Here is a 144,179-nt window from a genome sequence, read left to right on the forward strand (position 1 = left end):
ACAGTGGTATATACTGATGAAGTTACATAATGATGCATTAAGTTGAGATATGGAGTTCGTTTTACTTGATTGAAATCCATACTTTTTTGAAAATTCAAAACTTAACTGATGATTGGTCCGACTGGATTACCAAACGAAACTGTTGCAAGGTTTCAGGATGCAATGGGTTCATACTTTATTTTTGAGCACAAAATGAAGTGTGCATAAAAAACATAAAAACAGTTACATAGTTTTCCACCAGTGGCCTAGAGTGATTACACAGGCATTTCTTCTCCTAAAGTGAGGAAAAACACTGATTGAAACTGAAACCAAGAAGGTAGGTTGAAACATGGGTTCTTCTATAGTGTTGTCACTGAATGAACACACAAAATGTGTGCAAGTAATTTGTAGCAGATAAGTTGAAAGGAGAGGGGGCGTTGTTTATGGGGCGAATCAAACAGTACTAAACATACAACATGCTTTCAACATCAGTCTTATTGTTAATATTTTCCGGGCCAGTAGTATTTTGTCCACCATGCATATATAGGCCTATATATTGTTCATAGTAACTCGTCCGACTCGTTGGCTGAATGGTCAGCGTACTGTCCTTCGGTTCAAGAGGGTACCGGGTTCGATTCCCAGCTGGGTCGGGAATTTTAATCGTCTCTGATTAATTATTCTGGCTCTGGGACTCTTCATATTCAAGCAACACACTACACTACCAACCACCATAAAAACACCCAATAGTGGTTACATCCCTCCATATAGGGTTGGCGTCAGGAAGGGTATTCGGCCGTAAAACAGGGTCAAATCCACATGTGCGACGAAGTCCGCACCCGTGACCTCACAAGTGTGAGAAAAGCGGTAGAAAAATAAGAAGAAGAATTGTTCATAGTAACATGTCGATCGTGAAAGGAATATCTATAAATGATGTGGCACATATGTATGTTCAGTCTTCAGCCCGAAGACTCGTTGCATCCTCAACAGCTCTGACATCAGCTGTCATAGATGGCCTAGGCATCACTGAATAGGCGTACTAGGGAAATGAGGAGTGAGGTAGTTTCCCGTTGCTTTCCTCACCGAGCCAGAAGTTGCTATTACATATCAGTCTGCCAAGCCCACTGAAATGCATGCACCAACCGACCTCACGAGCAACATTTTCACACCATTTATAGCAGGGACTGGCTGCAGAAGGAATGGTATTTCTATCATCGCTCGTACCTCAGTTACTTTCATATTGTCAAAGCCAAGGATAAGACAGAGAAGATCAATGAGAGTAACAACATTGCTCTAGCCTATACCAGAAGACATAGTGCACTGTAAACACTAGGTCCTGCCAGCAAAGGCATGTGACACATATATAACACGAAAATAAAAGCCCCTTTGCTCTTTAAACTACCGAATTGGAATTACTATATCATTTGATCACTGTGGTCATCGAGCACCATATTGAAATATCATTTGTGTCATCAACCACTTTTAATTCAACTTCAGTGAAGGGACATCATGGTTATCAACCACGGATGCTTACTTTAATTTCACATTAAGGGGTGTCGAGGACGGCAGCTAATAACACTAACCGTTACGCTACTGAGGTGGACGCCATTGCATGGTAAATGCGAATAAACCTTGTCATCATCATCATCATCATCATCAACATCATCCATGGTTGTGATAACCTTACTTTAGAAATAGAATTTGTGACCCAACCCCTGGTTATAACACGAACGCAATACGACATTAAAATACCAGCTGCCTCTGTGGATCAGTGGTAGAGTGTCGGCCTCCGGATCCCAAGATAGCGGGTTCAAACCCGGCAGAGGTAGTCGGATTTTTGAAGGCCGAAAAAAAGTCCATTTGACACTCCATGTCGTACGATGTCGGTATGTAAAAGATCTCTGGTGACACATTTGGTGTTTACCCGACAAAATTCATTAAATCTCAGCCATAGACGCCCAAGAGAGTTTCGGTTTACTCGGTCTGGCATCTAGTGGGGGCCTAGAGTAAAACGGAACGTCGAAATTGACGATCAGACAGCCGGATCAGCTGCACACGGTAGCTGAGGCCATACGATTATTATTATTATTATTATTATTATTATTATTATTATTATTGTCCACCTCTGTGGTGTAGTGGTTAGCGTGATTAGCTGCCACCCCCGGAGGTCCGTGTTCGATTCCCGGCTCTGCCACGAAATTTGAAAAGTGGTACGAGGGCTGGGACGGGGTCCACTCAGCCTCGGGAGGTCAACTGAGTAGAGGTGGGTTCGATTCCTACCTCAGCCATCCTGGAAGTGGTTTTCCGTGGTTTCCCACTTCTCCTCCAGGCAAATGCCGGGATGGTACCTGACCTAAGGCCACGGCCGATTCCTTCCCTCTTCCTTGTCTATCCCTTCCAATCTTCCCCATCCTCCGCAAGGCCTCTGTTCAACATAACAGGTGAGGCCGCCTGGGCGAGGTACTGGTCATTCTCCCCAGTTGTATCCCCCGACCGAGAGTCTGAAGCTCCAGGACACTGCCCTTGAGGCGGTAGAGGTGGTATCCCTCGCTGAGTCCGAGAGAAAAGCCGAACCTGGAGGGTAAACAGATTATTATTATTATTATTATTATTATTATTATTATTATTATTATTATTATTATTATTATTATTATTAAAATACCCGCGAAGAAAATATGAGACGTAAAAAAAACAATTAACTATTTGCAACATGTCTGAATGCAACGATATCCCTTTGACAATGACCAGGGCTACCTCATCCATGAAATACCGTATGGCTCCGGTCCCGCGTGCTCTAATGGCAAAATCAACATTCACATAGGGTGATTTGGCCCGTTGCATCACTTTTCCAGTCCTATCTAACTATCTCATGGATTCATCCTCATGTAGGCCATTTGTCATTACTCGTCAAGCAACGCTCCGATAATCCTACTCTATCAAACTACTGTAAATACGTCTACAAAGACTAAATATAACGTTCTGCTATTATTCGCATTATACAAAAGCGACATTCATAAAGAAAATATAACTGCTATTAAATTAAACCTCTCTAAAGAACCAGTGGAACAAGGAAATGCCATTTGGTCCTTGTTTCAATGACGGTGAAATCCTGACATTCACTACCCCGCGGTAGAGAGGGGGCAACGATTGCATATAAAAATAATATTTTTTATGCAGGCGGCTAACGATTGAAGGGACCGATTATCTCCCGGTATAAGGAGATCCCCTATACCAAGTGTCAACAGTCTCTTTGAGAGTGGATGAGCAGGTATGGGTAACGGCACTCTGTGGTCCTGGGGACAAGAAATTGTTCCCAAAGGCGGAGGAACCAGTTTGGTGAACGGCACTAGAATGCAGAAGGCAACGAGAAACCACTGCATTAAAGATCCTGAGATGTATTCCAATGAATTCACATGGCATGGCTGCAACGTCAAGATCAGAGCTGGCCGTGTGGATCGTCTACCTCCGTTCGGAGAAAACGTCTTAAAAACAAACTGTTCCGTCAGACTCGTTAAACTCAAAGCAAACTCTCCAATATAGGACAATGGCTTCGAAACGTGAACAATATCTGCCTGATAACCGTGGATACCATCATATCAGATTGAATTTCCTGGGGAATGAAACCTTATCCAAATGATATTTATAACATGATTCAGACAAGACTGTCTCCATTGCCTTACTTACAATTTCATCTAGGGTGAACCTTTTCGCTCAACGCAACGTGCGAACACGTGTTCGCCGACAAGAATTGTCTATCTGAACACCCTCTTGTCTCGCAATGCTGAACTCAGTTTGCATTGTATGCAGTTCAAACAAATATACAGTATAATTTAACACCAAATTGGTTCCAGTATTTGTGCCTTTTAATCTCCAACAACATAATAAGGCTGGTGGAATGCGTTACATGCCATCTCAAATTACACATTTTCACTGGAGTTAAATAACCGCCGTTCTTTTTTTTTTTTTTTAACTCACACTGAATCAGAATTAGGGGTCATTCCCACATTCCAACGAACATTGTCCTAGGGTTTTCTACTCGGGTTTTCCACAAAATCCCGGTACCGATATATCTCCTCTGGTATCTTTACCAGGAACACAACACTTCTGGATTCACCTACCGAATCAATTCACGACAGAACAATACTATGTCTCGCGGTCTCATACACATGGACAACATTTCTTTCTCTACAGATCAACTTCGATCAGTTACGAACTTCTGTCCATTTCTTCCAGACATATTTAAGTACTTTCCTCCCAACGCAAAATCCCAAATCTCATCAGACTGAACTCTGGCACTTCACCTCCTCACTGAAATTTTCTAGATGACTTCTAACCGACTAAATGAATTTATGTATGGACTTAAATCATGCCATACCTCACTCCCCAGTAGATAAATATTATTAATATTATTATTATTATTATTATTATTATTATTATTATTATTATTATTATTATTATTATTATTATTATTATTATGGTAAATTTAACCCCGACTTTTGACTGACTCATGCAGGTGTCTGAATCATCATCCAAGCATGAAATATCTCGTTCTGACACGTTCACACCCCTCTTATACATGACATACACAAAACACCCGTATGAAAGGACTTCACTATCTCCCACAAAAATTTCATATACAACGCACTGAACATTATTACATCTCCCAATGATATTTCAACACACATCCAACACAAAACTCTGTCCACGAGTTGTCCACGACGTACAAAATTAACTACATACCATGGTAAAATCCTACACACGTAAATATGAATCGGACATAATTTTGCCCCCACACGGACGGAATGAAGACAACGTTTTTCACAGGACTACTTTAAAGAACAGGCGTGAGGAACATATCTGATGGAAAATACTGATGCCAGCTTCCATTTTGTACGCCAGCTGCCTCTGAATTATTTGACAAGCTACAGTATTTCAAACATAATCATATTTTCTGACGTAGCATCCCGGAAAATTAGAGGCTTCAGACATCTCATTTTACATGTAATGTTCTTTCTTATGGCTTATACTTAAAGACCTCTAAGAGAACATAGACAAAATACCCTCGAATACACGCTATATATATATCGCACACGATAGCCGATATTCACTGACATCAACAACCTTCTAGCCTCAGCCAACAATTATGGTTTACTAATGACAGACAGACCGTTACAACGCAGCAAATGACAATGTCTAGAGTATTTACTTCTCTCCCACCTTTCTTTTGAGTAAAATGGAAAGCAAATAATTTACAACAGTGTCTACTCGACTATTTAAAAATCACTTTGCATCGAAATACAAACAACTCTGTTTAAAATTAACTGATACTTGAGGTTCTGAGACAACCTCACCTCATAGGCTAAATTTGCAGTATCACCTTAGGTGATTGAATAATTTTTGGAGCGTCCTCGGATCTACTATGGGTTAACGTGTCCCTCCATCAAAATCGCCCCATCGAGTGAAGGCAACTAGAACGCTTGTTGTTGGAACATGGACTCCTATGGCGCAATACCACTTCTTCGTTGAGGGACACTAGGGTGTGGAGAGCAATGAAAATGTACAGAAAAAATAGTTTATTTTATTATAAATTACCAGTTTCCCCAATAGTCCGCTTTTTGGACGGGTAATTAATGAAGGTAAAATTCATAGAGTGTATCCCCACCATACACGTGTATCGAAAAGTTCTCCCTTCCATCTTCCTGAAATTGTCTCCAAGCGTCAATGCCAGACACACATTAGAACCACATCACTTTGAAACCGCCAAAATGGCGCTCTTCCGAGACCGATACATAAATGAGGCTTATTTATACATAGAGATGCATCGGGTAGAACAACAATTGAATGTCAACATTTCGCCACCTAACGATGGAGCCTGTACTCTGAAACGTGTTGTGAAGAAGATGCAATAAAAAATGATGACTGGTAACGGATTTAATTACTTATAAAGAATGATTTTTTAAGGTCCATTGCATTTATTTACATCGTGTGGGGGCTGAGAACTATCTGTAGCCGAGTGAATAGAATTAACTATTTTTCAATCATCGGCATATCGTAGATTATGGCGGTGCGAAACTTGCTGAAACCCCTTAAATTAGCAATCACCGCAACGTGGACATTCTTTCCCTTTAATTATTTTAGTCAGTTTTTAATTTCATATCACTGAATAAATAGTGTAGCTTCTTACCGCTCATTTCTTGTAAGTCTGCAGGGCAGCCAACCGGTGGACTGCACACCATAATAAACAGTTCCACGATTTTCTCTCCATAGACGGTTAAATGCAACGTTAATAAATATAGGCCTATATAGTTTATGCTACGCCATAGAAGTTCAGACTATGATAAAGAAGATGTAATTACTAAATTTTGACCTAGCTGTGGTGAAGTATTTTAAGTTCTTATTTGAGCGACCGGCTAACGGTAAGTGTCACGGCCTCTAAATGGAAAATGAAACAGTGGTACCACACGGGGCAATATTCTGGGCCCCTTGCTTTTCGGTATTGATATTAATGACGTATCATATGTGATCGGAAACAACACCCACCACTTCCATGCTAATGATTCTGAAATATATTGACACTGAGAACTTCAAATTTTGACGAAATAATAGAAGATATTAACAGTGACCCCCGACGACTCAGCGTATACTCACAATGAAATTCTCTTTTACTAAGTGCCACAAATATTCAGGCAATCCTATTAGGATCATGAATAGTACTGAGCTGCTTAAACAATACTGCACAGCAATCTCATCCATTCTGCTGAACGGTAACATTATCAGGAGAACATTTACAAATTTTGTGGTGATCACACGAAATAAATCCTTATAAAAGATTTATGGAGCGCTTCGTCTCTTAAACTACATAGAGATGTATTTGTACATGAGCTGAGGACATAGTATTATTGTGATGGTGTTATAGTTGACATGACAAGAGGAAAACACTAAAATTTCAGTGAACACTGAACTCCTGCTTGTGATTTATTTACAGTATCAGATATGATGTTCATATCAGAAGATCTCGAGAAGTTGCTGAATGGTATGGATGAAGTCTTGGATAAGGAGTACAAGATGAAAATAAATAAGTCCAAAACAAAAGTAATGGAGTGCAGTCGAACGAAGACAGGTGATGTAGGAAATATTAGATTAGGAGATGAAGTCTTAAAGAAAGTAGATGAATATTGTTAGTTGGGTAGTAAAATAACTAACGATGGCAGAAGTAAGGAGGACATAAAATGCAGACTAGCACAAGCAAGGAAGAACTTTCTTAACCTTTAATTACTCGCGCGGGGTCTTTGAGGCCCCATTCCCTTTTTAAATTGTTATATTTTCCCGAAGTGACTAGGTGTGAACTTGACACTTGCAATAGCTTCATGTAGTGGGGAGGGGAGCTCAGTTCAGTAGATGGCTCACTGTTGCCAAGTAAGGTACTTAGTGGAGAGCAGTGACCAGGCCTGTAAGACCCCACGCGAGTAATTACGTATGAAAATACACTGACTGACAGAGCAAATGCAACACCAAGAAGGAGTGGTCAGAACTTTATGCCAATTGCAGGGTAGACTGACGTCACTGAGGTATGCTCATGATGTGAAATGCGCCGCTGTGCTGCGCACGTAGCGAACGATAAATGGGACACGGCGTTGGCGAATGCCCCACTTCGTACCGTGATTTCTCAGCCGACAGTCATTGTAGAACGTGTTGTCGTGTGCCACAGGACACGTGTATAGCTAAGAATGCCAGGCCGCCGTCAACGGAGGCATTTCCAGCAGACAGACGACTTTACGAGGGGTATGGTGATCGGGCTGAGAAGGGCAGGTTGGTCGCTTCGTCAAATCGCAGCCGATACCCATAGGGATGTGTCCACGGTGCAGCGCCTGTGGCGAAGATGGTTGGCGCAGGGACATGTGGCACGTGCGAGGGGTCCAGGCGCAGCCCGAGTGACGTCAGCACGCGAGGATCGGCGCATCCGCCGCCAAGCGGTGGCAGCCCCGCACGCCACGTCAACCGCCATTCTTCAGCATGTGCAAGACACCCTGGCTGTTCCAATATCGACCAGAACAATTTCCCGTCGATTGGTTGAAGGAGGCCTGCACTCCCGGCGTCCGCTCAGAAGACTACCAATGACTCCACAGCATAGACGTGCACGCCTGGCATGGTGCCGGGCTAGAGCGACTTGGATGAGGGAATGGCGGAACGTCGTGTTCTCCGATGAGTCACGCTTCTGTTCTGTCAGTGATAGTCACCGCAGACGAGAGTGGCGTCGGCGTGGAGAAAGGTCAAATCCGGCAGTAACTGTGGAGCGCCCTACCGCTAGACAATGCGGCATCATGGTTTGGGGCGCTATTGCGTATGATTCCACGTCACCTCTAGTGCGTATTCAAGGCACGTTAAATGCCCACCGCTACGTGCAGCATGTGCTGCGGCCGGTGGCACTCCCGTACCTTCAGGGGCTGCCCAATGCTCTGTTTCAGCAGGATAATGCCCGCCCACACACTGCTCGCATCTCCCAACAGGCTCTACGAGGTGTACAGATGCTTCCGTGGCCAGCGTACTCTCCGGATCTCTCACCAATCGAACACGTGTGGGATCTCATTGGACGCCGTTTGCAAACTCTGCCCCAGCCTCGTACGGACGACCAACTGTGGCAAATGGTTGACAGAGAATGGAGAACCATCCCTCAGGACACCATCCGCACTCTTATTGACTCTGTACCTCGACGTGTTTCTGCGTGCATCGCCGCTCGCGGTGGTCCTACATCCTACTGAGTCGATGCCGTGCGCATTGTGTAACCTGCATATCGGTTTGAAATAAACATCAATTATTCGTCCGTGCCGTCTCTGTTTTTTCCCCAACATTCATCCCTTTCGAACCACTCCTTCTTGGTGTTGCATTTGCTCTGTCAGTCAGTGTAAAATATGTTCATATTCTTGTACATATTGCTTATAACTAACTATTTGTTTAGTTTTGATGATGTGAACGTGTAATACGTATATTTTGGCCAGCATCTGAACCTCTTGTGATGTCTGGGAATTGCTAAAATACAAAAGTAAGCCTATAACCTACAATATAAGGCGAGTCTACTTTGACATGAGATACAGTGCAGCAAATAGAGTGGGTTACTTCGATTTGTATTTCGCTTTCAGATGAATACGGCTGAAAGGCACAGTCGTCAAGTACACGATATTGAACAGTGGCTTTTAGAAGCAGAAGAGGAAGAAGTTGATGCTGATGATGATGATGATGAAGATGATGTCCCAGTTGCTTCTGATTCTGATCCAGATTGTGAAATATTGAACAATCATAAAGCGGTAATACTGATTCCCAGAATGCATTATGGTAGCTATTGAAGAGGCTGAGAAGGAGAAATCGGAAATAGTTCTGTTTTATAAAAGCACGAAAGGTGGTGTAGACACAAATGACAAGTTATGCCAAACTTACAACATAGCACGACGAACCAACAAATGGACACTCGTTGTTTTCTATCATCTCTTCAATGTGGTTGGTATCAACGCTTTCGTTGTATGAGAATTCAATTCAAGCCACGAGAAAAACATCCCAAGGAGAGTATTTTTGAAAGAGCTGGCGAAAGAACTAATTAAACCATGGATGTTGGTGCGTGCTGCTGTACCTACCCTGCCTAGAAATCTCAAGAAAAGACTACGTACAGATGGTGGTGACAGGGAAAATGTAGAGGAGCCAGACAATTCAAGAAAGAGTTGCGTTATTTTCCTTAGGTCAAAGTACAGGAAAATACACTGACTGACAGAGCAAATGCAACACCAAGAAAGAGTGGTTCGAAAGGGATGAAAGTTGGGGAAAAAACAGAGACGGCACGGACGAATAATTGATGTTTATTTCAAACCGATATGTAGGTTACACAATGCGCACGGCATCGACTCAGTAGAATGTAGGACCACAGAGTCAATAAGAGTGCGGATGGTGTCCTGAGGGATGGTTCTCCATTCTCTGTCAACCATTTGCCACAGTTGGTCGTCCGTACGAGGCTGGGGCAGAGTTTGCAAACGGCGTCCAATGAGATCCCACACGTGTTCGATTGGTGAGAGATCCGGAGAGTACACTGGCCACGGAAGCATCTGTACACCTCGTAGAGCCTGTTGGGAGATGCGAGCAGTGTGTGGGCGGGCATTATCCTGCTGAAACAGAGCATTGGGCAGCCCCTGAAGGTACGGGAGTGCCACCGGCCGCAGCACATGCTGCACGTAGCGGTGGGCATTTAACGTGCTTTGAATACGCACTAGAGGTGACGTGGAATCATACGCAATAGCGCCCCAAACCATGATGCCGCGTTGTCTAGCGGTTGGGCGTTCCACAGTTACTGCCGGATTTGACCTTTCTCCACGCCGACGCCACACTCGTCTGCGGTGACTATCACTGACAGAACAGAAGCGTGACTCATCGGAGAACACGACGTTCCGCCATTCCCTCATCCAAGTCGCTCTAGCCCTGCACCATGCCAGGCGTGCACGTCTATGCTGTGGAGTCAATGGTAGTCTTCTGAGCGGCCGCCGGGAGTGCAGGCCTCCTTCAACCAATCGACGGGAAATTGTTCTGGTCGATATTGGAACAGCCAGGGTGTCTTGCACATGCTGAAGAATGGCGGTTGACGTGGCGTGCGGGGCTGCCACCGCTTGGCGGCGGATGCGCCGATCCTCGCGTGCTGACGTCACTCGGGCTGCGCCTGGACCCCTCGCACGTGCCACATGTCCCTGCGCCAACCATCTTCGCCACAGGCGCTGCACCGTGGACACATCCCTATGGGTATCGGCTGCGATTTGACGAAGCGACCAACCTGCCCTTCTCAGCCCGATCACCATACCCCTCGTAAAGTCGTCTGTCTGCTGGAAATGCCTCCGTTGACGGCGGCCTGGCATTCTTAGCTATACACGTGTCCTGTGGCACACGACAACACGTTCTACAATGACTGTCGGCTGAGAAATCACGGTACGAAGTGGGGCATTCGCCAACGCCGTGTCCCATTTATCGTTCGCTACGTGCGCAGCACAGCGGCGCATTTCACATCATGAGCATACCTCAGTGACGTCAGTCTACCCTGCAATTGGCATAAAGTTCTGACCACTCCTTCTTGGTGTTGCATTTGCTCTGTCAGTCAGTGTAAAAACTAGATGTGTAAAATGCAAGGAACATGTCTGTGGGGAGCACATGAAGAAAATATGTGAGAATTGTGTGTAATGTGAGAAAAAGAACATTTTCTTGAGCTTAATATTACTTAATGTGTATTTATTTCTTGTAAACATCCTTTTTAATGTGATGCAGTGTTTGCAGTAAAATAAGATGCAATTGTATTGTAATTAGGGTATTTTTTCAATGCATACTGTCCCGGAGGCCTTAAAGACCCCACGCGAGTAATAAAGTGGGGAAATTGAGGGCGAGTACCTAAGGGTTAAGAAAAGAAATTTGCTTACTTCAAACATTGATATCGGAATTAGAAAGAAGTTTTTGAAGACTTTCGTGTGGAGCGTGGCATTGTATAGAAGTGAAACATGGACGATAACTAGCTCAGAAAGAAAGAGAATAGAAGCTTTTGAAATGTGGTGTTACAGAAGAACGCTGAAGGTGAGATGGATAGATCGAATCACGAATGAAGAGATACTGCATCGGATTGGTGAGAGGAGATCGATTTGGCTAAATTTGAAGAAAAGAAGAGATAGAATGATAGGACCGAGCTCGATAGCTGCAGTCGCTTAAGTGCGGCCAGTATCCAGTATTCGGGAGATAGTAGGTTCGAACCCCACTGTCGGCAGCCCTGAAAATGGTTTTCCGTGGTTTCCCATTTTCACACCAGGCAAATGCTGGGGCTGTACCTTAATTAAGGCCACGGCCGCTTCCTTCCCACTCCTAGGCCTTTCCTGTCCCATCGTCGCCGTAAGACCTATCTGTGTCGGTGCGACGTAAAACAACTAGCAAAAAAGAAAAAAGAATGATAGGACACATCTTGAGACTTGTTCAGTTGGTTTTTGAAGGAAGTGTAGGTGGTAAGAACGGTAGGGATAGACCAAGGTATGAATATGACAAGCAGATTAGGGCAGATGTAGGATGCAATAGTTACGTAGAAATGAAAAGGTTAGCACATGATAGGGTGGCATGGAGGGCTGCATCAAACCAGTCTATAGACTGATGACTCAAACACACATCACCCCTTATCATCAGGCTTATTTCTGAAGCCTGTTAAAATCTGCAGCTACATATTTTAAGGATGGTGTCTATATTGTTAGCTGAAAACCAGCCTCTATGCATTTTTTTATAAATTCACCTTTTTATAATCTTTTCACGGCCTAGATACCCCTTTGGGCACCTCACAAATGACTTTAATAGATCATTTAGTATATTATGTGGTGACCGGCGCCAGATTACGGAATTCCCTGTCGGCTCCGGTCAGAGACACCAGCTCGTTATCAAGACTTAAGGTCACTTACCGAGACTACCTGTTGAGTACAGCTGACTGAATGGCTGTAGTATGAATGAGTCTGTGCCTGAGGGTAAGTTAGATAGTTTTAAGGGAATGTAATAAGTTCCACGGAATAATGTTTCATTATAGTTGTAATAACAATATATTAGGTAATTATTTATTATTTTTTGTTTTTTGAACAATCAGTCCATAGATTGGTTTGATGCAGCCCTCCGTGCCACCCTACCCCGTGTTAACCTTTTCAATTCTATATAACTGCTGCATCCTACATCTGCACTAATCTGCGTGTCATATTCATAACTTGGTCTACCGCTTGCGTTCTTACCCCGCTACACTTCAATCAAAAACCAACTGCACAAGTCCTGCGGGCCGTAAGATGTGTTCTACAATTCTATCTCTTCTTTTCGTCAAACTTAACTACAACGATCTCTTCTCACCAATTCGATATCTTCATTCGTGATTCGCTCTATCCATCTCACCTTCAGCATTTTTCTCCAACACCACATTTCAAAAGCTTCTATTATCTTTCTTTCTGAGCGAGTTATTGTCAATGTTTCACTTCCAGACAATGCCACGCTCCAAACGAAAGTCTTCAAAAACATTTTTCTAATTGCTATATCAATATTCGAAGTGAGCAAATTTCTTTTCTTAAGAAAGTCCTTCCTTGCTTGTGTTAGCCTGCATTTTATGTCCTCCTTACTTTTGCCATCGTTTGTCATTGTACTACCCGAGTAACATTGTTCATCCACTTCCTTTAAGACCATGTCCCAATCTAATTACTTAATTCTGCTGATCGTAATTATTTGATGTTTATTTAAGTCTTAAATTTAACTAAATTTATGTCAATTTCTGATGTTAATTTAGCTCGCTATTTATATAAACTTATTTCTATTAATTTATCTTTAACTATTTTACTGTAGAATGAAGCACAATGTGGTTAAGTGCAATGGAGTGCCTAGAGTAAATGCTGGGGCTGTACCTTAATTAAGGCCAAGACCTACCTTCCCAATCCTAGCCCCTTTCCCATCCTTGCGTCGCGGAAAACCGCCAATATGTTAGTGCGACTTTAAACCAGTACAACAAATAGGAGGGGCTAGAGTCCCAATTTCTCCACTGAATGTTAAAGATTGTAGTCGACCAACTCTACTTATTGTCTTCGAATAGGGAAGAAGAGGGCTGCTTCTCCTTCAGCCCCTTCAGATCTCGAACAACACCCATCCACTCACTTCGATCTTGTATTCATTCCCAATCAATTTGCAGATCCACTTGTACATCATCAAACCATTTTAGTCCTGGTCTTCCAACCTTCCTACCGTAATAAATTCTTGCATTCAGTGCCGTTCAAGGCTCATGGTAGCAAGGTGATATCTTACTGTCTTTTATGAGATTTGAATCGCAACAGTGCATGCGAGATTTTCGAATACAATGATATTCGGGTTTTTACTAAAACTTCAGATCCCATGGCTATGATCACGATGGTCACGTTAAATTACAAGTTTGCCTTACCAGTGCCTCGTAGTCCTACCGCTTTATTGTCCAATCATTGCAGTTTCCTCGAGTATATGTCTGTTACTATACCTAGTTGATCTCAGGTATAGAATGAATAGCTTACATTTGATGTACTTTCTGAAATGTTAAAATATGACTGTCAATGTTTGTGTCTTCTGTTCTTTCGAGTCTTCAGACTCGTTTCTATTTATTCTATACATCAATTTTCAAGAATAATTTTGATTTTTGTTTGCCCTAAGACCCCGATTATTGTGCTGTGTTAGTCCTAGGGATGGCTTCTGTCCTATTTGTATAAATAAACAAAGTATATAATTAAGATCATGAGGCGCAGATGCTTCAGTTTTACTTGAATCCGAACCGACAGTATGTGATGGCATAAAATTACTGCAGGAAGAATTCAGTACAAAACAAAGTTACAGACTTGGCAATACAAAATAAATGGAGCGTGTAATAACGACTGTTCACTGGTCTGCGGCAGTAAGGCAGCATCAGCAGGCAGTTGAGCAGGGTGAAGTGACAAGACTCCTTCAAGGTCCTTAAGTGATCAAAATTGTCTCCTCTTCCGGACCTTATCCCAATTAATTGAGGTCAGCACTATTAGTAGATCAAGCCCAGTTTTACTGCCGAATGACTTCCTGACATCAAACCTCTGTCGGGGGACGTATTCGCTATTGCGTGTCTCTTTAGTGATTGATAGTGTAATATGTGATATTATATTGCGTGTAAATGAAGCTATTTTTTAAGAAGTATGACACCAAGAAAGTTGGCCGCGCAGTTAGGGTCGCGTATATCTTGCGTTCGGAAGATCGTGGGCTCGAATTCCACCATTGGAAGGCCTGAAGATACTTTTCCGTGGTTTCCTATTTTCACACTTAAAGTTATTTCATTAATTTACAGTCTACTCATTGATTGTTTTTAATCACTCTATTTTCATCAACAGAGTAATTAATTAGTTGCCTATCTGACAATAGCCTAATTAGTAAAATACATGACGTCTCTTAAAATTTGTAGCAATTGAAGGGATGGTGGTGAATTATATAAGTAAGCATACGAGCGAACCTTATGACGAAAAAGGTTCCTTGTCCCTTAACTGAACCAACTGGCTGAAGACTTAACAGACTGACATACAAAATTATTTCGGGTAGAAGATAATTGGTGATAAGAATAGTGTGAGGTTGTTTAACGATTGATTTTGAAGTTGTTAAATTCACCTCACCCGCAGTGCTATCTATGACTTTGCTGGCAAGACCTAATGTTTATAGTGCGCTATGTCTTCTTGTATGTGTTAAAACAAATTTGTTACTTCCATTAATCTATCTCAGTCTCTCCTTGACTTCAACAAAATTAACGTGCCTGAGGTATGAGCGATGCTGGTAATCTATTCCTTTATGTAGCCAGTCCCTGTTATGAATGGTGTAAAATACCACTCATAGGTTCGGCGATGCGTGCTTTTCAGTTAGGTTGGCAAACTTATGTGTAATAGCATTTTCAGGCTGGGTAAACTACTGCACTCCTTACTTCCCAAGTATGTCTCTTCAGTGACACCTAGACCATCAATGACAGCTGAGGATGGAGCTGTTGCTGGCCCAACCAGCCTTCGGGATGAGTATTCAACATACATACAATACTATCACAGAAGAATGGTTACGACTGGCCTTGAGCTTTCTCCTTACTTAAGTGTTGAACTAATGCATGTTTTTCACTAACAATCACTGGGGATAGAGCTATGGTGTTGATCCCCTCCAAAATCATGACGTCGTGAGTGAAGACGATTGTTCCTTAATTTCACTACTGTCTGCTTGGTTGATTTCATTCCAGAGTCAACTGATTGGTTAGCGCCGTCGGTTAAGCTCCCATCTTCTGTGCATGAGTTTGCGAGATCTCAGGGTATTTAACTGTCCCTACATAAGAGAGATGCATACTAATTTTCTATTGTCACTTGCCTCTCACCGAGGCGACCGTGATTCAATCCCAGCCGATATATACGGAATATTGAAATGAAAAGTTTCTTAATGCTCACTGCTACACCCGAGCTTTATACAGACGTCATTAGCGATGGTCGAACGATGTAAACGATCACAGAGAGCGGGACTGCCACTCTTCCTCGTTCAGTAGTAGACTCGTTATCGTGTAGCATGGCTCCGATGTTTTCGCAAGTCAACAGGGGCCAAAGATGTATTGATGCCTTTTAATTGTCCTTAAAATTTGTTTTTGTGTTTCAAGAGTAATTTTATACTTATTGTATAAATGATATTGCATGGCTTTATTTTCCTTTACAATGGTTTAAATAATATTGTTTCTCTGTACATACACACACCAAACACAACATTTAGAATTAAATTTTATCTGCTTAAAAATATTTCATTTATGATATGTTTCTAGATAAGATTCAAGTTCATGGTAATTGTAAGGAAGTTGCGAAGTTAATTTCTTTTCAATTGAAGCTTCATTTTCATACAAACCTACAAAAGATTATTAAAGACATAGATTCATAATTGTTTAAAATGAATTGTACGTGTTGCGTTTTTATTGATAATCTGGCCGCCAATGTGCATTTATACATCCTATATACCAACAGTTCGACCCCTGCAGACTTGTGGAAAAATTGGAGCCAGGCGAATATTGTGCTTATCGGAATATTTTTTTCCGCCACTCAACAAAGATCGTCCGATCGCTTACGATGACTGCACGTGCAGAGAGAATGGCCCTTGCTTCTCGATAAGTAGCCGCAGGGTATGGCTCTTCTTATTTCAGGTTATTTCTTAATGATTCTTGGCCAGGAAATCCGCTTCCTCTAGAGTTGTCGACACCCTCCAATTTTGTCCTTAAAGATAAATTGCAATCTTGTTTTTGTCAACGTGTGTCACAGACCTCCTTGGCACGCAACACGGGAAGAGGGAAAGTCGGATTGGGTAGCTCTTAAGCACTGGTCTTCTGAGCCCGAGTTGGTGGGTTCGATCCCAGTATAGTCATGTGGTCAATGAATGAATTAATGAATGAATCAATCAATCAATCAATCAATCAATCAATCAATCAATCAATCAATCAATCAATCAATCAATCAATCAATCAATCGACGCTTAGGACAGTCGCCCAGCTGGCAAATCCCCTATCTGTTGTTTATCTAGTCTTTTCGAAGAAGTTGGAAATTTATCAAACAACTCCTGTGGTAAATGATTCCAATCCCGAATTCCTCTTCCTACAAACGAATATTTGCCCGAATTTCTCCTCTTGAATTCCAACTTAATCTCCGCATGATGATCTCTTCAATTCTTAAAAACTCCACTCGTACTTATTCGTGTAGTTATGTCATTCCACGCCAACTCTCCACTGACAGCTCGGAACATCCCGCTTAGTCGAGCTGATCGTCTACTTACTCCGAAGTCTTCCTAGCCCAATATTTGCAACATTTTCTTAACCCTACCCTTTGTCGAAAATACCCCAGAACTAATCACGCTGCTTTACTTTGGATCTTATCCACTTCCCGAATGAAGTCATCCTGCGAGGGCCCCATACACCGGTGGCCATTACTAAAATCCTTAGATACACTCATAACCATATGAAGCGTTCTCTATCTTCTATTTACAATCTCGTTTATGTAGTCATCCTAATAAACACATCTCCTTATCTTTACACCTAGGAACTTAACAGAGATTCCCATGAGTTGCTTTCACCTCTTCAACACAACACAATAATTGAAATCGAGAGAACACCATTGGTGAAACTTTCAGCCCAACTTTTCAACCGGTCTCGTATCATACCATTGTCTTCTGTCAATCTCACAACAGTTTGAGGTCTTTTGCAGTCTCCCACAATCTTGTAACTTATTACAATATAACATCACCCGAAAAAAGCATTATATTTGATTCCAGTTCTTTACTTATATATAATAAAATACAGAGGTCCAATGGTAGTCACTTGCGTGACCCACTATTAATCATTGCAAAATCAGATAATACTTCACCTTCCTTAATTCAGTCCTCCGAGTTCTCCGAGTTGCAAACGTAGCCAGCCATTCAGTCACTGTTTCGTGCAGTCCAACAGTCCTCATTTTCGTCGATAGTCTCCCATGGTTTTCCCATGGTGTCGTCTTCTATCTTATGTTTGAACTTTGGATAGGTCAATAGCGATACAGTCCCAAATTTTAGAAGTTGAGCTCACTGGAATAACCTTTCCTAAACCCGAACTGCCTTCTATCAAATAACTATCTCATTGTGCTCAAATACGCCAACCTCGTTTCAGTAGATTTATTGCCACGTTAGACGATACCTGACTTGCAAAATTCCATCACCTTTGCATCTCCGCAAACCGTAGAAGTAGTTAGTGGGACGTAAAATCAATAAAATTATAATTAATAGAAGGTTAAAAAAATAGATGTGGAACATAGTCTAGGCCTTCTGAGATTATAAAGACAGCAATTGAAGAACTCCCCGGAATGAGGATTTAACCAATAAATTTTTGAAAATGAGATTTCATTGGAGAAAGTGTGTATCACCCACCACGCGTCTACTGTATGCTGTGGTGTCGTCTTCTATCTTATGTTTGAACTTAAAGCTAGTTTACAGCCAGCAGAACTTCGTCCTCCACGGAGTAAGGATGGAACATTAGTCAACATGGTGGACACCGAGCTCGATAGCTGCAGTCGCTTAAGTGCGGCCAGTATCCAGTATTCGGGAGGTAGTGGGTTCGAACCTCACTCTCAGCAGGCCTGAAGATGTTTTCCGTGGTCCCATGGTTCCCAATTTTCACACCAGGCGAATTTTAAGGCCACGGCCGCTTCCTTCCCACTCCTACCCCTTTCCTGATTCATAATTACCATAAGGCCTATCTGTGTCGGTGCGACGTAAAGCAGCTTGTTATAAAAAGAAAAAGCATGGTGGACAGTGCTTGTATTGGCTCATCACCAAGTGTAAGAGATCATTTAAATAAAGGGCATAGACGAAATAACATCTCTATTTTGAAGTATTCATGACATTTTTATTGTTGTTATTTTTATTGTTATACTAATAATATTTGCTACCATTTGTGTTTCAAGAGCATGTACAGGATTCCTCTTCTGTTATATACAAATGTAAGGTATACTTGCAAATTATTTTCCATTGTATCACTCACAGGTCCGCTTCTGTGGTGTAGTGGTTAGCGTGATAAGCTGCCACCCCCGGAGGCCCGGGTTCGATTCCCGGCTCTGCCACGAAATTTGAAAAGTGGTACGAGGGCTGGAACGGGGTCCACTCAGCCTCGGGAGGTCAACTGAGTAGAGGTGGGTTCGATTCCCACCTCAGCCATCCTGGAAGTGGTTTTCCGTGGTTTCCCACTTCTCCTCCAGGCGAATGCCGGGATGCTACCTAACTTAAGGCCACGGCCGCTTTCTTCCCTCTTCCTTGCCTATCCCTTCCAATCTTCCCATCCCTCCACAAGGCCCCTGTTCAGCATAGCAGGTGAGGCTGCCTGGGCGAGGTACTGGTCATACTCCCCAGTTGTATCCCCCGACCAAGAGTCTGAAGCTCCAGGACACTGCCCTCGAGGCGGTAGAGATGGGATCCCTCGCTAAGTCCCAGGGAAAAACCGAACCTGGAGGGTAAACAAATGATGATGATGATGATGATCACTCACAATTCATGCATTAATTTTTAAACCTTAAGATATAACAATAAAATATTGTTTTAATAGATAACTCATTTGTACACTTGCATATGCATTTGGTTCAAGTAGTGTATACTATTAAATAAACTCTTAAAATAATTTTCCTCTCTCCTGAAAACATATTGATTTCTTGGTTACACCCTTATTCCGGTGTGGTCTTCAACTTAAGCCTGTGAAGTGTTCAGAACGGGATTTGACGAATTACAACCCTCTTCATTGTTAAAAACTATGTGTTAGGAGTAGGGATTGGAGTGTGGGTTGGGTCGTCATGGCCCTGTGGCACTGTCACCAACTTCTCACCAAGGTGGCCACGGTTCGAATAAGGAAACACAGTAGGAGAGCACTGATGTCCGGCCCCGCGGTGTAGACAGCAACACGTCCGCCTGTCACCCGGCGGCCCCGGTTTCGATTCCCGGCCAGGTCAGGGGTTTTTAATTGTAAATGATTAACATCCCTGGCCTGAGGACTGGGTGTTTGTGTCGTCCTTAATGTTCCTTTCCTCACATTCAACACTTAACTCTTCCGCGATTTCGAAATACATGCAGGTTCACAACTTATCGTGCAAAGTAGGGGGCAAAAATCTTCTTAGGTCGACGCCCTGAATAAATAGCATTTAGAAAAGAAAGGAGATCACTGATACGCATTCTTATTCAACGTATTCACCATCATTGTCCAAGCACATGTTCCAACGGTACTCCAAGGCAATGATGAGAACATAAAAATCTGCGTCAATCCCTGAAGCTACTTCACGACGTAATGCTGAATGGCTGTTGAATCGTCTACCACCTCGGCGCATCTTCAACGGTTCGAAGAGGTAGAAGTCACTGGGTGCCAGGTCGGGGCTGTAGGGAGGATGGTCCAGATAATTGCTTTACTCACTTGGGCAGAGACAGTGAATGCTATCAGTTACAATGACACACTGGAGTGTTCACGGGAAACAACCTGGACTTCTCGTAACAGACGTCGTGTTGCTGCGTGATAACTCCAGAACACACGCAGCCCTACTGGCCGTGTGAATTATTTCAGCATTTCCGGTGGGAGGTACTGGATAATGACTATGTGGAATAGTAATGTGTATCAGTGCTCTACAACTGTTTGTCCTTCCATGTACTTGTAAAATGAGGTTTCTCCATGCGAGCTCTTGTTACCTTATCTTGAAGCCCTCTGGTATTTATTTTCGAGAGGTGTTTTGGCTTATGCCTTTTAATATATTGTAAATGATTTCAGTTATTTTTAAGAAAATTAAACTTGGCATAGCGTATAAAAGTTCAAATTGTAATAGAATTGAAGGCACGCATAACATGAATTTCTTTTTCAACAGACAGAAGTCGCTCAAGTTTCTTGTTGCTCCGGTTTCCTTCCGTACTCTTACAATAATATGTGCATTTATTGATCCTATTCAATACCGTATTTAATCTCTTAATATGAAATATTAAGTTTATTCAGATAGGTTTCGACTACTTATGAGTCATCTTCAGTGACCTATATTAATATATATGTATACACCGCAGAGTCCTTATTATTTACAATATTTACAATCCAGTAAAAACCGTATGTGTTAATAATACATTACATTGTAAAGCATAGCCTTTTGTCTGTTATCAGATTAAAATGTGTGTGTGTGTGTGTGTGTGTGTGTGTGTGTGTGTGTGTGTGTGTGTGTGTGTGCACTGTAGAGTCCTTATTATTTGAGATATTTACAGTCCAGTAATAAACCGTATTAGCGTTAATAAGACCTACCATTGTAAGGCAAAGTCCTTTGTCTGTTGTAAAGTAGCTTCTTCTTGTAAATTATAAGGACTATTAAAAGCCCTGCCACTCTTCTATTGTCCTTTGTTTTTGTTTTTCTAGAATTTGCTTTACGTCGCACCGACACAGATAAGTCTTATGGCTACGATGGGATAGGAAAGGTTTGGGAGTGGGAAAGAAGCGGCTGTGGCCTTAATCTCTTCTACTGTTCAATAATATGCTGTTGGTACATCTTGGTTCTATATACTGAAGTATGTATTGGGGGACTTTAAGTTGTAATATTTCTCCCTCTAGTGAGTGTAACCATCAAACAGATATCCCTCAGTAGGTCTATTGCTATCACAACAGTTACACCCGGATCTGTTCGTTCTCACTTTTGTTACTGTTAGATTCTATCACTGACTCACCTTCAGTTATTCTCGATTTTCTTTTCTGCTAGTTGCTTTAAGTCGCACCAACTCAGATAGGTCTTATAGCGACGATGGGACTAGAAAGGCCTAGGAATGGAAAGGAAGCGACCGTGGTCTTAATTAAGGTACAATCCAAGCATTTGCCTTGTGTGAAAATGGGAAACCACAGGAAACCATCTTCAGGGCTGCCGACGGTGGGGTTCGAACCCACTATCTGCGGGATGCGAGCTCACAGCTGCGCGCTCCTAACCGCACGGCCTACTCGCCCGGTTTTTCTCGTTTAAATCAGAAATGCATCCATATTGAGGGATTCTTTCAAAGAAAAAAATAAATGCATAAAACACGCGTCAATTAACCAGAATATGAACGTAATGGCGTTACGACTGGAAGATTACGAATAACTGAATACTGAAGGCAAGATGTGCACACGCAAGACCGAGAATCGCCTCCACTGTTGCTTACTAGTTAAGAGTGCCGTGGGATCTCGCTACGTAGGACAGTGTACTGCGAACAATAAAAGGCAGTGTGTGCTACAAGCCTGGTAGTCCGTAGCACGACGTGTGATTTATCACCACGCATACGCACATAGCATGCAGTGGATTAACGTCATAGCTCCTCTACAGAATTTGAGTACGCAGTGACGCGGTCACTCCTTTGTGTGGCGGAGTCAAGCCAACACTTCACATATTTCCATCGTTTTCTTTTAAAACACATCATATAGAATGACGAAAAAAGTTTTGTTCTAAAAGCGCAATTACCAGTGTGCTAAAGCGCATGGGCACTTGCGAAGCTTTGCCACTGATAGAAGATTGACAACTTCTGTTCTAGGGATTAGCATTCCTGCTCCGCTGGTCTTAGTTCGTAGTTGCTTAAGACCACCACACAAACGTTTCCGGGTAATGACCCCGTATTGGTTTATCAGATTAATAACGGCATGTGTCCTTCGAAGAGTTCTGATGGAGGTGTTTCGTGTTGGCGCCCATGGACGACTTGCACGTCTGTGAGTATGGTAGCCGACCTATGATGTAATCTAATGTTTAGGATGGCATAAACACCCAGTCCCCGAACCAGAGAAAACAACCAATGAAGGTTAAAATCAACGACGCGACCGGTAATCTAACCTGAGACCACATGTTCCAAAGGCGAACATGCTATCCAGTTAGTCACGGACCAGGAGAGTTTATCTTGTATAGCGAGACTCAGGTTATAAAACCTACTGTTCTATCCACCGAGCGAGTTGGCCGTGCGGTTAGAGGCAAGCAGCTATGAATGGATTCGGAAGATAGTGTGTTCGAATCCCATCGTTGCCAGCCCTGACGTTTTCCGTTATTTCCTATTTTCAAATCAGGTAAATGCTGGGGTTGTACTCTAATTAAGGCCACGGCCACTGCCTTCCCAATTCTAGCTCTTTCCCATCCCTCAGTCACCGAAATCCTTCGATGTGTCAGTGCGAGGTTGAACAAGTAGCAAAAACAAAAACTGTTCTGTCCTACCTTACAATCATCTGCATTTGAAATATGATGATTTATGTGTTACTTACAATTGAACTTACAGCTGGGTTTCTTATAACTACATTGATCTTATAACTACCGTAAATTAATACATATTATTATATAAAGTAGGTTTCAAAACTGCTATTACCGGGCGAGTTGGCCGTGCGGTTACGGGCGCGCAGCTGCGAGCTTGCATCCGGGAGATAGTGGGTTCGAATCCCACTGTCGGCAGGCCTGAAAATGGTCTTCCGTGGTTTCCCATTTTCACACCAGTCAAATGTTGGGTCTGTGGCTTAATGAAGGCCACGGCCTTTCTTATCCCATCGTCGCCATAATATCTATCTGTGTCGGTGCGACGTAAAACATATTGTAAAAAAACTGTTATAAATTAATTTACTATTTAGTTTCCGACCCTGTATACATATCACAACGTGAATCAGGTATATGTGCGTTAGAGGGTTGATCATACCGATAAATATTTTAAGAGAAATAATTCGATACCTCTCACCGTTGTCAGTTTATAAGCTGCTGAATTGAACCAATCGCATCGCTTCGCGGGCGATTTCAGAAGGGTTTTGCGTGACTTCTTCTTCTTTATCTGTTTACCCTCCAGGGTCGGTTTTTCCCTTGGACTCAGCGAGGGATCCCACCTCTACCGCCGGAAGGGCAGTGTCCTGGAGCGTGAGACATTGGGTCGGGAATACAATTGGGGAGGATGACTAGTAGCTCGCCCAGGCGGTTTCACCTGCTATTGGTGAACAGCGGCCTTGCAAGGGGGGATGGGAAGATTGGAAGGGATAGACAAGGAAGAGGGAAAGAAGCGGCCGTAGCCTTAACTTAGGTACCATTCCGGCATTTGCCTGGAAGAGAAGTGGGAAACCACGGAAAACCACTTCTAGGATGGATGAGGTGGGAATTGAACCCACCTCTACACAGTTGACCGCCCAAGGCTGTGTGGACTCCGTTCCATTACTCGTACCACTTTTCGAATTTCGTGGCAGATCCTGGAATCGAACCCGGGTCTCCGGGGTTGTCAGCTAATCACACTAACAACTACACCACAGAGGCGGACACTTTGCGTGACACTGTTGCTAAATGTACACGTGACTTAAGACCGGCAGGAGAACACTAGTCGAAGAGTAAAACTTCGCCATAGGAAGGATTTGAACACGGAGCTCCGAGCTGACAGGATCGCACCATACCGAGTGCGCTACGGTAATATTGGTGTACTTGTGTTTGACGCTGGATTCTCGGCATGGCTCTCAAGTCGTTCATAAGTCAGGTGCAGATTTAGCCGCGCAAAGCTCATTTGAATTCGCCCGCGAAGCGATTTGATTCGCTAATTTCAGCAGCTAATAAAATGAAAACGCTGTGAAATATCGAATTATTTCTTTTAAATTATTTATTAGTATGACCAAATCTCTAACACTCATATACCCGGTCCACGTTGTTTCCGACCACCCTGTGTATTCTATTGCAAGATTTTTACTTTTGGATATCCACTTAGTTCATTGCTTCTTGAAATGTAATATTTTTGTCATGTTCCTAATTTCAGTAGGTGCGGCTTGCGATGATAACGAATCAGATGTAGGCTACATTTATTTTTGAGCTATGTGACAACAAAATAATCACTCAATATGGAAACTACCGTGTGGATTGGAGAGAACACGCAAGACTGTTTGCCGAACGGCTCGAGAAAAGGTGTGTTTCAAGTGAAGTACGGCTCGGAGAGGTGTGGTGTGGTGCGGGGAGTTCAGAAGCCAGGGGCGTGCTTGCTGCCCTGAAAGGAGCCATAATTGCCTCGCTGTGCCCGGTAGTGGGAGCTACCTAGCGCCATTATGTCCCGGCCCGTGATTTTAATCAAGAGAGATGAAAGAGAAGCCGCGATTATATAAACTAAACAAAACAAAACACAAGATCAACAATAGATAAACCGTCCCATCAATGGAGTTAACGTGATTTTGGGTAATTAATCAAACTTTTATTCTGCTGCTTGGAATGTGGTGTGTTGTGGTGGCGGGGCATTCTTAGGTTAATTGTATGGCGCCGTGTATCGCGCGGCATAGTTCACACGAGACCTGTGACAATCTTACAAGCCGATTAGTGGCTAGATACAAGAGGCCGATGTAGCTTTAGTAATGTGTACATAGGGCACACTATTGTCGTGGAGATAGACACTCCTAAATGTTGAGCCACCGGGCGAGTTGGCCGTGCGCGTAGAGACGCGCGGCTGTGAGCTTGCATCCGGGAGATAGTAGGTTCGAATCCCACTATCGGCAGCCCTGAAAATGGTTTTCCGTGGTTTCCCATTTTCACACCAGGCAAATGCTGGGGCTGTACCTTAATTAAGGCCACGGCCGCTTCCTTCCAACTCCTAGGCCTTTCCTATCCCATCGTCGCCATAAGACCTATCTGTGTCGGCGCGACGTAAAGCCCCTAGCAAAAAAATGTTGAGCCAGTCCTGGGTATGTGATGATCAACTGCGCTGTTCAGTTGCTCAGACGGTACAGTAGAGTGCTGGCTTTCTGAGTCCAAGTGTGCGCGTTCGATCTGGTTCAGTCTAATGATGTTTGAAGGTGCTCAGGTAATCTATCCCCGTGTCGGTTAAGTTACCAGCATGTAAAAGAACTCCGTCGGAACAAAACTTATGCCCCTCGACGTCTCCGAAGTCCATAAAACTAGTCTGTGTGACGTAAAACCTATACGATTAAGGTTAGCAGAATCATCATCATCATCATCATCATCATCATCATCATCATGTTCATGGCTAAATGGTTAGTGAGCTGGCCTTTGACCATAGGGGTGCCGGGTTCGATTCCCGGCAGGGTCTGGAATTTTAACTATAATTAGTTAATTTCGCTATCTCGTGGGCTGGGTGTATGTGTCGTCATCAGCATTTCATCCTCATCACGACGCGCAGGCCGCCTACGGGAGTCAAATCAAAAGACCTGCATCTGGCGAGCCGAACTTGTCCTCGGACACTTCCAGCACTAAAAGCCATACGCCATTTCCTTTATCATCATCATCATTATCATTATCATCATCATCATACCCCTCATGAGCTTGTTTTTACGCGCCGGTAAATTTACCAATAAGAGCACTTTCAAACATCAGCGTACTGAGCCGTAATGGAATCCAATAACTTGGGCTCAGAAGGCCAGCAATCTGCTGTCCCAACCATTCATCCTACACACACAATAGTGAATACATCCCGCCACATAGAGTTGGCGTCAGGGAGGGCACCTGGCCGTAAAACAGGGACAAGACTATATGCACGACATAGATTGTACCCACGACCTCCCCACAGTGTGGAAAAACGCGGCATAATAATAATTGATTCGGAAATGTCTTGGATCACAGAGGCGTAAGAAGCAGCTAGGGTAAATGGGCGGACAAGGAATTAACTAGAGCATAGGCCTGAGTTAACACAATAAATTTTGAAATTTTATTTCTTTTCCTTTTTTCAATTAAAATCTGATATCTGAATAAACCATAACAATATTATTAATGAGCTCGTCAGCTCCAACAACAATAACTTAAAGTCAAAAAAGAAACTCAGGTACAACTTGAGAGAATTACAAATACTAATTTCCACAGAAAAGTGCTGGATTGCTCTTGGCAGGCACAACATTTACAAGAGCACTATTTGCTCCTATCCTTCACACTACAAGGGAGTCTGGACTCCAACTATATCATAGTCCTCACAGACGCATCAGTTTTTAATAGCGTACTTACAACCTGTAGGTTGTTATTAATTAAAGTATTTACACATCCTTGCCCTAATGTGGGATTATTTGTCGCTCAATTTTTTTTTATTTTTTTTTTGCTTTACGTCCACCAACTCTGATAGGTCTTATGGCGACGATGAATTGAATTTATTGATCATGATTTACATGCCACTGAGACTGAAAAGCCCCTTTATGCAGCGTCTTCTTATAATACAATGCAGATTTATGAAAACAGTAACTACATTTTTATAATATTAAAGTATTAAACTAAACAAGAAACTTTAAAAAAATGAAAATACAGATACCAAATCCAGTAAGGTTAAGACATACATTATATAATAAGTAAGAAAGTAAATCATTAAGCCCTTATGTTATTCTGGACTACATGGGTTTAAAGAATATAAAGCTAAAGCAGAGAAACAATTTTCTTCGAAATATACATATTCCTGATTGTTCGACACAAGAATGCCTGATCTCAGCCTCTTGCGTACTCCTCCAGAAAGACAGATGTTCAGAACTGCTTTAGTTGGGTACAGTTAGTGTTACTTGCGAAACGGTGAAGATTAAAGACGTTAAAGATACGTGATGCAGTGCAAACAAAGGATTTGTTAAATTTAGTGGTACGATGAAGGGGAATTTGAAGGGTGGTTTTTGTAAACCTATTATCTCTGTTATGTACCGACCCCATAGGTTTAAATGCATTATAAAGGTAGGATGGTGTCTTCAGTTTGAGAATTTTCTGCGTAGCAACAGCTACTGAGATTTCCCGACGTTCATGGAGTTTCAACCATTGTAGCTGTATGTAATAGGGTGTTATGTGTTCATCACGCCTGGCATTTGTAACGTAACGAACACATGCGTTTTGTACCCTCTGTAGTTTTATGTTCAAAGTTTCAGATAAGTCGTTGTATACGACTGAACCATAGTCAATTATTGGAAATATAAGACTTTGAACAAGTAGTTTTCGCATGAAAGGTGGTGTACATGACACGTTACGTTTCATAGGATAGGAAAGGCCTCGGAGTGTGAAGGAAGTGGCCGTGGACTTAATTAAGGTACAGCCCCAGCATCTGCCTGGTGTGAAAATGGGAATCCACGGAAAACCATGGGGTTCGAACCCACTATCTCCCGGATGCAAGTTCACAGTTGCGCAACGCTAACCGCATGGTCAACTCGCCCGGTGCTCAACAGTTTGTTACACGCTGCTCCATAAACAATTACCGAATAAACAGGGGGAATGTGTGCCCATACTAAATGGCCTTAATGTAAAAAGAAAAGGTTTAACATGATTGACCATGAACGAAAGGCTAGGAGGCGATACACTTGCACTACTTCTAGAATATCTTAAAGCCCTAAGTGGACTTATGGCCCTAAGGTACAGAGGCTGAGCCTATTCTACGCCGGGGTGAATAAATGAGAAACATTAAATTCCAAACGAGTGTTAAGAATTGTAGATGATTACAAACTTCAGTCAACCCACACTAAGTTGAATGGGAATCAACAGAGGGTAATCACTCTTTGTTCCCTTACATTGTATTTTTCCCAGAGTCCTCAGACCGGCCGAAAGTTCTACATTTAAACCACCAGAAATTTACAAAATATATGATGTTTGAAACCTTCCCCGCAAGCTATCTGCCGGTGCTCTCACCGTGGTCCCTGCCCAGAAGAACATGGCGCACTCACTAAAGTGGAGCGATGGAGATGACTATACGGCCCAAAAGCGCCCAGCTTTTATAATATTTTTAGGAGAAGTTTCCAGAACTCTTTACAGATAGGCCGGATGCCTGTACACACCCCCAATTTTAATTGGCCAGCGAAAATATTTACAAATTTCTGATTGGTTGATACCTATTGAAGAAGGAAGAAGCAGAAGTGTAGACAACTTTGATACATTAAAAAACAATCCTAAGAACCAGGTTGACAAATCTCAAAATTACAAATTTGTTTATGGAAATAATTATAGTTGTCTCCGCAAGATGGAGCAATTAAACCTATGGTAGAGACATCTAACATTTGAAAACCCAAGTAAGTATCTTGCATAATAATATCAGTTCAAGATAGATTACATAGATGGCCTTATAGAAGGCGTGCAGTTTAACTGGCCGGAGGTGTACCCCCGGTATAATAATAATAATAATAATAATAATAATAATAATAATAATAATAATAATAATAATAATAATAATAATAATAATAATGATAATATACGACTCTCTGGCTAAGGGTCAGCTTTGAGGCCTCCGGTTCAGAGGGAACCAGGTTCGATTCCCGGTCAGGTTGGGGTTTCAATCGCATCTGATGATTTTTGTAGCTCGGGGACTGGGTATTTGTGTTTGTCCGAACACTCTCCTCTTCATATTCATACAATACACCACACCACACCACACAAGCACGCAATAGTGATTACATCCCTCCAGGTAGGGTTGGGTCGGGATGGGCATCCTGCCGTAAAACAGGGCCAAACTCACATATGCGACACAGTTCGCACCCGCAACGCCACATGTGTGAGAAAAGCGGTCTAATAAGAAGAATTAGTTGAATTTCTGGAATTAAAAATAAGCTTTAAATTACATTGATTTTGAGAACCTCTAGATCTCATATGTTAACCGAACTGTAAGCCTTCTTATAGGCGTTCAAACTCTCCTTGTTTGCTCACGTTGTAGGCTTGGATCGCCTTAAACCGGACGTATGAATGTGTATAAAGTATTTTAAAAACTATTTTCTTTATTGTCTGTAGTAACCCATATACAGTAGTTCTAATTATTCGAAGGAAGGATTGGAACTTAAAGGCAATATTCCAGTAGCGAGAACTTCTACCTTCATAGGGTTTCGAGTCTCGCGCTTCTAAACAACGCAATCCTCCACTCCTATTCTGAACATACTGTATAATTATCATCTGTCTGTCAACATTTTCAGACAACTTAAGCTTCGGATATAACTCTCAAGTACTGCAATCACGGTGAATTATACATTGTCCTATCAAAACATGTTATGTATTGTGGTATTACCCAAGTAAGCGGTTACGTTTACAAATACGTTTAGCACAACGCACGCTTTATCATTCGTGATTCGTTATGAATATGCAATTCCGACAGCGTTATGGAACAGTAAACGCAGGCAAGTTCTTTATTCTTTGCCATTTTTAAAATAATGGACGTGATATGTGTCAGTGATTCTTAACTTGGAATATACGAAGTCCTAGGAGTATGGGGAAGCTACCGTGTCATTATGTTTTAATTCAATGGTTATGTGCTGACACATTCGGTATTTACGCGAAAAAATAATTAAATCTGAACCACAGCTCGGCCAATAGGGATTCGTTTCCATGCCATCTAATAAAGTAAAATAGAACGTTGAAACTGACGCTCAGGCAGCCTAGATGGCACCAAATGAAAATGTCTGTACACGGTAACTGATGTCATACGATCATCATCATCAGCATCATCATCATCATCATCATCATCATCATCATCATCATCACAATCTGTCAAACGGGAGTAAAAACTACAAACTTGCTTCCTTTAATCAATAATTATATCTGAGTAGCTATGAAAGTCTTTGACATTTGGATGGCGTAATTAGTGCAAACACTGCTGTCATTTTCACGTTCATGTTTTGGTATATCGTAGAATAGAACATCACCTGAAAAGTCACCTCGTGTCAGGTAAGGTAGCTCTAGCCTACTCTCTTCTAGCTTTGTCAGTCCAGTGGTATCTGAAGGTGCTGAAACATGCCAATCTCGTGTCGATAGATAACGACATGTCCTGTGGGACAATATTCCGGCAACTCGGCGTCTCTGACAACCGTAAAAGAAGAAAGTGGAATGGTTAACTAATTATTGACGTATTCCCTCTCATTTTAGTGGAAACTTCTACCTACTGAGCTAGTTGGCTACGCGCTGCAGGGCGTGTTGTGTTAGTTTGCTTTCTGGATATGGTTAAAGCCATCCACCTACGGCTTTGAAGACTTGCTTCCTATTCTCACTACAGACACATGTCATAGCCACCATATCCCCGGCCTTATCCCTCTGTTAATATGACTATAAATACAGTACAGTACATAGTGAAAGGAATTTTGGATAAAATTGATCTGAAGACATGGGATTATCTTGTGTTCATTGTGGAGTAGATAATGAGGAAAGGGCACTACCTGGCAGTGAATTTCAAGACCGACGTATCCCCCTGGACCGTGAAAGAATCTCATGGAGAACGTAGAACGTTACTATATAGACGCCTATCATTACCATTTGAAACAGTGAACAAAGGTTGTGTGTATGTAGGCCTACAGAAAGCAATATGTATTTAGTAGTATCAACTTCTTTTCTTTCTCTCCAACCCTCGTTCCTTTTGTGCTATTCTTATCAAGACATCAGAGCGACTACAGTAAATTCATTTCGTTATAAATGTGAGTTTAACGTGACTGAACACAGCACACAAAGCTAGCTTTCACTTCTTCTAACGGTGAAGAACTTTATTGTGTAATAAATAAACAGATGATCTCCTCCATATTATCTTATTTCGTGACATAACTACTGCCGACAAAGTTAACGAGGGGAAAATTTACTAAATTTCCTCCATTTAATCTACACATGACAGTATTTTTAACTTCTTTATCGAGTAAGTGATGACTTAATGCTGCTAATTATAAACTCTTGCCATGTTCTTCCTACCAAGTTTGAATATCGTCGTTGAAGAAACCAATAGTGTGATTAGCTGCCACCCCCGGAGGCCCGGGTTCGATTCCCGGCTCTGTCACGAAATTTGAAAAGTGGTACGAGGGCTGGAACGGGGTCCACTCAGCCTCGGGAGGTCAACTGAGTAGAGGTGGGTTCAATTCCCACTTCAGCCATCCTGGAAGAGGTTTCCCACTTCTCCTCCAGGCAAATGCCGGGATGGTACCTAACACGGCCACGGCCGCTTCTTTCCCTCTTCCTTGTCTATCCCTTCCAAACTTCCCATCCCCCCACAAGGCCCCTGTTCAGCATAGCAGGTGAGGCTGCCTGGGCGAGGTACTGGTCATCCTCCCCAGTTGTATCCCCCGACCCGGAGTCTGAAGCTCCAGGACACTGCCCTTGAGGCGGTAGAGGTGCGATCCCTCGCTGAGTCCGAGGGAAAAACCGACCCTGGAGGGTAAACAGATTAACAAAGTAAGAAAGAAAGAAAGAAAGAAAGAAAGAAAGAAAGAAAGAAAATATTGGCCACGCCTCCCAACCACAATATGGGTTTGCAATCCATCAGAACAATTTTCATTGTGTTCATTTTCCTGTACTTATGTTTAAAGGAAAATGAACCTTGCCGTACCGTACTGTAGAAATGCAGGTTTGCGCGACGAATTTGCTCACTCTTAGAGTATGATGTACTGTCCGACTCGTCGGCTGAATGATGAGCGTTGCGGCCTTCGGTTCGCAGGGTCCCGTGTTCGATTCCCGGCCGGGTCGGGGATTTTAATCGCTTTTGATTAATTCTTCTGGCTCGGGGACTGGGTATATTTGTCCGTCCCAACACACTCTTCCTCATATTCAGACAATAATTTACACTACCAACCACCACAGAAACACGCAATAGTGATTACATCCCTCCATATTGCGTTGGCGTCAGAAAGGGTACCTGGCCCTAAAACAGGGGCTAAATTCACATGTGTTACGCAGTTCGCACCCGCGACCCCACAGGTGTGGGGGAAAAAACAGTAGCAAAAGAAGAAGAGTATGATGTTATTTATGGTTCATTTTCCTTTACACTTTCGCTTATGAAAATGAACACAACGAAAATTGTTCTGATTGACTGCATATCACCATGTGGCGTGACCAATCTTAAGGAAAATAATACCTCCTGTTGCAACTATCATAGGGGCGCGCGGCTGTGAGCTTGCATCCGGGAGATAGTGGGTTCGAACCCCACTGTCGGCATACGATACGATTACCAACGATTTGATATACTGCTACTAGGTCTTCTTCTACTACTACTACTACTATAGTAATTTAGGGATATCTCGACACGCTAAGCAAAAACCTGTAATTTTGATCACGCTTTATTTCTAAAATATTTCAATTATTTCCCAGGTGATTTTGTACACAGTTAGTTTATGTTTTCTATTATTTACGGTAAAAAATAACATTTTATAGCATATTAAATTATCAAATAAATAAAGGATGCAATAATGTCCACTTCTCCCCCACTTAGGGAGAACCTGACACTAGGTAGGACCTCCGAATGGTTACAAACTATTGTACACAATGGGTACATATAAACTGCTCATCGTTTCCATTTTCCACACACATCTCGTGGAACCATTTCCTGCATTTCCCACTACATTGGACCCATGCCTCATTACGGTTGTCGTCACATACTGCGCAGTAATTCTCAGAGCAAAGAAGACTGCTTGAGAAACTAGCTTCCCCGTTGCGCACGCCGAGTTCTCGTTGTTGTCCTTCGATTTGAAGGATTCTTTTCATTTTCGCGTTTCCTATTCTTTCAATTTTCCCGATAATCCTGCGAAGTCACCGTGGCGGTTGGAGGGGAAGCAACACTTCTCTATTCATAAAGCTGATGTCTTAACAAGCACATCCGGATCTTTGCAATGCCTTGAGTGTCCGTCGATTATCAACCGAATCCTGCCCCGAGGTTTGAAACGGTTTAGGTGATCAAGGAATAATGAAAATACCTCAGTGGTCATATACACTGATTCAGACATTTTAACAACTGATTCACTGGGCATTCCTTTTGAGTGTATCTTTGCCTTACCCCTTTCATTATAACAAAGGGTGGGATAGCATGTTCAATAGCATTACCACACACCATTACTGTTACCGTAGATCCCTTTTCTGCCGTGGTGCTGTGAAACAAGTTTTTCTTTCCTTTTTCACTGATAATTTTCCCTGCCTTAAATATGAGCTGAACACCAGTTTAATTGACATTAAAAATATTACCAGGCTCTTGGAAAACCCAGTCATATCCAACCATTGCCTTTTGGTTTTTAAATATGCTTCTTAACACCATTCCTCTGAGTGAACCTAAAAGCTAGTTCTCGTAAGTCGGTCACTGTTCGCCCAAACCATTTAGAATCGAGATGAAAAAGATAGTTGCCTAACTGGTCCTCCATAGCTTTGTCAATCGTTGCTCCTTTTCCCAGTTTTCTATTGGTAGATATACCAGATAGAATTCTGGATCTTGAGTGTATTCTTTAGAATACTGAAACACTTCGCAGCTGTTGCTAAAGTAGTTCCATTTTCTTACACGTCCTTAATAGCAGCAGCCATATCTTCTGCATTCCATCGTTCAAGCAGACCTTTGTACACATATTTCCGTAGGATCCTCCACCTATAACCATTTGGATGCAAAACTATTAATGCGAAACTTCTACTTTATCATCAGTCTCCAACCTTCGTAATTTGAGTTTAATTTAACACTACAAACATTATTATAAAAATATCGCATTACAAAAAGATTATACATATCCTAATACACTACATTGTCATCATTTATTACTCCTACTAAACTGTAGAATTAACGCACCATTAAACCATGTCCCCAAAAATGTATCCCGGTTTAGAGATTCAGGGAGATCTCGACAGTGTCGAAATCTCCCAGCTTGTCGTGTCTAGATCTCCCCGAGTCTCATTGGCAGGCAAGAGGTCACAACAATTACCAAGCTGAAGGTTTGGCGATTTGGAAATGACATCACCGCTTCTCCGAAACTTACTTCGTGCGCCCAACCTAAAACATTATCTTAAAAGTATCGCATATTTACCTATTTCGCTACATAACCTATTCATCATATTACAGCAAGTTACTTTTAAATCATATATCACTTACTTACTCACCTTCAATTGTTCATATGCCTTGTATTTACAGTGATAATCTTCAGCTAACAGGGTGACCATGAGCACAAAACCATACGGCTTCAGTAAATATAGTTGCAAGTTTGACCTGTGCAGTACTGTGGTTACCAGAGGCGCTAAGCTTAAAAGTGTCGAGTTCTCCCTTATGTCGGGATCTCCCTAAGTTACCTTACTAGTAGTAGTAGTAGTAGTAGTAGTAGTACTAAAGATGTATCAAGGATGTACTCTGTCTTGCTGGGAAATCTTGTGAAGTATTAACCCTCACAAAACGCTGAAAGGTGACTTTTTTCGGTTCCGTGTTACCAGATGACAAATACCTCCTGTTGCAACCATCATAGGGGCGCGCGCCTGTGAGCTTGCATCCGGGAGATAATGGATTCGAATCCCACTGTCGGCAGCCCTGAAGATGGTTTTCCGTGGTTTCCCATTTTCACACCAGGCAAATGCTGGGGCTGTACCTTAATTAAGGCCACGGTCGCTTCCTTCCCATTCCTAGACCTTTTCTATCCCATCGTCGTCATAAGACCTATCTGTGTCGGTGCGACGTAAAGCAAATAGAAAACTATCATAGAAGGCAAGATAGAAGGGAAACAAGGACGAGTACGGAGAAGATTATCCTAGTCGTAGAACCTCCGCCAGTGGTTCGATGTCTACGATACCACAAGCGTGACCTGGGTAGCGCAGTATGTATCCTCACCAACGTTCGGTAAGGAGAAGGAAAGAAAGAACAAGAACAAAAAAGTATGAAGAAAAATACGAATAATAAAACCGCCGCCTCTACCTTCCCAAGTCTTGTCCTTTCCCAGCCTTGCGTCGCTGAAAATCTATGCGTGTTAGAGCATAGGTAAACCGACAAAAAGAAAAGGCTTTTCTTCCATATTCGACAAAATAGGTATCTTCTAATCATCGCTTTTGTTACGAATAACACACTGACTGTTCTATTAAACTAATTTAAATCAAGATGGCCCATTTAATACATACACACAATTATACTTGAAAATACATCACCAATTAGTAAATAAATGTTCTTGACCTCACAGTGGGTCTTCGGCTGGCAGTATTTACGTCGAACGGGCGATCCACCCGTAATTTTGTCTGACAGATTTCACATTTCACTTTGCTTTGAATGTACCAGTCACATCACACAGCATCTTCGAGCTGGCAGGTCGAATGTATGTCCAATGGTCATTGCAACACACGACTGCTATACACTTAACTCGACTCCAGACAAGACCGATAACTCACAAATTCGACTCATGTGACACACTGAACTACTCAAAACATACCACTCGATAAGACAACAATACAATAAAACTCAACACCAATAACTCAACTCTACTCCTTGTTCGCAACAAGCCTGCTTTTATGTACCCCGTGATGAAGTTCTAGTACTTCGGAGTGCGTCCAGAATACGAGCGTTCTAGTTTCGTCTCGCAGGAAATCCACGGAGACATCAGATGGAATGCACAATAGAAGTAAAGTCCATCACATGCCCTCAGGCAAGCCAGCCTGAATCATTCATTCGAACGGGGCTTCAAAGAGGCTGACAGTCGCGTGACCTCCAAACAATTGGTATCTTCTAATCCCTGCTTGTTGAACCATTCATTAGGTTTAAAATCAGCCTGTAAACACTTCAGCAGTTCAGACGGTATTCCGACTTGCCATGGTGTACTTGTTTTTGCATTTAATGATGTTTCTCTCGTAAACCTTCTCCTTCAGCCACGAAGTGTCCAGCTAAAGTATAAAATATTTACTTTATCGAAACAAGTTGAGACAAACTCACGGGATACTATTTAAATCACATTATCCGTGAAGATCTACACCTTCCTGTGCTGTAGAGTTTGTATAATAACTGGAACCTAGAACTATGTTAAAACTTCTCTCTTAACCTGCGGTTCGTTTAATTCAATAAGCTAACAGTTTTTGATTTATCCCTGCATATAAATTATGAGCAATTCTACTCGTGGTATCAACAATGGATGAAGGCTATAAAAGGATGCTCTGGTTATAACCTGCCAATTAATTAGAACGAAGGCTAGCAAAGAGCGGCACCACGCGCGTTACAAAATGATTCGTCTTCATCTTCTAGTAGCATTGCCATGCCTGAGGTGAGGTATGATTACAGACCTTCAAGCTCTCAGTTCGAGTTTTAATGCGTTGAGATTCCTTTAGCGATTAAAGTCAAGTGCTTCTGTGGCGTTCTATCCATCAGTTTTATTCTACCTCCTTATTTCTCATCACCAATCGGTCCTCCCATCAAGGTCACTTTCTCGGAAATAGAAGCTGTTCATTAACTTATCCATTGCTAATACGTAGACAATTAAGTGGAATGATGCGATTCCATAACCCGAAGATATTTTTTTCCGCTAGTTTACGTCGCACCGACACAGATAGGTCTTATGGCGACGATAGGATAGGAAAGGCCTAGGAGTTAGAAGGAAGCGGCCGTGGCTTTGATTAAGGTACAGCCCCAGCATTTGCCTGGTGTGAAAATGGGAAACCACAGAAAACCATATTCAGGGCTGCCGACAGTGGGATTCGAACCCACTACTGTATCTCCCGGATGCAAGCTCACAGCTGCGCGCCTCTAATCGCACGGCCAACTCGCCCGGTCCGAAGAATTTCGATGGCCATCCAGATATGTTCAATTTTTATTAACTGATGTGATTTTTCCCCTAATTGAGGCAGTGATTGCATTTTACAGGCGATCACAAAAGTAAGATCACGTCCCCTAAACATGTTAATGTTGTTAAAATCGACAAACGTCATAGCAAACGCTCGCTGCTTTTGACGTGGTTAATGCTGCCTCTGCTACCACCACTGCATTTGTTGCTGTTACTATTGGAGCTGTTATTGTCTTACTGCTGTTGATACTAAATTTTCTGCTATTACACCACTTTTCAGCTTTGGCTGCTCCTAACTGCGTAAGAATGAGTCATGCCAGATGTTGACAATTCTACAGCCCCGAAGACGTACACTGGCCTTTACGATACACCAGTCGATGCATTTTCTTTTAACTGTATTTTAGGTAACCCAGATTTGCATCAGCCCAAGAAGTTCGATTATGAGCAGCCGCCACTACTATTTCGGTTGCTACTACAGTATCACATAATATTATTATTATTATTATTATTATTATTATTATTATTATTTCTTGCGAACCGGCCAAACTTTGGACCACGCCAATCCCACTTCACTTCCTTCTTATTATCCCTTCTTCCTTCCTTTTTCTCCACAGTGCCTTCATTCTTTCAGAATGTTGCACTCTTCTCTCTTCAGTCCATCTTCCCCCTCTGTGCTCTTTTTTAACTTCCACAAGAACTTTTATGTAGGAAAGTCTTTTCCTGAATTGGTCTCTATCACGACATTCTTCATTTGCAATTCCTAACTTCTTGAGTTCTTCCTTCATATGCTTGGTCTATCCCCCCTGGCTCTTCAAGTAGTATATTTTATTAAAAATTTGTTTATTTAACCTTGCTGGATGCATTCTGACCAGTGTCCATAGAATCGCAACCGTCTTTTCCTTATTGTTGTTTCCAGGTCTTCTGTTCTTTTGAATATCTTCTTACGTAGTAATCTGTAGTTTCCCTCTACCAACCTTGGGCCGTAAATCCTTCTTAATATTCTCCTTTCAATCTTTAGTAATTTTTCCAGGTTCGTTAGTGTTGCCGTTTCCACCCCAAACACTGGTTTAACCACAGCATCATAATGTCTTAGTTTGGCATTAATGGAAAGATTCTTTTAGTTGTAAATGGCTTTGGTGGCAGTTTTTAGCCTTTCCAACTTAAGTCTCCTACTTTCCATTATTATTATTATTATTATTATTATTATTATTATTATTATTATTATTATTATTATTATTATTATTATTAGGTTTCTTTTCCTGCAACTGAAAGTGGCGATGGTTATGGATGTTGTTAATATGCAAAGAGACGTGATTATAATTGGCCGATCGTTATTACCTTATGTACATGCACATATGAGAATTACCAATACGAGAAACAATTGTCAAATTATTTATTACAGAATAGAACAGAATAAAATGAACTGAGCGATTTGTCCAATCAGTTAGGGTCGCGCATATGTGAGCTTGCATTCGGAAAATAGTAGGTTTGAACCCCACTGTCGGCAGGCCTGAATATATTTTTCCATGGTTTCCCATGTACACACCAGGCAAATGCTGGGGCTGTAACCTTACTTTAGGCCATGGCCACTTCCTTCCCACTCCTAGCCCTTTCCTGTCCCATCGTCACGATAAGACCTATGTGTGTCGGTGTGAAGTAAAACAAATTGCAAGAAAGAACAATTAGACTATCGTTAAATAACATACAATAGTAACTGACAAAGACGATCTCACGATAAAATGATTGAAAGTGTTATGCACGTACAAAATAATTAATGTTTTACTCTGCATCAATGATGAGGAGTGCGACAGGCTTCGGCAGCCGGCACATTTCCTACCCTCGCCACTAAGTGGGGACTTCATTCATTCCATTCCTGACCCGGTGAAATGACTGGAAACAGGCTGTAGATTTTCATCTGCATCAATGATGCTAATCATTGAATTGTTATGAAGCTATTAAATGTAGGGTCAGCTTTACTGTTTATAATGGTAAGTGGGTGTAGTAGCCATCGCTGACAGGTTAATCACTTAATTGTGCTTTTTTGCTTAGAACTTGCTTTACGTCGCACCTACACAGATAGGTCTTAAGGCGACGATGAAAGGCCTAGGAGTGGGAAGGAAGCGGCCGTGGCCTTAATTAAGGTACAGCCCCAGCGTTTGCCTGGTGTCAAAATGGGAAACCACCGAAAATCATCTTCAGGGTTGCCGACAGTGGGGTTCGAACCCACTGTCTCCCGAATGCAAGCCCATAGCTGCGCACCTCTAACCGCACGGCCAACTTACCCGGTAATTGTGGATTATTAAACTTACTTCCACCGTGCATATTTCCCCTATATTCTGAGGCATGCCTCCCCGTGTCAGCGGCTTGTCGTGACGTACTCGTTTCCTTTGTCTATGTGGCTCTACGAACTCTCATATTTTTTTGCATTATTGCCCGTTCTGATTTGATCTCTTCCTTCACATATAAAACAAAGTCAATAATTGGGTTAATGTTCAAAGAACACTAACAGATGAACAACACCTTCAAAACGTTGCCGGAACAATTTCCATAGCAACACTCGTTACAGAATATTGTCCTTGCGCCTCCAAATACCACTACTGTATTTGAAATATTTCAGCTTAGAACCTTGGCTGGTAAGGTTCTGTTATCTAAGTTGCAATATTGTGCAATTTTTGTCAAAACTATCGCTTTTCATAATATGTGTGCGGCGGGTCAGTATTTCTCCAAAAATATCACATAGCGGTTTTTGTAGGCATTACAACGATACAGTTTTTTACCGGCTATTCGACTTAAAACTTCACTCCACTGCCACCGATATGTCTTATTTTTGGTTGTATCGGAAAAAGATGTAGGGCAAAAAAATCGCCATGAGCTATTTTCACATAAAACCAACCGTTAGAGAGATACATCGAGTTTTATGCTTTAGTTCCCTTCTCAATCACCCCCACCTCCTGAAAGGTTTTGAAGAACTTATTGCTAAAATCATATTCGACCTTATTCTAAACTGATATACCAAGTTTCATTAATATCCACCCACAGATCTTCCCGCAAGACACAGCCATACTGAACTTGACGTAGATCATTAAAGTGGCATCAATACTCTTCTCAGAATACAATATTAACCGAATGGAATACGATATTGAAAAGCAATGTTATCATATGAAATGTTCCATCAAATGAAAAATGTCATAGTTTCTCACTTTTCACGAACAGTTCTATTCTGGCGTTCTAACGATGCCAAGATCCAGAGCTGGAATGACTCGGTCACAGACAGCGGTAAGCATTGCTCTGCCATTTTCCGTTAAGTGTGCACGTTTCCCATTCCTATCGGCACCTCAGAGCAGGGATCGAAGAGATAGAATACTATGATGGGTCACTGTGCCACATCCCATTAGTTATCAGAACGTGTATGAACCGGAGGAATGGCATGCTAAAAATGAAACTTATCCAACTCCCCAGCTACCCGCCAAAGTTCAGTCACACTATTCTAGTAGGTACACAGCAGTAATACAATCTATCGGAGATGAGAGGCTGCAGAAGGGACAAAGCACATCAGAACAAGCGCTATTCAGCGTTATTGTTAATCAATTTTATAGCCTTTCGATATTGTAGGTTTTCTTCCGACTCTGCGATCTTAAGGCATCCAATATAAAGTGAGTCTTCCCTTCTACTTTCATGACGTTCCTTCACGACTTTTTCTCACTTTGTTAGTCATCTTTATGATTTTCCTTACGGATACGGGCTGACCACGCATCATCCTTAAGGCAATCACGACGAAAACCACCACCATCACCAGTTAAGACGATTGAACAATATTTGCATGTCAACAATGCTCGGTGTAACATAGATTAAGCAACAAAAGACTAAATTATGAATATCTCTGCTATTACAACCGGTACAGCAAAACTGTATAAGGCGTAAATGATCGTAAAATATAACTTACGTTATATAACTTTTGTTGTGTTTTCTTTATGGACGGGACCACTATTAACATAGATATTTGAGAATTAAATTCACCCAGCGTGAAAAAATTATTAACAACCTAGACTGTAGTAACTTATTTCCCGACATTGTATAATGGTGTTAAGAAATTCTGTTCAGCCATTTTCTCACGGCTCGGCGTTGATATGGACTAAGCAACAAAAGTGCAAATCCATGAATATCTCTGTTATCATAGCCCGTGCGGTAAAACTGTGCAAACCGGGCGAGTTGGCCGTGCGGTTAGGGGCGCGCAGCCGTGAGCTTGCATCCGGGAGATAGTGGGTTCGAACCCTACTGTCGGCAGCCCTGAAGATGTTTTCCCATGGTTTCCCATTTTCACTCCAGGCAAACGCTGGGGCTGCACCTTAATTAAGGCCACGGCCGCTTGCTTCCCATTCCCAGGCCTTTAATATCCCATCGTCGCAATAAGACCTATCTGTGTCGGCGCGACGTAAAGCAAATAGCAAGAAGAAAAAAACTGTACAAGCCGGGCTGAGTGGCTCAGGCCGTTGAGGCGCTGGCCTTCTGACTCCAACTTGGCACGTTCGATCCTGGTTCGGTCCGGTGGTATTTAAAGGTGTATCAATCAATCACTACTGATCTGCATTTAGGGCAGTCGCCCAGGGGGAAGATTCCCTATCTGTTGTTTTCCTAGCCTTTTCTTAAACGATTTCAAAGAAATTGAAAATTTATTGAACATCTCCCTTAGTAAGTTATTCCAATCCCTAACTCCCCTTCCTATGAACGAATATTTGCCCTAATTTGTCCTCTTGAACTCTAGCCTTTATCTTCATATTGTTATATTTCTTAGTTTTAAAGATACCACTCAAACTTATTCGTCTACTGATGTCATTCCACGCCGTCTCTCCACTGACAGCTCGGAACATACCACTTAGTCGAGCACAAATACACCAGCCTCATATCGGTAGATTTACTGGACGTTAAGGAACTCCTGCGGGACAAATTTCGGAACCTCGGCGTCTCTGAATATCGTCAAAAGTAGTTAGTAGTACGTAAAAACAATAACATTATTATTATTTTATTATTATTATTATTATTATTATTATTATTATTATTATTATTATTATTATTATAAGATATAAACGATCGGAAATTAGGTTATCCATGACTTTTAATGTCTAGTGTTTTCAATAGGGCCACTAATAGCATAGATGTTTGAGAATTCAAATTTAGGCCTTCGCCTAAAGTACAATTTCACTTAGAGTGAATAAAATTATTTATAGCCTAGATTGAGCTGCCTTAATAGCCCACCTGGTGGCCATGATCGTTAAGGCGTTGAATAAACGGTCTGACACCATGGTTAACCGGTTCGAGTCCCGTTTGCCGAAAAGAATTTCTCCATCAGAATGTTGGCCGGCAGGGTGGGGCAGGTGGTGGCATAGAATTTATAATCACTAGATTGCGTACCAAAGGTCTGGATGAATTTACAAACCTCTCCGCAGTGAGGGCATATGACGCTGTTGACGGTGATTTGCCATTCAGATAGGGACGTTAAGCCTTGAGCAGACCCCTTATTGCTATTCGACAGGAGGAGGCTATGTGCCGGCACCGGGTTTCACCCTCTTCCTTACTACTACCATATATCATGTCATTCATTTCATCTCATTAACTCATCTGAGGAGATTGACGTCAGAAAGGGCATCCGGTCATAAAATCCCGCTACGACAGATTCATCTCGCCACATACCCGACCTCGTAGAGAAACGGGGCAAGGGTTGGACAAATATTGTAATGCCTTATTCCCCGAATTTCCATACCTATTTTCATTAAATTCTGTTCAGCTATTTTCTGTGATACGCGTACAGACAAACAGACTTACAGACAGAGAGGATGGACAATTACAAATTGTATTTCAATCTTACTGTGGACTCGACCGATACAAAATATAGTTTTTTTTTAATTCTGAGCATTGCACAGTCAAAACGCTTATTATATATGTATATACTAGGAAATGTATCCGTGCTTCGCTACGGTATTCTACATTGTATACGGATATCGAAGTAAATTACTGCGCACGCAGCGAATAAGACTTTTTTAAATTGCATGTCTCTTAGCGTTATCCCGGAAACAGCGTGGGGAGGTCACCACATGTTGCTTCCATTGTAAAGTGCAAGTTGTGGAGTTGCGAAGATATCGGAAGACTCACTTGCTTACTACCATTCACAATTGAGTTGGGAAGTTTCCATTATAATAGAAAGCCCTCTTGTCTACTGAGCGGTCACACTCGATTTGCGGAGTTTACGTTGCGATCGAAGGCCCCTTTTCCTACTTCCATACACGTTCGGGTAGGGGAGTTTTGAAGAAAATTGCACGTTCCCTTGCCTTCTGCCTGTCAAATCGAGAAGAAATTATTCATTACAATGGCAGGCCTTCCTTAATAATGCCAGTTACACCGGAGTTGGAGGTGCCCATTCCTACACAGTCCAAGTCGATGTGGGGAGTATAGATTAAAATAGCAGACGCCTTAGTGCTGACAGTCACTGTCGAGTTGTAAAGTACTAATTATTATGGCAGACACACCCTTTAAAGATCGCTACAAATTGACTGCAGTGAATATATACAGATCAACATACGAAAGTATTTGCATGTTTACAACATTGCAGACCCTCATTTACAGATTAACTTCTATTAAACAGTACGTTATACAGACACAGGGATTGCACCAAAAGTCGCCTCTTTTAGCGGCTTAATGGTTGATCCCATAACATTTCCTCATTTCCTCTATTTTTGAGTTTAGAAACTTAGAACAGGGAGAAATTTGGATAAGGTTTCTACACACTGCATTAATTTTCGGATACTTACGTGACAGCTGGAAGTATGGAATTTGGCTCACATATTGCTACCGGGAGGGCCAATGTTCGTGCCGAATTTGATGATTCCATCGTTCATATAAGTGTATCAGACTATGTATTGTACGTGTAAAAAATACAAAATTTATGTAGAATCGAGAAACACAGCCAACTCTAAGGCATAAGGGATAGAAATACGACAAAATGTTACTTTATTATCACTTGTAATGTTAAGCTAGTAATAAGTTCAAGCTGTAGTGTTAAGCACTGGGAAATTACTAAAGTTTTGTGTGGATTTGTATATGATGATGATGGATTTAGAATTTTAAACTTAAACTAGTAGTATTTCTTGTAATATTTTCTTTCCGGGGATTTGCTTGTTGTAATGTTGTTGTTGTTGTTCTCTTAGGATAACTTTTTAAACTTTACTTTAAGCTCACCCTGTAGTATTGCAAGCCGTAATGTACTTAAGTTGTGTATGAAATTTTATACGATGGTGCTGGATTTAGAATGTTAAACTACTGGTAGTCTTGTAATTTTTCCCCGTGGAATTGCTTGCTGTACACCAGTTGTTGTTGTTGTTGTTGTTGTTCTTGATGCGTAGTTATGTTTTAAGTTTACCTTATTATCACTTGTGGTGTTAAGCTAGTAGTAAGTTCAACTTATAGTATTGTAAGCCGTAGTGTTAAGTAATGGAAATACTTGTGTGAGAATTTGTGTATATTGACGCTGGATTTAGAATGTTTAACTAGTAGTACTTTTAATATTTTATTTTCATGCAATTGCTTGTTTTACTCTTGTACTCTTGTTCTTTGTTTGTTTGTTTGTGTGTTTGTTGGGTAATTATGTTAACTTTACTTTATTATTACACTACTGTAAGCGAACATTGCCACCGGGATATTTCCCATTTGCGATATATTTGTTATTAATAAAGAAAATGACCAAAGTTGTAGATAAAACCAAATTGAACGGAGATTGTGCGGTCCGTTTTGTGATACGACTTACCGTTTAGCCACGAATGATATCGAAACGAAGGTATACACCGCCATTAAAATTGCCTCCATATTTCGAAATTTTCCGTGGTAAACTGTAAAAATTTAAACATCTTGGAATTTTTCGTCGGTTATAGGCGAAAACCTATAATTTTGCAAAATTTCAATTTTCTGACTCGTATGGCAGATTGCGCCAGCATCTTGATTTTTAGAAGAGGGGTGAAAATGAGGACTTTCAAGAAACGGAAGCTAAAATACATGCAAATGGTCATTATTGCACGTGAAAAGGTTAAGTGTACGATAATTTCGCCAAAATAGTCAATGTTTCTACGATATTATTTATATTGATAAGTATCATAATAAAATTACTTCAACCCCTACTTCACTTCTTTCCAAGCCCTTTAAATGTATTTTCCGAAAACAAAAAAATGTGTTTCTTTATTTTTAATGAAGATTTCAAATACAAATTTTTACGTCTAAAATCTTCAGTTTTTGAGATGTAAGTAACCTCATAAGAGGTATTGAAAGAATTTTTCATCATTTTTCACCCCCTTTAAGGGAATTTTAAAAAACAAAAAATACGTGTTTCTTTATTTTGAAAGTAGATTCCAAGTACCAATTTTTATGTCTGTAAACTGTTAAGTTTTGAGATATAGATGTACTCAAATAAACACCTCACCCCCCTTTTCACCCCCTTAGCGACGTGATATCCAAAAATCCTCACTTATTGAGCACCCGCACTATAAAATAAATTTATACCCAAAATTTCATTTCTTTACGTCACGTAGTTTTGGCTGAGCGTTGATTACAGCCAGTCGGAGTTAACCTTTTATATGTAGAGATGCAGATGACATACAAGCATGGTCACGTTTATAAGTGCAGGCCTTCATTTAGAGATTTACTACTTCAAAACTGTACATCATATCGACAAACAAATTACGCCATCAGACGCCACTTTTATTGCTCTACACGGTTCGTCCTATAATATTTTAACGTGTTTCCCATATTTATGGGTTAGATTGTGTTAGGAACTTTGAACAGGGCGAAATTTGGGTACATTTTTAACACTTTACATTAGTTTCGCATACTTATGTGGAAGCTACAATAATGAAATTTGGCACACATGTAGCCATGAGTAGTTTGAATATGTGTATGAAATTTTATGACTTTCCTATATCTTTCCTATAAGTATGCCAAAGTATAAATACATGTACAAAGTCAAAATTTACGTAAAATCGAGAAATACTGCTCTTTATAACGTATAAGGGATGGAGCTACGACAAAATGTCACAAGAACAATGTTGTAGATATCATCATGCTGAGTTCGATTGTACCATCCATTTTGTGATACGACTTACCGTTTAGCCACGAAATATATCGAAACGAAGGTCAGCACCGTCGTTAAAATTGCCTCCATATTTCGATACTTTCCTGCGGCAAAAAGTGAAAATTTTAAACCTTCGAAATTTTCCATTGGTTACAGGCCAAAAAATCTATATTTTTGTCAAATTTCAATTTTCTGGCTCGTCTGGCAGATTGTGCCTCCATCTTGATTTTGGGGAGAGGGGTAAAAATGAGGACTTTCAGGAAACGAAAGCTAAAATATATGCAGATGATCAATTGCTCCTGAAACAAATACGTATACGACAATTTCGCCAAAAATAGTAAATGTAGACACAAGGCTTTTACGATTTTATTTATATTGATAAGTATCATAATAAAATTATTGCAACCCCTACTTCACTTCTTTTCAAGCACTCCTTAAGTGTATTTTCCGAAAACAAAAGATACGTGTATCCTTATTTTTAATGAAGATTCCAAATACCAATTTTTACGTCTGTAACATCTTCAGTTTTTGAGATGTATTTTCAAAAACAAAAAAATGTGTGTTTATTTTGAAAGTAGATTCAAAGTACCAACTTTTATGTCTGTAGACTGTTAACTTTTTGAGATATAGATGTACTCATTTAAACAGTTCAACCCCATTTTCACCCTCTTAGCGACGGAATATCAAAAAACCTCACTTATTGAGCACCCACACTGTAAAAAAATTATACCCAAAATTTCTTTTCTTTATGTCGCGTAGTTTTGGCTTGTCGTTGATTAGAGCCAGTCGGAGTTAGCCTTTTATATAGAGAGAAGATAAATCGATGATACCATGAGGGGTAATGCAAGGAACTCACATCGCCCGGTATTTGGTGGCACCAAAATGCGCCTAGACTTCGGAGCGAGCTAGGCTACCAGGTAAGAAGAAGATCGTGGGTACACCAGAGTTTTGACGGAGAGAGAGATCAAACTTGACATTCTAAAGTGAGTCACATTTTGTTACGGACTGAACTGACACTCCTCGGATGGACTGCGATGGACAAATCCAATACGTTTGGTGAAATTGTGATTTGAGGGAATGATGTTCAGAAACGGCCTGACGCACTAAATGAGGAGCCGGATGATATGTGGATTAAAATCAGTGTGTAGAAATGTAAGACAAATGTGGTGTCAAAAGGAGAGGAGAGTAGAACCATATAAATTACAAATTAAGATGCATGGGGATCACTGTAAGTACCTAGGTGTTTATCTTAGGAAAGATCTTCATTCGGATAATCACATAAAGGCTAAACATCTCTTTATGTGTAATTGGTATGTTAATTAGGGGTTGTAGTAAATACATAAAGGAAAGGGCGTGTGAGTCGCTGGTAAGGCCCCAATTTGAGTATGGCACCCTCCGTAGGATTACTTGATTTGATAACTGGAGAAGATTCGTACGAAAGCAGCACGACTTGCGATTTGTTCTGAGTGATTTCCGACAAAAGAGTAGTGTTACGAAAATGTTGCAAACTTTGGGCTGGGAAGACTTGGGAGTGAGGAGATCAACAGCTCTACTAAGCGGTGTGTTCCGAGCTTCTTACAGATCGAAAGTTTTAGCCGCGTGCGGCTAAGCGTTCAGGAAGATACATCATACCATACAACAGGCAAGGAATATTTCAAGTTGAAGAAAGCTACACTTTCGGTTTTACTAACGACAAAGTTTACTTGTTTTTGCTCTAAAACATATAGACTAATATTTAAAATGCCGGTCCGTCAGGTCGAGGATTTTTTCGATGAACCTAGGGGCTGGTTCCAGGTCTACTCAGCCTACGCAATTAGAATCGAAGAGCTAAGATAACGACCCAAGCCAAGAATAACAGCTGTTGTGCTGACTACACAACCCCTCACCATCTGAGCAGGGGTCGCTTAGCAGGCCAAAGCTCTTTCAAAAGGCTGTTGTGCCGTAGAGGTTTGGTTTTTCCGTGTTGTTAACGTCAGCCCATCGTGTAGCGCGCATGCATCTCGCCCGGAAGCCCCGGGTTCTATTCCTGGCCAGGTCAGAATTTTTTCCTCCTAGACCTTATAGCTGCAGCGATGTAATTAGCGACGTGCGACAACGCGCTAGGCTCTACGGTATCCCTTGCCTGACGTAAGAGGTATAACGTACACTTCCCTTAGAACTTTGTTTTTACGATAAACAAAGTACCGAATCAATTGGCTTCAAAGGTAAGTGTGTGTTCTATGATAATATTTTAGACAGTGTCGGGAATCGAACTTGTCTAAGTGCATTGTTCAGTCTGCAATAAACAGTCCTTAAGTGTTGGGAATCGAAATTGCCTAGGTGCATTGTTCAGTCTGCAATGGACATTCATTAGTTTTTTTAACAGTTAGTCTGCAATCATCAGTCAGGCTTAGCTACGTAGCTTGTTCTGTCTGCAACGATCAGTGCTCAGTTTATTTGACACTTAGTACTTAGATTGTTTTTACGATAAACGAAGTACCGAATCAAATGGCTTCAAAGGTAAGTGTATGTTCTATGATGATATTTTTATACAGTTGTCGGGAATCGAACTTGTCTAAGTGCATTCAGCTACGTAGCTTGTTCAGTCTGCAACGATCAGTGCTCATTTTATTTTCAGTAACTTTAGTTAGGAAAACCACAAGGTCAGTCTTTCTGAGAATCCCGTAACAAATCTAGTCTCAATATAAAGAGGAAAGTGTTGGAACAACTTGAACACGCACTCCCATAGCCAGAAGACTTAATTACACGAGATTAATAATAATTTTACTACTTTTCTCTACATCTACGGGTCGCGAGCGCGAACTGTGTCGCACATGTGGATTTGGTCCTGTAGAATTAAACTCGGTGCTTTCGAGTTAGAGGCATTAACCGACGTGTGTATATGACGTGGTAGTTGAATAACAAACAAATAAATATAAAAGCTAAAAAGTCAACTTAAAAAAGAAATAAATTGATAAACTGTTTGTTTTAAGAGCTTATAGTTCCCAAGCCAGAATCAAAGCTACTGTTTTACCGCGGGATGCCCTTCCTAACGCCAACGCTAAGATGTAATTGCTATAAACTAGGACTATCAAGTAACAGAGAACAGAAACAAGCACAAGAATCAAACTGTCTGTTTTACGGCCGGGTGCCTTTCCTGACGCCAACGCTAAGATGTAATTACTAGAAACTAGGTCTATCAAGTAACACGACATTAAGTCACTGGTATTTGAACCGCGGTATCCAGCCTTTTTATTTCAAATTAATGTCTGTCTTACTTGTCTATGTCCGGACAAAGCCATGTGTATTTTGCTGCGTTGTCGAGTTTGCAAGCAATAGCAGGATCTCACAGTATTGCTCTCATTTGCTCTTATGACTTGACGTAGACTACGCGCATACATACAAAAAATTATGATTTGATCTTTTCCCCCCTTTTTTACACGTATCTTAGGTAATTCATATATCTGTGTGTAGAATAAATTAAGGCTCCTGTGTAAGTGGTATAAAGTGTGTGTAATAAAATGTAAGTGCTGTATCGCAACATTCTTGTCCGTGTGTTCAGTTTTTCGAAAAAGGAGTGATGTGTGTGCGTATATCACTGTTCATTTTTTTGTAAACAGCATATAAAATACGTAGAGGCTAACGGCACGCCTGCTCGATAACCCGTGTTGTGCTGTATTCATATTTTGTCAATTTACAATCACCCAGCGTGTTAGCTGCGCGGTTAAAGCAATATTTGTTTCCACGGTTTCTGATTTTCGCACTAGGCGAGCAGCTGTCAGCTGACAGATGTCAAAAAAGCACGTGGCTTTGTTTACAACCAAGAACACGTGGAATTCAAATTTCGCGGGCGTCGAATTCAAATTTCCCACGCTGCTGACTCAGCAGTCACGTGACCCGCTCCACGCCCTCTGATTGCCCCGGGGGTTGAATCACCATAGACCTACTACTCTGGGATATTTTACCATGGATCTTCGATTAACTTCCAGATTCCTTGAAATAATTTAAGAAAAGTATAAACGACTGGGAATCTGCCACATGAGTGACAGCCATAAATGCAGATCTTTGGGGATTGATTGATTGATTGATTGATTGATTGATTGATTGATTGATTGATTGATTGATTGATTGATTGATTGATTGATTGATTGATTGATTGATTGATTGATTGATTGATTGATTGATTGATTGATTGATTGATTGATTGATTGATTGATTGATTGATTGATTGATTGATTGATTGATTGATTGATTGATTGATTGATTGATTGATTGATTGATTGATTGATTGATTGATTGATTGATTGATTGATTGATTGATTGATTGATTGAAAGCTTTGAGTAATGAGAAAGTGAAAAAACGAAAATAGAAAATTAAAATATGAACATTAACTGGATGAGGTAACGGATGTTTTCTATGTAAATGTTAAGATGACTATTTTAAAAGAAATAAGAGGGATTATTAGACAAATAATTAACGGACGGACATACTTCCATATCTGAGGATCCACTCAAACCTGTATAGTTAAGGAGAATCTTAGCAAAGTCTTGGTGAAAGGTCAGTTTTCCTACAGTTCGGCGTAAGGGCAAAACCTCAAAGAAAACGTGTAGTTTTTACAGACTGTTCTTAATGTGATCATCATGAATAATATGAATAACGGGAAAGCCATTCAAGTCATGCCTCAGTGGCATTTTTATATGGTGATGGTAACATAACAGATTTGGCTCGTCCAGCTCCTTGACTGTGGTAACGTAACAGATTAGGCTCGTCCAGCTCCTTAACTGTGGTAACGTAACATATTTGGCTCGTCCACCTCCTTGGCTGTGTGGTTACCGTACTGACCTTCGGTTACGAGGACCCCAGATTCGATTCCCGGCCTGGCCGGATATTTTACCAAAGTTTCGTTACTTCCACTAACTCGGAGATTGAGTATTGGTGATTTTCTTGTACTCATAACTTACCACACTACATGCAAATAGATAATCACATAAAAACGAATACATTCCTCTTGGTAGGGCTTCACTCAGATCGGGCATTCGGCCGTAAATCTAGGTTTAATCAACATCATTACCGACACCAGTCCGGCTCCATGGCTAAATGGTTAGCGTTCTAGCCTTTGGCCACAGGGGACCCGAGTTCGATTCCCGGCAGGGTCGGGAATTTAAACCACCATTGGTTAATTGGTTAATTTCTCTGGCACGGGGCTGAGTGCATGTGTCGTATTCATCTTCATTTCATCCTCATCAAGACACGCAGGTAACCTACGGGAGTCAACTCGAAAGACCTGCACCTGGCGAGCCGAACTTGTCCTCGGACACTCCCGGCACTAAAAAGCCATACGCCATTTCATTTTCACCGACACGAGATAACGGGGAAATAAACACATACACATTTTATGGCCATCGATGAAGTGATAGCTGAGTAACACATTTATTGATTTAGCACGAATACGGCCGCAGTTCGAATGCGCCTGGAACTTTTGAAGTGAAAAGTCACGTCGTTGTTGTTCGGATTCCACATAAAACTGGAGGTCCCGTGGCTGCGATCACGACACCAACAATCACGTTCAATTCAGAACTTGCCTGTTTTATGATCATCTGTGTTTTGAATACTCATTTATTGACAACTCACACGATTCTCTTGGTTGTAATACGATGGAAACGAAGCAAATTAACATTTGCACAAATTCACCAGAAAACTCTGCCATTTTCTTTGGTGTCGAGTTCTCGATTCCCTGTGCATTTTATTCATTTCGTGACGCAGGCATATTTTGTACCTGATTATGATTTTAGTCGCACCTGGATTCTTGTATCTGTCTCACAGAATGTCTTTCCCTTCCCCTCAGTATAGAGAGAGGGTTGTTAATAGCGCTGCTGACCAGGATTGATGGAGTTACTAATGGGGTACAGTGGCTCTCTTCAGACTGCCTCAGGCTGTGTCCTTCTCTCGCACTTAATGGAATGTTAAGGATTTAATTCCTTTGTACCGAGGTTTGTTCCTTGGGCACCGTGAACAATAAGTGGGCGACACTGATTGGCCTGACTGCTCCAGGACGTATAGTCTGCATGTCTGCCATCCGAAGAAGGAACTAACACATTGCAGTACTCACAGGTTAAAGCTTAATGCAGCTGCATGGAGGCTCGATATGAAAGCCAGTTTATAGTAGTAATGTAAGTTTTTCTTCGAGATATGTTCAGTGCAACTGAATTTCGCTGGAGGACTTCGTGATCTGTTCCCTGGGGAACGCTGCATACAGTATTACACACACATGACATTATAATTAGAAAATTACATGATATGCCTTGATTGCCATACCCGAGTGTTCACACCAAGGTGGCTATGGTTCGAATCCCAGTCATTCCGTGTGAGTTTTTGAAACGAAAAGTGAAGTCCTCTTGATTCGGATTCAACATAAAACTCGAGATACCCGAAACTGCCATAGCAATATCACCAGTCACGTAAAATTAAAAGCTTACTTTTTACTTACTCATTAAATAAATCCAGGTGGGTGTCAATACAAAAGTCTCTGTCGCCTACTTGTGTTAAGCCATCAGTATGAAGAATGGCCGACTCGTTGGCTGAGTGGTCAGCGTACTCGCCTTGGGTTCAGAGGGTCCCGGGTTCAATTCCCGGCCGGGTGGGGGATTTTAACATTAATTGGCTAATTCCAACGGTTCGGGGGCTGGGTGTGTTATTGGCTTTACGTCGCACCGACACAGATAGGTCTTATGGCGACGATGGGGCAGGAAAGGGCTAGGACTGGGAAGGAAGCGGCCGTGGCCTTAATTAAGTTACAGACCCAGCATTTGCCTGGTGTGAAATTGGGAAACCACGGAAAACCATCTTGAGGGCTGCCGACAGTGGGGTTCGAACCCACTGTCTTCAGAATACTGGATACTGGCCGCACTTAAGCGACTGCAGCTATCGAGCTCGGTGGCTGGGTGTGTGTGGCGTATTCAGCATTAGAAATCATCCTAGGTAGGGGCCTCATCTTCACAGACAAGCAGGTCGCCTAACAGGCCGTCTACGAGAAAAAGACCCGCACCAGGTCTCTCCGGAGGCCATATGCCATTATCTATAGTATGAAGATGGTGGTAGGCCTATATTAAAAAGAAACCACTGTGGTACTAGGGAAAATCCAAACACGTAATGTAACAAGAATGAGGCTTGGTTATCTGGGTAAATCTAGGTTGAGTGGCGATTTACTTTCCTTAGAAATTGAACAGTTGCGCAGCGCTCACTTCAGATGCCCAAGGTTGCGTGATCAAATCCCTGTGCTATCGATTGGCATTTTTGGCGTTTACATGAGAATGACTCATATTATTATAATCAATAGGCCCAATTAACAGACCAAGACACTGGTACTCCGTTATCTTCGAAAACCCATGATATCAAAATGACAGTCTGTTATTATTATTATTATTATTATTATTATTATTATTATTATTATTATTATTATTATTATTATTATCGGAATGTGATTAGCCCAGTGACTTCTGATGGTTTCACAATCAGAAGGCTGGGGGTTCGAATTGCATTCGAGCCTGGATTGAGATTTTTCACCTGAAAAATCATGTTATATCAGGAAGGGCACCCAGGGTAAAACTCCTGGTCAAACCCAGAATGAGACTGGGAGGTTCGAGCAACCCAACAAACAGCAGGTATGAGCTGAAAAAGTTGTTTCCGATTCCTTTGGCTGCATAGTCAGCATGGATTCCTTCGGATCAGAAGACCCCGAGTTCAATTCCTGGCCTGGTCGGAGATTTTAACTGCATCGGGTTATTTCTCCCAATTTGGGGCCTGGGTGTTGGCGTTTGTTTCAGCACTCCTCTTCGTGTACATGCAACACACCATACTACCAACCACCACAGACACACCCAACCATGAATATAACTTCCCGTCCAGGGTTGGTGTCCGGAAAGCCATCTGGCCGTAAAAAAGAGGTAATTCCACTTATGCTACATAGCCCGCAACCGCGACCCCAGCAGGTCGTTGAAAATGTGTCGGAAGAAAATAATAATAATAATAATAATAATAATAATAATAATAATCTCATTTTATTACGAGACACGGAGGTACCTGTTAATTATGAATGTGGTTCCAGAACAGTTCTGAAAATGTGCTTGCTTACTATTATGATCCCAAATTCCCTGTGATTAGTTACCTCCTGTACTGTACCCTGTGTCTTCTGCAGAGCATGTTCAATAAAATAATGAAATAGACCTTACGTACATCCTTGAGATGCCTTTGCTGGCAGGACCTAGTGTTTACAGTGCACTATGTCTTCTGGTATAGGCTAGAGCAATTTTGTTACTTTCATAGATCTGTCTCTGTCTTATCCTTGGCTTTGACAATATGAAAGTGACTGAGGTACGAACGATGCTAGTAATGCCAATCCTTATGCAGCCAGTCCCCGCTATGAATGGTGTGAAAATGTTGCTCATAGAGTCGATTGGTGTATGCATTTCGGGGGAAACTACCTCACTCCTCATTTCCCTATACTGCTAATAATAAGAGTTGGTGTCTGACATTTCTTAGAGGGAGGTCCGTTTACTGCCTGCCGAGGCGGGATAAAGGGAGTGGCTGTGTGGTTGCCATGGAAACGAGGGTGGGGCGACTGCGGTTGCTCGTCTTGCTGGGAGTTGCCAAACCTGTCATTGATAAGAACCTGATTGTTTGTATAAGAATGATCGCAAATGGGACGACACCGCCTGCCAGGTAGTCTACAACAGATCACAGCGGTCAGAATGATGGAGGGAACAAGTGAGCCGGAAGCGAGGGGTAAGAGCATGTAGAAAGGAATGCTGGAATGTGGCAACATCGTGAAATGGCACGTGCAGTGCTCCTCCCTCCAACCTTACCTGTCAGACGCCAACTTTAGTTAAGTCTATTATAGTACGCCTCTCTTCAGTGATGCCTAGGCCATCTATGACAGCTGATGGCAGAGCAGTTGAGGATCCCACCAGCGGCATCGCTGACGGACTGAACATACATACATACATACATCCTGGAGGAAGAAATAGCCGGTGTTAACGCCCGATTTGCGAAACTTTGACAGTATGATTAGTGTTTATTATTTGAAGCAGCAATAATTTGATGGAGATATGTGTGGAATAAGCCTACTGGTTTTCTACGTTGTTTCTAAAGTATGTGTTTGAACATTACACTTTAACGTGGACATTCTGAAATGTTCCTTTCTACCTAATGGGGTTTGGTTTGATATGAATCTACGACTGTCACACAGGTGAAAGATTCCCTATCAATTGTTTACCTGGTCTTTCCTTAGATGAGATCAAAGACAATGGAAATTTGTCGAACATCTCCATTGGTAGTCTATATTATTCCAAACACGAATTCCTCTTACTATAACCGAATATTTGCCCCAATATTTTCTCTTGAATTCCAATTTCATCTTCATATTATGATCTTTCCTACTTTTAAAATCTCCATTCATGCTTATTCGCCACGCCATCTCTCCACTGACAGCTCGGAACATACCGCTTAGTCGAGCAGTTCGTCTTCTCAATCCCAGCTCTAAGTTTGCAACATTTTCGTAACACTACTCTCTTTTCGGAAATCACCCAGAAAATCTGTGCTGCTTTCCTTTTGAAATCCACAAATATTGTCGTTGAACGTGTTTTCTCCGTGGTAGAATCTATTGTATAAAGTTAGGTAGGGATGCAAGGAGTACTGTGTCCTTGAACACACAATGCTTGGTTACGAGATGCTAATAGTGCAATTGTCTTATTTTTCAGTGGTCAATATAAGCCATTAAAACGTATTACAAACAAAGCAATGGTCTTCTTATGTTCTTGTTCTTATATAATCACCAACGGCCGTAGCCGTGTTGAAACACCGGATCCCGTGAGATCTCCGAAGTTAAGCAACATTGGGCGTAGTCAGGAGTTGGATGGGTTGCCACGCGCTGTTGGTGGGGGGTGAGGGAATAGAGGAGCGGAAAGGAACTGGCCACACTACCGCACGTAAACTCCGGCTCAGGAACATCTCTGCGGAGGTTCGGACCTCCCTTCGGGCACAATAACCCTTACCTTACCTTATATAATCCATTGCTCAATTTATCATGTTTCTATCCTGTTACATTTTCACGCAGACCTGTGTGAATAACTCATTGTTTTCAGTCATAATTTTTAAACCGATACGAATTGTGTTATTTCCCCTTCTCTTCCTTTCCTACCACTTTTCCCACATCTTTAGGGTCGCACATGGGGACTTGGCCCTGTTTTACGGCCGGATGCCCTTCCTGACGCCTACCTTATATGGAAGAATGTAATCACCATTGCGTGTTTCTGTGGTGGTTGGTAGTGTAGTGTGTTGTCTAAATATGAAGAGGAGAGTGTTGGAGACGGACACAAACACCCAGTCCCCGAGCCAGAAGAATTAATCAGAAGCGATTAAAATCTCCGACCCGGCCGGTAATCGAACCCGGGACCCTCTGAACCGAAGGCCGGGACGCTGACCATTCAGCCAACGAGTCGGACTGAACAGATGAAAATTATGTTATTCTAAATAACTTCCAGTATTTTGATGTAGGCCTACTTACCTTTGAGCTAGATTTGTATCCACTCACACTTTCTTTTTAAAAGTATTTACGAATACTGTACAACTGGATTCAAATATCTGTCTGCAGTCTAGGACTAATTTTCTTCATTTCTCAACATTTTATATATATACTGTGTGTACATAACAGGATTTGCAAATGTACGAATCAATTGAAAAAAAAATGAAATAGAAAGCAATACTTTACTAATTAAATAGCAAATCCTCCCCGAAACTCAATCCTATGCTAATTAATGTATTGAAGCCAAAAGAGAGGAAGCACTCAGAAACGAGTTTTTTGTTACCTAGGTATGCCCTACCTACTGTACTCCATTCGCAAAACACAATAAGGACCATTTCCACAGGAACAACAGCAACAATATAGCACGAAATGACTCCTTCTTCCACGCTGAACCTTACTCCTACGTAGTCCTTCCTAACACTAACGTGTATTTGTGATGAAGATGCTTTGTTAACTATGTAGTGTGGTTCCGTAGATATCCACCTCGTATGCTCCTGTTGCGAGCACGAATCCCGGTACAGTCGATTAGTATTTAGGATTCTTTAAATGTAACAGGCTCATTCTTCTTAATGGCTTTTAATGGCACATTCAAAGACGCATTTTATGGGCAATGTCCAACCACTCCGACGGAGGATGATAATCATATAGTTTTGCCCCTTACATCAGCAATCACTACCACCACTACATACTACTCCGGCATTACGGTCAATATGCAAAGCAAAGTCACCTCTGTAGAGGCCTTGAAGACCCTTGGAATAGTAGAAGTTATGCTGACCACGCGTTAACATAACTTAATCTCCCAGGACATGGAGCTGAACTTGGAACAAGATGGCGGCTATAAAGCTTAAGTTCGATACCCGGGCTAACTGCCGGTCTGCACCGTAGGAGGAATAAAAGGTAACGGATTTATCTGTTCGTACATTTCTAAACTACCCAAGCCGGAAGCGAGGAAGAGCCAAGTACAAAGTGGGATAGCGTGGTTAGCTCTTTGACCGGCTACCTTTGCTCCCAAGAAGTACACTCGTACCAATCTTTGGCGTAGACTGATTGAAACTGAAGGCAATGTGTCGATCCAAAAATGGAAATCACGTTTCCAAATATTTTCAAATTATTGTTAGTGAATCGAGGCGACGTTCTTATGGGTGAACCAAGCACTCTTTTACCGCCTCGAATAAGCATCTTTTCTATGAAAAGGACCGTAAAAATATAGAGAAAGTAAATCAACTATCTATAGACCACGAAGGGCCTTGGAGCAATGGAATGCAAAGAAAGGCCTCCAATATTCGAAACATCGGCACTAAATGCAAGAGAGGTTAGCTCTTTGTCGTCCGACTCGTTGGCCTTCGGTTCAGAGGGTCTCGAGTTCGATTCCCGGCCGGATCGGGGATTTTAATCACTTCTGATTAATTCTTCTGGCTCGCCGACTGGGTGTTTGTGTCTGTCCCAACACTTTCCTCTTCATATTCACACAACACACTACACTACCAACCACCACAGAAACACGCAATAGTGATTACATCCCTCCATATAGGGTTGGTGCCAGGAAGGGCATCCGGCCCCAAAACAGGGCCGAACCCACATGTGCGAGGTAGTTCGCTCTCGAAACCCCACAGGTGTGGAAAAAGCCGTACGAAAAGAAGAATAAGAACAAGAAGAAGTTAGCTCTTTGTCCGGACGCGTTCGCCCCGAGGATTTAACCTGATACGGTACTCATTTTTTTGTAAGTTGGATGAACCTGAGGTACATATGCCTCTCGAGAACTGGAGATATCATTTCTAATTTTTTGTCCCAGTTTTTGGCTGACAACCTCTCCGTTAAATCCAATCTTTTTCACTTCTTCTAGCTTGCGAAAACGATATCGACAATCTACTCCAAATTTGTTTAAATTTCCATAGGGATTTCATTAATTCACCGAGCTTCTGGTGTACACGCATTAATAAAAAATAATTAATTCCATTTCCTATCATTAAAATGGTAGATAACAACGTGATCTAGCAGACTATTACTGACAAATGTAGATCGTTCTCTATCTCTGTAATAAATTGTTGCGAATAGAAAATATGACTGGGTTAAACAAAGTGTCAGCTGCAGGCAGAGGCATGTACTCATTAGAAAGAAACACCTATCTAAATTGGAGTGGATGTACTCCATCTGCGATAATTAGTGAGTTAATTGGCGATCCACGGAGTGCTTCCACACTTCCGGTCGAGTAGAAGTGAATTAGATTCTTCACCTTTCAACCTTCCTGTCATGAACAACGAGTTTCATTCTCGAAATAAAATAAAAAGTTTGTAATGTTACGTGAGTGTTGATATCATTAATCATAACTACAGGACCTCCAGCTTTGTGGAATCCGAACCAATGGAACGTGACTTTTCATTTCAGAAAGCTCACGAACGTTGGCCGAGTTTTGAACCCTGGCCGCCGGGGTGAGAAGCCAGTGATCATCCTACTCAGCCTGTCACAGAAATTTATCACTATTTTACCTGGAGAAATTTTCACTGATACAGTGTTGATGCCGTGAATTGCAGATAACAGTTTAACTATTCACAGGGTGGTTAATATTATGGAAAGTGTTTTTACTGTATAAGAGTGTAAATTTAGTATGTAATTCAAATGTATGTCCAATAGCAAGTGGAGATACCCAGCCAAGATCATAAAATTATCTTTGTCAGCTAGTCAAAAATTTATAAACGAGACTTCAACTTATAGGGTACAATCACATTCGTACAGCATGGTAATTCAATAATATGCGTTCTTCAAGAGTGGTTACATATCTGATCGTAATTTTTCATTCGGTGTTCATGTTCGATCTTTCATGAGCTATATGTTTTCACAATGGCGATATTACGTGAAATGCCTGTAAAGGCTTCTACTTTTGTATTTTCATTTTCCTCAACATGTAAACATTAATGTGTTTTGAACACGTGATAAAATGCGAAATGTTTACTACAGTAAAATGCTATATAAATGCGAAATTTGTGATTTTTCAAATAATATTTTATATATACACCGGGCGAGTTGGACGTGGAGTTAAAATCGCGTAACTATGACGTTGCATTCGGGAGATGGTTGGTTCGAATCTCACTGCCGGCAGGCCTGAAGATATGGTTTTTCGTTGTTTCCCATTTTCACATCAGTCAAGTCCTAGTCTTTTCTCATCCTTACTTGGACTAAAACCTTTGATGTATTAGTGTGAAATTAAATCACCAGGAAAAGCATTGCTTTATGTATATATTTTATTCTTCTTGTGGAAACTTAAACAAAGTAGTTCTTGCAACCTTGAACTGCCTGCAAATTCGGTTGCCTGTTAAGGTCAAATACGTAGAGTTTGCCCAAGAGTTAATTTTGTATATTTTCTATTTATTATTGTGAAATTGCATCGGTATAATTCTGTTTTTCTCTCTGTTAAGCTTTAGGCTATATTAAGTCAAAATAAATGTACACGTTTAATATACTTAATGTATTTTTGCTTTAGTAGAGGAAAGTATCCTTATATGGGAGTGGTTCTTATTAAGTTGTACTTCAGTATCTCAGCAGAGAGGTACTGACATCGCGTTAAGAACGAACTAATAATAATAATAATAATAATGTTATTTGTTTAACGTCCCACTAACTACTCTTTTACGGTTTTCGGATACGCCGATGTGCCGGAATTTAGTGCCGCGGGAGTTCTTTTACGTGCCAGTAAATCTATCGACACGAGGCTGACGTATTTGAGCACCTTGACTGAGCCACGATCGAACCTGCCAAGTTGGGGTCAGAAGGCCAGCGCCTTTACCGTCTGAGCCACTGAGCTCGGCAAGAACGGACTACAAGAGCGCATGCTGAAACGCGTTTTGCAATTCGGATCCCGCATTCCTGTGTGAGAGTCCGCTATAGTAGTCGAAAAGAGGAGTTCTTTCCTCGAGATACTTTGCTGATAGTGACTTCGTTGTTTACACCTGTAAGAAGGTAATTTTTATTCGTAAGAAACTTATTTTTTGAAAGGCTGTATGGATATGAAGCTATCAGTTGCTACTTTAGAACTTGGCCTAACTGCAGTTTTACTTTCGCTGTAATCTTCAATAATCCAGTATAACACGTTCTCTATTATGGTTGGTGGGATGGGGGTGGGGAGGGGTGAAGGGGAAGAAGGGGTGGAGGAAGAGGGTTCCCCTTATTAGCAAAACTCGCGTTGTTTCTTTAGATATGGAAGTCATTGGAATGTTTTCGGTGTATTTGTTGTGTAAAACAACTGATCGCTAGGTGAATAATAATAATAATAATAATAATAATAATAATAATAATAATAATAATAATAATAATAATAATAATAATAATAATAATGTCAATATTGTAATATATTTGTATTTATTTATATTTTAATGCCAACGGCGAAGAAGCAGCTGTACACATTGGAAGAACCAAATGAGAAAACCCTCTTCATAGTTTCTAACGGTTGAGTTCAAATTACTGTCTTTCGAATGCAGGTTTACAGCTTTACGACTCGTACCACGTAGCGTTCTTATGGAAATTATAAATTATATTCTATAAATCCTGACGTTGGACTAGTTTATCCTGTTCCGTAGAATGTACTTAACAGTATGTTAACCTGGTTCAAAGAGCCATCTAAGTCATTCCTGGAAACTGTTCCTGAAAGGAAACCGTACCATGACATCTTATCCCAACAATTATGTGGACTGTTACCTGAACTGCAAGTTGATTGATGTTTCCTGGATGATTGACGTTGATTTGCAATTTTCTCTTCTGAATACGTCGCGTGACAACACGCAAGCCTTGTTGTGGTGTAGTGTCATTGTCAATGCTCTACTTCCATCTATTGGGAATGTCCATGTATCTGTCCGTCGCTATCTGGATCGTTCTCACATAGACTGTTGTAACTGCGCAATCTAGTAGATTATCTCAACAAGATAGCAGCTGATTGGTCTGTGGTTTTATACACAGTGGGTCACATCAATACCACACACGTACCTTCTGAACAAATTTCTCCAAGAATACAACTAATAATGATCTTTTAAGTTGAGACAGCACAAGAGAATAACTGTTGAGTTCTAGTAGATTAAATTCGAAATGTTCAGTCGTTTTTACTGATCTCGACAGCTGCAGTCTCCTAAGTGCGGCCAGTATCCAGTATTCGGAAGATAGTAGGTTCGAACCCCATTGTCGGCAGCCCTGAAGATGGTTTTCTGTGGTTTCACAATTTCACACCAGGTAAATGCTGGGTCTGTATCTTAATTAAGGCCAAGGCCGATTCCTTCCCACTCCTAGCCCTTTCCTGCCCGTCGTCGCCATAAGACCTATCTGTGTCGGTGCGACGTAAACCTACGTATAAAAAAGAAAAAGAATATGTCCAGTCGTTCAGAAAAGAATGAGCGCATGGCGTTGTGAAAATTCCTCGCAGGCACCCTTTTTTCAGAAACAATTTCCTTTGTATACATCATGTTTTAATGTTGAAAAAATTCTTATCAGACGAAGTTAAGGACCCCATACTACGAAAACCGTGAAATTAAGCAATTTCCTCATTTGTGCCGAAAGTTGAAGGGCTAAAGGGCCCAGAAAGTTTTAAAATTGTGAGTCTTGGATAGCTCTATCAAACTAAAAATAATCTCTTGTTTCTTTACCCGTTGTCTTTTTTTTTTCAAATCCTAGCCAAATGAACTTATTTACATAATTATTTCTGTAATGTATTCCTTGGTTCAATATCCTTATGCGTTTCTTGATATATTGAAAATTGTTCGCATTGAATGTACTTATAAGGGCTTAAGTGAAACTCTGTATTGACTCACATTAGCGCTCGTAGCGGTAGAAAAAGGCAAACTGCTACTCTAATCGACAGGATAACGATGATTAAGAAAAGGATTGTAATTTGTAACAGTAAATAAATAATCTATTATCATACTTTGTTATATTTCATTTACGTAAAACCGGGCGAGTTGGCCATGCGGTTAGGAGCACGCCGCTGTAAGCTTGCATCCGGGAGATAGTGGGTTCGAATCCCACTCTCGGCAGCCCTGAGGATGGTTTTCCGTTGTTTCCCTTTTTCACACCAGGAAAATGCTGGGGCTGTACCTTAATTAAGACCACGGCCGCTTCCTTCGCATTCCTAGACCTTTCCTATCCCATCGTCGCCATTAGACCTATCTGTGTCGGTGCGACGTAAAGCCACTAGCAAAAAAGTGTTTACGTAAAATTCGTAGCTCAAATCCTTAGGATGATTTCAACATTGAGTTGCTTGCCTGAAGAGCTAGAACTGTGGAATTTTTGTGGGTATCGACAAGATTTTCATTGGAGTTGAATTATGCTTTGATACTACTGTAACCGAGCTTGATAGCTGCAGTCGCTTAAGTGCGGCCAGTATCCAGTATTCAGGAGATAGTAGGTTCGAACCCCACTATCGACAGCCCTGAAAATGGTTTTCCGTGGTTTCCCATTTTCACACCAGACAAATGCTGGGGCTGTATCTTAATTAAGGCCACGGCCACTTTCTTCCCACTCCTAGCCCTTCCCTGTCCCATCGTCACCATAAGACCTATCTGTGTCGGTGCGACGTAAAGCAACTAGCAAAAAAAAAAAAAAAAAAAGATACTACTGTAATTAAAATCAAGTCTGATAAAATATTAAATGCGAGGAACACGCGTTCTTTCTTTCCTTAGCGACTATACAGAGTGGTCGGAAATAACGTGAACCGGGTACATGAGCGTTAGAGGGTTGGTCACACTGATAAATTATTTGAAAGATATAATTCGGTATCTCACGCCGTTGTCATATTTTCAGCCAACCAGAGCGCCTCCCGGGCGAATTCAGATGGGCTTTGCGAGGCGGTGTTCCTAAAACTTCACCAGCTCGCGAGCAACAATCGAAGAAATAAATATTCGCTAAGGGAGGGATTTGAACTCAGACCTCCGAACTGACAGAATTGGGTAATAGCAAGTACGGTGAAACTGGCTGAAGAGCAGGATATTTGGTGAGGCAACTACAGAATTATCAACACAAAATCAAACGTGGGAAATGCAGGAGTTGGTTTAATAATGAATAAAAGAATAGGGCAGCGGGTAAGCTATTACGACCAGCATAGTCAAGATAAACACCAAGCTAATACCCATCACAATAGTGCAGGCTCATATGCCTGCTAGTTCATCAGATGGTGAAGAAATTGGAAGAATGTGATACAATATCGAACAGGAGATGAGATTCTAATTGTGATGGAAGCTTAGAATGCAGTGGTGGGCAAAGGAGGATAATGTAATGCCGTAGGAGAATTCGGACTGGGACGAAGGAATGAAAGAGGAAGTCCGTTGGTTGAATTATGCACTGATCATAAGTTTCGTCTTTGATAATACTTGGTTCTTTCGCCTCTGTGGTGTAGTAGTTAGTGTGATTAGCTGCCATCCCCGGAGGCCCGGGTTCAATTCCCGGCTCTGCCACGAAATTTGAAAAGTGGTACGAGGGTTGGAACGGGGTCCACTCACCCTCGGGAAATCAGCTGAGTAGAAGTGGGTTCGATTCCCACCTCAGCCATCCTGGAAGTGGTTTTCTATGGTATCCCACTTCTCCTCCAGGCAAATGCCGGGATGGTACCTAACTTAAGGCCACGGCCGCTTCCTTCCCTCTTCCTTGTCTATCCCTTCCAATCTTCGCATCCCCCACTAAGGCCCCTATTCATCATAGCAAGTGAGGCCGCCTGGGCGAAGTACTGGTTATCCTCCCCAGTTGTATCCCCGACCCAGAGTCTAAAACTCTAGGACACTGCCCTTGAGACGGTAGAAGTGGGATCTCTCGCTGAGTTCGAGGGAAATGCCGTCCCTAAAGTGTAAACGGATATATAGAAGAATAATAATAAGAAGAAGATAATACTTGGTTCAAACACCACAAGCACGACTGAAAGAAGAAGGGAAATAATTGTGTAATGTTATTGGTTTAACTTGCCATCGATTAGTTTTATGGTTTTCAGAGACATCTTGGTGTATGCATTTTGTTGTGCGGGAGATCTTTTACCTGCTGGAGAATGTACGGACACGAGTCTGAATTTTGGTCTATTTTATGATCTGAACACCTTCAAATACCGTGGAACTGAGACGGAATCAAACCCGCCAACTTGCGATTAAAAGGTCAGCGCTTTACCATCTAAGCTATTCATCCCATCTGCACTTGATGTCTTCCAGTTTATAAAGGTAGAAACAGAAGATACCTATTTACTAGTTTTGAGAAGAGTATCTTAATTGTGCTTTATTTGACCATGTCTAAAAGGTCAGCTCAGCTATTTGCTTTACGTCGCACCGACACAGATAGGTCTTATGGCGACGATGAGACAGGAAAGGCCTAGGAATTGGAAGGAAGCGGCCGTGGCCTTAATTAAGGTACAGCCCCAGCATTTACATGGTGTGAAAATGGGAAACCACGAAAACCATCTTTAGGGCTGCCGATAATGGGGTTCGAACCCACAATCTCCCGGATGCGAGCTCACAGCTGCACGTCCCTAACCGCACGACCACCTCGCCCAGTTCTCTAAAAGGAATATGTTAAGTAAGTTATCTAGGATTATCAATAGCTATGAAAATATTCCTCAGTACAGACTTTCATTACTCAGGGATGACAAAAATTAACAATTAACGATAATGACTTCACACGTGTAGGGTCTATAGACTTTTCCGGACACCGAGGCATCGGGATTTTGTACAGTAAGTGTCCTTCAACGTGCCGGAATCGAACAACGCCAATTTGTTACATGCAGACACTCTAAAATGCCAGTGACCTAAAACAGGAAGACAGAACCCTCTATATTATGGTGAGTGGCTCGGACGGAAGAAACGTCCTGAGCCAATTCCGACTCAGTGCTAAAATATTTGAAAGTGATCAAATACGCCAACCTCGTGTCGTAAGATTTACCGATACGTAAAAGAACCTTGCGTGGCTAAATTCCAGCACCTCGCCGTAACGGCCATTCGTTGAAGTAGTTCGTGGGACGTAGAAGTAATCAAACTTTTGTTAATTTCATATTCTCAGTCGGTAAAATTAAATTGTTGTTTCTTACTGGTAACTTAAGTTTTGAACATCATCACTACTTTCGAACCTTCTATGTTGACAACAAAAGAACAACAAATGAATAACTACAGCATAGATTTTGGTTCGATGTAAAGTGTAATGAATTTATATGTACAGTATGTTCTTTGTGTTAATAACATTAGTAGCCCCATCACTTGCCGGGTATGTGTGCATCACTGCAGTACAAGGCTCAGGGTCATGTTTGGCGCAGATTGCAATCAGCCGTGCGATCTGGTAAACAAGCGTGAAGTCGCCCATCCTGACCTATTGTTTACATGCTTGGCAGCAGATCTAAATAGTTCCACCGAATTTGTTCGTCCGGATGATCATTCTGCCGTTCCTTTTGTGAACGTCCACTATTCTATGATTTGTTTCTGATCTGTTTATGTACTTAAGGAATCAACTAATACTTGATGTCGTTAAAAGAATCTACTTCGTAGGATATTCAACTGGCACACTTTCACAATCTAGACTGAGTTCCTTTTGACCTCCATTGTCATAATGGTTTCTGGACGGAGTGTGTATTTATTAACAGTTATATCTACGGATATTTGTAGGGTTCGGAATTTTCCAGTTTGCCTGAAGTTAGTAGGCTTTTCACAGCAAACCAAACCAAACCAAACCAAACCCGATGGCACTACAGCCCTTGAAGGGCCTTGGCCTACCAAGCGACCGCTGCTCAGCCCGAAGGCCTGCATATTACGAGGTGTCGTGTGGTCAGCATGACGAATCCTCTCGTCCGTTTTTCTTGGCTTTCTAGACCGGGGCCGCCATCTTACCGTCAGACAGCTCCTCAATTCTAATCACGTAGGCTGAGTGGACCTTTAACCAGCACTTAGGTCCAGGTAAAAATCCCTGACCTGGCCGGGAATCGAACCCGGGGCCTCCGGGTAAGAGGCAGGCACGCTACCCCTACACCGTGGGGCCGGCTAGGCTTTTCATAGGCCTACATAAATTCATTTCAAGGTATTTGCATTAAAATTAAGGTAGTTTTGTATTGCTTATTTCAGTGGTTAATGTATATTTGAAACATAGTTGCCTAGTGGGTGCGTTTTCAGGGTTTGGATATGATAATTGTCTATAAACGCAAAATTATGGGTGGTTTTCCTTCAGCATGTTTTCCATTGTCGTTTCATTCTCAGAATTTTCCAGAATTAACGCCCATTGTTTATTTCTAATTTACAATTAGGATAGACGAATGGTTGAAGTGGGAACTTCGGCAGACAAAAATAGGAAATATTTGCTACTGTCAAAAGCCACAGTGTATTCGAGCGTTCTCGAAGCATTTCTTAGTTATAATTACGAAGGAATTGTCATCGGAAGGGTTGTACACAAGCATGGGATCAGGGTAGAAAATAGGTAGTGTTAAATGAATAAAGTTATTAATTGCATGGTACCACGAACCTACTACGCTGGCGTAGCAGGGGGAGTGGTGATACTCCCACGTGGCCCGTCCCAGGTGGCGGATAGTGGGCTCCCAAGGTACGTAGAATACAAGGTAGGGATCACGAGAGAGATGCGCAGTGGCAAAGCAGAGCTGTGACGTCACGCAGGACCCTCGCGTTGAATCTGCCTGAATGAGGTGGAGGTAGTTCGAATAAGAATCGCTGTGCACGCAGAAGCTAGGTGCTAATAATACACAATAGTAACATATCTGTGGTGTATAAGAAACCGTGTGTGTTTATTTTATGAGATAAAACGTAAAAAGCAGTAATAGTGTACACTTACTTTTCAGTATGCTTTGTCATGCCATTGCAGGCTGCACAAATCATAGCAGGCACGCGAAGGAACGAAACATACACTTTTATGAATTCCCTAAAACCACTGACGTAAATAAATGGAGACAGAAGTAATCAAGACATTATCGAAAGCTATCTTTCTCAGCTTCGAGGGTTCGGAAGGCTTTATGACGATCCTCTTCCGACAGCTGTGACGCGAAAGGTGAAATCATTGCTTCTAGCCTCAATGCTTCCCAGGCGATAAGAAATTCCAAGTGTTCTCCGGAAGATTATGAAATATTACGCCCAAATACACTGACTGACAGAGCAAATGCAACACCAAGAAGGAGTGGTTCGAAAGGGATGAAAGTTGGGGAAAAAACAGAGACGGCACGGACGAATAATTTATGTTTATTTCAAACCGATATGCAGGTTACACAATGCGCACGGCATCGACTCAGTAGGATGTAGGACCACCGCGAGCGGCGATGCACGCAGAAACACGTCGAGGTACAGAGTCAATAAGAGTGCGGATGGTGTCCTGAGGGATGGTTCTCCATTCTCTGTCAACCATTTGCCACAGTTGGTCGTCCGTACGAGGCTGGGGCAGAGTTTGCAAACGGCGTCCAATGAGATCCCACACGTGTTCGATTGGTGAGAGATCCGGAGAGTACGCTGGCCACGGAAGCATCTGTACACCACGTAGAGCCTGTTGGGAGATGCGAGCAGTGTGTGGGCGGGCATTATCCTGCTGAAACAGAGCATTGGGCAGCCCCTGAAAGTACGGGAGTGCCACCGGCCGCAGCACATGCTGCACGTAGCGGTGGGCATTTAACGTGCCTTGAATACGCACTAGAGGTGACGTGGAATCATACGCAATAGCGCCCGAAACCATGATGCCGCGTTGTCTAGCGCTAGGGCGCTCCACAGTTACTGCCGGATTTTGACCTTTCTCCACGCCGACGCCACACTCGTCTGCGGTGACTATCACTGACAGAACAGAAGCGTGACTCATCGGAGAACACGACGTTCCGCCATTCCCTCATCCAAGTCGCTCTAGCCCGGCACCATGCCAGGCGTGCACGTCTATGCTGTGGAGTCAATGGTAGTCTTCAGAGCGAACGCCGGGAGTGCAGGCCTCCTTCAACCAATCGACGGGAAATTATTCTGGTCGATATTGGAACAGCCAGGGTGTCTTGCACATGCTGAAGAATGGCGGTTGACGTGGCGTGCGGGGCTGCCACCGCTTGGCGGCGGATGCGCCGATTCTCGCGTGCTGACGTCACTCGGGCTGCGCCTAGATCCCTCGCACGTGCCACATGTCCCTGCGCCAACCATCTTCGCCACAGGCGCTGCACCGTGGACACATCCCTATGGGTATCGGCTGCGATTTGACGAAGCGACCAACCTGCCCTTCTCAGCCCGATCACCATACCCCTCGTAAAGTCGTCTGTCTGCTGGACATGCCTCCGTTGACGGCGGCCTAGCATTCTTAGCTATACACGTGTTCTGTGGCACACGACAACACGTTCTACAATGACTGTCGGCTGAGAAATCACGGTACGAAGTGGGCCATTCGCCAACGCCGTGTCCCATTTATCGTTCGCTACGTGCGCAGCACAGCGGCGCATTTCACATCATGAGCATACCTCAGTGACGTCAGTCTACCCTGCAATTGGCATAAAGTTCTGACCACTCCTTCTTGGTGTTGCATTTGCTCTGTCAGTCAGTGTATGTATTGATGAACTCGATCAAAACTCGGATATCGTGTGCCAGTTGAGCCCACAACATCCTATTTTTTATCAGAGGATAAGCAAGGGTTCGTTAAAGCCCTTGAAGATCTAGTAAAACAGCTCGAGGGCAGTCGTGAAACCAAGGAGCTGCTTGAAGACTTCACTGGCTATATAGCTTTTAGGATAAAGCAAAAGAACCTCGATATAGAAAGTAATTACGGAGAGAAAACAGGTCAAAATACAAGGGGTGGAAATTAAATTCCAAAAAGAGTCCCATTTCTTTTTCAAGTTGCTTTACGTCGCACCGACACAGATAGGTCTTACGGCGACGATGGGACAGGAAAGGGCTAGGAGTGGGAAGGAAGCGTCCGTGGCCTTAATTAAGGTACAGCCCATGCTTTTGTGTGGTGTGAAAATGGGAAACCACGGAAAACCATCTTCAGGGCTGCCGACAGTGGGGTTCGAACCCAATCTCCCGAATACTGGATACTGGCCGCACTTAAGCGACTACAGCTATCGAGCTCGGTAGTTTCAATTTTACCACGGGAAAGAACTGAAAGAGGGTTCTAACAACATCACAAACCTTACGGATATCCTGAAAAAGAAATTCCCCGAAATTTATGAGCTTGCAAGTTGCTTCGTGAGAAGCCGTTCTTTTATTCGAATGGACGCTTTAAACAAAAGTAAGACATTGAAGAGACCGGATTTCAGTTAATACAACACCGATAAAGAAAGAAGAAGAGCAAAGAAATTCCACTGATGCTATAGATAAGTGTGTTTGATATTATTTTTTTAATATTAGCATTATTCTTTGTGTATAACATACCAGTTATTTTTTTTATGAAAGGCAATTTATTACGTTGTATATGAAACCAGTGCTAAGAATGTTAATATACAGGCTCATTCATTTATATGGCCTATCTAATGTTAACGTGGAATTTGTCAGTTCCTGGCACTTGGAGGAGAACCTTTACTGTACTGTTTGTGTTGTGGACAGTTTCTTAACATTTGCTGTTTGTGTTGTTGACAGTGTATGCAGTTTCCCAATATTGCTTGTAACAAGGGACATATTTCTTGCAGTCATCAAGCTTTAATGTTCGAGTCTGTAACAATAGAGCCCCTTGTTATTGTTATCATAGGTGTTGAGAACATGAACATATAGAATGGTCATTCCACTGCGATCACAGTCTTAGCATTGTTACAACCTTTTATACAGATCGAAATACTTCAGAAACGCTGCTAGATTCACACTGTATTTGATCTCCTATTATTACTCTACTGTAATAGTGAAGTGCAATGCATTTTCTTAGGTGATGTTAAAATATCAGTGAAGTTCTTTTATCTCTATCTTGTGGCTAAAAACAGAACAGCTTACAGCTGTGTATTAGCCTACCTCATACAGAAAACAAGGCGCTGAGGGTTCACGTTGACGTCATCGACAGCCAAGCGTGGTGGGGAGACCTGCGCGTGATCCCTACCTCTTACTCTATCTACCTTGGTGGGCTCCTAACCGGCTTGCCAGCGGACTTCAGCGAAATAAATTAGCTCTCGTGGACCAAACACACAACCCTCTGTGGCTGGTGGACGCATACGAAGAATACACCCAGGTATCGCCTGCCTGTCTGAAGAGGCGACTACAAGGGGCGACCAAGGGATGATTGTGATTAGTACCATCACGCTGGGAACATCATGGGTCGCCTTTATTTGCGAATAGTACCGAGTAGTACCACTGTGTTAGGTACACAATAGGTTTGTGATTATTAGCAGCAGAGAGTGGTTCACTGCGGTTTTACAATACCTGTGATTAGTACCAGTATGTGATAAACATCACGGGTCTGGACGTTGCCTGTGATTAGTACCAGTATGTGATAAACATCACGGGTCTGGACGTTGCCTGTGATTAGTACCAGTATGTGATAAACATCACGGGTCTGGACGTTGCCTGTCATTAGTACCAGTATGTGATAAACACCACGGGTCTGGACGTTGCCTGTCATTAGTACCAGTATGTGATAAACACCACGGGTCTGGACGTTGCCTGTGATTAGCACCAGTATGTGATAAACATCACGGGTCTGGACGTTGCCTGTGATTAGTACCAGTATGTGATAAACATCACGGGTCTGGACGTTGCCTGTCATTAGTACCAGTATGTGATAAACATCACGGGTCTGGACGTTGCCTGTCATTAGTACCAGTATGTGATAAACATCACGGGTCTGGACGTTGCCTGTGATTAGTACCAGTATGTGATAAACATCACGGGTCTGGACGTTGCCTGTCATTAGTACCAGTATGTGATAAACATCACGGGTCTGGACGTTGCCTGTCATTAGTACCACTATATGAGCTACACCGTAGGTCTGCTTTGCCTGTGGTTAGTACCCACTATGTGAGGAACACCACGGGATAGTTCAGCTCCCTGTGATTAGTACACCTAGGTGTACTACGTGGGTTTGCGTTACCTATGAGTGACACCATTATGTGAGAAATACCATAGGCCTGCGTTACCTGCGCGACGAATATTACTTGTGAGTAACACCATAATACAATATGTGGAACACCGTGAGTCTACGCTACTTTTGATTAGTACAGCAACATGAGAAATACCATGGTTCTATTTTACTAGCGATAAGTTCCATTATGAAAGGTCGTTGACCTGCATTTTGGACCCCTTTAGACAATAAGCATCATCGATTCAGGACTGTGCTTTGGAAGCAGTCCCTTGGTCAGTAATACTATTGTTTTAAGGTAGTTTCTGGGAATGTGGGGCATTGTGGGTCGAATCTACTGATTGTTTTAAGTTCATCATCATTGATCATAGCCGTCTTTTTTGAATTCTAGTCAGTGGATCGATTTTGGAATTATTTTAACTTTGAATATTGTGAGTTGGATATGCTGATTGTTTTAAATTAATATTCATCCACTCATTTTTCATCATCATGTTTTGAATTCTGGTCAGTGGATGAATTTTGGACTTCAAAATTTCCATTACATTTCGTCTCATTTAGTACCCTTAGCGGCTGATGACTTAGATGTAGGCCTCTTTAAAGAATCATCATCATCATCATCATCATCAGGTAATTCTTTTTTATTCAACTAGAAATATCATTCTCATGATCCTTTTGATGTATTTAGGAACAATACGTCCACCAAAAAGAACGAGTAAAATATATTTGAGTCTGTTTTCCGCACCTATTTGACTGCTTTCTTCACACAATGGTGCTAATTTAAATGCCTATTTTGAACATTCTACTGACTTGTTGCTTGCCTATTTCCTAACTTTTAGTGCTTCTGAATGCAAGCACTAGTTTTTTTGCGTAGCGTCTCTTCAATTGTTATGAATTCTGAGAGATGTCAAGGTGCGAGAATTCTGTCCCGAAGTATTTTTTAACGCGCCGAAGTAAAGTAATGAGTTGTCACATTACTATACGTTACATTACACCTTATAAAAGCATATAAGTCCACTAGCCGTCTCCATCTGAAAATTGGCGAACCAAGTGATTATGAACAGTGGCTCTGAAGATTGTGGAACACTTTTGTCCAAAGCAACTGGCGCAGGTCCTTCAATCAGGAACTTCTTCTTCCCATAGAGCATTTCCGTTCAATTTTCCCTTCGATGATTAGATGGAGAAGTTCATAATATTCGCCACTCATGATGAGTCCAATGTACTGGAGCTTCCTCTCTTTGATGATAATCAGAAGTTCTTCACTTTTACTCATCTGTTTTAAGGACTTTTTCATTAGCTTTCTTTTCTACCGAGGACATTCGTTGCATTTAAATAACCTCCAATGTCATCACCTCAGCTGGAATTTATTCCACATTCGTGGGAACAGAATAAAAATCCTAATAGAACTGAGTTATGTCACAACTGTGTTAGTAGAGTGCATTCAGTCAGACGTTATGTATTCTATAGGTATAATGTATATGGCCTTGGGTATCTGGAGAGCTATTATTGCAATGTCACACTCTGCTCGGTCAGTACAGAAATTCTTTACTAAAATACAAACTGTTAGCTGTTCTATGTCCCACATTCTCCCTGTGATAAAGTGCTAATCACTAGATCCCTTGGTCGTGAGTTCAAACGTGGTAGAAGTCGTCGAATTTTTGAAGTGTGGATAAAGTGCATTTGGCACTTCATGTCGTACGATGTCTGCATGTCAAAGCTCTCTGGTAACACATTAGGTATCTTCTTCTTATTATTATTCTGCTGCTGCTGATGATCATTCTCTCAAACCTGAGGATCATGATCTCTGAGAATATTTCCTTGTATCCGTTTCTACCTGCCTGATGTCATTTCTTGATGGATACAGTACTTTTGTACCCGTCTCTCGGCACAGGCCAGAGCAAATTGTAGCTTCCACCGAAGTCCCAGTCTCATCCATGGCTGTAACAATATGGAAGCTGCTGGGGTGTGGGCGGTGCTGAGTAATGACATTCAGAGTATACACAATGTGTCTGAGTGTCATGAAAGGTGTTGCTCATAGGGTTAGCCGTGCTGCAGTAGCACTGTCTGGCTCAGTGAGGAAAGCAATGGCAAACTATCTCACTCCTCGTCTTGCCTAGTACGCCTCATTTTGGTACTGCCATTGGTTTTTATGGTTTCCCTATAACTGCATAGCCTTTGGTGGTGCTATTTGAGGAGCCAACCAGCCTCTGGGCTGATGACCTAACAGGCTGACAGACATCCATTTCCATCCTTCGTGTTCTTCTGCCAATGGGTTGCTTTTCTGTCCAGAGCAGGGGTGCTCACGCCGGGCGCCCGGCACTGTAAGCGGGCGGTGAGCGTAAGCTGTTCAACCACAGTGACGTTGTGGCTACGTCACAGGCCGACGTCATTTTCAATTTACGTTGTAAGAAATGTTACTTATGTTCATTGCAATTTATGTATTTTGACCGGATACAATAAACAGTTAGGCCTACAATCTCAAATATTTTTATAATATACGTAATGAATTACAATTTTCACTATTACATTTTTAGGTGGATAAGCTGTGGCTTGTGGTTGTTTGGGTTTAAATTATCTGATAAACTCACCAACAATCCAATCATGCTTACCGGCAATAACATCAGCAAGGTTATTTATGTACAGCTATTTCGTAGATACTTTTACATTGTTATTTTACTTTAATTTTGGATAGAAAGTATCGATGTCCTCACTCGTGATGACAGCCCCTCTCGCTATTTAGAGGCTAGCTATTATCGCCGAACGCCTGTTAAATTTTAAATACTATTTTCAGAAATTCATTCAACAGGGAAAGTCACACAACACTACAACACTGTGCAAAATCACTGTTGAATTATGTAATTATATTACTCTTTGCTTAATGCATAACAGGTCTTTAACTTAAAAAAAAAATTAGATACTGTACCCCATTCTGAATCAGAGATGACCTCGCGCGAGCAGGAATAAAATTTGCAAGCAAGTGTGCATGAAAATCTTCAATAGATGACTGTTCAGCTATGGCTCTTACTATTTTGTCAGAGAGAATACCAATTGCATAAGGATAGATAATTTGCAAAATTTGACATGGAGAAAGAGAAAACACAAGGGCATGATCCTGAAATTCAACTAGAAATCTTAAAAATGAAATTACGTCACTGGTGGTATTGCAAATCTTAGCTTGTGCGCTTAAATCCTGTACGTTTGTGGATTGTAACACAAAAAATATAACGTATCAGTTCTCTTTGAATGAATAAGTAAATATGAGAAAATGAAACTGACTGTTTATATCGCGCAGTATAAATCAAACAGGAGTATCTTGAAAAGGTCAGTTTTGTTGCAATTATAGTTTTATTTTAAATACTGTACCCCATTCAGCACTTCGTTGAGTTGTGGAGGAGAGCTTCATAATCACAATCGAACGTCAATGCTCCTTCGCTTCCCTGCAAAGTGTGTTCGCTCTCCCGCTTCACTGTGACTTATGCTTGCTACGTAAGCTGACCGCATTTACGTCAGGCCAGTCCGACCGCACTGGGCTACTCTCTACGGGCGTCCAGCTGAGCACCCCTGGTCTAGAGTGTATGAGCTCGTCCACTCTCTCTCCTCCTAGAATTACGTGCTTATCAAGGGTCCCTTCTCTGCGACACATAATACGACCAAAGAATTGGATAATTCTTTGCTGATACATTGATGATAACCTAGTCTCATCTTTAGCTTGACTTAAATGGAGTGATCCTTCCAAATACGGCACAGCTGTTATGGTTACTTATAATACATCCTATGACCCACTGAAACTGTTTTAATTTCACTGGAGGAGTTTATTTCAATCAGTTTGCTGGTCCTATCTACTACATCAGCTACCGTCAGTCGTGAGGCACCCAACATCTTATTTCTCTGCCATCCGGGAGAGAAAATATCGAGCTCGGTAGCTGCAGTCGCTTAAGTGCGGCCAGTATCCGGTATTCGGCAGATAGTGGGTTCGAATCCCACTGTCGGCAGCCCTGAAGACTTTTTTCTGTGGTTTCCCATTTGCACACCAGACTAATGCTGGGGATGTTCCTTAATTAAGGCCACGACCGCTTCCTTCCCACTCCTAGCCCTTCCCTGTCCTATCGTCACCATAAAACCTATCTGTGTTGGTGCGACGTAAAGCAACTTGGAAAAAGGGGGAAAAAAAAAGAGAAAACGTTGTCTGAACTGACACACAGCCAGCCTAAACGGCGTTATATAAAATACCTGGTGGTGGTGGTGGTGGTGGTGGTGGTGGTGGTGGTGGTTCTTGTTGTTTTAAGAAGTACAACTGGGCAACTCTCCTGTATAGCAGAGGAAGTATCGTAGAGGTTCGATAGAGGTTCCATCCGGCGGGTATCGACAAATAATGGTAAGGGCTTGAAAAAACAACAGCCGTGGCCGTGCAGAAACACTGGATCCCGTGAGATCTCCGCAGTTAAACAACATTGGGCGTGGTCAAGATTTGGATGGGTTGCCACGCGCTGTTGGTGGGGGATTAGGGAATGGAGGAGCGGAAAGGAACTGGCCACTCCACCGTACGTAAACTCCGGCTCAGGCACACCTCTACGGAGGTTCGGACCTGCCTTCGGGCAGAATACACCCTTACCTTACCTTGCAAAAAGACTTCGTAGGCTTTCCAAATCTTATATCATCATAGTCAACAGAGAACGAGAGTCTACCAAGTGAGACTGCATACGAATGAAACTTGCACTACTAAGTGGAAGCAATGCCAGAAGCAACTACGGGCCTCATGGTAGCCAACCCAAGTTGCCAGCCGCTGGGGTACCCTTAGGTCACCTATTACGATAGTCAATGAATATCGTGAATGTATTATACCTCTCCTACTCACAGGGGAAATCAAAATGCCGGTACACGACCGGAAAATATTATTATTATTATTATTATTATTATTATTATTATTATTATTATTATTATTAGTATTATTATTATTATTAACTTTTACCTGGATCTAAAGGCTCATTCGAGATCCACTAAGCCTACGTTATTACAGCTGAGGGGCTATCTGACGGTGAAATGGCGGTCCCGGTCTAGAAAGCCAAGAATAACGGCCATGAGGATTCGTTACGCTGACCACACGACACCTCGTAATCTGCAGGCCTTCGGGATGAGCAACGGTTGCTTGGTAGGCCATGGTCGTTCGGGGTGTTGCGTCATGTTGTTTGGTTTTATTATTAATATTATTACTATTATTATTATTAGCCTACTTTATTATTATTATGATTATGATGATTATTATTATTATTATTATTATTATTATTATTATTATTATTATTATTATTATTATTATTAACTGGTGTTAGCGTCAAGTCAAAATCCCTGATTGGATACGGAGACTTTTCAGTAGTTACATGAATCGTTTCAAGAGAGCTGAGGCTCAACAAACGTCAAGGAGGATATACACACAGTACAACAGACTGAAGCAGTGTGGAGCATAATTATTATAGAAAATTAAGGCTGCTGTTTCCTTCTTTATAATTAATAATGAGAGGTTTCAGAGTGAGATGAGGTTAAAAAAAGTTGTTTTTCCTATTGCGAGTAGGTCAAACTAGAATAAACAAGACTGGGAACGATTAAAATTAATATGAACCGTTGTATTGTGTTTCCAAATGATCATTTCGAAAATAATCGAGAGAAAATCATTGTTGCATGTGAGAAATTGCAATTACATTCGTTGTTATTATGGCATTAAGCGTAATGTATTAATAAGAGTTTCAAGTAATTGGGAGTGTCCGTGTGAACGGTATCAATTACTTGCATTCTCAGGCACTAACAAGCTGCACTATAACTGTCAAACTCGCGTAATGGCGTCAATTAAGATGTCGTCCGTGGGAATCCCCGTCACCTACCAACTTTTGGGGCAATTCGTTGTCGTCTCGTTTCCGTGTTTCTCACCTCAATTCTACTTTATGAGCTTTATATTTACTTCCTTATATCTTTTTTTTACAAGAGAATGATGATGTTTAAGGAAAGTTTTAATGGACCTGCCGACAAGTACATAACACTTTTAGGTAGTTTCCTAATAGCTTTTCATCGGAATCAGTTGATGCGATGTTTGTCTTGTAGCTGTCAGTTCGAGTCCAGCCTGAAGCTGGGTTATGTATACGGTATATTAAAAGAGTTTACTAAAAACAGCTTTGGCAAATCCGTCCGTCCGTTCTACTGGACCTATATGCTTCATTTTCACTTTATTATTTCCGGAATTACCTGTCGGTGAATCACGAGACTTTGATAGGTCCATAAGTTCAGCCAACATTGAATAATTCATCATCATCATCTGTTTACCCTCCAGGTTCGGTTTTTCCCTCGGACTCAGCGAGGGATCCCACCTCTACCGCCTCAAGGGCAGTGTCCTGGAGCTTCAGACTCTTGGTCGGTGGATACAACTGGGGAGAATGACCAGTACCTCGCTCAGGCGGCCTCACCTGCTATGCTGAACAGGGGCCTTGTGGAGGGATGGGGAAATCGGATGGGATAGGCAAGGAAGAGGGAAGGAAGCGGCCGTGGCCTTAAGTTAGGTACCATCCCGGCATTCGCCTGGAGGAGAAGTGGGAAACCACGGAAAACCACTTCGAGGATGGCTGAGGTGGGAATCGAACCCACCTCTACTCAGTTGACCTCCCGAGGCTGAGTGGACCCCGTTCCAGCCCTCATACCACTTTTCAAATTTTGTGGCAGAGCCGGGAATCGAACCCGGACCTCCGGGGGTGGCAGCTAATCACGCTAACCACTACACCACAGAGGCGGTCTACATTGAATAATTATAAAATCAAATCATTAAATGGTCACTCCAATAATTGGAACTGAAGGCTTACTCTAACCCGCAATACATTCTGTATTTAGCAGGTTGCTAAGCAACTAATACTTTCATTAATATTCTGATATATCGTCGTTGCCGGGACAAAGCCTCCTATGTGATAATGTTTTTGGAGATATACTGACCCAAAGCTCACACATTATGAAGAGCGAGAATGCCTTGGCCATATTCACACAATATTGCACCTTAGTTGATAGAACCTCACAGGGCAAAGTTCTAAGCTAAAATATTTCACATAGGAGGTTTTGTCCCGGCAGCGACGATATGTTATTTTCATCGTTAGTAAGAGCTCGATAGCTGCAGTCGCTTAAGTGCGGCCAGTATCCAGTAATCGGGAGATAGTGGGTTCGAGTCCCACTGTCGGCAGCCCTGAAGATGGTTTTCCGTGGTTTCCCATTTTTACACCAGGCAAATGCCGGAGCTGTACCTTAACTAAGACCACGGTCGCTTCCTTCCACTTCCTAGGCCTCTCCTATCCTATCGTCGCCATAAGACCTATCTGTGTCAGTGCGACGTACAGCAAATAGTAAAAATAAAAAATAAAAAGATCACGGAAGAATACTATTCCCTGTTAGATACTCTTTGATTATCTAACCTTTCCCAGCTTCCAAATATATTCAACAGATGTTCCTAATAACTTACATGCTGCTAAGAGAAGAAAAGTCTGCGTACAAACAGACCCCATCAAGGCATATGCCTTAGACATTATCTGGGAACACCTATCGAAGGCGAACCTAGCTACACTAGAAACATGTATCTTAAAGAAGTTCACTGCCTGGCAAAAAACGCTCCTTCAAGCTCACAAGATATCCGTTCTGTATAGAAGAACTACGATTAAAAATCCCATTGCTTTCTACGACACATTACAAGCTTTACATCAAGAACTGCAGGATTTAAAAGCGAATATATGGATACGTTTTTACCAAGCAGGCGGGTTGAAGATGTCAGAATGGATGAATTCTGACTACGAACTATGGGCGGCATACCATAACGAGCTTCTTGTTAAATGTTCATAAGGGCAGGCGAAACAATATGACTACGACAAACATATCAAGACGAGTTATCTGACCTATTTATAACGAATTCTGCGGAGCAGCGCGGGTTCTCCAGTGTTTTATTAATAATATTGTTGATTTCATCTTTGTAAGCAGCAGGTTTCCCGCATAGCAATGGTCTTGCATTCGGAAGATAGTGCGTTAGAATCCCACTGTCGGTAGCCCCGAAGAAGGTTTTCCATGGTTTCCCATTTTTACACCAGGCAAATGCTGGGGCTGTACCTTAATTAAGGCCATGGCCGTTTCCTTCCAACTCGTAGGTCTTTCCTATCCCATCGTCGCCATAAGACCTATCTGTGAAAGCGACGTAAAGCCACTAGCAAAAAAATTCTAATGACGGCGATGGGATAGGAAAAGCCTAGGAGTTGGATAGAAAAGATCGTGGCCTTAATTAAGGTACAGTCCCAGCATTCGCCTGGTGCGAAAGTGGCCAACCACGGAAAACCATCTTCAGGGCTGCCTACAATGGGGTTCGAACCCGCCATCTCCCCAATGCAAGCTCACAGCTGCGCGCCCCTAACCGCACGGCCAACTTGCTCGGTTTCCGACAGTTAAGCATCTTGTGTGATGCCAAGAATTCCTATTTGAACTTCGTTGGCGTAAAGTAAGGTACTATGTGTCATCGGTGCTACTTTACGATGTTGATGGATGGATACTGAAGGCTACATTAATGAACGGACTTCCGGCGTTTGAAATGTGCACGTATCGTAGAAGTTTGAAGATCCTATAACCATATCACTTTACCAAGAGGTTCTTCGTCGTGCCGGGAAGTCTTGCCCCGAGTCAAGGGAATTAACATTAAAATTCCTAGCTGGAAGTCACCCCGGGACATTTACGACTGACCAATCAGCCACGGAGTCATACAACTGATCATAAAAGGTAAGATGATAGTGGAGAAACATAGACAAGGGCGAAGAACTTAATCTTGGGCGTGGGTTCGACGTCCACGGTATAGGAAGAGGATACTCTCGGAGATATTCTATGGGGAGAGGACCCAAACAGAATACAAAGGTAGATTTTACATCCCACTGATTATTTTTTCAGTTTTCAAAATTTTATGCTGCAGAAGTTCTTTCACATGCATTTACCAACAGGAGGCTGATGAATTTAAGCATCTCCAAACACCACCGGACTGAGCCGTGATGGGATCCACCAACTTGGGCTCACAAAACTAGCTCCCTACTGTCAGATCCCTAGCCTTTGTTGTGTGTTAACTAAATACACTGTAACTCCATTCATAAGGAAGATATAATGGGACTTAATAATCGAGTGGCATTGTGGCCCTTCACCGAGATAGCCCTGGTTCGATTCCCAGCTAATGCTTGTGGATTTTTGAAATGAAAAGTCAGTGCCTGTGTTCGGACTCCACGTAAATCTGGAAGTCGTGTGCCGTTGATCAACAGTCGCGTAAAACTTAAAGCTTGCTGGTTTTAGGAACGTTGTTTGCATATTTACACATATAATGACTAACTATTTAAGAGTGTATGATAACTGAGTGTAATCACCAGTGGCTCTGACAAACGTGGTAGCAGTTCGAAGCCCGGCCAATACATTTGGCAACTGTCAGACTAAAAGTTTCTGAAGGCTGGACTTTAAATTTGAGTTCTCATGGCGATGATCATAACGTCAGCTTGTTTCTCTTCTAAGTGAACTTGTTCTTCAATATTGAAAATTAATTGGATGTATGGTGAGGCAGTTGGGAGAATATTCTTATGTTCCTATAGACAGAGACGAATGCGTAATCTATTCTTTCCCCCTGTCACTAGCCAAACATTGGTGGATCTTCAATCTGAATAATAGTCGTACACACCGTCCTTGATTAGCTGCGCTATACGTCACTGAAGAGCTACTGAATATTTCCACATCAGATATGTTCACCTTCTATGAACTTTGCAATAACAATCTGTTCCTTGATATCACCGTTACCGTAGCACATATAGTAGGGTATAAAATAATATAAATTGCATTTCTACGAGTTTTATTATGTGCAGATATTAGACAGAACCGATATTTACGGAGATAATTGGACATTTGTGAAAAATGTAATAATTGTAGTATGGTATAAGAGCATGTTTCAAAACCTGAGCCACGCCGTGTAAGAGAAAGAAGTACAAAACAAACAAATGAATTCCATCAATTCTCATGACAGCTTCTAGCTGGTGCTTCTATCACTGTGTGGCAGTGAAAGAATGATTGAATAATAGATTCTATAAGTTTTGCCGTTTTATAGACAGATGGTAGTGTAAAGATTGAAGAGGGGTATGGAACTGGCTGCACAACTACTCTTGCCTCTCACATTAATAGGCGAATTCGAAGGATATTAAAAAATACCATATTTACGGAGAAACAGTGGCCTTGAGAAAGATAACATTTCAGATTATGCCTGGAAATGAATTGTAGAAGATATGATGAGATACACTGTATAACAAAAAAAACCGACGCACAAGGAAGGAATTGTCCGATGGCGATAAAAATCGGTGGATGTGAGGAACAGACATAGAAAAACAACCGATCAAAAGTGCAGAACAATCGAATGATTTATTGCAGAGTTAGAGCGTTACAAATTGAGGACGTCAATAAGGTGTTGGTCCACCCCTGGCCTGGATGCAAGCTGTCACTCGACGTGGCATAGACTGATAAAGTTCCCGGATGGTGTCCTAAGGATTTTCGTGCCAAATTGTCTCCAACTGTTGGGCTAAATCGGTGACATTCCGGGATGTTCGCAGTCGCCTTCCCATGACGTCCCAAATGTGCTCTATGGGAGAGAGATTCGGCGACCGACCTGGCCAAGGAAGGATAGAGCAAGCTCGAAGACAGTTCATAGCAACACGTGCCGTGTGCGGCCGTGCATTATCCTGTTGGAAAGTAAGGCCTGGATGTCGCTGAAGGAACGGTAACACAACTGGCTGTAGAATGTCATCACCATACCGCTGTGCTGTCAGTGTGCCAGGAATGACTACCAGAGGGGTCCGGCTATCAAAGGAGATGGCACCCCAGACCATCACCGCCTGTTGTGGGGCTGTGTAGCGTCCGATAGTCAAGGCAGGATCCCCACGCTGGCCTGGACGTCTCCAAACACGTCTGCGGTTGTCGTCAGGGCACCGTTGAAATCGGGACTTATCACTAAAGACTATAAGTCCCCAGTCAGCGCAGTTACACGTTGCTCGAGCGCGGCAACACTGTAATCTGGATTGACGGTGAATAGACATGAGTGGTAAGCGGCGTAACGGGAGGCGCGAGCGCAAATTCCTCTCGCTCAGGCGTATGTTGATGGTCATGGTGGACACGTGTGCGGGTCACACGCTGGATCGTTGATAACGACGACTCCGCTGCTGTGACAGCTGTTCTGACAATCGCTCTTTCTGCCCGTGCTGTTGTGGGCCTCGGTCGACCACTGCCGTCCTGACGCTGGTGCCGGCCGTTGCTGACCCACGCTTGTCAGCATCGTCTGATCGCCGCATCACTTCGACTCAAATGTCCAACGGCAGCTCGATTCGACCAACCAGCGTCTTTCAATCCGATCGCACGACCTCTTTCAAATTCTGACATCTGCTCGTAATGAGCACGAATCCTACGGCGTGGCATTCTTACAGCCGACGTTAAGATATCGCAGTCGAATGCAACAGCTACTTTGAGCATACGCTTCAGAATCGCGCCTTATATAAACCGGATGCATGCGCAGTTCGGATGCCCGGGAGCTCCCACTATTCATTCATTGGACAAGAAACTTTAATCATTTGCATGTTCGGTCCGAATGTCTTTGCATACGTAATTTCCTTACAATCGTACAACGCCTTCTCGGTGCCTTTTTTGTTTGCTATAGAGTGTATTTCATAGAGGTATGTCTTTAGAGATCTTTCGATTTAATTTCCCTCGGCACTGAAATCTTTCTTCATTGAGTTCTCTGTATTGTCAGGAATGCCGATTGTAGTTAACTGATGGGCTCAGTAACTCAGAGTACTGACCTTTGAGCTCAAGTTAGAGGGTTCGATCCCGACCCGTACGTTTCATAGTGTTCAAATAAGCCAGCCTCGATATACTGGCACGTAAAAATTTCCTGTGGTAAAATGGTCTTGCACTTCGACGTAAAAGTAGTTAGCGGGACGAAGGACCATTAACGTGCGCTGATGCTAATTCCAGCGTGATAGCAAGTCATGCCAGGTGTCGTTTAATTCATCTCAGAAAGGTGTACTGTATCTAGGTGTATGTAAAAAATGAAATGAAATTGAGATCAATTCAGAAAATTGTCATGCTAAGAAGTGAGAAAAGTATCTTTATTTTGCAAAACCTGCAAAAGCTTAACTGAACGTCGCTGACACACAATTCGCCCAAATGGCTTAGACATAAAAGATATACTTTGCGGTGAATCAGGCAATACGATACTATGGCGCTAAAAGCCTGATGGGTCTTGGCCTCTGAAGTGACCGCTGCTCAAGATATTCTAAGTCCTAAAGATTATTAATAATAATAATAATAATAATAATAATAATAATGCTATTTGTTTTACGTCCCACTAACTACTTTTTAAGGTCTTCGGAGACGCCGAGGTGCCGGAATTTAGTCCCGCAGGAGTTCTTTTACGTGCCAGTAAATCTACCGACACGGGGCTGTCGTATTTGAGCACCTTCAAATACCACCGGACTGAGCCAGGATCGAACCTGCCAAGTTGGGGTTAGAAGGCCAGCGCCTTAACCGTCTGAGCCACACAGCCCGGCTCCTAAAGATTACAAGGAGCCCCGTCATCAGCGCGGCGAATCATTTCGGTCGTAATTCTCGTCTTTCTAGACCGAAGCCGCTATCTCACCGTCAGATACGTCCTCAGTTTTGTCGAACTCACGTAGGCTAAGTGGACCTCGAATCGTCTCGGTAATACACAGGCTGGCTACCCCTATACCGTGAGGCTAGCATTAGGCAATTCCTATGCTTTCATGCCTTAGTATTCCATATATCAGAACGTACATATAAAGGCGCGCAATGCAGTAGTTGACGAAAGAGTATTATAGATTAAACTGTATTGTGTTACTATCGATTCAACTCTGATCGAAGTTCACGAAGAATGTGTAAAGGAGGGACAGAATTATTGCGATTTCTAAAAATTACAGCAGAATTTCACGACTTGGATGATTTCCATTCACTCTTGGGCGAAACGGAACTGTTAGAATTGGAAACTGGAACACATGAATGGGTTAAATTGCTCTAGCATTGAAGTCGGCTAAGGCGTACCAATGTAGAGGAATTATTAGAGAAAATGGAAATGTTAAATTTATCGTTATTGACTACATTAATATTAGTGGCTGTAAAGGATATAAGTTAAAATAATAATAATAGTAATAATAATAATAATAATAATAATAATAATAATAATAATAAAAATAATAATATGACAGATTGTCTATACTCACAATTAAATGCACGAACAAAACCTACGCCCTAGTTAACGCACATGCTCCTACAAACGATAAGATCAAGTCTGATCCAGACGAAGTTGATAATTTCTGGGACCTACTGGATGAAAAATTAAACAAAATCCCCAAACACCATGTCAAGCTTCTTTTGGGTGACTTCAGTGCCCAACTAGGTCGTGAACAGAAGTACAAGAAAGTTATAGGAAATTACTCTGCTCACAAAAGAACCAATCCCAACGGCAAAAGACTGGTGTCCATTTCGACCCACTTTCGCCATCTGCCCAGAAAGCAAATGACTTGGCGTTCTCCCGTCCAAGCTCTCGGAGAGTTCCAAATTGATCATGTTGCAATCTCCAGGAGAAACAGCCCTGAGATTAGAATGTCAAGGTAAAGAAAGGCATCAATGTGACCTCAGATCATTATATGTCTCTTATCAAATTCAAACCAATTCCCGCAAACACAAGGAAGACAACCAAACAGATCACACGCTTCAACAATGATAAACTTCGGCAAAGGGTCGAGGAGTTCCAGGAGAAGGCTAGACCAAATGACTGTGACTTTAACAACGCCGAAAGTCTCCTTGTTGAGGCCGCCAAAGACGTTGCAGAAATCAAGAGAAGAAAAAAGCATGCCTAGTGGAATGGTACCTGCGAATCAGTCCCCCGAGAAAGACTCAATGCGTGGAAACAGTACTACTCTACGAAATTAGAAAATGATTGGGAAACCTACAAAACCCAACATGCCCAAGCAGCTAGGGTGTTCAGAACTGAGAAACGTAAATACGAAAAATTTCTCATTGAAAAGATAGAACAAAACTTTAGGAAGAATGAAAGCAGAGAGTACTACAGAGCCTTCAAACGCAAACTCACTGGCTATAAACCACCATCTCTATGCTTTGAGCGAACGGACGGCACACTGGCGACGTCAAATGAAGAAAATTGCAGCATTCTGGCAGATTACTTCAAGAATTTACTTAATTGCTCTAAACCGCAAAACGCCATTGAGACCAAGGAACCCTTACTCAGGTACCCAGATTCCAGACCACCCGACAGAGATGAAATCAAGTGCCACATTGCCCGTCTCAAGAATAACAAAGCTCCGGGGGAAGACTCAGTAGTAGAAGAACTATGGAAATATGCCCCAGAGGAATCACTTGATATCTTGCAAAAGCAAATAGAAGAAATTTGGAACAAGGAGACCCTACCCGAAGATTGGAAAATAGCTTTGGTCCATCCATTACACAAAAAAAGGCAGCATGAAGAACATCAACAACTACAGAGGAATATCTTTGCTACCCGTGACTTACAAAATTCTATCACTTGCCATCCTGGAGCGTTTGGAAGCACAAGTCGAACATCACATAGGTGAATACCAAGGAGGGTTCAGAAAAGGTCGCTCAACAGCTGAACAGATCCAAAATCTCAAAACGACCATCAGATATTGTACACTAAGGTCCAAGCAGTATGTGTCTGTCTTTGTGGACTTTAAGGAAGCGTACGACTCCATTGACCGGGAAGTCCTGCGAAACATCTTAAATGAATTTGGAGTTGATTTGAAACTGCTGGCATTAATTAGATCCACCCTGACCGATACAAAATCCAAGGTGAAGTTCCACGGATGTCTCTCGCATTCCTCTGACATCAAAACAGGAGTCCGACAAGGTGATGGGCTATCCTCGATACTCTTCAACTGTGTTCTTGAAAAGATCATCAGAACCTGGCGGGTGAGATTACAGGAAACCAACTACAGTCCATTGAGAATAGGAACCAAATCCAAGGGGATCGCAACAAACAGCTTAGCATTTGCCGATGATATTGCTGTTCTCTCAAACGACATAGAAACCGCTAGAGCTCAAGTTGAAATTTTAAAGGAAATTGCCGAACAAACTGGTTTGCAGATATCGTTTGAGAAAACAGAAGTAATGACTAATATCAAAGAGGCTCCACCAAAACTCCATACAAAATACGGGGACATCGCCCGAGTAGACAAATTGAAATACCTGGGTGAGATCATCATGAAAAATGGACTGGACAAAGAAGCACTTCAGGAGCGAGTACGCAAACTGGAAATAGCCTACCAAACATCCCGCACAATCTACAACAAAAAATGCCTTTCCCAAAACACCAAGATACGTCACTATGAAACAGTTCTGAAGCCAGTAGTTCTATATGCAGCCGAAACCCTGTCTCTAAATGCCAACAAAGGACTCCTTGAAGAACTGGGGAAAAGAGAACGCAAAATTGTGAGAGGAATCTTGGGATCAAAGTACAGAAATGGAATCCATCAAAAGAGATCCAACAAGGAAGTCTACAGCAAGATAGAGAAAATTACCGACACAATCAGAAAAAGACGGGCACGATTTTACGGTCATCTGAAAAGAATGGACGGAAGAAAGTTAACTAAAGAAATCTTTCACTTTTTGATTCAAACCCCAAAACCACAATTCACTGGTTTAGAAATACCAAAGAAGACCTGCAAATGCTACATATCTCAGCTGAAGACGCCCTTAACAGAGATCTCTTCCGCAAGAATTTATTGACGAACGGGCTAAACCGAGACGAGCAACCGAAGAGAAGACACGGTGCCCCTTGGACAGAGGAGCGTAAGCAGGCCCACTCACAAAGAATGAGGGAAATTTGGGCTCTAAAGAAGGCCAAGTTCAGTGTCAAATGCAACAAGACTTAACGTCGTCCTTGATGGCCCCAGCGAATTATATATATATAATAATAATTGTTCCGGGGTTTCCGTGGCTCCCAGATGTGTAAGAAGCGTGAGAGTTGAATGGGTGGACAAGGAATTTACTAGAGCATAACTTAATACAACAAATTTTGAAATTTTATTTCGTTCCCTTGTTTTACTTTATAATTGATAAGTAGAACATCTGAATGAATAATAACAATATTAATGAGCTTGTCAACTCTAGAAATCACAAGAGCTTAAAGTCCGAAAGTCAGGTACAAAATTTACAATAGTTAAGGTTTTATTGATTTACATAGAAAAGAGCGTTATTACTCTTGACAGGTACAACATTTTATTATAACTTTTGTTCCTCAAGGGAACTTCACACCAGAAGCAATTCTACACACCACAATAAATATACAGGGGAATAATTGCCCATACTAAATGGCCTTAATCACAAAAGAAAAGGTTGGTAGTACGCGGCCATAAACAAAAAGCAAGGAGGCGAAACACCTGCACTCCTAGAAATACTTAAGAACCTAAGTGGGCTTATGCCCCAGTGATACAGAGCCTAAGCCTATTCTACAGCGGAGTGCCCAAGTAAGAAATATTAAATACCAAATAAGTGTTATTTTAGAGGTTTTGAAAACGGTAGTTACCCTATACCAAACTGAATGGGAATCAACAGAGGGTGATCACTATTTGTTTCCAGTTGGGAACAGAAAAGATTCCTCAAACTTTACCGAAAATTCTACTTTTAAACCACTAACATTAGAAATTTGCATGAAATAAAGCAGGTTGAAACGTTCCCCTCAAGCTATCCATGGGAGCTCTCACATGCTTATGAAAATTCTGCCATTACCTTAAGTTGCTGGACCTCCGAACGCCACCCGTGCCCCTACCTCTCTTAGGACACGCCGCACTCAAATTAGAACAATAAAGACAATACGGCCCTAAAGCGCCCAGCGTTTATAGTATTTTTAAGGAGATGCTTCCAGAACTATATACTGATAGGCTGGATTTCTGTACACCCCCGCAAGTTTAATTAGAGAAAATATTTACAAATTTCGGATAGGTTGATTGCTATTGAAGAGGAAACTAGAAGAAGTATTGACAACTTTGATACATGAACAAAACAATCATCAAAACCTAACGTTTGCCAACTGTGAAAATAAAGCTTCCTTTAAGAATGAATTATAGTTGATTCCGCCAGAGGGGGCACTTAAACCAATGATATAGACATCTAACGGTTGAATACATCTGTTTAAGTTAGATTACATAGATGGCCTTATAGAAAGCGCACAGTTTAACTGACCGGGGAAGGTGTACCATCCCACTAACTACTCTTATGGCTTGTGGAGACGCCGAGAGAGCGAAATTTTGTCCCGCCAGTGAATCTGTTGACACGAGGCTGACGTGTGTGAGCATCTTCAAATGCAGTATCACCAGACCTTGGAACTAGACCCGCCAACTTGAGCCCAGAAGTCCTGTGCTCTACCATCTGAGCTACTCAGCCCTGCAAATGTCATTCAGAGAGTGCTTTGCAAGAATTTATTAAATGGTAGTCATAATCATGACAGATTTGTTTCGCCCTTCAATGCAAGATTCCTTTGTTCAGCCATCACCTTCAAATATTTGCCAAAACTTCTGTTTAAATTGTAGGCCAGTGTTAAATGGAGACAATACAAATGATTTTAAATATATATTTATTCAACGAATCAACGACCTTCCGTTATTACGGTTTGCCACAATGAACAAAGTAAGGCGTATCGGGATACAGAGTGTTTTATCATATAGAAATATAGCGGTAATGTGGATTTTTTAAATTATGGAGGCCCGAACAAATGATATCTCAGGATTTCAGTGCTGTTCATAGGCAGCTCGAACTTCTTTCAGAATTCTATCAACAAGGCAGGTATTGTGTCATGACCACCAGCTATTATGCCGGTAATCTCTACTTCATTCGGCTGATGTTTATTTTTGTAGAACGATATGGTGGGCGCGTAAATGTTCAGCTTTTCAAGGTGGACTTCAGTAGACCGATTGACATGATGTTTGAATCGGATGGTCGGATCGATAACGAAGGAGTGAACTGATTAATAGTTAAATTCCTCCACGAAAAGTGTTATCCTATACCGTGTTAACCATGTGTAAATAACATTAAAATTGAAGGTAGTTTAGAGGTGCATGCATTTCCTTCTTCAAATTTAATTTATGCTGCTCCGTTTGCAATTGATGGTAGTGGTGATTAATGGCAAATACAGCAAAGCGATGTCTGTAGTGGGACCGAAGCCGTTTGAGGAAAGGGAGATTAAGGCGTCTGCTATCTGTAACCTGGTCCCTAGGTGGGAATGAGATCTCTATGCGAGGTCGCCTTTGAATCGAAAAATTAAGCTGATGCTCACTTTTTGAGTAGACTGAGTGAATCTCAGGGCCAAGTGCCTCTCCAATATTGAAAATCCCGTTTGTAAAACTTTTGACTTCCCTGCAGGGAATCGAACCCACATACCTTCGGGTGACACCTGCATTTCTTTACTAGCTTGGGAAGATAATCGTAGGGGGAAAAGAAGAGGTTTGATTCTTCGAAGACAGGAAGTGTCGGAAATGCAAGGGAAAGTACCATTAAGAGCGTGAAAATCAAAGAAGATGAAAGTGCGGAGCCTGGCACAGGTAAGTGGGAGTAATCTTGATTTAGTACCTACCTACCATGAGGTTGTCACTCAATGCTCACAAGAGTAGAGTGGAAGAGATCCTATTGCAATCACTTGGATGACTATAGACTGTACGAGGGTGTTTTATTAATACTTATACTTTTGCTAGTTGCTTTACGTCGCACCGACACAGATAGGTCTTATGGCGACGATGGGACAGGAAAGGCCTAGGAATGGGAAGGAAGCAGTCGTGGCCTTAATTAAGGTACAGCCTGGTATGAAAGTTGGAAACCACGGAAAACCATCTTCAGGGCTGCCGACAGTGGGGTTCGAATCCACTATCTCTCGGATGCGAGCTCACAGCTGCGCGCTCCTAACCGCACGGCCAACTCGCCCGGTATACTTATACTTATACTTATACTTATACTTATACTTATACTTATACTTATACTTATACTTATACTTATACTTATACTTATACTTATACTTATACTTATACTTATACTTATACTTATCCTTATACTTATACTTATACTTATACTTGAAATGGACAGCCTTCTATGTGGAGGTGAAGATAGGTAGCTTCGTCAGTTCTGTCCCAGGATGCACCGCAATAGGATATCTAGATTCTAACATCTCAGCAGATACACTTCAGTTACACAAACTAGAAATGAAAGTTTCCATGATTATTATTAATATAAGTAATCCATCTCCGTAGAGGTAATGAAGGCTCATGGAGGAGTGGAAGGTAGAGGCACTAAGTGAGACTGAGTGTTTAGCTCTATGCCAGACCCCTTTTGTCCTAGAAATTAACCTGGTACTAACTTTTGGTGTAGGTTGACTCTACTTCAGGACCATGTGTCGTTCCGGCAGTAGGAATATCGTTTCTTAATTATTACATTTGTCTTTGACTTCTTGATGAGGAATCGAAATCACGTCCTTCCGGATGAGCCGAGCACGCCTTTGCCCTCATGTTACTATTATTATTATTTTATTATTATGATTATTATTATTATTACTATTATTATTCATTTTGTGAAGGGAGTATAAGAAAGTTATTGCTTCGTGTAAAGGATTTCGGACATAATGTCCAACAACTCTTTACAATAAGAAGAATAAGAAGAATCGTATGGCCTCAGCTACCGTGGACGCGATGTAGGCTGTCTGCTCATCAGTTTAGACGTTTCATTTTATTCTAACAGATGCCAGAGTATCACAGATCTTTCATGGGTGACCTATACATTATTTAATTAATCCTATCGCTTGAACACAAACTGTGTCATCAGAGTTCTTTTACTGTACATGCCGACATCGAACGACATGGAGTGTCTAATGGATGTTCTTTCCGCCCTTCAAATATCCGACTACTTATGCTGGTTTGAACTCTCGATCTTCGGTTCTGGAGGCTGTCATTCAGCCAATTAGGGAGCTAACAACTCTCTATAGTATATATAGTTGGAATGAAGCTTCTTACATATAACATCGGCAACACTGGGATAAAGAAAGGACCAAGGTAGCAACCGACGTCTTAGTTAAATATTCGCGTAGTGTGAAGCTGATAACGTGGAAAAGAACTGTCTTCACCGCTGCTGACGATGGAATTCGAAATCACCCCCTCCCGAAAGCAAGCTTATAGTTACATGACCCGTACTGTGGAGTTGTAGAGCTTGGTGTTCGATGCCTGTCGCAGAAAGGAAGAAAGAGAGATTGGGAAGAAAGGGAGCGGAGCAAATCTGTTTGATACTACTCTGACATTTAGCTGGAGTTCAAGTGGAAAACTTCGGTAAATCATATGTAGGTAGGGCGAGAGCAAAAGTCTAACTCAGAAATCACCAGATTTGTGTTCCCTAGTACGAGTACTACCAGAACCTGAAACTGAACAATGAACACTGAAACAACAACCAAAACGAGGGTTAATATCATGACAGAATCGGGAATCGAGCCCGAACTAAGAGGATGGGCAGCTACTATTTTAACTTCCTGGCTTTGTGTTTGCGAATAATGCATGAAATTGTTTTAAATAGAAACTTAGGTATGAATATTATCGCCCTGTTCTTCTGTTAACCGAACTTACGGGCTCTCTTACAAGGGAACAGTTCTCCGAAGCGACTAAGATTGATCTCCATGTTTCTGGGTGGACATACAACAGAGTTGATTAACATAACACTTCGAGCGTAGCTTGGAGAACAGTGACCTCACCAGGATCTCTATTGGACAGAACTCAAAGTTTGAGAATGCATGTAACATCACAAGTTGTGGACTGAAAGATACATTTTGTGAGTAGCCAAACTCGGGTGACTCCATCCTAAATACAGGGTGATCATAAGCGGCATTTCTGTCTGTCAGTCTCCCTCCAGAATCTTTTGTCCTCACTCCAGGAATGTGCAAGAATGATGCCATATTTCTAATTCCGGAACTCACATGACAATCCTAGAACCGAGTAGTTATTGAACTCGCTAGTTTAAGCAAGAGAATAAGCCAGACTTTTTGGCCACTTTAGGGTGATGAATGAAGGTGCCTTCATCCCCTTAAAGGACAACAGGAAATTGGGATAATTTTTAAAACTTGTTGGTGAATTCCACAGTGACGAACCTTTTACGACCTTGAATATAAAATTAGATCCTTTATTTTCTTTGCTTTTCTCGCCCACACCACCCGTTTTTTCTCTGTTAAACGTGTGGACCTGGCCAAATTTTAGGGTTGAATTTCCTCGCTGATGCCAAACCTATGTAGAGGGTTGTACTCACTAATGTACGTTTTTATGGTGGTTGGTAGTGTGTTGCGTCTATAGAAGAACCTGTTTATTAAGGCGAACAAAAACACCTAGTCTTCGAGACAGAGGAATTAACCAGATGTGGTTAAAATTCTAGACTCGGACGGAGGTTGAACTTGGAACTTTTTGAACCTAAGGCTGACCATTAAGCCAACGAGTCGAACTGAACATGACATGGAGATGCACTTTAATTAATGATGTCATTGCTACTGAAATGTTACGACAAGGACCTTTAGCAGCAACCTGGGACCGTCCTTTCCCCCCTTTTGGCTTAGTCCACAGAACACATCCGTGGTATTCCTTACATTAACTTTGAGGCGTGGGTGGTGAACACGGGATGATTTGCATAATCTGGTAATGCTTACACTTATATGAGGTTCTACACTATCTTCTCCCTTTACTAGCCTCCCTTGGTCAACTCTTATTCTCTTTCAACACCGAGGCCTAAAGTCTCTTCCATTTTCGGGCCTGCATTGGCCCTTCGCTATATTTTCTCTGGTATATTTTCAGTCTTCAAAGATGTTGAATAACGAGATTAATATTTCGTATTTTCTCTTAAAACATAATCACCATCACCAGTTACATTTGGGGTAGCTTGAATGAGATTTTAATAAGAAAAAAGATGGTGTCTCACAGCAAAAATAAAAAGGGGAGGTAACCACTGCACTTTCAATTGTACAATATTATATATTTTTGTCGAGGAATTTAATTAATGATCCTAAAAACTAATTACGTCCTTCTGATAGCCATGCAGTAGATCAGGTTGAATGTCTTCAACAAGCGTTTTCATATGTGGACAACACGCATCAGACAGTTAAAGGAAAACCAACCCAGTATGAACATTATATCCCATGCTATGTAGGACACGTATTACTCCAGTATTTCGTTTCCTTGTTCAAATGACGATTGTCAATTTCCTCCTGCTCATGCTAATCACTTGTTTCCAGCTGAGTCATCGTTGCATCTACCGCACATTTTTTGTTAGGCATCTCTCTCTCTCTTTCTCTTTTACCTTTCCTGTCCGACATACCTTGACCAATTCTTCAGTTTCCGATCTCGACCTTCTTAGGTTTGTGAAACCGAGAAAATTCTTTCTCCTTACACAACCGCATTCCGAGGGATCTAAACATGACCTCTTCTATGTTTAATACACAAGAACCTCGTTTATTAGGCCCTCATTAATCCGGATCTCCGGTTTATCCGGATTGAAAATAATAAAAATGTATTTTTAGTTGTACAGTATTTCTTTTACAGGGTCGATTCTTCTTGAATGTCTTTTCCACCAAGGAGAGTTAAGGACAGGCATTGGAAGTAAGTCTACCGCGGTATTCGCCTGGAATTGAGAATTGGAAACCCTGGACTCTTCTGAGTTCCTTGACACATTTGCACGCATTCCCGGATGCTTGGACGGAGATGTGAACGACGTAAATGACTGGTTGAAAAATGACTGTGATTCAGGCTGGAGCATAATGGCAGATGAATTCGAAAATGAAACTGGCGCTCCATCAGAAGAAACAATGACTCATGGAGATGCAACAATGTAGCTGGACAAACTGATGGCCTATTTAGAATCCCAGACTGAAACCACACCTGCAGTGCTGATGTTAGTAAAACGTCTTCGTGACCGTGCTACGCGCAAACGCTACACAAATGTAAAACAGAAAGCGGCCATGCATTGTTTTAGTGCATAAAACAGAGTCGTAAATGTAAGAAAAGTGTTCTTATACTTTTTGTACGCTTGAAAAAAGGTATTACTGTACAACTAATGTTAATATATTATATAAAATGTACTTTATTTTCGATAATCCGGATCAGTTCCAGTCCCACTTAATCCGGATAAACAAGATTCTTGTGTAATTCTTCTTCTTCTTAATCTGTTTACCCTTCAGGGTTGGTTTTTCCCTCGGACTCAGCGAGGGATCACACCTCTACCGCCTCAAGGGCAGTGTCCTGGAGCTTCAGACTTTGGGTCGGGGATACAACTGGGGAGAATGACCAGTATCTCTCCCAGGCGGCCTCACCTGCTATGCTGAACAGGGGCCTTGCGGGGGGATGGGAAGATTGGAAGGGATAGACAAGGAAGAGTGAAGGAAGCGATCGTGGCCTTAAGTTAGGTACCATCCCATTATTTGCCTGGAGGAGAAGTGGGAAACCACGGAAAACCACTTCCAGGATGGCAGAGCCGGGAATCGAACCCGGGCCTTCGGGGGTGGCAGCTAATTACACTAACCGCTACACCACAGAGGCGGACTCTTGTGTAATTACTGTACAAAAAGGCAGATAATCTCGTCGTCTTTCTCTTAATTGTTTATGACGTGAATTAATCCATTTAAAGACAGTTATACAAGGCGGTCGGAAACAACATGAATCGGGTATATGAGCGTCAGAGTGTTTCTCATTCTGATAAGTAATTTGAACAAAATAATGCCATATCTCACCCCATTATCACCTGCTGAAGTCAGCCAATCAGATCGCTTCGCGGGCGAATTCAAACAGGCTTTGGAAGCCTGTGTTGGTAAATCTTCACGAGGCTTAAGATTGGCTTGAGAGCACCAATCGAAGAAAAATATTTTTTTTTCCAGGGTAGGGTAGCGACGTCCGAGCTAGCAGGATTGCGCCATATCCAGTGCGCTACGATGTCACCGGTGTGTTTGTATTTGACGCCGGTCTTAAGCCACGAGCAGATTTGGCAACACCACATCGCAAAACCCATTCGAATTCGCGCGCGAAGTGATCAGATTGGCTAACTTCGGCAGTTGATAGAATGCCAACGATGCGAGATACTGAATTATCTATTTGAAATTATTTATCAGTTCATGGTTCAGGGTACTTACAGGGGTTAGGCAAGGCTGTAATCTTTCACCTTTGTTGTTCGTAGTTTACATGGATCATCTGCTGAAAGATATAAAATGGCAGGGGGGGATTCAGTTAGGTGGAAATGTAGTAAGCATTTTTGTTGTTGTTGTTGATTGCACGTACACGAGAGTCCCGTGGCGAACACTAGGCCACTCTACTCGTCGGTTTCAGCGACATGTGAAAACTCACATCAGCACCAGCACGATACACTAGCGGGGAAAAATCGGCTCTGTCGAGGTGAAAACAAGTTCACCTGTCAGAAAAGAAAACCCCTCATCGCTGCACTGTTAGTACTCAAATTGATTTAGCTAGTGCTAGTTGGCAAGGTAGGAGATGGTAGATGTTGATGTATTATAAATTGCAAGAAGAAGAAGGCAAGTAGTGAGGGCAAGGCGATTTTTCTTGGTGGGGGGTGACTAGGGAACAATGAGTTGTCGGGGAGGCATGGCTGGGAGATGAGTAAGTTGAGAAGAAAGAAGGTTGAGAAGAAGCAGTCTTGGTCTTAATGGCAGATTGTGCCGAAAGCCTACAATCTAATATCTTGGACCTTGAAAATAGGTGTGATGAGTATGGTATGAAAATTAGCATCTCGAAGACTAAATTGTAGGTAAGAAATTCAACAGAACTGAATGTCAGATTGGTGATACAAAGCTAGAACAGGTCGATAATTTCAAGTATTCAGGTTGTGTGTTCTCCCAGGATGGTAATATAGTAAGTGAGATTGAATCAAGGTGTAGTAAAGCTAATGCAGTGAGCTCGCAGTTGTGATCAACAGTATTTTGTAAGAAGGAAGTCAGCTCACAGACGAAACTATCTTTACATCGGTCTGTTTTCAGACCAACTTTGCTTTACGGGAGCGAAAGCTGGGCGGACTCAGGATATCTTATTCATAAGTTAGAAGTAACAGACATGAAAGCAGCCAGAATGATTTCTGGCACAAACGGGTGGGAACAATGGCAGGATGGTGCTAGGATTGAGGAGATAAAGGCTAATGTAGGAATGAACTCGATGGATGAAGCTGTACGCGTAAACCGGCTTCGGTGGTGGGGTCATGTGAGGCGAATGGAGGAGGATAGGTTACCTAGGAGAATATTGGACTCTGTTGTGGAGGGTAAGAAGAGTAGAGGGAGACAAAGAAGACGATAGTTAGACTCAGTTTCTAACGATTTGAAGATAAGCGGTATAGAACTAAATAAGGCCACATCACTAGTTGCAAATAGAGGATTGTGGCGACGTTTAGTTAATTCACAGAGGCTTGCAGACTGAACGCTGAAAGGCATCACGGTCTATAATGATTATGTATGTGTGTATGTATGTAGGTAGGTATGTATGTATTTATCAGTATGGCCATCCCTATAAAGCTCATATAACGGGTTTTGTTTCCGACCACCTTGTATAAATATTATACATACTCAGACACGTTCACTAATCTCTTTGGGTGTTATATTTTCTGAGAATAGTCGTCAAATACAAGATAATATTAGCAAAATACTTGGGTAGCCTCAAGTAAAATCCATGCAATCGGGGCATCAAAAGAAGAGAAAATGTCATAGGCCCAAATTGTAATGCAATGCCGGCAACAGAAACAAAGTGGCCGCTTCAGTCTTCAGTGACCGAGCTCGATAGCTGCAGTCGCTTAAGTGCGGGCAGTATCCAGTATTCGGGAGATAGTAGGTTCGAATCCCACTGTCGGCAGCCCTGAAAATGGTTTTCCGTGGTTTCCCATTTTCACACCAGGCAAATGCTGGGGCTGTACCTTAATTAAGGCCACGGTCGCTTCCTTCCCACTCCTAGCCCTTTCCTGTCCCATCGTCGCCATAAGACCTATCTGTGTCGGTGCGACGTAAAGCAACTAGCAAAAAAAAAAGTCTTCAGTGATTTCCATTCCGAAACGAAGAATCAGTTGGATGTAGGTGTTATTCATAGGTAGAGCCTACTTGTCACACAGCATACCCTCATTTTGCGTATGTCTTCACTATTTCACACTTGACTCCGACTTCCTCTACGCCGTAGATGAGGAAATTTCTCCTATCTGGTCGAGATAAATATCCATGATTGGTGTGTTCTTTTACTTTTATTATTCTTATTCTCTCTCCTCTGCAAGAAGTTTGAAATTTAGTCAACTGGCTTCTCGAATTTTCTCTTATTTTCCTCTATCAGGTTTGGAATTGAAGAAACTGCTGCTCAGTACCGTGTCCACTGCGATCCTTCCTGTGAGAGATTCGTCCACTTGTACATACCAGATCCAGTTACTCATTCCATATAGTATATATCACGGAAACAAGACTGAGAGCGAGAGTACTGTAAGTAGCTCAGACGGCTGAGCGCTGCCATTCTGACTCCAACTTGGTGGGTTCAGTCCCGGCTCAGTCCAGTAGCATTTGAAGGTTGTTCAAATACACCAACCTCTCCGGTACAGAACTTCATCACTTTGGCGTCTCCGTATACCGTAGAAGTATTCAGTGTTACTTTAAAACAATTATTAATATTATTAGTTTCGTTTCAACCACCAATGGGTTGTGATTGCATTACTTCTATCATTTTCTCAAGTTCTCTGTCTCCCTCGTCATTCGCCAGTACTCCACCTGTCTGCCGAGAATACTCTGTTCTTTCTCGTTTTCTTGTCGGACAGATCCTTCACCTCCGTAACTTTTATTCTGAAGACTTCTCGGTTTCGTATGTCCTCTGCCTTGATTCCACACTTTTCTAGATCCCAATGGATATCTTTTACCCATGGGACTTGGGTTTTCCTGGTCTGGAAAGTGAGATTCCTGTTGGCCAGCCTTTCTTTCCCATCCTTTTAGTATGTCCATAGAATGCAAATCTCCTTTTCTTCATTATGGTAGGAATATTTTCAAATCTTTGGTATAGTTTTTGCTTTGGTCTTAAGTGGAATGTAAATTCGTCTGTTGGTTTCCTATTCTTTATAGGGAACTTTATTTCCTTTCTAGGCTTGAGAGTCCCTTACTGGCTATTGTCTCAACTGCATATAAGCATTCGGTTTTGGCTACAGTACTGCAATGCCTGAATTTGTCCTGATAAGGGAATGATTTCGAATGTGTACTGTCATAGTCTGAATGCCGCCTGAATATTTCTCACCCGTTCTTCAGTTACTGCCCCTTCATTGATGTTTGGAGTCAGAATCTCACATAGGTACTTGAAGTTTTAGCTCGTTTGATCTCACCATAGTTCGCCTTCATTGTCGAGAATGGATCTGTGCATTTACTGTATGTACTTATACTCCGTCTTTTCAGAAGATATTTGCAATCCTGTTCTGCAATTTCCTTGAGGACTTCAATCTGCTTAGATGAAATTAACAGATTCTCTGAAGAAAAAAAGAAACCACTGCATCATCAGCAAATGCGAGGCATTCAGATTTAAGCCCCTGTTTTGACCTAATCTAATTCCATTTAAAAAGTTGAACTGACTTCTTATTATTATTAGTATTATTATTTCTATTTTGGCCTACTTTGGACCACGGTAAACAATTGACTTGGTGGTTAGTCCTTTTTTCTTCTCCCAGAACTACTTCATCATTTCGCTGTGGTACCTGTTCCTCTCCTCTGACCACATGTTCTTGAACTTTTCATTTTGTTTTTCTGAAACCTCTTGAATTTATCAATTTTAGCTCAAAATATATCCCTATTACAGATTTCTCTTGGAGTGATGCCAACTTCCTCCTTGTCTTTCTTGTTTTTTTCTACCCATTTAGCAGTTGCTTTTAACTTGATGATGTAGTTAAAGATTTTCCTGGTTAGTCCAGTCTCGTTCATTCTTATGTGGTGGCCATAAAACTTCAGTCTCCTCTTACGTGTGGTGTCTGTCTGTCTGTCTGTCTGTCTGTCTGTCTGTCTGTCTGTCTGTCTGTCTGTCTGTCTGTCTGTCTGTCTGTCTGTCTGTCTGTCTGTCTGTCTGTCTGTCTGTCTGTCTGTCTGTCTGTCTGTCTGTCTGTCTGTCTGTCTGTCTGTATAGATCTTCATGTCTCCTATTCCTCAATGTACCATCGTTTCCTTTTTTGGGTCCTAAAATCTTTCTCAAGATTTTTCTTTCTTTCTTTCTTTCTTTCTTTCTTTCTTTCTTTCTTTCTTTCTTTCTTTCTTTCTTTCTTTCTTTCTTTCTTCTCCAGCTCATCCATTTCCCCTTTCTCATTCAGTATCAGACATTCTGAACTGTACAGTCCCTCTGGCTTTGTAACCATGGTATAATGTCTGATCTTTGCTCTGTAAGACATCGTTCTTTTATTGTATTTATCATGTAACTTACTAATCTATAGGCTAACACCATCTTCCTGGCCCTTCCCTTATTTGCTTCTTCATCAAGCCCATTCGGCTGGAACCACTCACCAATATTTTTAACTTTATTATTATTTCTGGCTCCTTGGCAGAATGGTTTCCGCAGTAGCCTTCGGTTCAAAAAGTCTTGGTTTCGATTCCTTGCCGGATCGAGGAATTTGATCTTAAATGGTTAATTCCTTTTGCTCGGGGAATGGTTGCTCGTGCTGTTTCACCAGCTCTTTAACTCATACACCAGAAGAACACGCAGTTTTCCATGCGCGGCAGATGTCTGTCTGCTCTACAATGGCTGCACTATGCTAGCAATAGACACACCGTATTATTATTATTATTATTATTATTATTATTATTATTATTATTATTATTATTATTATTATTATTATTATTATTATTATTATTATTATTATTATTATTATTATGGGCTTCTCAAGTGATTCATCACTTTGTGATTGCGGAGAGCAGCAGACGATCCAACATCTATGTCAGTGTGTTTTATGTCCTTCAATGTGCACTATGAAAGACTTGATTGCAGCCTGCCCCAACGCTATTGACGACGCCCAATACTGGGCAAGCATCATCTAGCTCTCGAATATTGTTGCTCTATCTGTGATTGTATAATAGACTTGTATATTTGTATAGTAGGAATGTAGATATTTTGTTGCTTTTTATTAAATATCTGTAAGTAAAGTTGATACTTCTGACACGAATAAAGAAAGAAAGAAAGATTATTATTATTATTATTATTATTATTATTATTATTATTATTATTATTATTATTATTATTATTATTATTATTATTACATATATGTCTGTCTGATAGGTCATCAGCCCAGAGGTTGGTTGGATCCTCAAATAGCACGACCAAAGGCTATGCAGTTATAGGAAAACCACAAAAACCAATGGCAAAACCAAACTGAGACGTACTAGGCAAGGTGAGGAGTGAGGTACTGTTTGATAAATAATCTAGACTCCAGAAGGCAATATTGTTGCATGTAGATAGCGCTGATATATAGATTGAGAACAATAATCACCACCACCATAATATATTCGTTATTCTTATCTGTGATATGCTGTTAGTCACCCTAAGTATATTATATTTCAATTCAAACAGTATCTTCCTACCAGATACCCGTAGAAAATAATAATGCACTTCGGATTCCTTTCACAGCATTACGTGTTATATTTTCTCAGAAATTGACAGATATTAGTTACAATACCATGCAATGTGGTAGCCGGATAACATCATTCCAGGCTTCTCATCGATGTGTTCCGGGTTTTAAATTACGACCAAGGCGTATGGGATTTTTGAAACGAATAGTCGTATCCCTGGGGTTTGGAATACACGTAAAACAGCAGGTCTATGAACAGGTAAGACTACAGTACCTGCGTTGAGTGGCTCAGCCGGTAGATTCTTGGCCCTCTGAGCCTAGTGACAGGTTCGATTCTATCTCAGTCCGCTGATATTCGAGGTGCTGAAATACGCCAGCCTCGTGTCAGTAGATTTCACGAAAACTAATTCAATTACGCACTTCGGCGTCTCCGAAAACTGTAAAAGTAATTGCTGGAGCAGAAAACAAATAACATGAACGTCATTATCATTATCAGTCCACAATAGTACCTTATACTACAAATCTGACTCCTCGGCTGAACCATCAGCGTAGTGATTTCCGGTTCAGAGGACTCCGGGTTCAATGCCCAGCTGGGCTTGGTATTTTAGACGCATCAGGTTAATTCCTTTACTTCGAAGGTTGGGTTTTTGTGTTCATTTTAATACACATCTTCCTTTACGCATAACACATCACACTACAAGCAACCACAGAAACACACTATAATAAATTCATCTCCATAAGGGATTGGCGTCAGAAAAGGCATCTGGCCGTAAAACTGAGCTTAATCCACGGATTAAACCCAAGTAAATGGGACGGCCGGGAAAAAAAGAAGAATAGTAATGCCTTGAAGGATTTACGTAAAACTGAGCTTAATCCATGGATTAAACCCAAGTAATTGGGAAGGCCGGGAAAAAAGAATAATAATAATGCTTTAAAGGATTTAAGTAAATCTGAGCTTAATCCATGGATTAAACCCAAGTAATTGGGAAGGCCGGGGAAAAAGAAGAATAGTAATGCCTTAAAGGATTTAAGTAAAACTGAGCTTAATCCACGGATTAAACCCAAGTAATTGGGAAGGCCGGGAAAGAAGAAGAATAGTAATGCCTTAAAGGATTTACGTAAAACTTGTTTATAAGGACGTCCGAGGGACCTGTTATAGTCAATAAATAAATAAATAAATAAATAAATAAATAAATAAATAAATAAATTAAATAAATAAATAAATAAATAAATAAATAAATCACCACTGATCTGCACTTAGGGCAGTTGTCCGGGTAGCAGATTCCCTATCTCCTGTTTACCCAGTCTTTTCTTAAATTATTGCAAATAATTTGGAAATTTATTGAACATCTCCCTTGGTAAATTATTCCAGTCCCTCATTCCCCTTCCTATTAAAAGTTTTTAGTAGTCAAGCAGCTCGTCTCCTTTCTTCCAAGTCTTTCCAGCTCAAACTTTGCAACAATTTCGTAACGCTAATTTTTTTTTTTTTTTTTTTTTTTCGGAAATCACCCATAACAAATAGCAAGGGTCCCGTACACTGGAACCAGTTGGGGTCTTACCAGAGACATATATGCTTACTCCTTGGTGGAATGGTCAGTATATCGGTCTTCGGTTGAGAGGGCTCTGGGTTCGATTACCGGACGAACCGGAGATTTAGCCACGTTTGGTCCATTCTTCTGACACGGGAACTAGTTGTTTGTGCTCATCTTAAATGTATAAGTTATATCATTTCAAACTCATCGTGTCGATTGTAGACTTAGAAAAATACAAGTAGTAGTAAATAAGTTTCATTAACGAGAAATAGTCTACAAACTCCATGGACAAACAGTATCGAAATCCGAACAAATGTTTAACAATTACGTTTACAATACAAAATGTGCGTCACAATTTCACTGCACACCGTCCGTTACTTTTTAGTAATTTTATTCTTGTTTTTAGTAGTTTCGTAGAGCATGCTCACGTCTCTGACGGCTTCTGAAATATCAATCACGGTTGTGTTAGACACTTCAGTCTTTTCTCCCTCCTCTTCTTCTTGGTCACTGTGGCCTAATCCTCCTCTTCTCTTAAAATTTCGTCATCCGTTGGTGCCTTCCTCGAAACTAGATCATCGTCTATTGTTGCATGCGTTTCGTAGTCAAAATATTTCATTCTATTTCTCGCAACAGTTCTGATGACGACAAACTATCATCACTGTCATCTACAGGGTCTTCAACTTCAGAATATTCCGGTGACGATAGAGATCTTAAAATTCTCTCGTTATTAGAACATTCTAACCCAAACAGGTTGATAATAGCATTATATACGAGATATATGCATACATGTCTGTCGTATATTAAGCAAGGCTGAAAAACACGTTGATATCACACAATACTTGAAGCTACAGACAAAGTGTCACTGATATCGATGTAACAGAGTTCTCATTTCGAAAACATTTTATCCCCTTTCCTCTTTTATGACAAGTTACAGTCACATGTTCTTAACAGACTACAGAAACGACTTAAGAACTGCATTTCTTTTAAAATGTAGGTCTGGTTGGAGAATAAGGGTCACTCACCTCACCTGGAACAGAGCTTCTCTTTCTTTTATTCTTTCTGGCCAGTGTGTTCTCTGTTCCTGGTGGGATGGGCGCCACCTTTTGTCCTCATGCACAGAGCGTTTAGCGCGCGCGATAACCACTGCCTAATGGCTGCTTCCGGTGTCTTGTGTGCGTGTTTCCGGCGGAAGGACGCTCTCGCGCGCTCGCGTCGTGTTGTCCAGCGTCCACTACAACTGGGGAGAACAATTGTTGTGTCTCCCAGTATGACAGCAGGAATATCAGCAAGTGCATACTGTGACGCGAGTAAACATCTTGTTACAGCGAAAGGAGTATATCATTATAATAATGTGGTCTCCGCTACCGTGACTAGGCATTTTCATTTCACTCCATTTATATCATCCACTAAATACCAGAGAAGCCAATACGCTATATAGAGACTTATAGCCGTTTTTGATGGGTTGACACCGAATGTGACACATTTTTCCACCCTGCAAAAAAACCACCCATGTCTGTCGGTTTTGAGTCTGTCATCTTTACATCCCGAGGTCAGTACTCTACCAGTGATCTTCAGAGCTTAATAATAATAATAATAATAATAATAATAATAATAATAATAATAATAATAATAATAATAGCCTAATGATAATATTAATGGGGTCTGGTTCGCCTAGAGGAAAAAGGATTTACAAGAATTGGAGATCCTAAATGATGACATCTTGCAACGTAGCGCTTTAAAGAAGAAACTTGAAGGTCTACAGAGTTTTCGAAAAAAAAAAAAAAAAAGAAGACAGGCAAGATGTGGACCGAAGAACGGTAGGAAGCTCGCCGAAGAAGGATGCGCGAGTACTGGGCGGGTGTTAAAGCTCAAGAAAGAAAACGGTAGAAATAGCGTGGTCCATAGCAGGCTGAAACGAAAGAAGAAGAAGAAGAAGAAGAAGTGCATCTTCGCTTTGACTGATGACCAACTGACTAAGAAGATATGGAATTTCATAAAACTAAAGGCGACGAAGTTGAAATTGTTCTAAAATTGTGAGAGAGATCTGTGTTACATCGGTATCCCAGAAAATGAGACCAGTACCTAACAAGGATGAATTTAGACGGTTGGCCAAAAGCGATGTGGGGTATAAAGCTCGCACAGAGCACAGAAGACGGAGGGAGCCTTTGGTAGGAGAGATTTCTTTGGGCCTATGAATAAATTTGGGGAGGGCAAACGGTGATGGTGGAGATGAGCGTTAAATTTCAAAACACATGATTTCAAACTAGTGCCTAACAAACATTGTAATGAGTTGTACATTGCCAGGTGTATGCATAAGTTTTTTCCGGTTTCACTAAGAGATGACGCCAGTGAACTGTACGCAGCGTATGAATTTGACACGTACGTCAGTTTGTTCGTCTGACGTTAACCTACCAACACACACAAGTTGAGTCCGCCAAACACTAGCGTCTGTGTTGCGTCGTTCAGTGATCATGTCGACGTTTGTGTCTGAAAAAGAACATTTCCGGCATTCATTGCTTTTCTTATTTAATCAACAGAAAAGAAGGCTGTGAAAAGTCATCGCGTACTGGCAGAAACATATGGAGAACACGCTCCATCGATTAGACAATGTGAGACAATTTAAACGTGGTGATATCAATGTGAAACACAGTGTAGACCACAAAAGCGCCAAGACTCCTGAAGCCCGGAGAAATCGTTGATGCACAACGCTATCACTAACAAATGATTAATTTAAATCACACATTGACCGAAAGACGGCCAGAATGAGCCAGAAGACATGACAGAGAGATTTTGTTACACGACAATGCACCGTCTCACAGTGAAAGACACCTTGAAATCGCTACCCCGACCTGGCGCCATCTGACTCACCTCTTCGCATCAATGGGGCAAGCGCTTGCAGAACAGCATTTCAGCAATTTCGAGGAAGTTGGAAGTGGTTCGTCGAATGGTTTACCGCAAAAGACTAGCAGTTTTTCTGGCATGTTATTTATGATATGCCTGAAAGATCAGCGAAGTGTGTAGAAGCCGATAGCCAATATTCCGAATAAACAAAAATTGAATTTCCCTTCAAAATTACGTATTTCTTTAATCACAAACCCGGTAAATCTTCTTTTTTTCGTGTGGCTATTTCTAGCCGAGTGCAGCCCTTGTAAGGCAGACCCTCCGATGAGGGTGGACGGCATCTGCTATGTGTAGGTAACTGCGTGTTATTGTGGTGGAGGATAGTGTTAGGTGTGGTGTGTGAGTTGCAGCAATGTTGAGGACGGCACAAACACCCAGTCCCCGGGCCATTGGAATAAACCAATGAAGGTTAAAATCCCCGACCCGGCCGGAATCGAACCCGGGACCCTCTGTACCGAAGGCCAGTACGCTGACCATTCAGCCAACGAGTCGGACTGGTAAATCTTATGCATACAGCTGGTACATGACTCCGGGGAGCGGATACGTCCTTAAGAGTGGTGATCAGGGGAGGGTCTGTATACTTGTTTAATTCACATATTTTACTGAACAGTGAGTCGTTTATTGATTATTATCCCGTAAGTTCATCTGTGCAGACGATATAAATCTTACAGTCCAGAGTATCCTCCTTTGAAGAAGCAGAGAATATTTTGAATGAAGACTTTTAGAAGCTGGATGTTTATTCCAGAAAGTGGCGACTTCGACGTAGTCTGAGGTAACCACACTTCACCTTAGCAACTTGCAGGCAAAATACCGACCTAGAGTGATGTTCGGGAACCAATGTTTAAATACAACAGCTGTCTTAAGTACTTAGGAGTGATATTGAACAGAGCACTGAATTACAGCCATCATATTGGTAAAACGGTTGCAAAATTAAAAAGCCGTAATAACCTACTCAGTAGGTTAGCCGGAACATCAGGGGGTGCTGATGCCAACACTCTCAGGACTACTGCTTTGGCTATCGTATACTCTCCAGCTAAATACTGTGCAAGAATATGGATGAACAGCTCCCATTGCCAACTGATTGATATCCTACTCCGCCAGACAATGAGGATGATCTCTGGCACTCTTCACTGCAGTCCATCTTAGTGGCTACCTGCACTGAGTAATATTTCTCTCCCCCCCCCCCCCTCACATCAGGAGACAGCAAGCTTTTGTCCGTCTGTGGCATAGAATGGCGAAGAATGACGTTCACCCAGTCCACTATGACGTCAACCAAATCACTACGTCCAGGTTAAAATCACGAAAACCAGCCTACAAGATGGCTATAAAACTTACTTCAACTCGGTTTGACCCCCAAAATATATGGAAGGATGAGTGTTCTAAATCTCCACCTCGTGGTTTGATTAAAATCCATGACCCCACCATAAAACTAACTGGATTTCATCTCCCTCGGGCTGACTGGTAACGACTGAACAGAATTCGATGTGGCACTGCCCGAACCGGTGCAACCTTACATCAGTGGGGCTGGATAGACTCGCCTCATTGTGACTGTGGATATGTAGTACAAACCATCAAGCATATCGTACGGGAGTGCCCTCTGCATATGTATCCTGGGCCCTTGGAAGATCTCCATGCAGCCAATCCAGAATCAATTGAATGGATTAAATATCTACCAATCCATGTATAAAGTTATTTTCCTTTTGATCCTAATGCTGTTAATTGTATATATGGTATATATTATTTTATTCTTACGGTTTTGTATGCATCATACGCTAATAATCATATACAGTATATTATTTCAATAGTATAAATCCCTTTTGCAGCGCTCACAAGTAACCGATCGTGACAAAAATGAGCATTGAAAAGAAAGAGAACAGACATTATCAGTAGCGAATTGCATTCTCATTTCATGAATATCGAGAATTTCTTTCAAAAATTAGTTTAAAAATTGTACGAAGTGTGCGATTTGCAAATACTGTTGCCGTAGGAAAATAGTGCCATCATTGCTGTCCACTTCACATTTTGGCTACTGGGACGCCTGTTTATGTCATTATAATATGCTGTAATTATCAGTTCAGAAAAGAATGATAGTAAAATCAAAAATAACTTTCGAAACATTCGTCAGTATAATCATGCACTTGCATTTGCTTCCGTTCAAGTGGATACCATAAATGTTAAAAAATCAAAGATTACATTAAGTGGTAAGTAAGACTGTCTAATATTGTACTGATTTGCGTATTCCTCAGTTCACCAGGGGGCTACATCAAGACATACTTTATAAACATGCAAAATTATTATTATTATTATTATTATTATTATTATTATTATTATTATTATTATTATTATTATTATTATTTAGCATCTTAATATACTATGATTGTTGCTACTTGAAATTTCGTATCTATTACTATATGGATGCAGCTTCTTATTCGTAAATATATCCTTCCCAGGCTAATATGGATTTCAATTGCTAATCCAACTTATGTTCTATGTACTACATTGCCTGAAGTATGGAATTTCGCACTCTCGCTTCTTCTCTACAGCGGTCTCGATATCACCTTCAGCCGGTATTTAAATTTCAGGATATCGGATCTTTTTCGTATTTCAGTTTATTTTCCTATGCTATATAGCGTGCAATTCTTCTTCAATCTTACACTGACTGACAGAGCAAATGCAACACCAAGAAGGAGTGGTCAGAACTTTATGCCAATTGCAGGGTAGACTGACGTCACTGAGGTATGCTCATGATGTGAAATGCGCCGCTGTGCTGCGCACGTAGCGAGCGATAAATGGGACACGGCGTTGGCGAATAGCCCACTTCGTACCGTGATTTCTCAGCCGACAGTCATTGTGGAACGTGTTGTCGTGTGCCACAGGACACGTGTATAGCTAAGAATGCCAGGCCGCCGTCAACGGAGGCATTTCCAGCAGACAGACGACTTTACGAGGGGTATGGTGATCGGGCTGAGAAGGGCAGGTTGGTCGCTTCGTCAAATCGCAGCCGATACCCATAGGGATGTGTCCACGGTGCCGCGCCTTTGGCGAAGATGGTTGGCGTAGGGACATGTGGCACGTACGAGGGGTCCAGGCGCAGCCCGAGTGACGTCAGCACGCGAGGATCGGCGCATCCGCCGCCAAGCGGTGGCAGCCCCGCACGCCACGTCAACCGCCATTCTTCAGCATGTGCAAGACACCCTGGCTGTTCCAATATCGACCAGAACAATTTCCCGTCGATTGGTTGAAGGAGGCCTGCACTCCCGGCGTCCGCTCAGAAGACTACCATTGACTCCACAGCATAGACGTGCACGCCTGGCATGTGGCATGGTGCCGGGCTAGAGCGACTTGGATGAGGGAATGGCGGAACGTCGTGTTCTCCGATGAGTCACGCTTCTGTTCTGTCAGTGATAGTCACCGCAGACGAGTGTGGCGTCGGCGTGGAGAAAGGTCAAATCCGGCAGTAACTGTGGAGCGCCCTACCGCTAGACAACGCGGCATCATGGTTTGGGGCGCTATTGCGTATGATTCCACGTCACCTCTAGTGCGTATTCAAGGCACGTTAAATGCCCACCGCTACGTGCAGCATGTGCTGCGGCCGGTGACACTCCCGTACCTTCAGGGGCTACCCAATGCTCTGTTTCAGCAGGATAATGCCCGCCCACACACTGCTCGCATCTCCCAACAGGCTCTATGAGGTGTACAGATGCTTCCGTGGCCAGCGTACTCTCCGGATCTCTCACCAATCGAACACGTGTGGGATCTCATTGGACGCCGTTTGCAAACTCTGCCCCAGCCTCGTACGGACGACCAACTGTGGCAAATGGTTGACAGAGAATGGAGAACCATCCCTCAGGACACCATCCGCACTCTTATTGACTCTGTACCTCGACGTGTTTCTGCGTGCATCGCCGCTCGCGGTGGTCCTACATCCTACTGAGTCGATGCCGTGCGCATTGTGTAACCTGCATATCGGTTTGAAATAAACATCAATGATTCGTCCGTGCCGTCTCTGTTTTTTCCCCAACTTTCATCCCTTTCGAACCACTCCTTCTTGGTGTTGCATTTGCTCTGTCAGTCAGTGTATATTTAAATTGTTCTTTCGATCCGCATTGACAACAGATTCAGTCTTCCTTTTTCTCCAATGTTTTTACACCAGGTAATCTTTTTCTCTTCCAGTAAAGAATTAATTATATTTCAATTATTTTTAAAACAATATATGTTCCATTTCAACGTTCTTATACATGGCCCTTGCAATTCCATGCCTTCTAAACTTAAGTTGATCTGAGTTTCGGTGACATTTTTCATATATTTATTCTGCCTGAAGTTGCCGTGCGCCATTTTGCCTGCCCCTTTTTCCTTCGTATTTACATCTGGACTGTAAAGTAATGGTACCATTATTACAGTAGAACTGTTAGCATATTGGTACAGTATACACGCTAGGTTAGTTTACATCATCGTCAGCTAATTACTCCTAGCCGCCCAGCTACTTTTTCAGCAATCAATTATGACACTCCCGTTGGTCACGGCAAAATTATTATCATTATACGCCCAGGTTCATAAAAAATAGAACACCTTGAAAGTCTGGAGATAGGAAGTTCATTTCAAAGGACATGTTTTTTAGTATGTTCTGCAGAAACGATTAACATTTCAGTCACTTAGGTACAGCATGTGTCCTGTTGCCTACTAGGCACTGGGTCCAACATGGTGGGCACTGACAACTTGTTCCATGCGTGATGGCATCGACGCGTATAAAGCGCGAATGGCGTCCTGGGGTATGGCCATCCATGCAGCATTCACCTGGTCCCACAGTTCATCTTTGGTGGTTGGCATTGGGTCACAGCGCCGCACCCGTCGTTTCACCATACCCCACACATTTTCGGTTGGCGACAAGTCCGGTGATCGGGCGGGCCAGGGTAACAGTCTGACATCCTGTAACAACAATAAGGCACGTGTTCGTGCAGCAACATGTGGTCGGGCATTGTCTAGCTGAAATATGGCGTCTGGTCTGTCGTGCAGAAAGGGTATGGCTACGGGTCTCAGGATGTCATTCACGTATGTCAAACTAGTCACAGTAACCTGGACACGCACCAACTGTGATTAGTAGTTGTACCCAACAGCGCCCCACACCACAAGGCCTTGAGTTGGCGCTGTATATCTTGTGCGAATGCAGTCAATGTGATGCCTCTCCCCCAATCTGCGGCGAACCAAAATGCGGCCATCATTTTCAAACAAGCAGGACCTGGATTTGTCCGAAAACACTGTTTGCTGCAATTCCTGTCCCCAGTGACGTCGTTCCATGCACCACTGCAGTCTAGAATTTGTATGCACGTTAATCAAAGGTAGGCGGTGAAGTGGACGGTAACCCAGACTGTACTAAACGGCGGCGGACTGTCACTCCTGGTAGTGTACGATGTGTTACGCTGTTCCACTGTTGCGCCAGATCCGAGGAGGACGCAGATCTGTCCTGCAATGCCATTCGGATGAGGCGTCAACTTTCTCGGTGGGGGGTTTCTGGGTGGTGCGACCAGACCCATCTCGTCGTGTTCTACGGCCTTCTGTGAATCATTCTGTACACACCTGTTGCACTGCCGACACACTTCGACCCACACGAGCAGCAATTTCTCAGATGGATGCATCACGTTCTCTCATGCCAATAGTGCGCCCTCTTTCAAACTCACTCATTTGACGGTAAGGTTCTCGCATACGTCTGCGAGGCATCCTGCGCGTCTGATCAAGTTACACTGATCCATTAATTCGGTTTATAGCGACAACGAGAGCCGCAGGCACATTTTACTAGTCGGTGGTGGTGCGCCGAGATATCGATGTGGACCTAAAATCTGAGAGCCGACATGGTTCAAATGCTAATCATTTCTTCAAAACGTACTAATGCACATGTCCTGTGAATATGATCTTCCTATGTCTAGTCATTCAAGGTGTTTTGGTTGTTACGAACATGAGTGTATTTAGTTTGTGACCGAAGTTGCATCGAAATCTGTGCGGTTCAATCCAGACAGTTCTCTTGTCAGAAGACAAAGTCAGTCTTGCAAATCGTGATTATTACACTGGTCAACAATGAAATTAAAAGTTGTCCGTTTTCTTTACGCAAATAGTCAGTTCCGAGTAAATAGGGCTCTAGGAGCGAGAATATGACATCATAAACCTTTTATTCACTCTTAGTTTTAAGATATGTGTGTGTAATGAACTCAACCCCACTCTTATCCATTTATCTTTCCACTGGTGCATATCTGTTACTGCTAATTTTGTTTCTAGTCAGCTTTTGAGGCATTTCTCATTACTACGGCCCGGATTTTTAGGTGGTATAAACCTTCATTTTATGTTTTTTGTATCTTTAAGTGAGATTTCTTCAATTTTTGCTTCGTGGATGCGGCTACTAATGTCTTCTAAGAATGTTTTCATGGCCGAGTTGGTTAGCACGTTCCATGGGACGTTTGCATCCCAACACTTGGCATAGGCGAAAGGTACATTTTTCTTTTTCAGGATTGCCGACTGTGGAAGAAATAAGTATTTGCTGACTGTTGCTGCTGGACTTATATCTCCCAGCTACACTAGCAACTGGGCAACTTCAGACTAACGCTACTTAAGATGGGATTTCTGCTCACATTTAACACAAAATAAAAATAGATATCCTAAGTATACGGCACTTCAGTGAACGTGCTAGAGCAGGGCCTCTCAAGTACCCAAAATCTCAGGCGTGCAAACCGAGGCGCAGAGGTTCTGTGCGCCGTGCATCAGTCCGACTCGGTTCGGTTCCGACAGCGTTTTGTCTCGGGGCTAAACTCGGCTCAACTCTGCTCAACTCTGCTCGGGTTGTGGAGCGCTCAAAGCAAGTGTGGAAGGAGAAGACAGACGGGGCGAGCGAGACAGGCATAGAGAATGAGAGAGACAGCGCTATTGCTCAAAATCAAGGAGTGAAAAGGGGGGTCTGTACTTTTGTCAACATAGCGAAGTCGTCTTTTGCACCTTGCGCCGTGCAATGCACCAATGCATGCACCCTGAGAGGCCCTGTGCTAGAGTATTAGAGTGCAGTTTTTAGGTTAGTTACGGGAATTTTATTTGGTCACAGCATTCCTGACGGAAGACTACTCGACCATCCGTAGCAAAGTTTCGATCTGCAGCAATCCATTTTTCAATTTTAGCATTGTTTAGCTATACAATAATTAAAAAGCTAGGGAAGTATTGTGGCAACAATTCACCACATCTTCTGCCTTAAATACGCTCTGAGGATGAGTGGTGCAAATAATTTTACGGTAAGTTTCCATGGAAATATAACTTTATTAATTTAAAGGAGGGAAGCCAACTATTTAGGATATTTTAGGTGTCAGCCCCTCATTCAGGTATTTTTATGTACAATAAAATTCACATATTCACATATTCTGCTCGTTACATTCCAACATAGTCTGCAAGCATAGATAAGTTCAATTGCCCTGGTACCTTCTTTTAGTCGCTGAAATGTCTTGATTGACATGCTCTACATGCTCATCATTCGAAGAGCTTCAATTGCTTGGAGTGGTTAAAGTGGATATTCAGTCACCTAACCCTTGGAATATCATCAACAGTAACTTACAGAAAATGTGTGGTACCCAGGATGTATCCTTATTTATTTTACAGTCGAAGTAATGGTAATATTGTGCCTTTACTAACAGATTCACGTTCTTGAGACTAAACACTCATTTCACCGCCGTAACAGGTGATGCCGAGCTAATGAGCATACAAAAGTCATCCACACTTATTACACAATTACGCGACGTCATGAAATCCAAAAAATCAGGAATGAAAGTCACATAACACAATAGCAAAAGTTAATGCAAGTTGTGAGTATATTTATGCATTCGTGAAAATAAGTCAAGGTTTATGCAAGGTTGTTTAATTTATTAATTACCCCTGAAAATTAAGTCTCCTTATAACTTCGAATGGAGAAAATCATGTTATTAAAATGAGAGCAGATAAGTTTCCCTTAGCACGACATTTATGTAACTAAAATGGCGTCTCTAGAAATAAAATTTAGAGTTCTCAGTGTTGACAGCCTACATATGCATCATATTTTTTTACCAAAATATGACAATGTCCATTCATCGTAAAGTAAATTCCTTTTTTTTTTCAGGAGAATGGGAGCTAACTAAGCCATTCAAGTATCATATTTGCTAATTTCATATCACAATGATTAGGAACTGGCTGTTTTTAATTCATAAACTTGTTTTACTGTTTACTTCTATTATTATTATTATTATTATTATTATTATTATTATTATTATTATTATTATTATTATTATTATTATACAGTACTCCTTCGTTAAAAGAATTCAATTTACAACCCACGTCTAATTATAAGTTGGTGGTTGGAGATCGTGGGTGTGACCATCCCGCCGTAACAGGTGATGCCGAGCTAATGAGCTTACAAATTACTTTATCGATGAGGCTAATCAGTCAGACGTGTCAAAGACCGTGTGGCGAGCTGAGGACACAATCTCGTGGAGACATCAGTTACCAGCCCATTAGAGGGTTCCTTACACTCCGCCCGGTATGATCGCTTCTTACTTATCTCGTCTTTTAATGAGGTACTTACATATCAGCGAGCTAACCATAGTCTCACATTTTAACATGCTTCACTAATAATTAATTGCTTTATCAAACAAACCGTCAAGAGAACATCACACAATATAAACACTAGAAAACAATATTAATAACAATATTTATAATCTGCATAAACACCTTACATTACCAATATTTTAAAACCATAACTACAGCATTACTTGACACAAAAGTTGGCAGCTACAATAGACATAGGGTGAATCGGATCGCGATTATTCGCTTTTCCCTTTGAAGTTGTTGCTCTGAAACTGTTTATTTCATAATTTTCTGATTGAAGACATTTTTTAGTTTAAGTGATTGGACGGCTGTCTCTTTCACTGAAGTACGTGAGATTTATTTATGGTGCAGTTAGTTAGAATTTAAAGGACTGAAATTCGAGCGACTATTGTCAGGAGAGTTACTGGCAAAAATCCGGCATGTGATATTTCTTAGAACCGATGCCACTTGCAGGGATATTAAACATTATTATTATTATTATTATTATTATTATTATTATTATTATTATTATTATTATTATTATTATTATTATTATTATTATTATTATTATTATTATTATTATTATTATTATGTCCGGCTCCATGGCTAAATGGTTAGCTTGCTGGCCTTTGGTCACAGAGGTCACGGGTTCGATTCCTGGCAGGGTCGGGAATTTTTACCTTAATTGGTTAAATTCGGTGGCACGGGGCCTGGGTGTATGTGTCATCTGCATCATCATTTCATCCTCATCAAGACGCGCAGGTCGCCTAAGGGAGTCAAAACAAAAGACCTGCATCTGGCGAGCCGAACTTTTCCTCGGACACTCCCGGCACTAAAAGCCATACATCATTTCATTTTTATTATTATTATTATTATTATTATTATTATTACAATATTGTGTCCAACTAAGGAGAGTGATTGAACTTATTTAGCAGATGAGTTTGCTTTCTTCTCTTCCCAAAATCTCTTCATTCTCTCACTGTGTTCTTACTTTCGTTCTTCCGTCATTCCAGTGGAGGTTCTCATATTGGATTTTTCAGCAAAACGGTGTTTGTTCACCAACGTTCTAAACGTAGACCTGTCACATATTATGATTTCACCTGTCATGTTGATTTCTTGAATGTGTTTTTCAATTTCGATAAAAATTAAATATATTTTTAATGTTTCACTGTCTATTCTTTGAATATGGCCACAAAACTTCAGTCTTTTCTAATAGTGTCTGATATTTCCTCAGAAGTCTGGTATAATTCAGGATACGACCTTTTCATCCAGACTGCTATGTATACTGGGCCAAAGGTTTTCTTAAGGATGATTATTATTGTCTCATACTAAAATTTTATACTACAGTAGTTATTGTCTAAAGTTCCCCATTTTAAATTTGGATGACTAATGGCATAGATATTTTGTTACTAGCCTCGCACACATGTGAAGCAGGTTCGATTTCCAGTCAATAAATTTGGGATTTTGAAAATGATAAGTCACGTCCCTGTAGTTCTGATTCCATGTACAACTGGAGATCCCGTGACTATGGTCGCGATATAAACAGCTACGTAAAAGGACAAAATAGCTTGATTGCTTGCTTTTTTCTTGAGAGCGACCACCCTCCTGTCATTGTTCCCTGTTGCTTGGGCCAGCAATCATAATCGCTACTTTAACGTCTACTAGACCTAGTACCGGGTTATGAATTATATATCGAGAATATCCAACTTTTACTCACGCATAACGTAGTCGGCCTGAAATCAGAGTTAATTTGGTCCATGAAATATTTTGTATGTACTGTACGTGGGTCTCGCTCTTTTTCATTAGATATTTCTGTCGTCAGAGCGATGGAAAAATAATACTAATACCATTTCAGTGTTGTAGCATGGATGTTGTGGTATTTACTCAGTACCTTGTGTTGATGTCACTCTTAAGAAAGTAGCGTAGCTCCAGCCGTTTCTTTTTAACGTTATGTTTTTTATATATTAATGTACCTTAGTGCCGGCCCCGTGGTGTAGGGGTAGCTTGCCTGCCTCTCGCCTGGAGGCCCCGGATTCGATTCCCGGCCAGGTCAGGGATTTTTCTCTCGACCTGAGGATTGGTTGGAGGTCCACTCAGCCTACGTGATTAGAACTGAGGAGCTATCTGACGGTGAGATGGCGGCCCCGGTCTCGAAAGCCCAGAATAACGGCCGAGAGGATGTGTCGTGATGTCCACACGGCCCCTCATAATCTTCAGGCCTTCGGGCTGAGCAGCGATCGCTGGGCAGGCCAGAGCTCTTTCCAGGGCTTAAGTGCCGTGGGGTTTGGTTTTTTGTATCTTAGTTTGTAAAACTAGATGTATTTACACTGGAACAAATGTTTAGCATTTTTTCTTGTTGTATTTTGAATAAAGTCCACTAAATCCTTGAACTGGATTCATTTTTGGTAAAAACTATACCATAATACCCATACTGCCGTATGGAATACAGCTGTTAACAACTTTCTTTTTACAATCTGTTTTACGACGCACCGGCACCGATAGGTATTATGGTGACGATGGAATAGGAAAGGGGTAGGAGTGGGAATGAAGCGACCGTGGTCTTAATTAAGGTACAGCCCCAGCATTTGTCTGGTGTGAAAATGGAAAATGCTGAGCGAGTTGGCCGTGCGGTTAAAGGCGCGAAACTGTGAGCTTCAATTGCGTTGATAGTGGGACCACTGTCGGCAGCCCTGAAGATGGTTTTCCGTGGTTTCCCATTTTCACACCAGACAAATGCTGGGATGTGCCTTAATTAAGACCACGGCCGCTTCCTTGCAATTCCTGGCCCTTTCCTATCCCATTGTCGCCGTAACATCTATCTGTGTCGGTGCGGCGTAAAGCCAATTGTAAATATAAAACAAATAAAAACGGGAACGAAATGGGAAATCACGGAAAACCATCTTCAGGGCTGCCGACAGTTAGGTTCGAACCCACTACCTTCTGAATGCAAGCTGGTAGCTATATGATCCGAACCGCACACCCGCTTGCTTGGTCTGATCACAACTTTTGATTCTATTCGACATATAATGCCACTATGTTGGGCAAATACGTATCCCAACTACCGGAAATGATCCACCAGTTCCGATTTTCTATCCTCTAACTGGCATTCAATAGACTACTCTTAGATTTAGTCCCAACTGGCATTACCTTTGACTTGGTAATACAAATGTTCATAGTTCAAATAAGTGTATGAAAACCTTTTGATAAGTAAATCATATTGTAGACCTATTTGTTGGGTAGACTATGAATGTGTAGTTCAAAAGCCTTCTTGAATTATATTTTCTGTCATGTACCCAGTATTTCCTGCTGAGCGGAAAGTGTTGTTACAGAAGTCAGCATAGCGGGTAATGTGAAACAAGCTCTCTACAGAACACTGATCCATGTAGTGCACAAAGTTAATTGAATAATTAGAACCGGTTTTTAATTCGTGTTGTCGAGTTGGCCATGGCAGTTCTACTTGGCAGCACAGCTATCAGCTTTGTTCTCCACCAGAATTATTCAGTTTGTAAACCATTATCTGTCGGCTTTATTTCCCGTTCCTCATTCCGAACGATGCCTTTGCTGGCGGGACCTAGTGTTTACAGTGCACTATGTCTTCTGGTATGGGCTAGAGCAATGTTGTTACTTTCATTGATCTGTCTCTGTCTTATTCTTGGCTTTGACAAAATGAAAGTGACTGAGGTATGAGCGGTGCTAGTAATGCCATTCCTTACGCAGCCAGTCCCTGCTATGAATGGTGTGAAAATATTGCTCATAGGGTTGGTTGGTGCATGCATTTCAGTGGGCTTGGCAGACTGATATGTAATAGCAACTTCTGGCTCAGTGAGGAAAGCAACGGGAAACTACCTCACTCCTCATTTCCCTAGTACGCCTCGTCAGTGATGCCTAGGCCATCTATGACAGCTCATGGCGGAACTGTTGAGGATCCAACCAGCCTTCGGGCTGACGACTAAACATACATACATACATTCCGAACGATGATGCATCCTTGCATCGAGATCAGAAGCAGACCTTAACGAAATACATCAACAGTTTTATGCTCTCTACTATCAACAATTATCGTCCAGTGATTTCTAACATTCTAAAAGAGGTAAGAAGTGCTAGAGCTATTGATGTCAAAATTAAATTGCAAAGTTCATTTTCTAGAACAAACAATACGTTTTTCAGAAGAAACGCATCTGTTAATAGCTTGGCATGCCTTCAGTCTATCTACTTCATTAGCGCAGTAAGTTGGTTGTTGTCCTTCTTTTCCTATGAGGACGAATTTGATCCGATACCGTGCAAATGGCTATCTGGTTTGATTCACGTAGCTATCAGCTTGCGTTCGGGAGATAGTGGGTTCGAACCCCACTGTCGGCGGCCCTGAAGAAGGTTTTCCATGGTGTTCCATTATCACGCCAGGCAAATACTGTACTGGGGCTGGGCCTTAAATAAACCCACCGTCGCTTCCTTCCCACTCCTAGCCCTTTCCTATCCCATCGTCACCGTAAGGCTGTGTTGGTGCGACGTAAAGCAAGTTGGAAAATATAATTTAATCCCAGTTGAAGTCATCTCTGGCCTGGCGGTCACGGTTCGATAACCGGTCAATGCACATAGGATTTTTGAAATGAAATTTTCTTCGAATCCACGAAATGCACTCTGTAAAATTGTTTATCTCAAATAACAAGGTACACTCTCGATATCAGGTACCTTCGAACGTTAGTAGATAGACGTATCGTAGAATAATTCATTCTGTTCGTGTGGTGTTCTGTGGATGTAAACAAACAGGGTCTGACCAACTGCGAACGTTAGTGTGCTTAAAGGTTTCGCTTTAATTGAAAGTGAGCTTCGCCGATCCACTCGAAATGCCTCATTGCTGTAATTAGAATTCCAAATAAGCTGGAACTCCAACAGCTATGATCATGATATCAACAAATCACGTATGGCTGACGTTGTGACGTTGGAAGTTACAATGAGACAATTCACTATCATTATTTTCCGACATGTCAAACAACTTCCGTGGGTCAAAAATGTGACACCGGGTGAGTTGGCCGTGCGGTTAGGAGCTCGCAGCTGTGAGCTTGCATCTTGGAGATAGTGGGTTCGAATCCCACTGTCGGCAGCCCTGAAGATGATTTTCGGTGGTTTCCCATTTTCACACCAGGCAAATGCTGGGGCTGCACCTTAATTAAGGCCACTGCCGCTTCCTTCCCATTCCTAGGCTTTTCCTATCCAATCGTCGCCATAAGACCTATCTGTGTCGGTGCGACGTAAAGCAAAATAGCAACAAAAAGAAAGTGACATCCCAACCTCTACTAAACATAGCAATTGGAGGAACGTTAAGTCAAATTACGTTAAGTCGACTACTGATGTAAGCAAGATGTATAAATTGAAGGTGAACAGCAAGAAAACCTCTCTGAACGAAATAGAAAATACTATAATCACCTTGGATGGAAAAGTAATATTGAAGAAGTACCACGGTTTCATTGAGATAACGTTTTATTGAAAACTAGCAATTGTACCCGTGCTTCGCTACGGTATTTCAGATTGTATACGGATATCGAAGTAAATTACTGTACGTGAAGTGATTAATAATTTTTAAATTGCATGCAAATTGGCGTTATCCAAGAAAAAGCATAGGGAGGTCCGCAGACGAAGTTTCCAATGTAAAGTGCGAGTTGTGGAGTTGTGATGATAATGAAAGGTGCACTTGTCTACCACAATTCATTATGTTTTAGAAACGTTGAATGGGGTGAAATTTGTGTAAGATTTTCACACAGTGAATTACGTTTCAGATACTTATGCGACAGCTTCAAACATAGAATTTGGCTCACATATGGCTACTGGGTGGGCCAATATTCGTGTAGAATTTGATGATCCCATCTTTCTTATAAGTGAATCAAACCATCAATTATATGTGTACAAAGTGAAAAATTTACTTAAATCCAGAAATAGAGAAAACATTAATGTATAAGGGATAGAGATACGACAAAAGGTCATAGGACCGAAGTTGTAGATCACTCCAAATTGAACGCAGATTGTGCCATCCGTTTTGTGATACGACTTACCGTTTAGCCACGAAATACATCGAAGGGAAGGACTGCGCCGTCATTAAAATTGCCTCCATATTTCGATATTTTTCGGGGGTAAAAATAAAAAAATTTAACATCTCGTAAATTTTCCGTCAGTTACATGCTAAAAGCTATAATTTTGCAAAATTTCAATTTTCTAACTCGTCTGGGAGATTGTGCTGTGATCTTGATATGGGAGAGTGGGTTAAAAATCAGGACTTTCAGGAAACTTTAAGCCCATGAAACCTGTAGGTTCTGCATAAATATCACCGACTGTGTTCTTACGCAGGTTTGAAACTCCCAACATGTACCCCTCAGAGAATTATGAGAATTTGAGATTTTTCTAGGGATCCTTGAAGTCATCAGCTTGTCTGGTACCAAGTTTTAAATTTCTAAGATGCCAAGAATGGTCTCACTAATTCACGTCTGTTTTCATTTTTATGCCTTAATTTATATATACAGTACATATATAGTACAGTGTATATAGATCGCGCCAAACAGACTTCCATTTATTAGTGTGGATTATATTTCACCCGCTTCCCTAGTGGTTCTAGGGGCGTCTTACTCCCACAGTACATTTTCCAGATAGTAAGTTATACTTGAAAGTCATACTGGAACACACACGTCCATTTCCTCAGTCATTTCTGACAATTTTTTTTTACCCTTTCTCACCCCCTATGCCAAAGAGGGGCTGAAGTTAGACTTTAAAAATCCGGAATGTTACTATTCATCTCAGCGACCCGGAAAACTATGGAATCGGCAGTATATTCGATTATTATTATATCTCACTCACCCCTCCCCCACCCTAAAGGGGGCTAAACTTTGAGTTTTAAAAAATCGGAATGTTACTATTTCATCTCAGCGACCCCAAAAAGTACGGATTCGACACTACTTTCGGCGATTTGTATATCACAGTCCCATTGAGCCCCCCCCCCGCCCCTAAGGGTTCCTGGGGTGTTTTACCCCCACGTGGTTTGTCTCCTGATATTAAAAATCCAGGGTATACAATTCACCTCGGCGACCCCCGAAAAGTATGTATTCGACATTATTTTCGTTTAATTTTATATATCACCCCCTCGCCCCCCATACGAAAGGGAGCTGAACTTTGACTTTTGAAAATTCGGGAGTGTCACCGTTCATCTCAGCGACCCCGAAAACTGTGGATTCGGCACTTTTTTCGATTATTTTTATATCTTGCCCCCCTGGCCCCCCACCCCTAAGGGAGCTACGGATAGCTTACCCCCACAGTGCTCGTCTCCAGACAGTAAGTCATAAGTGTACCAAGTTTGGATGAAATTGCTCCAGTGGCTTAGGAGGAGATGTGTCATTTACACACACACACACACACACACACACATACATGCATACATCCATTTTCATATATGGTAAGAAGAAGAAGATTATGTTTGCTTTATTATTACATGGAGAAATTTTATTTTGAACACTGCAGACATCTAAAATTCACTGTATATCCGAAGAAATTATTCGAATCCGAGGAATGAATATTACTTCGTTCGCGGCATGCCCAATCATGAGAATGGCTTCAATAATATTAGTCATCAGTTTCAGAGTCGTGTTCATTACAGAGGGCAGGATTCTTATTCTTAAGAAGGATAATTGGTGCCACAATCGTCCGCTCTAGGATGTTCGAGGGTACTCCAGGTGACTCCAAGTCTTTCGAATCTCTGCCGTGTAGTCGATAGACTTGTAACTGTGTAGAACATCGGGTAATTCCTGTAAAAGTTGCTTGTTGAAAGAAATGAATGACATGATATATGATAGCAAGAATGAAGAGGATGAAACCCGCCACCGGCACATAGACCACTCCTCTCGAATAGCTCAAGACTTAATGTTCTGATCCAACGGACGAATCATCATCAACACCGTCATATGCCCTCACACCATATAAGGCCAAAAAACAGCTTCCTACGCCCTGGACGTAAAATGGCTCCTTGAATATTGTGTTCTCTACCTATCTTATGTACGTTGCCTAGCGACAGCGACTCTATGCATTTAATCTTGGCGACAGCACGTTGGATTGTCATATCCCAATGCACGTTTTCTGATGGTTTTTCGTTCATAACTCATCAACGAAAGCGAAAATGAAAATTCCGGCTTCGAGGTGCATTCGGACCCCCTTCCATCTACCTCTGTTAAAAATTTCAGATCTCTGCGTGCTGTAGATTTTGCTGGGCATCGCGCACAGACACACAGACAGACTCACACACAGACAGACAGACAGACAGACAGAGAGGCAGACAGACAGAAAGGCAGACAGACAGACAGACACTTCCTTTTATAATTATAGAGATTGTGAATAAAAAAAATTTTCCTTGCAGGGGGTACTTTTCAGAAAATTTAATATTTTATACATCTATATATATAAAAGCAAGTCGGGCTGGAGCGATGTATATATAAATATTTAAAAATGAAAAAAGACGTGAATTAATGAGGCACTTCCAGAAATCTCAGAAATTTGAAACTTGGTACGAGGGAAACTGATGACCCCAGGATCCCTAGAAAAATCGGAAATTCTCAAAATTCCCTGAAGGGGGCACGCTGGGGGGGGCTCAAATTTTGGGCTCAGCATAAGAACACAGTCGTATAGTATATCCAAAACGATAACCTATAGGTTTCGTGGGCTTAAAAATTTTCGGGAATTTCCTCATTTTTATCCCCTATCCCCCCAAATCAAAATGGCGGCACTACCTGCCAGACGAGGTAGACAATTGAAATTTGGTGAAATTATAGCTTTTGGTCCCTAACCGACGGGAAAATTCCAAGATGTTCAAATTTTTCACTTTTTACCCCCAAAGATATCGAAATATGAAGGCAATTTTAATGACTGTGCAGACATTCCATTTGAGCTATTTTTTGGCTAAACGGTAAGTCGTATCACAAAACGGATGGCATAACGTCCCTTCAATTCGGAGTGATCTACAACTTTGGTCCTGTGACATTTTGTCGTATCTCTCTCCCTTATACGTTAAATTTGGCCGTATTTCTGGATTGTTCGTAAATTTGGTGATTATTACAAGTATATTTCATTGTTTGACTCACTTATAAGAATGATAGGATCATCGCGTTAGGTGCGCACATTGGCACGATTAAGGGACATATGTGTACCAAATTTCATGATTCTAGCTTATACATAAGTAGGCAAACCGTAATGTAAAATGTTAAAAATGCACCCAAATTTCACCCTATTCAAAATTTAAACTCAATTTACCCCCTTAATATGGGAGATACGAGGATATGGTTTAGAAACAAACATGTAGAGCGATAAATGAGGCGTCTGATGGCGCAAACCGTTTCTTAATATCATAAACCGTTTAGGAGATATGAATCTCGAAGTGGAAGTCTGCACTTTTCAACGTGCTCATGCTTATCCGTCATCTATATATATAAAAGCAAGTCGGGCTGGAGCGATGTATATATAAATATTTAAAAATGAAAAAAGACGTGAATTAATGAGGCACTTCAAGAAATCTCAGAAATTTGAAACTTGGTACGAGGGAAACTGATGACCCCAGGATCCCTAGAAAAATCGGAAATTCTCAAAATTCCCTGAAGGGGGCACGCTGGGGGGGGCTCAAATTTTGGGCTCAGCATAAGAACACAGTCGTATAGTATATCCAAAACGATAACCTATAGGTTTCGTGGGCTTAAAAATTTTCGGGAATTTCCTCATTTTTATCCCCTATCCCCCCAAATCAAGATGGCGGCACAACCTGCCAGACGAGGTAGACAATTGAAATTTGGTGAAATTATAGCTTTTGGTCCCTAACCGACGGGAAAATTCCAAGATGTTCAAATTTTTCACTTTTTACCCCCAAAGATATCGAAATATGAAGGCAATTTTAATGACTGTGCAGACATTCCATTTGAGCTATTTTTTGGCTAAACGGTAAGTCGTATCACAAAACGGATGGCATAACGTCGCTTCAATTCGGAGTGATCTACAACTTTGGTCCTGTGACATTTTGTCGTATCTCTCTCCCTTATACGTTAAATTTGGCCGTATTTCTGGATTGTTCGTAAATTTGGTGATTTTTACAAGTATATTTCATTGTTTGACTCACTTATAAGAATGATAGGATCATCGCGTTAGGTGCGCACATTGGCACGATTAAGGGACATATGTGTACCAAATTTCATGATTCTAGCTTATACATAAGTAGGCAAAACGTAATGTAAAATGTTAAAAATGCACCCAAATTTCACCCTATTCAAAATTTGAACTCAATTTACCCCCTTAATATGGGAGATACGAGGATATGGTTTAGAAACAAACATGTAGAGCGATAAATGAGGCGTCTGATGGCGCAAACCGTTTCTTAATATCATAAACCGTTTAGGAGATATGAATCTCGAAGTGGAAGTCTGCACTTTTCAACGTGCTCATGCTTATCCGTCATCTATATACGGTATATAAAAGCAAGTCGGGCTGGAGCGATGTATATATAAATATTTAAAAATGAAAAAAGACGTGAATTAATGAGGCACTTCCAGAAGTCTCAGAAATTTGAAACTTGGTACGAGGGAGACTGATGACCCCAGGATCCCTAGAAAAATCGGAAATTCTCAAAATTCCCTGAAGGGGGCACGCTGGGGGGGCTCAAATTTTGGGCTCAGCATAAGAACACAGTCGTATAGTATATCCAAAACGATAACCTATAGGTTTCGTGGGCTTAAAAATTTTCGGGAATTTCCTCATTTTTATCCCCTATCCCCCCAAATCAAAATGGCGGCACTACCTGCCAGACGAGGTAGACAATTGAAATTTGGTGAAATTATAGCTTTTGGTCCCTAACCGACGGGAAAATTCCAAGATGTTCAAATTTTTCACTTTTTACCCCCAAAGATATCGAAATATGAAGGCAATTTTAATGACTGTGCAGACATTCCTTTTGAGCTATTTTTTGCTAAACGGTAAGTCGTATCACAAAACGGATGGCACAATGTCACTTCAATTCGGAGTGATCTACAACTTTGGTCCTGTGACATTTTGTCGTATCTCTCTCCCTTATACGTTAAATTTGGCCGTATTTCTGGATTGTTCGTAAATTTGGTGATTTTTACAAGTATATTTCATTGTTTGACACACTTATAAGAATGATAGGATCATCGCGTTAGGTGCGCACATTGGCACGATTAAGGGACATATGTGTACCAAATTTCATGATTCTAGCTTATACATAAGTAGGCAAAACGTAATGTAAAATGTTAAAAATGCACCCAAATTTCACCCTATTCAAAATTTGAACTCAATTTACCCCCTTAATATGGGAGATACGAGGATATGGTTTAGAAACAAACATGTAGAGCGATAAATGAGGCGTCTGATGGCGCAAACCGTTTCTTAATATCATAAACCGTTTAGGAGATATGAATCTCGAAGTGGAAGTCTGCACTTTTCAACGTGCTCATGCTTATCCGTCATCTATATACGGTATATAAAAGCAAGTCGGGCTGGAGCGATGTATATATCAATATTTAAAAATGAAAAAAGACGTGAATTAATGAGGCACTTCAAGAAATCTCAGAAATTTGAAACTTGGTACGAGGGAAACTGATGACCCCAGGATCCCTAGAAAAATCGGAAATTCTCAAAATTCCCTGAAGGGGGCACGCCGGGGGGGCTCAAATTTTGGGCTCAGCATAAGAACACAGTCGTATAGTATATCCAAAACGATAACCTATAGGTTTCGTGGGCTTAAAAATTTTCGGGAATTTCCTCATTTTTATCCCCTATCCCCCCAAATCAAAATGGCGGCACTACCTGCCAGACGAGGTAGACAATTGAAATTTGGTGAAATTATAGCTTTTGGTCCCTAACCGACGGGAAAATTCCAAGATGTGTAATTTTTCACTTTTTACCCCCAAAGATATCGAAATATGAAGGCAATGTTAATGACTGTGCAGACATTCCTTTTGAGCTATTTTTTGGCTAAACGGTAGGTCGTATCACAAAACGGATGGCACAATGTCGCTTCAATTCGGAGTGATCTACAACTTTGGTCCTGTGACATTTTGTCGTATCTCTCTCCCTTATACGTTAAATTTGGCCGTATTTCTGGATTGTTCGTAAATTTGGTGATTTTTACAAGTATATTTCATTGTTTGACACACTTATAAGAATGATAGGATCATCGCGTTAGGTGCGCACATTGGCACGATTAAGGGACATATGTGTACCAAATTTCATGATTCTAGCTTATACATAAGTAGGCAAAACGTAATGTAAAATGTTAAAAATGCACCCAAATTTCACGCTATTCAAATTTTGTACTCAATTTACCCCCTTAATATGGGAGATACGAGGATATGGTTTAGAAACAAACATGTAGAGCGATAAATGAGGCGTCTGATGGCGCAAACCGTTTCTTAATATCATAAACCGTTTAGGAGATATGAATCTCGAAGTGGAAGTCTGCACTTTTCAACGTGCTCATGCTTATCCGTCATCTATATATATAAAAGCAAGTCGGGCTGGAGCGATGTATATATAAATATTTAAAAATGAAAAAAGACGTGAATTAATGAGGCACTTCCAGAAATCTCAGAAATTTGAAACTTGGTACGAGGGAAACTGATGACCCCAGGATCCCTAGAAAAATCGGAAATTCTCAAAATTCCCTGAAGGGGGCACGCTGGGGGGCTCAAATTTTGGGCTCAGCATAAGAACACAGTCGTATAGTATATCCAAAACGATAACCTATAGGTTTCGTGGGCTTAAAAATTTTCGGGAATTTCCTCATTTTTATCCCCTATCCCCCCAAATCAAGATGGCGGCACAACCTGCCAGACGAGGTAGACAATTGAAATTTGGTGAAATTATAGCTTTTGGTCCCTAACCGACGGGAAAATTCCAAGATGTTCAAATTTTTCACTTTTTACCCCCAAAGATATCGAAATATGAAGGCAATTTTAATGACTGTGCAGACATTCCATTTGAGCTATTTTTTGGCTAAACGGTAAGTCGTATCACAAAACGGATGGCATAACGTCGCTTCAATTCGGAGTGATCTACAACTTTGGTCCTGTGACATTTTGTCGTATCTCTCTCCCTTATACGTTAAATTTGGCCGTATTTCTGGATTGTTCGTAAATTTGGTGATTTTTACAAGTATATTTCATTGTTTGACTCACTTATAAGAATGATAGGATCATCGCGTTAGGTGCGCACATTGGCACGATTAAGGGACATATGTGTACCAAATTTCATGATTCTAGCTTATACATAAGTAGGCAAAACGTAATGTAAAATGTTAAAAATGCACCCAAATTTCACCCTATTCAAATTTTGTACTCAATTTACCCCCTTAATATGGGAGATACGAGGATATGGTTTAGAAACAAACATGTAGAGCGATAAATGAGGCGTCTGATGGCGCAAACCGTTTCTTAATATCATAAACCGTTTAGGAGATATGAATCTCGAAGTGGAAGTCTGCACTTTTCAACGTGCTCATGCTTATCCGTCATCTATATACGGTATATAAAAGCAAGTCGGGCTGGAGCGATGTATATATAAATATTTAAAAATGAAAAAAGACGTGAATTAATGAGGCACTTCCAGAAATCTCAGAAATTTGAAACTTGGTACGAGGGAAACTGATGACCCCAGGATCCCTAGAAAAATCGGAAATTCTCAAAATTCCCTGAAGGGGGCACGCTGGGGGGGGCTCAAATTTTGAGCTCAGCATAAGAACACAGTCGTATAGTATATCCTAAACGATAACCTATAGGTTTTGTGGGCTTAAAAATTTTCGGGAATTTCCTCATTTTTATCCCCTATCCCCCCAAATCAAGATGGCGGCACAACCTGCCAGACGAGGTAGACAATTGAAATTTGGTGAAATTATAGCTTTTGGTCCCTAACCGACGGGAAAATTCCAAGATGTTCAAATTTTTCACTTTTTACCCCCAAAGATATCGTAATATGAAGGCAATTTTAATGACTGTGCAGACATTTCTTTTGAGCTATTTTTTGGCTAAACGGTAAGTCGTATCACAAAACGGATGGCACAATGTCACTTCAAATCGGAGTGATCTACAACTTTGGTCCTGTGACATTTTGTCGTATCTCTCTCCCTTATACGTTAAATTTGGCCGTATTTCTGGATTGTTCGTAAATTTGGTGATTTTTACAAGTATATTTCATTGTTTGACACACTTATAAGAATGATAGGATCATCGCGTTAGGTGCGCACATTGGCACGATTAAGGGACATATGTGTACCAAATTTCATGATTCTAGCTTATACATAAGTAGGCAAAACGTAATGTAAAATGTTAAAAATGCACCCAAATTTCACCCTATTCAAAATTTGAACTTAATTTACTCCCTTAATATGGGAGATACGAGGATATGGTTTAGAAACAAACATATAGAGCGATGAATGAGGCGTCTGATGACGCAAACCGTTTCTTAATATCGTAAACCGTTTAGGAGATATGAATCTCGAAGTGGAAGTCTGCACTTTTCAACGTGCTCATGCTTATCCGTCATCTATATATATAAAAGCAAGTCGGGCTGGAGCGATGTATATATAAATATTTAAAAACGAAAAAAGACGTGAATTAATGAGGCACTTCCAGAAATCTCAGAAATTTGAAACTTGGTACGAGGGAAACTGATGACCCCAGGATCCCTAGAAAAATCGGAAATTCTCAAAATTCCCTGAAGGGGGCACGCTGGGGGGGGCTCAAATTTTGAGCTCAGCATAAGAACACAGTCGTATAGTATATCCTAAACGATAACCTATAGGTTTTGTGGGCTTAAAAATTTTCGGGAATTTCCTCATTTTTATCCCCTATCCCCCCAAATCAAGATGGCGGCACAACCTGCCAGACGAGGTAGACAATTGAAATTTGGTGAAATTATAGCTTTTGGTCCCTAACCGACGGGAAAATTCCAAGATGTTCAAATTTTTCACTTTTTACCCCCAAAGATATCGAAATATGAAGGCAATTTTAATGACTGTGCAGACATTCCTTTTGAGCTATTTTTTGGCTAAACGGTAAGTCGTATCACAAAACGGATGGCACAATGTCACTTCAATTCGGAGTGATCTACAACTTTGGTCCTGTGACATTTTGTCGTATCTCTCTCCCTTATACGTTAAATTTGGCCGTATTTCTGGATTGTTCGTAAATTTGGTGATTTTTACAAGTATATTTCATTGTTTGACACACTTATAAGAATGATAGGATCATCGCGTTAGGTGCGCACATTGGCACGATTAAGGGACATATGTGTACCAAATTTCATGATTCTAGCTTATACATAAGTAGGCAAAACGTAATGTAAAATGTTAAAAATGCACCCAAATTACACCCTATTCAAAATTTGAACTCAATTTACTCCCTTAATATGGGAGATACGAGGATATGGTTTAGAAACAAACATGTAGAGCGATGAATGAGGCGTCTGATGACGCAAACCGTTTCTTAATATCGTAAACCGTTTAGGAGATATGAATCTCGAAGTGGAAGTCTGCACTTTTCAACGTGCTCATGCTTATCCGTCATCTATATATATAAAAGCAAGTCGGGCTGGAGCGATGTATATATAAATATTTAAAAACGAAAAAAGACGTGAATTAATGAGGCACTTCCAGAAATCTCAGAAATTTGAAACTTGGTACGAGGGAAACTGATGACCCCAGGATCCCTAGAAAAATCGGAAATTCTCAAAATTCCCTGAAGGGGGCACGCTGGGGGGGCTCAAATTTTGGGCTCAGCATAAGAACACAGTCATATAGTATATTCAAAACGATAACCTATAGGTTTCGTGGGCTTAAAAATTTTCGGGAATTTCCTCATTTCTATCCCCTATCCCCCCAAATCAAGATGGCGGCACAACCTGCCAGACGAGGTAGACAATTGAAATTTGGTGAAATTATAGCTTTTGGTCCCTAGCCGACGGGAAAATTCCAAGATGTTCAAACTTTTCACTTTTTACCCCCAAAGATATCGAAATATGAAGGCAATTTTAATGATTGTGCAGACATTCCTTTTGAGCTATTTTTTGGCTAAACGGTAAGTCGTATCACAAAACGGATGGCATAACGTCGCTTCAATTCTGAGTGATCTACAACTTTGGTCCTGTGACATTTTGTCGTATCTCTCTCCCTTATACGTTAAATTTGGCCGTATTTCTGGATTGTTCGTAAATTTGGTGATTTTTACAAGTATATTTCATTGTTTGACTCACTTATAAGAATGATAGGATCATCGCGTTAGGTGCGCACATTGGCACGATTAAGGGACATATGTGTACCAAATTTCATGATTCTAGCTTATACATAAGTAGGCAAAACGTAATGTAAAATGTTAAAAATGCACCCAAATTTCACCCTATTCAAAATTTGAACTCAATTTACCCCCTTAATATGGGAGATACGAGGATATGGTTTAGAAACAAACATGTAGAGCGATAAATGAGGCGTCTGATGGCGCAAACCGTTTCTTAATATCGTAAACCGTTTAGGAGATATGAATCTCGAAGTGGAAGTCTGCACTTTTCAACGTTCTCATGCTTATCCGTCATCTATATATATAAAAGCAAGTCGGGCTGGAGCGATGTATATATAAATATTTAAAAATGAAAAAAGACGTGAATTAATGAGGCACTTCCAGAAATCTCAGAAATTTGAAACTTGGTACGACGGAAACTGATGACCCCAGGATCCCTAGAAAAATCGGAAATTCTCAAAATTCCCTGAAGGGGGCACGCTGGGGGGGGCTCAAATTTTGAGCTCAGCATAAGAACACAGTCGTATAGTATATCCTAAACGATAACCTATAGGTTTTGTGGGCTTAAAAATTTTCGGGAATTTCCTCATTTTTATCCCCTATCCCCCCAAATCAAGATGGCGGCACAACCTGCCAGACGAGGTAGACAATTGAAATTTGGTGAAATTATAGCTTTTGGTCCCTAACCGACGGGAAAATTCCAAGATGTTCAAATTTTTCACTTTTTACCCCCAAAGATATCGAAATATGAAGGCAATTTTAATGAATGTGCAGACATTCCTTTTGAGCTATTTTTTGGCTAAACGGTAAGTCGTATCACAAAACGGATGGCACAATGTCACTTCAATTCGGAGTGATCTACAACTTTGGTCCTGTGACATTTTGTCGTATCTCTCTCCCTTATACGTTAAATTTGGCCGTATTTCTGGATTGTTCGTAAATTTGGTGATTTTTACAAGTATATTTCATTGTTTGACTCACTTATAAGAATGATAGGATCATCGCGTTAGGTGCGCACATTGGCACGATTAAGGGACATATGTGTACCAAATTTCATGATTCTAGCTTATACATAAGTAGGCAAAACGTAATGTAAAATGTTAAAAATGCACCCAAATTTCACCCTATTCAAAATTTGAACTCAATTTACCCCCTTAATATGGGAGATACGAGGATATGGTTTAGAAACAAACATGTAGAGCGATAAATGAGGCGTCTGATGGCGCAAACCGTTTCTTAATATCATAAACCGTTTAGGAGATATGAATCTCGAAGTGGAAGTCTGCACTTTTCAACGTGCTCATGCTTATCCGTCATCTATATACGGTATATAAAAGCAAGTCGGGCTGGAGCGATGTATATATAAATATTTAAAAATGAAAAAAGACGTGAATTAATGAGGCACTTCCAGAAATCTCAGAAATTTGAAACTTGGTACGAGGGAGACTGATGACCCCAGGATCCCTAGAAAAATCGGAAATTCTCAAAATTCCCTGAAGGGGGCACGCTGGGGGGGCTCAAATTTTGGGCTCAGCATAAGAACACAGTCGTATAGTATATCCAAAACGATAACCTATAGGTTTCGTGGGCTTAAAAATTTTCGGGAATTTCCTCATTTTTATCCCCTATCCCCCCAAATCAAAATGGCGGCACTACCTGCCAGACGAGGTAGACAATTGAAATTTGGTGAAATTATAGCTTTTGGTCCCTAACCGACGGGAAAATTCCAAGATGTTCAAATTTTTCACTTTTTACCCCCAAAGATATCGAAATATGAAGGCAATTTTAATGACTGTGCAGACATTCCTTTTGAGCTATTTTTTGCTAAACGGTAAGTCGTATCACAAAACGGATGGCACAATGTCCCTTCAATTCGGAGTGATCTACAACTTTGGTCCTGTGACATTTTGTCGTATCTCTCTCCCTTATACGTTAAATTTGGCCGTATTTCTGGATTGTTCGTAAATTTGGTGATTTTTACAAGTATATTTCATTGTTTGACACACTTATAAGAATGATAGGATCATCGCGTTAGGTGCGCACATTGGCACGATTAAGGGACATATGTGTACCAAATTTCATGATTCTAGCTTATACATAAGTAGGCAAAACGTAATGTAAAATGTTAAAAATGCACCCAAATTTCACCCTATTCAAATTTTGAACTCAATTTACCCCCTTAATATGGGAGATACGAGGATATGGTTTAGAAACAAACATGTAGAGCGATAAATGAGGCGTCTGATGGCGCAAACCGTTTCTTAATGTCATAAACCGTTTAGGAGATATGAATCTCGAAGTGGAAGTCTGCACTTTTCAACGTGCTCATGCTTATCCGTCATCTATATATATAAAAGCAAGTCGGGCTGGAGCGATGTATATATAAATATTTAAAAATGAAAAAAGACGTGAATTAATGAGGCACTTCAAGAAATCTCAGAAATTTGAAACTTGGTACGAGGGAAACTGATGACCCCAGGATCCCTAGAAAAATCGGAAATTCTCAAAATTCCCTGAAGGGGGCACGCCGGGGGGGCTCAAATTTTGGGCTCAGCATAAGAACACAGTCGTATAGTATATCCAAAACGATAACCTATAGGTTTCGTGGGCTTAAAAATTTTTGGGAATTTCCTCATTTTTATCCCCTATCCCCCCAAATCAAAATGGCGGCACTACCTGCCAGACGAGGTAGACAATTGAAATTTGGTGAAATTATAGCTTTTGGTCCCTAACCGACGGGAAAATTCCAAGATGTGTAATTTTTCACTTTTTACCCCCAAAGATATCGAAATATGAAGGCAATTTTAATGACTGTGCAGACATTCCTTTTGAGCTATTTTTTGGCTAAACGGTAGGTCGTATCACAAAACGGATGGCACAATGTCGCTTCAATTCGGAGTGATCTACAACTTTGGTCCTGTGACATTTTGTCGTATCTCTCTCCCTTATACGTTAAATTTGGCCGTATTTCTGGATTGTTCTTAAATTTGGTGATTTTTACAAGTATATTTCATTGTTTGACACACTTATAAGAATGATAGGATCATCGCGTTAGGTGCGCACATTGGCACGATTAAGGGACATATGTGTACCAAATTTCATGATTCTAGCTTATACATAAGTAGGCAAAACGTAATGTAAAATGTTAAAAATGCACCCAAATTTCACCCTATTCAAATTTTGTACTCAATTTACCCCCTTAATATGGGAGATACGAGGATATGGTTTAGAAACAAACATGTAGAGCGATAAATGAGGCGTCTGATGGCGCAAACCGTTTCTTAATATCATAAACCGTTTAGGAGATATGAATCTCGAAGTGGAAGTCTGCACTTTTCAACGTGCTCATGCTTATCCGTCATCTATATATATAAAAGCAAGTCGGGCTGGAGCGATGTATATATAAATATTTAAAAATGAAAAAAGACGTGAATTAATGAGGCACTTCCAGAAATCTCAGAAATTTGAAACTTGGTACGAGGGAAACTGATGACCCCAGGATCCCTAGAAAAATCGGAAATTCTCAAAATTCCCTGAAGGGGGCACGCTGGTGGGGGGGCTCAAATTTTGAGCTCAGCATAAGAACACAGTCGTATAGTATATCCTAAACGATAACCTATAGGTTTTGTGGGCTTAAAAATTTTCGGGAATTTCCTCATTTTTATCCCCTATCCCCCCAAATCAAGATGGCGGCACAACCTGCCAGACGAGGTAGACAATTGAAATTTGGTGAAATTATAGCTTTTGGTCCCTAACCGACGGGAAAATTCCAAGATGTTCAAATTTTTCACTTTTTACCCCCAAAGATATCGTAATATGAAGGCAATTTTAATGACTGTGCAGACATTTCTTTTGAGCTATTTTTTGGCTAAACGGTAAGTCGTATCACAAAACGGATGGCACAATGTCACTTCAAATCGGAGTGATCTACAACTTTGGTCCTGTGACATTTTGTCCTATCTCTCTCCCTTATACGTTAAATTTGGCCGTATTTCTGGATTGTTCGTAAATTTGGTGATTTTTACAAGTATATTTCATTGTTTGACACACTTATAAGAATGATAGGATCATCGCGTTAGGTGCGCACATTGGCACGATTAAGGGACATATGTGTACCAAATTTCATGATTCTAGCTTATACATAAGTTGGCAAAACGTAATGTAAAATGTTAAAAATGCACCCAAATTTCACCCTATTCAAAATTTGAACTTAATTTACTCCCTTAATATGGGAGATACGAGGATATGGTTTAGAAACAAACATGTAGAGCGATGAATGAGGCGTCTGATGACGCAAACCGTTTCTTAATATCGTAAACCGTTTAGGAGATATGAATCTCGAAGTGGAAGTCTGCACTTTTCAACGTGCTCATGCTTATCCGTCATCTATATATATAAAAGCAAGTCGGGCTGGAGCGATGTATATATAAATATTTAAAAACGAAAAAAGACGTGAATTAATGAGGCACTTCCAGAAATCTCAGAAATTTGAAACTTGGTACGAGGGAAACTGATGACCCCAGGATCCCTAGAAAAATCGGAAATTCTCAAAATTCCCTGAAGGGGGCACGCTGGGGGGGCTCAAATTTTGGGCTCAGCATAAGAACACAGTCATATAGTATATTCAAAACGATAACCTATAGGTTTCGTGGGCTTAAAAATTTTCGGGAATTTCCTCATTTTTATCCCCTATCCCCCCAAATCAAGATGGCGGCATAACCTGCCAGACGAGGTAGACAATTGAAATTTGGTGCAATTATAGCTTTTGGTCCCTAGCCGACGGGAAAATTCCAAGATGTTCAAATTTTTCACTTTTTACCCCCAAAGATATCGAAATATGAAGGCAATTTTAATGATTGTGCAGACATTCCTTTTGAGCTATTTTTTGGCTAAACGGTAAGTCGTATCGCAAAACGGATGGCATAACGTCCCTTCAATTCTGAGTGATCTACAACTTTGGTCCTGTGACATTTTGTCGTATCTCTCTCCCTTATACGTTAAATTTGGCCGTATTTCTGGATTGTTCGTAAATTTGGTGATTTTTACAAGTATATTTCATTGTTTGACTCACTTATAAGAATGATAGGATCATCGCGTTAGGTGCGCACATTGGCACGATTAAGGGACATATGTGTACCAAATTTCATGATTCTAGCTTATACATAAATAGGCAAAACGTAATGTAAAATGTTAAAAATGCACCCAAATTTCACCCTATTCAAAATTTGAACTCAATTTACCCCCTTAATATGGGAGATACGAGGATATGGTTTAGAAACAAACATGTAGAGCGATAAATGAGGCGTCTGATGGCGCAAACCGTTTCTTAATATCATAAACCGTTTAGGAGATATGAATCTCGAAGTGGAAGTCTGCACTTTTCAACGTGCTCATGCTTATCCGTCATCTATATACGGTATATAAAAGCAAGTCGGGCTGGAGCGATGTATATATAAATATTTAAAAATGAAAAAAGACGTGAATTAATGAGGCACTTCCAGAAATCTCAGAAATTTGAAACTTGGTACGAGGGAAACTGATGACCCCAGGATCCCTAGAAAAATCGGAAATTCTCAAAATTCCCTGAAGGGGGCACGCTGGTGGGGGGGCTCAAATTTTGAGCTCAGCATAAGAACACAGTCGTATAGTATATCCTAAACGATAACCTATAGGTTTTGTGGGCTTAAAAATTTTCGGGAATTTCCTCATTTTTATCCCCTATCCCCCCAAATCAAGATGGCGGCACAACCTGCCAGACGAGGTAGACAATTGAAATTTGGTGAAATTATAGCTTTTGGTCCCTAACCGACGGGAAAATTCCAAGATGTTCAAATTTTTCACTTTTTACCCCCAAAGATATCGTAATATGAAGGCAATTTTAATGACTGTGCAGACATTTCTTTTGAGCTATTTTTTGGCTAAACGGTAAGTCGTATCACAAAACGGATGGCACAATGTCACTTCAAATCGGAGTGATCTACAACTTTGGTCCTGTGACATTTTGTCCTATCTCTCTCCCTTATACGTTAAATTTGGCCGTATTTCTGGATTGTTCGTAAATTTGGTGATTTTTACAAGTATATTTCATTGTTTGACACACTTATAAGAATGATAGGATCATCGCGTTAGGTGCGCACATTGGCACGATTAAGGGACATATGTGTACCAAATTTCATGATTCTAGCTTATACATAAGTAGGCAAAACGTAATGTAAAATGTTAAAAATGCACCCAAATTTCACCCTATTCAAAATTTGAACTTAATTTACTCCCTTAATATGGGAGATACGAGGATATGGTTTAGAAACAAACATGTAGAGCGATGAATGAGGCGTCTGATGACGCAAACCGTTTCTTAATATCGTAAACCGTTTAGGAGATATGAATCTCGAAGTGGAAGTCTGCACTTTTCAACGTGCTCATGCTTATCCGTCATCTATATATATAAAAGCAAGTCGGGCTGGAGCGATGTATATATAAATATTTAAAAACGAAAAAAGACGTGAATTAATGAGGCACTTCCAGAAATCTCAGAAATTTGAAACTTGGTACGAGGGAAACTGATGACCCCAGGATCCCTAGAAAAATCGGAAATTCTCAAAATTCCCTGAAGGGGGCACGCTGGGGGGGCTCAAATTTTGGGCTCAGCATAAGAACACAGTCATATAGTATATTCAAAACGATAACCTATAGGTTTCGTGGGCTTAAAAATTTTCGGGAATTTCCTCATTTTTATCCCCTATCCCCCCAAATCAAGATGGCGGCATAACCTGCCAGACGAGGTAGACAATTGAAATTTGGTGCAATTATAGCTTTTGGTCCCTAGCCGACGGGAAAATTCCAAGATGTTCAAATTTTTCACTTTTTACCCCCAAAGATATCGAAATATGAAGGCAATTTTAATGATTGTGCAGACATTCCTTTTGAGCTATTTTTTGGCTAAACGGTAAGTCGTATCACAAAACGGATGGCATAACGTCCCTTCAATTCTGAGTGATCTACAACTTTGGTCCTGTGACATTTTGTCGTATCTCTCTCCCTTATACGTTAAATTTGGCCGTATTTCTGGATTGTTCGTAAATTTGGTGATTTTTACAAGTATATTTCATTGTTTGACTCACTTATAAGAATGATAGGATCATCGCGTTAGGTGCGCACATTGGCACGATTAAGGGACATATGTGTACCAAATTTCATGATTCTAGCTTATACATAAATAGGCAAAACGTAATGTAAAATGTTAAAAATGCACCCAAATTTCACCCTATTCAAAATTTGAACTCAATTTACCCCCTTAATATGGGAGATACGAGGATATGGTTTAGAAACAAACATGTAGAGCGATAAATGAGGCGTCTGATGGCGCAAACCGTTTCTTAATATCGTAAACCGTTTAGGAGATATGAATCTCGAAGTGGAAGTCTGCACTTTTCAACGTGCTCATGCTTATCCGTCATCTATATATATAAAAGCAAGTCGGGCTGGAGCGATGTATATATAAATATTTAAAAACGAAAAAAGACGTGAATTAATGAGGCACTTCCAGAAATCTCAGAAATTTGAAACTTGGTACGAGGGAAACTGATGACCCCAGGATCCCTAGAAAAATCGGAAATTCTCAAAATTCCCTGAAGGGGGCACGCTGGGGGGGCTCAAATTTTGGGCTCAGCATAAGAACACAGTCATATAGTATATTCAAAACGATAACCTATAGGTTTCGTGGGCTTAAAAATTTTCGGGAATTTCCTCATTTCTATCCCCTATCCCCCCAAATCAAGATGGCGGCACAACCTGCCAGACGAGGTAGACAATTGAAATTTGGTGAAATTATAGCTTTTGGTCCCTAGCCGACGGGAAAATTCCAAGATGTTCAAATTTTTCACTTTTTACCCCCAAAGATATCGAAATATGAAGGCAATTTTAATGATTGTGCAGACATTCCTTTTGAGCTATTTTTTGGCTAAACGGTAAGTCGTATCACAAAACGGATGGCATAACGTCGCTTCAATTCTGAGTGATCTACAACTTTGGTCCTGTGACATTTTGTCGTATCTCTCTCCCTTATACGTTAAATTTGGCCGTATTTCTGGATTGTTCGTAAATTTGGTGATTTTTACAAGTATATTTCATTGTTTGACTCACTTATAAGAATGATAGGATCATCGCGTTAGGTGCGCACATTGGCACGATTAAGGGACATATGTGTACCAAATTTCATGATTCTAGCTTATACATAAATAGGCAAAACGTAATGTAAAATGTTAAAAATGCACCCAAATTTCACCCTATTCAAAATTTGAACTCAATTTACCCCCTTAATATGGGAGATACGAGGATATGGTTTAGAAACAAACATGTAGAGCGATAAATGAGGCGTCTGATGGCGCAAACCGTTTCTTAATATCGTAAACCGTTTAGGAGATATGAATCTCGAAGTGGAAGTCTGCACTTTTCAACGTGCTCATGCTTATCCGTCATCTATATATATAAAAGCAAGTCGGGCTGGAGCGATGTATATATAAATATTTAAAAATGAAAAAAGACGTGAATTAATGAGGCACTTCCAGAAATCTCAGAAATTTGAAACTTGGTACGAGGGAAACTGATGACCCCAGGATCCCTAGAAAAATCGGAAATTCTCAAAATTCCCTGAAGGGGGCACGCTGGGGGGGGCTCAAATTTTGAGCTCAGCATAAGAACACAGTCGTATAGTATATCCTAAACGATAACCTATAGGTTTTGTGGGCTTAAAAATTTTCGGGAATTTCCTCATTTTTATCCCCTATCCCCCCAAATCAAGATGGCGGCACAACCTGCCAGACGAGGTAGACAATTGAAATTTTGTGAAATTATAGCTTTTGGTCCCTAACCGACGGGAAAATTCCAAGATGTTCAAATTTTTCACTTTTTACCCCCAAAGATATCGAAATATGAAGGCAATTTTAATGAATGTGCAGACATTCCTTTTGAGCTATTTTTTGGCTAAACGGTAAGTCGTATCACAAAACGGATGGCACAATGTCACTTCAATTCGGAGTGATCTACAACTTTGGTCCTGTGACATTTTGTCGTATCTCTCTCCCTTATACGTTAAATTTGGCCGTATTTCTGGATTGTTCGTAAATTTGGTGATTTTTACAAGTATATTTCATTGTTTGACACACTTATAAGAATGATAGGATCATCGCGTTAGGTGCGCACATTGGCACGATTAAGGGACATATGTGTACCAAATTTCATGATTCTAGCTTATACATAAGTAGGCAAAACGTAATGTAAAATGTTAAAAATGCACCCAAATTTCACCCTATTCAAAATTTGAACTCAATTTACTCCCTTAATATGGGAGATACGAGGATATGGTTTAGAAACAAACATGTAGAGCGATGAATGAGGCGTCTGATGACGCAAACCGTTTCTTAATATCGTAAACCGTTTAGGAGATATGAATCTCGAAGTGGAAGTCTGCACTTTTCAACGTGCTCATGCTTATCCGTCATCTATATATATAAAAGCAAGTCGGGCTGGAGCGATGTATATATAAATATTTAAAAACGAAAAAAGACGTGAATTAATGAGGCACTTCCAGAAATCTCAGAAATTTGAAACTTGGTACGAGGGAAACTGATGACCCCAGGATCCCTAGAAAAATCGGAAATTCTCAAAATTCCCTGAAGGGGGCACGCTGGGGGGGCTCATATTTTGGGCTCAGCATAAGAACACAGTCATATAGTATATTCAAAACGATAACCTATAGGTTTCGTGGGCTTAAAAATTTTCGGGAATTTCCTCATTTTTATCCCCTATCCCCCCAAATCAAGATGGCGGCACAACCTGCCAGACGAGGTAGACAATTGAAATTTGGTGAAATTATAGCTTTTGGTCCCTAGCCGACGGGAAAATTCCAAGATGTTCAAATTTTTCACTTTTTACCCCCAAAGATATCGAAATATGAAGGCAATTTTAATGATTGTGCAGACATTCCTTTTGAGCTATTTTTTGGATAAACGGTAAGTCGTATCACAAAACGGATGGCACAATGTCTCTTCAATTCGGAGTGATCTACAACTTTGGTCCTGTGACATTTTGTCGTATCTCTCTCCCTTATACGTTAAATTTAGCCGTATTTCTGGATTGTTCGTAAATTTGGTGATTTTTACAAGTATATTTCATTGTTTGACACACTTATAAGAATGATAGGATCATCGCGTTAGGTGCGCATATTGGCACGATTAAGGGACATATGTGTACCAAATTTTATGATTCAAGCTTATACATAAGTAGGCAAAACGTAATGTAAAATGTTAAAAATGCACCCAAATTTCACCCTATTCAAAATTTGAACTCAATTTACTCCCTTAATATGGGAGATACGAGGATATGGTTTAGGAACAACCATGTAGAGCGATAAATGAGGCGTCTGATGGCGCAAACCGTTTCTTAATATCATAAACCGTTTAGGAGATATGAATATCGAAGTTGAAGTCTGCACTTTTCAACGTGCTCATGCTTATCCGTCATCTATATAAATAAAATCGTAACGACCGTGTGTCTGTACATTGATTATTTTGGCGAAATTTCTGTACAGGTATCCGTTTCAGGTGTAATAATGACCACCTGCATCATTTTTAGCTTTGGTGTCTGTTTGTCTGTTTGTTTGTCTGTTTGTCTGTTTGTCTGTCCTTCTATAACTTGAAAACTACTGGATATATTTCCACCGAACTTCATATTTAGAATCCACCTGTCCTTGGGTAGGTTTTAGCGCAAAAAATAAAATCGTAACGACTGTGTGTCCGTACATTGATTATTTTGGCGAAATTTCCGTACAGTTATCCGTTTCAGGTGTAATAATGACCATCTGCATCATTTTTAACTTTGGTGTCTGTTTGTCTGTTTGTCTGTCCTTCTATAACTTGAAAACTACTAAATATATATTTCCACCAAACTTCATATTTAGAATCCACCTCTCCTTGGATAGGTTTTAGCGCAAATATCGTTTCTAAATCCCTGAACTGAGTGGGGATTTTTACGAAACCGAAACCGTGATTTTGCACTCCCTCAAAGTATACACAAACGAACTTAATGAAAATCAACCTGCCTTAATGAAAATTAATTTCTAAACCTTTTTTCTCATGTGCATCATTTCGATAACAGGATTTAGTAAGGGAGATATCATTATCGGGCCGTTTTTCGGTACAAATCCCAGCGGACTTAACGCAAGAGCGGGTACGTGTAAAGCGTACTTCTTACAACTTGAAAACTAACAAGATATTTGAACCAAATTTTATATATAGCATCCATCTGTCCAAGGGTAGGTTTCCTTGGTGTCTGTTAGTTAGTTAATTTGTTTGTTTGTTTCTTTGTTTGTTTGTTTGTTTGTTTGGTCTGTTTGTCTTTCTCTAACTTGAAAACTACTGGATATATTTCCACCAAACTTCATATTTAGAATCCACCTATCCTTTGGGGAGGTTTTAGGGCAAATATTGTTTCTAAATCTCTGAACTAATTGGGGGTTTATACGAAACCGAAACCGTGATTTTGCACTCCCTCAAAATACACACAGCCAAACTTAATGGAAATCTACCTGCCTTAATGGAAATTAATTTCTAAACCTTTTCTTCTCATGTGCATCATTTCAATCACTTACAGGAAAGATAGTGTGATAAAACTCTACACGAACATTGGTTCACCCAGTACCCATATGTGAGCCAAATGCTATGTCACATAATTATCCGAAAAGTAATGCAATGTAAGATAATCTTACACAAATTTCAACCTATTCAACGTTTCTGATTCAATCTGACCCATGAATAGATTAGATGCGAGAAAATATCATAGGACCAGCCATTTAGATCGCTAAATACTGCGCCTTACGGTACAATCCTTTGTCGATATGACGTACCGTTTAGCAGCAGTTAATCTGTAAATGAAGGTCTGCAATATTGTAAACATTCATATACTTTCGTATGTCCATCTGTATATATTCATTGATGTCGATTTGTAGCGATCGAGAAAGGATGTGTCTGCTATTGTAAGCAGTACTCCCTACACCGACTTTGACTGCTGGCAGTAGGAATGGGGTCCTTCTCCAACTCCTGTGTAACTGGCATTAGTAAGGAGGGCCTACCATTTTAATGAATAATTCACTTTTCGATTTGTCTTGCAGAAGGCAAGGGATCATGCAGTTTTGTTCGAAAGTCCCCTACACTATTGTGTTTGGCTCTAGGCCAGGGTGCCCGCCATTTAAACAAATGTTCCAATCTAAAATTTGACTAGCATTAGGCATAGTGGCCTGCTATTTTTATGGAAACTCACTAATTCTGTGTGACTGGCAGTAAGCTGGCTAGCAGCAGTAAAAAGGGACTGTCATTATAATGATAACTGCACAACTCAATTTTGACTGGTGGTAGGGAAGTTGCCTGGTATTATAATAAAAACTCCTCAACTGTAACCTGTCTGAAAGTAGGAAATGGGTCTGCCATTGTAACTAAAACTCCCCAAATCGATTGTGACCGCGCAGTAGGCATTGGGGCCTGCAATTATAATGTAAACTTGCCAACTCGATTGTGAATGGCAGTAGGCAAATGAGCCTGGCGTTATCATCACAACTCCGCAACCCTCACTTTACATTGGAAACAACGTATGTGGACCTCCCCATGCTATTTCTCGGATAAGGCCAAGAGACATGCAATTTTAAAACAATCTCATTTGCTGCACGCACAGTATTTACGTCGATATCCGTATACAATGTAGAATACCGTAGCGAAGCACGGGTACATTTGCTAGTTATCTATATAAATAAAATTGTAGGGGGTCCGCTGTCTGTAATTTCTTTTGTTTTGCCAATTTTTCAGATATTTATCCGTTTTAGGTCAACTCAAGACCGAATCGGTGGTTTTTACGTTTCGTGTCTGTTTGTTTGTCTGTTTGTCTGTTTGTCTGTTTGTCTGTCTGTTTGTTTGTCTGTTCCACCATCACGTCGAAACGGCTGGATAGATCTCAACCAAACTTCATATTTAGAGTAAACTCATCCCGGGGATGGTTTCGATATGCATATCATTTTAAAATCTTTCAATACTCGGGGGGTTTATAGGAAAACCAGAATGGTTTTTCCACCATCACGTTGAAACGGCTGGATAGATCTCAACTAAACTTCATATCTAG

Source organism: Anabrus simplex, chromosome 3, assembly GCF_040414725.1.
Source record: "Anabrus simplex isolate iqAnaSimp1 chromosome 3, ASM4041472v1, whole genome shotgun sequence".
NCBI classification, from domain to species: Eukaryota; Metazoa; Arthropoda; class Insecta; order Orthoptera; family Tettigoniidae; genus Anabrus; species Anabrus simplex.